At 46.2% G+C, this 119,301-nt stretch overlaps 3 protein-coding genes and 1 long non-coding RNA gene across 8 annotated transcripts; 2 read left to right on the forward strand and 2 right to left on the reverse strand.

Annotated features, from left to right (window-relative positions):
• The first annotated feature begins 8,468 nt into the window (after positions 1-8,468).
• On the forward strand, positions 8,469-28,559 carry Mtfmt (mitochondrial methionyl-tRNA formyltransferase). Its single transcript, XM_021171563.3, is given in 10 exon segments — positions 8,469-8,691; positions 9,715-9,924; positions 12,025-12,147; positions 12,784-12,886; positions 14,046-14,121; positions 17,107-17,198; positions 23,293-23,371; positions 24,803-24,885; positions 28,147-28,308; positions 28,311-28,559. Coding segments are annotated over 10 exon segments (1,155 nt in total). The 5' UTR covers positions 8,469-8,497; the 3' UTR covers positions 28,344-28,559.
• On the reverse strand, positions 12,880-37,560 carry LOC147002053 (uncharacterized). The gene is made up of 3 exons (XR_015048974.1): positions 37,479-37,560; positions 15,830-15,935; positions 12,880-13,135 (listed from the first exon to the last, which is right to left on the reverse strand). It is a non-coding gene; the product is annotated as an uncharacterized LOC147002053 (long non-coding RNA).
• On the forward strand, positions 37,420-64,141 carry Spg21 (SPG21 abhydrolase domain containing, maspardin). The gene is made up of 9 exons (XM_021171562.3): positions 37,420-37,664; positions 42,125-42,211; positions 45,590-45,751; positions 50,350-50,430; positions 52,557-52,702; positions 57,176-57,284; positions 58,643-58,750; positions 61,175-61,315; positions 63,516-64,141. The coding sequence occupies exons 2-9, from the start codon at positions 42,149-42,151 to the stop codon at positions 63,630-63,632; spliced, it is 927 nt and encodes a 308-aa protein (XP_021027221.1). The 5' UTR covers positions 37,420-37,664; positions 42,125-42,148; the 3' UTR covers positions 63,633-64,141.
• An 11,048-nt stretch (positions 64,142-75,189) lies between these two features.
• Ankdd1a (ankyrin repeat and death domain containing 1A) lies at positions 75,190-97,843 on the reverse strand. Of its 5 annotated transcripts, none has more exons than XM_085844717.1 (15): positions 97,651-97,843; positions 94,479-94,582; positions 92,247-92,345; positions 90,310-90,408; positions 88,035-88,139; positions 87,362-87,460; positions 86,323-86,421; positions 85,718-85,816; positions 85,302-85,400; positions 82,091-82,186; positions 81,387-81,485; positions 80,998-81,093; positions 80,278-80,482; positions 78,944-79,075; positions 75,190-78,371 (listed from the first exon to the last, which is right to left on the reverse strand). In XM_085844717.1, the coding sequence occupies exons 1-15, from the start codon at positions 97,682-97,684 to the stop codon at positions 78,067-78,069; spliced, it is 1,770 nt and encodes a 589-aa protein (XP_085700843.1). In that variant the 5' UTR covers positions 97,685-97,843; the 3' UTR covers positions 75,190-78,066. The 5 variants fall into 5 exon arrangements, with proteins under 5 accessions (XP_085700843.1, XP_029337913.1, XP_085700842.1 ...); XM_029482053.2 differs by having other exon boundaries at positions 75,190-78,288; positions 82,091-82,189; XM_085844716.1 differs by having other exon boundaries at positions 82,091-82,189.
• Between the last annotated feature and the right edge of the window lie 21,458 nt (positions 97,844-119,301).

Below are 119,301 nucleotides of genomic sequence, written 5' to 3' on the forward strand. Positions count from 1 at the left end.
CTATAGACCAGACTGGCCTTGAACTCAGAAATACACCTGCCTCTGCCTCCCAAGTGCTGGGATTAAAGGTGTGCGCCACCACTGCCTGACTCAGTTAATACTCTTAACCGCAGAGACATCTCTCCAGCCCTGATCACTTTTTACATTAAAAACAAAACAAAACAAAAGCAAAAACAGAGGGAAGCCTGCAGGCCAACAGAGTAGAGACAAGCATACCTGCCGGAGCCATCCACCCTGCGGTTATTTCTTAGCTCAGCTTCCACTTTAGGAAGGGTTTCCTAATAAATACAGCATGACTGGGCCTGTGCATCCATGCAGATTGCGAGTCTGAATTGTAAAGGATGTTCTATTTAACTCAGACGCACACAGAGACTTCCGTAACGGACAAAGACCTATTGGCATAGGATGTGGCCCAGAGAAATAACCTTTTGCCTATGCATTTGTAAAACCCTTAAGTTGTCTATCGGTATACAGTGCTTCAGCCAGCATTTCACATTTCTGGAATTATCTGCTGGTGGATAAGGAATCAGGGAATCCTGAGACTGAAGTGCTCAGGTACAGCCTGACAGGTGGGCACGGGTAATGACATCGGTTCCACTGGGAGGCCTGAGGTCTCTGTTTTTCTTACAGTATCAATAGTTAAGATTCCCAGTTACTGCCAACAGGAGGGCAAAATGGGACAGCCTTTTTTTTTTTTTTTTTTTTTGATTTTTTATATTTTTATTACATATTTTCTCAATTACATTTCCAATGCTATCCCAAAAGTCCCCCATAGCGCCCCCCACTTCCCTACCCACCCATTCCCATTCTTTTGGCCCTGGCATTCCCCTATATTGGGGCATATAAAGTTTGCAAGTCCAATGGGCCTCTCTTTCCAGTGATGGCCGACTAGGCCATCTTTCGATACATATGCAGCTAGAGACAAGAGCTCCGGGGTTCTGGTTAGTACATCATGTTGTTCCAACAATAGGGTTGCAGATCCCTTTAGCTCCTTGGGTACTTTCTCTAGCTTCTCCATTGGGAGCCCTGTGATACATCCAATAGCTGACTGTGAACATCCACTCCTGTGTTTGCTAGGCCCCGGCATCGTCTCACAAGAGACAGCTATATTTGGGTCCTTTCAGCAAAATCTTGCTAGTGTATGCAATGGTGTCAGCGTTTAGAAGCTGATTATGGGATGGATCCCTGGATACGGCAGTCTCTAAATGGTCCATCCTTTCATCACAGCTACGAACTTTGTCTCTGTAACTCCTTCCCTGGGTGTTTTGTTCCCAATTCTAAGAAGGTGCACAGTGTCCTCACTTTGGTCTTCATTCTTCTTGAGTTTCATGCGTTTATCAAATTGTATCTTATATCTTGGGTATCCTAAGTTTTGGGCTAATATCCACTTATCAATGACTACGGGACAGCCTTTTTGTAAGCAGTTCTCAGTAGTATAGATTCTGACCCTGTAAATTTAGAGTCTATACCCAAATACTCTCTCAAGAAAGCACATGTATCTGAAGGAAGAGGCTTTAAAAAATATTTGCTATTTTTATTTTATGTGCCTTGGTGTTTTGTCTACACAAATGTCTATACACCATATGTGTGCAGTGCCAAGGTAGGCCAGAAGAGGAAGTCCGATCTCCTGGAACTGGAGTTTCAGACTGTTGTTAGCAGTCCCTCTGGGTGCAGGGGATTGAACTCAGAGCCTCTGGAAGAGCAGCCAGCATTCTTAACCACTAAGCCAGCTCTCGAACCCTGGTACAGCCTTTTTGGAAAACAGTTACCAGAGCTGCCAAGTGTTTTACTTTACATTTTATTTCTTAGAATGTTTAAGTTAAAAGGATTTTCTCCTTAAATTTTCATTTATTTATTTGAGTTTGTACACGGCTATGGCTATGTCACGTGACACACGTGAGACGCCAGAGGCCAACCTGTGGTAGTTATTTCTTCCACCAAGTGAATTCTGGGGCTTGGTGACAAACACCTTCACCTGCTGAGCCATCTCACTGGCCCCAAACTCTCTGACATTACAAGATGATGCCATCTAACTGTTTTGTGGAACACTCGGCTATGCTGGGACACATGGGGCCCATGGGCCTCAGGTTGGACACACCTGATAACAGTTCCCCTTTTGGGAATCTGCCCAAAAGAACTGAAAACATGAGCTGGGCATGGTGGCACATGCCTTTAATCCCAGCACTTGGGAGGCAGAGGCAGGCAGATTTCTGAGTTCGAGGCCAGTCTGGTCTACAGAGTGAGTTCCAGGACAGCCAGGGCCACATAGAGAAACCCTGTCTTGAAAAAAATCAAAAAAAAAAAAAAAAAAAAAAAAACCAACCAAACAAACAAACAAAAAAAACTGAAAACATTTCTGCACCAAAACTTGTATACAACTGTTCCTAGAAGTACTAGTCATATGTCTGTTATTGCTGTGGTCATTGCTAATGTGATGGCCTATTAGATAAGCATAAGGGATTTTTAACTCTTGTTGATTATAATCACCAGAATATACTTATAATCACTTAGTCTTATACTCTATAAAATCAGACATTTGAACTTCTTTTCCTATTTATTTGTTTATTTACCTACTTATTTATTTAAGACAGAATCTTTACTCTGTAGCTTAGGTTGTTGACTCCAAACAAACCTGTATGTAGCCCAGGCTGCGCTTGAACTCTCTGTAACTCTCTTGCCTCAGCTCTCCAAGTGCTAGGATTACAGACATGAGTCACCATGACCAACTTAACCATTTTTTTTTTCTTTTTATCAAAGTGGACTCCACACAGAATCCAGAAGTCAAAAACTGATAGGGTAGAATGGCCTGAAGTGAGAATGTATGGTGCTGGTTGTTACCGCTGTCAGCTGGACACAGACACACAAACTGTCCAAGTGCCTCACTTGGGCTTTCAATCCCATGGCATTCTATTGTTTATCAAACATAACAATGTAACTTTAATGTCTCCGTTTAAAGTCTGTGTGGGGTGAGGTGGGGTTGGGGGGGAGTGTGTGGCTGATGAAGGTCAAAGGACACTCTCTGATGCTGGTCCATGGGTACTTTCCACCTTTTGCTTGAGGCAAGATCTCTCACTGGCCTGAAACGTGGCCGCATAGGCCAGGCTGGCTGACCATCAAGCGTCTGGGGATTCTCAGGACCCTGCTGCACATGTTGTAGCTCTGGGATCAAGGGACGCCCAGGAGCTCTAGGGTCTGGACTCAGATCCTCACATCTGTGGGGCAAGTACTTAACCACTGAGCCATCCTGCCTGCCCTTGCTCTAAAATGGTTTACACAGGACTGGAGAGATGGTTCAGTGGTTAAGGGCACTGGTTGGTTGCTCCCCTAGAGATCTGGGGTTCAATTCCCACCACCCTCATGACGGTAATTCCAGTTCCAGGGGATCCATTCTACCAGACATGCATATCTGCGTGCAAGCAAAATACTCATATATATAAAATAAAATAAAGAAATATTTAAATAAGTAAATGAAATAAAATAAAAATGCTTAAACAGAAAATGTTCTCAGGGACAGCCTAATATATATGTATTTCTTCTTGTCCTTTCTTCCTTCCTTTCTCTCTTTCTCTCTTTTCAAAAAAAAAAATGTATTTTAAGACAAGGTCTCACTATGTAGCCCAGCCTGCCTGGAGCTCTAGACTCTCCAGCTTCAGCCTCTCTCCCAAGGGTGCCAGGATTACAGATGTGCACCACTGTCCGGGGCACGTTTATCTGTCTTTCATTTCTTGACTGAATTGTCTTAGTAATCAGCACAATTAACTGATTCTTCAGGGGTTGTTGTTGTTGTTTGGGTTGGGTTGGTAACTTAGAATTCACAATGTAGCCCAGGGTGGCTTTGAATCTATAGAGAGCTGTTCACCTGTGCCTCCCGAGTGCTGGAATTGAAGGCATGTGCACCCCACACTCAACTCTGACTCCTTGGTGTTTTATCCAAACACACCTTTCTTTTCTTGCTTCACTTTGTTTCCCTCAAGAAATTGTTTTTGTTTGGTTTTCAAGTCAAGGTTTGGCTAAATGTCCCGGCCTGTCATAAACTCCTGGCAATCCTCTTGCCTCAGCCTTCTGAATGCTGATTTGCAGCTGTGAGCCACCATGTCTGGCTTTCCCAAGTGATTTACACTTATTATAAATTTATCTAAGCGTTTGGCATTCTCTAAATCAGTCAAAATGTGAGCTTCTCAAACCTGCAGCCTCCTTAATTCTTTGTGGCGGTGAGCAGAGGTGCTTTATACTAAAAGAACAATTCTCTTCTGTGTTCACTGAATAGAGTGTATACTGAATAGAGTGTATACTGAACTGTTCTTCAAAGAAGGAATTGGGGAACATATTGTCTCCTTTCAAATTTTTATTTTATAAAAATTCTTGTTTTTATAAAATGTGACGCTACTTAGTGTTTGTGAACCACTTACAAGGAAAGTAAGCCAATCAGAGTAAAACCTGTTGAAGTTACACAGGCAATAGACACAGCAGAGAGCCAGTCTGCCATCCTCAACAAGGGAAAAGGTCGGTGACATCGCCCTCTTGTGGAATTCTCATGCAACAACAACCGAGATTCCATAGTGGTGCTTGAAGGGCATCCCAAATGGCTCAGTGGGCACTGTGGGTTAAGTCTGTGACCCTGATACTGGGCTGGTGCCTATGCATAGCATGTATTTCCCCTGGTCCTGAGGCATTGCTTCCCCTGATGGAGGCAAAAGCTTTTGCTCTTACTTCCTGCCCCCCCCCCGGGGGGGGGTGGCTCCAGCTGCTCCTCTTTTTGACCCAACACCAAATGGTTGATTAAATATGAGCACACGCAAGCACAGGTATACACATTTATCCTATGGCTGGTTTCCTTGTCCCACAGAAAATAGACATATGGCAGCAGTGTAAGATGGTAGGAACATGGAAGAATGCTTCAGGGGAGATTAGGCTACTTCCACATACCAGTTTTCTATGGAGCTGAAGAACTTTCCAGAAGAAATATCTGAAAACTAAAGGGCTGACCAGAAACTCATTGTCTGGCTTCCAATGCCTTACATATGCTTTGTGGATGTCCTAATGGTGTGTGCTTTTTTTTTTTTTTTTTTTTTTCTGGGAAAGACAAATGTTTATTTATCCTAGATAGAGCACCAATCACAGACCAAAGAAATCATTCCGTCTAAGTCTAAAGATCCAGTGTGTTTAATTAGGCGAGTCACAGGAGCACGGACAACTTACAGGCAGCTGTACACTGAGGAAGAGTCTCCTCAGCAGCCACTGTTCACCACTTTGTATCCTCGGACAGGAGTGGCCTTCCTCTGATCCCACTCGGGAATGTGGCTGGGCCTGCTCTTATGAAGGTCTCTAGTGGGTGATCACAGCCACTCTGATCTCATAGACAGCAGTGCTGTCAGCAAGGCCTGGAGGATACAGATGTACAAACATTTATTACACAGATCTCCTTGGCCTTGCAGCTCATCTCTGTGCTGAAAGCGAATCCAGTGAGGGATTTATCTACACTTGGAAGGATCAGGTTCTTATGTGTCTAACTCACTATGAAGAACTTAAAAAAAATTTTTTTTTTTCGTTTTTGAGCCAGACAGTAGTGAAGCACACGTTTAATCCCAGCACTCGGGAGGCAGAGGTGGGTAGATCTCTGAGTTTGAGGCCAGCGTGGTGTACAGAGTGAGTTTCAGGACAACAGGGCTGTGCAGAGAAACCCCTTTCAAAAGACAAAACAAAGCCGGGCGTGGTGGCGCACGCACTCGGGAGGCAGAGGCAGGCGGATTTCTGAGTTCGAGGCCAGCCTGGTCTACAAAGTGAGTGCCAGGACAGCCAGGGCTACACAGAGAAACCCTGTCTCGAGAAAAAAAAAAAAAGGCAAAACAAAGTTTCATTTTTTATTTAGGGAAAACTCCATCTTTACACTCATATTAAGTTCAGCTTCTCCTCTTCCTCTTCTTCCTCTTCCTCCTTCTCCTCCTCCTCCTTCTCCTCCTCCTCTTCTTCCTCCTCCTTCTCTAAGAAGTTTACGGTGGGAGGATCACAAGGTCTTGGCCAGCATCGAAGACATAACAAGACCAGACCCTGCCTCACACAAACAAGCAAACAGGGACAAAAAGGTGCCAGTCAGTAGCAATAGGTTGCTCTGGGAAGAAAAGATTAATGCCAGCCTCTTGCTCCAACAAGCTAGTGTGTGGTAGGCAGAGGGTGCTGTGAGCGGCAGGAGGCAGCTTTTGCGGCACAGCTACGTGGGAGAACTTGAGCTGCTGAAAATAAACTACATCAGCCTTGCGCCTATGTCTCTGCACCGAGTGAGTGCCTGCAATGCCCTCAGAGGCCAGGAGAGGATGCTCTGGAGTTACAGGTGGTTGTGAGCCACCATGTGGGTACAGGAATTAAACAGGAGTCCTTTGTAAGAGCACCCTGTGCTCTTACTTGCTGACCCATCTCTCCAGACGCATACTTGAAGATTTTGCTTTTTAGTGGTGTGTTTGTACGCATGACTGCAGTGCCTGCATGGGCCAGAAGAGGGCAGTGAGTCTCCTAGATCTGGCAATATGTGTGCTAGAAAACAAACTCAGGTCCTCTGCAAGAACAGCGAGCATCTTAACCACTGAGCCGTCTCTCCAGCTCCATAGGTCACACCTTTAGTCGGTATTCAAAAGACAGTACCTTGAGTGTTAGAATCATGTTCCACTTCCCCTGAGTTAGGATTCTGGGACTGACTTGATTGGAGGAGAATACAGCTTGGCATCCCATCTTATTCTCCTCATATGGTCAGATGCACCGGCTAGCAGCACCATAATCTTTGCCTCTCTTTTCTACTTAGCCCAAGGAATTTGCTGCTCTCTGGGCACACATTGGCCAACTTTCCTCAACTATGGCAAACAAAGACCCTCTCAGTTTTAAGGGGACACATGGAGAAAAAAATATTGAATCCGTGAGGTAGGAGTTCAAGGCCTCAGGGAGGGTGTTGTCTTAGCACTGAAAAAATGGATACCATTTAGTGAGGAAGAGAGGAAATGTAAGGTGGATGGAACGCTCAAAGGCACAGAAGCAGGGATACTCAAAACTAAACGAAAGACTGGTCTGGGGCCTCTGGCTTTCAGGTCATGTGACAGGAATTAGATGAGAGAGGAACCTGATGCCGCTCTATAGCCAGAGCCAGCGTCACAAGCATGACCCATGTTAAGGACCCCAGTGTACCTTGGAAACACATATCTATCTGCACACCATGGTCTTCAGAGGTCTTCAGCAGACAGCCCTCACCCCTCCGTTTCCCTACAGTCTCCCTATGGCATCCCACATGGGAGGCTTGAGAATCCAAGAGTCTTAGATTCCTGAAGTGACTTCAGAAAGGTGAGCAAACCTTAGTTTCCTGGGGTGTGGAAATCCTGAGTTGCTTAGTAGTTAAGATTGCTGTTCAGGTCGAATGGTTAGGATCATGGCTTTGGAGCTGGAGGGACAGGACCCCACCCCACGCCAACGCTGTCATCTTCCAGCACTGTGGACCTTGCTGGCAAGTCCTTAACTTCACTGGGTGTCGGGTCTCTTCAATTACAAGGGTTGAAATAACAGCTCCCTTGGATAGATCATGTGAGGATTAACTGAAATACTGGACATGAAATATGTAAATTGTGGCATAATTACTATCAGTTGTAGTGGCTGAGGAAATTATCCTATGTTTATTGTTTCATGTTCTGACAGGATGTGCGATTTGCTCTCAAATGAGTTATTTCTGTGATGGTAGTAGTGGTGGTGGTGTTGCAGAGGGACAGGGTTGGGAGGTTGCAGAGATAGCTCAACAGTTAAGAGCACTTACTGTGAGCTAGAGAGACCACTCTGCGATTGAGAGCACTTGTTCCTAACTGGACCTGGGTTTGATTCCTAGCTCCCACATAGCAGCTCACAGCCATCTGATCCCCAGTTCCAACAAACTCACATGTACTGCACATAATGCACACAAGCAAAACATTCACACATTTTTTTTTAAAAGCTGTTGCAAAAGTTCAGTTCCCAGCAGGCCCATGAAACACACACACTGAATTCAGTTCTAAGCTCACATTTGGGACATACACAAAATTGTAGTGCTGCAGAGATGGCTCAGCAGTTAAGAGCACTGGCTTCCCTTCCATAGGACCCAGGTTCAATTCCCAGGCCCATGTGGCAGCTCAGAACTGTCTCGAGCTGTAGGGGATTCCACACTCTTAAAAACACCAAAGCACATAAAACAAAAATAAATTAAAAAAATAATTTGTAAAGTTTTAAAAAATAGTTTCTTTTAAAGGTTTATTTTATTCATATGAGTGTCTTGCTTGTGTGTATATATCTGCAGTGTTCTTTGAAGAGCTTGGCTGAATAATACACATCAAAGTACCCTCAAATTTCTTCTTTAGCGGTTCATCAGTTGAGTCACGCCTCCAAAGCGGCAGGCCCCGCCTTGTCGTCTGGGCGTGCTTGGGCCTTTGAGCTCTTTGCTCCGCCCCCACCATGGGGCACGCATGCGCATGGTGGGCCGCTGCGGGCCGAGGTGATGCTCCTTCCGCGGCGCTGGTGGGGTCGGTGGCTGACGGGAAGGAGGCCACGCTGTTCCTGTCAGGCACCTGTCGGGTTCGACGGGAAGGACAGTCGAGGCTCCCGAGTCCGCGAGAAGCCGCCTTGGCGGGTGCTGTTCCTCGGCACCGACCACTTTGCCCGGGAAACGCTGCGGGCGCTACACGCCGCCAGGTACCGGGGCAGGGTCCCACGCTGAGCCGCGGTGGCGACCTCAGGGCAGCGCGGTACCGGGAAGGCGCCCCGTTGGGTCCCGGCCCGCAGAGCTCCTGTGGCTCCTGCAGCATCTGCCAGCAGACCCTCCATCTCCCCGTGCCTGGGAACCGGTACTTGGAGAGGCCCGGCCAGTGCTCAGGGTCGTGGGCGGAGCCGGTTAGCTGAAAAGGGCTGTGACTCCAAAGTTCGTCCCTTCCTGGTGTTGGTGGCGTCCGTTTCCTTGCCCTTCTACACGCCTGTGTTTTCTAGGGGTGAACAGCCTCTAACGAACCGTTTTCAAATGAGTACATTTCCAAGTTAGAACAGTTTCATATACATATATTATTTATGCGATTTAACTAACCTTGTCTACTAGGAAGAAAGTAATTTGTAATTCACCCTTTTCCTGAAAGGCTGCTATGTCTACCGCCCCACGGCTTAAGGTTATTTGGTTATTTATCAGTCCCTGGTTTCCTGGCATGTCTCTCGCCTCCATCCCTGCCTTCCTACAAACACTTTTCTTTTTAAATAAGATTTTTTTACTTTTAGATTTTATTTGTATGTGTGTGTGTCTATGAGCATGTACGTGTTGGTGCCTGTGGAGGCCGAAAATGGGTGTCCCATTCCCTGGAGCTGGAGTGACAGGCCCTTGTGAGCTACACCCTGTGGATGCTGTAAGAAGAGAACTGACTCCTGAAAGTTTTCCTCTCATTTCCACACACATGCTGTAGCATACGCCTGCACACACGCACACAGTAATAATAGCACATGCCCACACCATGCACATAATAATAATAATAATAATAATAGATAAAGTTTAATTTTAAAATTATTAAATTAAAACCCTGTGTGTTGGTTGCAAAAAAATCTTAATTATTTTAGCTCTAAATGTGCCATGGGTTTAATCATAAAAATAGCTTTGCTGTGCATGAAATAGTTTAGCTTTGGGCTGTTGCCCTGACACTGTTGGATTTTTTTTTCCCCCAAATCTTTCTGATTCAGAGACAGCAAAGAGGAAAAGTTAATTGAGAGACTGGAGGTTGTCACAGTGCCTTCGCTATCCCCCAAAGGACTACCTGTGAAGCAATATGCTATACAGTCTCAGCTCCCGGTGTACGAGTGGCCCGACGTGGGATCTGGAGAATATGACGTTGGGGTAGTGGCTTCCTTTGGCCGGCTTTTGAGTGAGGCTCTTATTCTTAAATTTCCCTAGTAAGTTTTACTTATAAGGAAATACAGTGTGGAGATCATTCTTTTATGAATGGGTCTAGCAACTAAAATGCCATAATTTAAACTATGTTTGTTTGCTTGCTTGCTTTCTTTTTTTCTTTCTCCATTCAGACAGGGTCTCACTATATATGTAGCCTTAGCTGTCCTGTTGCAATTCACTATGTAGAGCAGGCTAGCCTCAAACTCACAGAGAGATCTGCCTATATCTGTCCCCTAAGTGTGTAGATTAAAAGTGTGTACCACCAGGCCCAGATTAAACTATGTTTTCTTCCCTGTCTTCTTTTAGAATAAGATTTATTTTTGGCACAAAGTATCGAACTCCTTGGCTTTCCTATGCCCTTATTTAAATATCATGCATTTGCTGACAAGCCCTGCCCAACTCTCTCTGAACTCCAGGTACCCACCTTGCCCACGCTCTGCGTGGATGTCCCATTGGCTTCTCTCACTGAAAAGACTTAACCCCTCTGCAGACCTTTATCTAAGAACTAGGAACCCCAGCCTTCTGGATGCTGGGCCCCAAATCCCAGAGTCATTCTTCAGTTGTCTTGTGTCCCACGTCCAGTCCGTTATGGTGAATTCCGTCATCGGCACTGTGTCCATTCTTTTCTGTGTTAACTGCAGTCACCTTCTAGAGGGCCTCTGCAGATGCTGTGGCCTCTCCTGATTCATTCTACACCAGCTCGACTGCCTGGCCATGTGCTGAATATGGCAAGCGTTTTCTCCCCTTAAAGTCTCTGGCCCAGTGCCTGCCTTGAATCTTAGCACTTGCAAGGCAGAGGCTGCTGCAGCAGCAGGCGGCAGATCTCTTGAGTTCAAGGCCAGTCTTCTCTACAGAGTGAATTTCAGGACAGCCAGGGATACACAGAAAAACCCTGTCTCTTTTAAAGATTGCTAGGATTTGAACCCAGGACTTCTGGAAGAGCAGTCGTAACTGCTGAGCCATCTCTCCAGCCCCCTGAGAAACTCTTGTCTCAAAAAACAAAACAAAACAAATCTCTGTACATGTCAAGCATGTATACATTCCTTTAATCTCAGCACTCTGTAAGCAGCAGCTGAGAAGAAAATAATAAAATCTCTGCACAGTTCCCTTTATCTGAAAAACTCTTCATGTTTCTGATGGCATTTCAGTCAACAATAGATGGTGTATCTGACACTACTCCGTAAGATTGTATGGCCTGGAGATGTGATAGCTGTCTGAACTTGTATAAATTTAACCCTCGATTGAATGTTTGGGTAGGAATATCACTTGATGACACGGTATCTTATTATATATCCCTGTTTGCTTTGTTGTTTTAATTAAAAACATTTTTGCATAGATATACTCATTTTATTTTATGTGCATGAGTGTTTTGTTTGCATTATATATATATATATATATTTTTTTAAAGATTTATTTATTATATGTGAGTACACTGTAGCTGTCTTCAGAAACCCCAGAAGAGGGCATCAGATCTCATTATGGATGGTTGTGATCCACCATGTGGTTTCTGGGATTTGAACTCAGGACCTTTGGAAGAGCAGTCCGTGCTCTTAACTGCTGAGCCATTCTCCAGCTCTTGTTTGCATAATATGTTTGTGCCCCATGTGGTACCTGGTGTTCACGGAGGCCAGAAGAAGATGTCAGATTCCCTGGAACTGTAGTTATAGATGTTTGTGATCCACTGTGTGGGGTGCTGAGAACCTGAACCCTGGTCCTCTTAACCACTTAGCTGTCTCTCCAACCTCTGCGTGCTCTGGTTTTAAGTTTCATTGGTTACCTATGGTAAAAGAGTGAACGCACCTCTGACTTTATGTTTTAGGTGATAGATTTTCAAGGTCGTGTGCTTTTAACCCTATCGGTTGTAGACGACAGGTGATAGATGTTGTCTGGTATTTTCAGGGTGATGATTGTTTTGAAACAGGGCCTCAATCTGTGGCACAGGCCAGCCTGGAACTCACAGCAGTTCTCCCCCCTCAGCTTTCCAAGTGCTAGAATTAATAAGTGCCACCATGCCAGCTCTTGGAAAGTTTAATGATGAAAGCGCATGTTAGTTGGGTAGCAACAACTAGTTCCCGTACTAATTTCTACCTTTTCTGACTCAGCGGCATACTGAATGTGCACCCCAGTTGCCTCCCGAGGTGGCGTGGTCCCGCTCCGATAATCCACACGGTGCTTCATGGAGACACTGTCACTGGCGTAACGATTATGCAAATTAGACCCAAAAGGTAGAATTTATTAAGTTAAACTAGTGTGTGTCTGAGACCTTTGTGGTTGGGGGAGTGGTCAGAGTGTGCTGACTTGGCTAAGGCTCCAGTGTCGCCCTTTGCCTTCGTAGTCACTGTGAGTGTGCCTAGTCTCTAGCATAAGCGTGTGTCTTCAGAGATTCATACAGAGTCCTTCAAAGTCCTTGTAAATCAGTCTTTGGAAGTGTTAACATCTGGGTTTCTCTAAAAAGATATAGATGGCAGATGCATTTGGAGTGTGTGTGTGTGTGTGTGTGTGTGTGTTGATTTGCTTTGGATGTTTTGAGATAGAGTCATTGTATGTCTCTGGCTGGCCTAGAACTCACTATGTGAACTAGGCTGAGCTCAGACTCAAGAGAGTTCCTCTTGCAGCTGCTTCCCAGTACTAGTATTAAAGGCATATGCGACCCTCCTCCTTTCTTACTTTTGAGGCAATGCCTCCTGTATGCCAGGATTCCAGGGTGACTTCAAACTGGAGTGACTGACAGGTTAATAGCCTGCAAAATCTGTCTCTGCTGTTGTGACAAACATTATCTTAGTAAATAATAATGTTGGCTAATTTGGGTTTGTTTATTTATTTATTTATTTATTTATTTATTTATTATATTTCCTTGCCAGGTTTGATATAGGCCCAATTCTCCAGCAAGAAACCATCCCTGTGCCTCCCAAGAGCACATCAAAGGAATTGGAAGCAGTGTTGTCAAAACTTGGTGCCAACATGGTACAGTGTTTGTCGTCGTCATCAGCATGAGAAGGCTTCTTAAGCAATACAAATCTTCTGATTTGTCATTTTAAAGCTTCCTTGGTAGGGGTGGGGATGGGGTCAGGGCAGTGAGATAGATGGCTCAGCAGGTGAAGGTGCTTGCCGCCAAGCCTGATGATCTCAGTGCAGTCCCCGGGACTCACACCATGAAAGAAGAGAACTGAGTCCAGCAAGTTCTCTGACCCCCACCTGGGTTCAGGTATTACACTGTAAAAAGTAATAAAATAGTTAATAACATGAGAGATCAAGACTGGGATTGGGACCAAACATGGTCATATCCACCTGTCATCCCAACACTCAGGAGGCTGAGGCAGGAGACTCATGATGTGCTTAGGTCAGTCTCGGCTAATGAGAGCTTGTCCTCAGTAGCCCATAACAACCAAGCAGAGAGTGGTTCTTGTCCCTGGCTTCCTAAAAGTTTGCCCAGTATATGTGAGCATTGAGAATTGCAGAGTGGGTACTTCATAAAAGCTTTCAAATAAAATAGGCGATCTTCAGTGGTCCCTTCCATCCCATAGTGAGGTATTTAGTTTATTCTCCTGGGTGCCCTCTCCCTGCCCTCACTTGGCCTAGAGCCACTAAGAACCTGTTCATTTCCCAGCTGGATGGCTAGTACCTCAAGTTCTGAGCATCCCCTCAGAAGTGGCTCTCTGTGGCAGCTGCTGTTTATCCAGACTATTTAGATACTCTGTGACTTTTCTTTGGCTCCCTGCCAACCACCTCTGAGGTAATTGTTGCTGACACTTGTTTCACAGATGCAACATTGAGGGCTACAAACATATCAGAGAACTTTTCCAAAATGCCAGCACTGGTAGGTTAGGGGATAGGATTGGAGCATGCTCCTGTGAGGCCTCACTGCCTTGTGTAGGGTGAGAGTGTAGTTGCTCCGCACAGACTGCCTGATAGTAAGAGCCTGTGCATCCAGGTACAGGTCAACCCTGTTGGGAAGCAGTTTGGTGCCTGTGCTCCATAGAGCAGCTTGGTGTAGCCACCCATCAGCACACATCCTCACAGGCGAAGCCAGTTTGCCCCCACTCTTGCTGGGATACGTTACCTCATGGCACTGAACTGTGTCTGTTGAATACTCTGCTCTCTCTCTCTTCTTTTGTATTTGTAGCTTATCTCAGTTTTGAAAAATTTGCCTGAAAGTCTGAACAATGGAAGGCCGCAGCCAGCCGAGGGAGTGACATACGGTGAGTGGAGGCCAGACACTCACCTCTTGTAAAGGTTCTGTTGGCCTTGGTGGCGGCTAAATGCTCCACCCTCTTCACGGCCTTGTGTGTATTTTCCAGATCATGGTTGGTAAGTTCTCAACAGTTCCTCCAGCCTTTTATTTTGAGAAGTATTTAGCACCTCTGCCCCAAATCTTTCTGTGTTTATATTTCGTGTATATAAAGTTCTGATTGTTCATCTGCGAGTATAAATGATGAAATTCATCTCCAGGTTTAGCACGCACTTGGAGATGTGGCTCAGTGGGTCAGAGCACTGGCTGCTTTTGCAGACAGCCTAGATTAGATATCCAGCACTTACATGGTGGCCCACAACTATCTGTAACTCTGCTCCCAGGAGACCTGACACTGTCTTCTGGCCTGTGGGTACTGCATCAGTGTGATACAGAGACAGTCACACAGACAAAGCATGCACATAAAATGAAATAAAAATTTTAATCCTAAAACAAACAACAAAAACAAAGGCATTAAACCCTGATAGTATCCAATATCCCATCTGTACAGGTCTTCCTAAATGTCCGAAGATGTATTTTATATCCATTCAAAACCAAACAATAACAATCTAGGACCCGCATCATCTTGAGTGAAATAACACAATCACAAAAGAACTCACACAATATGTATTCACTGATAAGTGGATATTAGCCCAAAACTTAGGATACCCAAGATATAAGATACAATTTGATAAACGCATGAAACTCAAGAAGAATGAAGACCAAAGTGTGGACACTGTGCACCTTCTTAGAATTGGGAACAAAACACCCAGGGAAGGAGTTACAGAGACAAAGTTCGTAGCTGTGATGAAAGGATGGACCATTTAGAGACTGCCGTATCCAGGGATCCATCCCATAATCAGCTTCTAAACGCTGACACCATTGCATACACTAGCAAGATTTTGCTGAAAGGACCCAAATATAGCTGTCTCTTGTGAGACGATGCCGGGGCCTAGCAAACACAGGAGTGGATGTTCACAGTCAGCTATTGGATGTATCACAGGGCTCCCAATGGAGAAGCTAGAGAAAGTACCCAAGGAGCTAAAGGGATCTGCAACCCTATTGTTGGAACAACATGATGTACTAACCAGAACCCCGGAGCTCTTGTCTCTAGCTGCATATGTATCGAAAGATGGCCTAGTCGGCCATCAATGGAAAGAGAGGCCCATTGGACTTGCAAACTTTATATGCCCCAATATAGGGGAATGCCAGGGCCAAAAGAATGGGAATGGGTGGGTAGGGAAGTGGGGGGCACTATGGGGGACTTTTGGGATAGCATTGGAAATGTAATTGAGGAAAATATGTAATAAAAATATTAAAAATCAAAAAAAAAATAAAAGCACAAAAAAAAAAAAAAAACAATCTAGGACCCAAGGAGCACATTTTTAAGACTGCTTCAATCTTTGTGTTTTGCTAATATAATCCTAATTAGTCACCCCAAAATGTAAAACTTTTGGTGTCAAAAGAGGGTACTCTGGAACTAGGGTTACAAATGGTCATGAGCCACCATGTGGGTGCTAGGAGCCAAAGCAGTAAGCACCATGAGCAGGCTCCCCAGACCCTGCTCTCTGTTTCTGTCTTATGGGCAGAGTTCTCCGTTGCGTGATCTATCCTATGCATTCAGCATGTGCCCTGCTGAGGGGGGGTGAGCTGTTTCCAGGCTGGAATCACTTACGTACACGATGGTTCCTAGTCCACTAGCCGAGGCCCAGGTGAATGGTGAGGTCCTCCCGGTGATCACAGCTGACTCGGGAAGTAAGGCCGACCTGGGCTGGACAGTAAAGCCTTCTCAGGAAAAAAAAATGAGTAAATAAAACATTGGAGTAGTTTTAATGTGCATAATTATCATAATTATAAAACATAATTATCACTCCTGTGAGTGATAGTAATGACATTTTTTGTGTTTAAGGAGTATTTGTTGGCTTTGTATTTCCTTTTTTTCTGGAGGTATCTTACTGTTGTTCCATTTTTCTATATCAGGATTTAGGTTTGTTCCTTTTCACTTCTTAGGAATATTTTATATAATTCTGAAATTCAGCCTCTGTCATATGAGCTACACACTTTCAGTTTGATATTAACTTATGCCTTTTATGTTTGTCTTTTCAAAAATGCTTTTTATTTATTTGTTTGGTTTTTTTTTTTTCTTTCCTACCTTGACCATTCAGTTCCCACATAAAAGGCATACACAATGTTTATGTTTACAATAAGCCTTAATCAGCACTAGGGCTGGGCAGATGTCTACCCTCTATGCTATTAGAATCTACTTTCCTATCAATAACTCTGAATTACTAATTATGTTTCATCTGCGCTGCTCTTAGCTCCAATTGGCCAGCCCCTAGGGCCACGATTTTGTCTGCTTGTTTGTTTGTTTTGTTTTGTTTTATGGTTTACCTAGCCCAAGGCTGTTCCTCTTTGTTCTTCCACCTCCCTCTCTTGGTTCTCCTCAGACCCCCAAGCCCAGGATCACACACCCACCCTACCCCCCCACCCGCCTATGTCTTGACTGCCCAGCTATTAGCAGCTTTATTTACCAATCAAAAATAACTTGGGAACAGGTTACACGGTGTCACTTGGGTCTACACGCAGATTCTCTTGTGAGGCCCAATATTAGCATTAGAATACAAATAGCATAAGACCAACCCACTGTAGCTTTTCAGGGGCTGGTGCTCCTGTCCCGGACGCTCCAGGGACTGAACTCACATTGCCAGACTTGGAGGCAAGCACCTTCACTAGCTGAGCCATCTTGCCTGTCCTCTCTGGAGCTTTGAGTCCAGGCTAGAAAGTAGTTTGCTCATGGTTTAATACTTGTCAGGCTTGCTTACTTTAACTTCATACTGCAGCACGTTTTAGACATATAGAAAAGTTGATTATTCTCTTCTGTTTGTAACTCAGCCTGACTCTTACCAGTTCATGAACACTGAACCCTGTTCATTCTTGCTTATGTCTCATCTTGCAGCCCCCAAGGTCTCTGCTGGCACCAGCTGTGTCAAGTGGGAGGAGCAAACCTCAGAGCAAGTACTCAGACTTCACCTTGCCATTGGGGATATAGTAAGTTGGACAATTGTGTTGTGTTTTTACCATATTGTTTCCTTTCTAGGTATATTTATTTAGGAATGAACCTTCTGAACTAAACATGAAATTTTCTTAAACTTTAAATTTTAAGTTTTTTTTTTTTAATTAGGTAATTTCCTCAATTACATTTCCAATGCTATCCAAGAAGTCCCCAATACACTCCCCCCCCAGTCCCCCACCCACCTACCCCCACCCCTTGGCCCTGGCATTCCCCTGTACTGGGGCATATAAAGTTGGCAAGTCCAATGGGCCTCTCTTTCCAGTGATGGCCGACTAGGCCATCTTTTGATACAAATGCAGCTAGAGTCAAGAGCTCTGGGGTACTGGTTAGTTCATAATAATGTTCCACCTATGGGGTTGCAGTTCCCTTTAGCTCCTTGGGTATTTTCTCTAGCTCCTCCATTGCGGGCCCTGTGATCCATCCAATAGCTGACTGTGAGCATCCACTTCTGTGTTTGCTAGGCCCCGGCATTGTCTCACAAGAGACAGCTATATCTGGGTCCTTTCAGCAAAATCTTGCTAGTGTATGCAATGGTGTCAGAGTTTGGAAGCTGATTATGGGATGGATCCCTGGATATGGCAGTCTTTAGATGGTCCATCCTTTCTTCACAGCTCCAAACTTTATCTCTGTAACTCTTTCCATGGGTGTTTTGTTCCCAATTCCAAGAAGGAGCACAGTGTCCACACTTTGGTCTTCGTTCTTCTTGAGTTTCATGCATTTAACAAATTGTATCTTATATCTTGGGTATCCTAAGTTTTTGGGCTAATATCCACTTATCAGTGAGTACATATTGTGTGAGTTCCTTTGTGAATATGTTACCTCACTCAGGATGATGCCCTCCAGATCCATCCATTTGCCTAGGAATTTCATAAATTCATTCCTTTTAATAGCTGAGTAGTACTCCATTGTGTAAATGTACCACATTTTCTGTATCCATTCCTCTGTTGAGGGGCATCTGGGTTCTTTTCAGCTTCTGGCTATTATAAATAAGGCTGCTATGAACATAGTGGAGCATGTGTCCTTCTTACCGGTTGGAACATCTTCTGGATATATGCCCAGGAGAGGTATTGCTGGATCCTCTGGTAGTATTATGTCCAATTTTCTGAGGAACCGCCAAACTGATTTCCAGAGTGGTTGTACCAGCTTGCAATCCCACCAACAATGAAGGAGTGTTCCTCTTTCTCCACATCCTCGCCAGCATCTGCTGTCACCTGAATTTTTGATCTTAGCCATTCTGACTGGTGTGAGGTGGAATCTCAGGGTTGTTTTGAGTTGCATTTCCCTGATGATTAAGGATGTTGAACATTTTTTCAGGTGCTTCTCTGCCATTCGGTATTCCTCAGGTGAGAATTCTTTGTTCAGTTCTGAGCCCCATTTTTTAACGGGGTTATTTGATTTTCTGGAGTCCACCTTCTTGAGTTCTTTATATATATTGGTTATTAGTCCCCTATCTGATTTAGGATAGGTAAAGATCCTTTCCCAATCTGTTGGTGGTCTTTTTGTCTTATTGATGGTGTCTTTTGCCTTGCAGAAGCGTTGCAACTTTATGAGGTCCCATTTATCGATTCTCGATCTTACAGCACAAGCCTTTGCTGTTCTATTCAGGAATTTTTCCCCTGTACCCATATCTTCGAGGCTTTTCCCTACTTTCTCCTCTATAAGTTTCAGTGTCTCTGGTTTTATGTGGAGTTCCTTAATCCACTTAGATTTGACCTTAGTACAAGGAGATAGGAACGGATAAATTCGCATTCTTCTACATGATAACCGCCAGTTGTGCCAGCACCATTTGTTGAAAATGCTGTCTTTCTTCCACTGGATGGTTTTTGCTCCCTTGTCAAAGATCAAGTGACCATAGGTATGTGGGTTGATCTCAGGGTCTTCAATTGTGTTCCATTGGTCTACTTGTCTGTCGTTATACCAGTACCATGCAGTTTTTATCACAATTGCTCTGTAGTACAGCTTTAGGTCAGGCATGGTGATTCCACCAGAGGTTCTTTTATCCTTGAGAAGAGTTTTTGCTATCCTAGGTTTTTTGTTGTTCCAGATGAATTTGCAGATTGCCCTTTCTAATTCGTTGAAGAATTGAGTTGGAATTTTGATGGGGATTGCATTGAATCTGTAGATTGCTTTTGGTAAGATAGCCATTTTTACAATGTTGATCCTGCCAATCCATGAGCATGGGAGGTCTTTCCATCTTCTGAGATCTTCTTTAATTTCTTTCTTCAGGGACTTGAAGTTCTTGTCATACAGATCTTTCACTTCCTTAGTTAGAGTCACGCCAAGGTATTTTATATTGTTTGTGACTATTGAGAAGGGTGTTGTTTCCCTAATTTCCTTCTCTGCCTGTTTATCCTTTGTGTACAGAAAGGCCATTGACTTGCTTGAGTTAATTTTATAAAATTTTAAGTTTTGATATAGCTTTGGAATTCACAAAGTGCTTTCAAATGTACATTCTGCAATATCTTCTAATCAGGTTTGATTATCGATTATCCCCTATTATAAAGGAATAAAAACAAGATAAGTAACTTAAATGTGACCAGTCACTAGGCAATGAATCTAAGTCTTCTAACTAACTTGTATATCTTTCTGCCTTGGTGCTGGGAGCGGAACTTGGATCTTCTGCAAGAGCAGGGCTTGCTCTCAGCTGCTAAGTCGTCTCCAGCCCCCATTTGTTTGTTTGGAGAGCAGGTCTCACTCTGTGGTCCAGGCTGGTTTGGAACTCACTTTGTAGCACATGTTGTCCTCACATTCAGGCATTCTCCTGCATCAGCCTTCTAAACACTGGGCTGACAGATATGGCCAATACCTGGTTTGCTTCTTTCTTTCTTTCTTTCTTTCTTTCTTTCTTTCTTTCTTTCTTTCTTTCTTTCTTTCTTCCTTCCTTCCTTCCTTCCTTCCTTCCTTCCTTCCTTCCTTTCTTTCTGAGATGATCTCAGAGTGGCTTTGAGCTGAAACTCTACAACCCCCGTTTCCGCACATTCACATAATGTCTTAAAACATCATCAAAATACAGTCTGAAAATGATGAGATCAGCGAAACTAAGGGAAGTTATTCTGGTATATTTATTTTCATTGTGCTTTCAGGCAGCTTTTGTTGCATTCCTTTATATTGTGAATGTGTTAAAATAGCAAAGATGGCATTTCATGTTGTCCAGTAAGTGGCACCACTGAGTTGGCTGGCCCTTGCCAGTGAAACCTGCCTTTGATTTTGTTTTTGTTTTTTGTTTTTCTTTTTAAGCATTCTTCCTTTTAAGGTTTATTTCATTTTTTATGTGTATACTTGTGTGTCTGGGTATATGAGCATGTACATGTGCGGGTACACATACCCGTGCACTCACAGAGACCAGGAGAGACCATTCGCTACTTCAGAGCTGTAGTGACAGCCGCTTCCTAGATATCAGGCTTGCTATGTGGGCGATGGGGCATGAACTCCCACCATCACGATTATACAGTGAGCTCTCCGAACCACTGAGCCATCTCTCTAGTCTCAAATAGAGGCTGGCGACCCTATCTTTATGTTATTTAATGCCTATGGGCATTTTGCCTGCATGCTTATCTTGGCATCATATTAGTCCCTAGTGCTCTTTGAGGCCAGAAGAGAGCACTGGACACCCTGGGACTGGAGTCACACACCGACAGTTGTGAGCAATGGTGTGGGACTGGAGTTACACACCGACAGTTGTGAGCAATGGTGTGGGACTGGAGTCACACACCGACAGTTGTGAGCAATGGTGTGGGACTGGAGTTACAGACCGACAGTTGTGAGCAATGGTGTGGGACTGGAGTCACACACCGACAGTTGTGAGCAATGGTGTGGGACTGGAGTTACAGACCGACAGTTGTGAGCAATGGTGTGGGACTGGAGTCACACACCGACAGTTGTGAGCAATTGTGTGGGACTGGAGTCACACACCGACAGTTGTGAGCAATTGTGTGGGACTGGAGTCACACACCGACAGTTGTGAGCAATGGTGTGGGACTGGAGTTACACACCGACAGTTGTGAGCAATGGTGTGGGACTGGAGTCACACACCGACAGTTGTGAGCAATGGTGTGGGACTGGAGTTACAGACCGACAGTTGTGAGCAATGGTGTGGGACTGGAGTTACACACCGACAGTTGTGAGCAATTGTGTGGGACTGGAGTTACACACCGACAGTTGTGAGCAATGGTGTGGGACTGGAGTTACACACCGACAGTTGTGAGCAATTGTGTGGGACTGGAGTTACACACCGACAGTTGTGAGCAATGGTGTGGGTGCTGGAATCAAACCCAGTGTCTCTGTGCTCTTACCCACTGAGCCATCTCTCCAGCCCTGATTCTGCATTTTTAAAATCAAACTGCTTAGGCCTGGTGTGGTGGCACATGCTTTAATCCCAACACTTAGGAGGCAGAGGCAGGCAGATCTCTGAACTACATACTGAGTTCAAGGACAGCCAAAGCTTCATGGAGAGATCCTGTCTCAAACAAGCAAGCAATAATAAAAACGTATTTATATATGTATGGTTAATATATAGTTAACAGTATTATATCCCTGAAATTATTTGTTAATAAGGATAAACTAGTGCTTTGTGCTTTTTATTTTAAGAAAACCAAAGATGGGTCAAGTATTTTTCACACACACACACACACACAAGGATTGGAAGACAGCAGAGTTAGGTAACTTTATAATCATATTGTCTTAGTGTGTAAAGAGGCCTTGCTCTTAAAACATGGTTATGAGCTACTGAAGTCACGTGAGAATAGACTGGTGACTCTAAATCCATAAAAATTAAAAACCATCTTAGAAAAGCAATTAATCAGAAGACTCAAAAGTTTTCAAACTGGAAGAAAGATCTGTAACACGTACTAGAATTCAATGTCTAACTTCCTAAATAGGTATAAAATTCTCATAAATTAACAAGAGATAGACTGCTCCAGTTTCTGTCGTTTTGGTTCTGTTGTTAAGGCAGTATCTTACTCTGCTGCCAGGGTGGACTTGAACTCATGGAGCTCCTTCTGCCGAATCCCCGAGTGCTGGGGTTTAGTGTGAACCCTCATGCCTGCTTAAATGGTAGACTTGGGAGGAATCTCTGTGATTGGAGTTTTCCCCTTCAGGGCTGAGGGTGGAGCCCGCGGTGTTGCACGTGGCAGGCATGTTTTCTACCATCAGTTCTATAACTCAGCTTGTAGTTTTGGGTTTTTTGTGTGCATTGTTTTTGAGAAGGTAGCCCTGGCTAGCCTAGAACTATGTAGACTAGGCTAGCCACAAACTCACAGAGGTCTACCTGCTTCTACCACCCAGTGCTGGGATTTATTTAAGTTCTTAAAGCTGTGTTCTCTTCACATTTATCTAGTATGTGTGCTGTAGCAGGCATGTGTTGGTCAGAGGACAACTTTGAAAAATTTATTCTCTCTTTCCATCTTGTCCGGCCTTCACATAGGACTCAGGCCATCTGGCTTAGTAGCAAATATATTTACCTATTGAGCCAGCCAGCCCCACAAAGTTGTTTACTGCCACAGTTTATAACAGCAAGACACTGCTCTCTGAAATAGCAAGAAATTGGAAATGTGTGAGATGTCTTTTATAAAGTATTATATATGATTTTATAACTGTGATTAATTCTCAGATGGACACAGGTGTGCATGGGCGCAGGTGAAGGAGACACACATGCACTGACAGCCATGCTCTAGACTTTTGCACTAATAACATTTGGTGTGAGGGGAATAACACAGGGCATACACACCAAGCTCTTAACAGTGGCTGCCTCTTGTGAAAGTATAAAATCCTATCACTTTCTTTAACATGAACGCTTAATTCTTGCTTCCAAACTGAGCATAAATGTTTAGTTGGACATATTAAGGCTTCTATTTTAAAAAATACTGACTCTTACATAAAATGTAAGATTTTACATATACTGCAGAGATGATACAGAGGGTCAGCCAGGCCCTGTTTCAGCAGATTTGATGACTGAGTGCCCAGCCCCTCTGGACGTGTAAGGAACATCAGAGTGGGTTAATATATGGCAGTCTCCAAAAGGCTTTGGGCTTTGTATGTGTTCCTTCATGAGTCCTTCCGTTCCAATTGCAGGTCCCACTGCAGACGCTCTGGATGGAGAACACTGTTAAACTTCTGGATCTCGTAGAAGTTAACAACTCCATCCTTGCAGGTACTGACTTCTGAATAGCTGACAAGTTGTTTTCACTGTAGTCCCCTTGAAAATGTGTCATGCTCCCCCCCCCCCACCTCTCCATATTTCTAATTCTCAGACACAGACAGAACATAAGGATCTGTGGGTTTTTTGTTACTACTTTTCTTTTTTTCTTTCTTTCTTTCTTTCTTTCTTTCTTTCTTTCTTTCTTTCTTTTTTGTTTTTGTTTTTGAGACAGGATTTCTCTGTGTAGCCCTGGCTATCCTGGAACTCACTCTGTAGATCAGGCTAGCCTCGAACTCAGAATTCCGCCTGCCTCTGCCTCTGCCTCCCAAGTGCTGGGATTAAAGGCATGTGCCACCACTGCCTGGCCTTTTTTATTTTTCCGTGCACTAATGATAATACCTTGCAGTTGCTCTCCTTATCCCTTGCAAAGTCCATTCATGTGTCTTTTCTCATGCAAGCATCACATGAACCTGGAAGCTGGCAGGCAGTGTCACTGTGCTCCTATAAACTCCAGAGAGGGGCTGTAGAATGACTTAGTTAAAATCACACTGGTGAAAATAACAATGAAAATGTCTGGACAGTGCAGAGAGCGCACAGCACTTCACACTACAGTTTCTTCTGAGGTCCCTGAGCAGTCTCTGGATGTGGCGAGCAGGAATGTGGGAAACTCTGATAAAGAACATTTAATTGGGGCTGGCTTACAGTTTCAAGGGTTCATTCCATTATCATCATGGCGGGCAGTGTGGCAACTTCCAAACAGACATGGTGCTGTGGGAGCCAAGAGTTCTACATCTCGGTCCAAAGTTAGCAGCAAGAGACTGTCTTCTGCAGGCAACCCGAGGAGGGTCTCTTCTACACTGGGCGGAGCTTGAAAACTAGGAGTCCTCAAAGCCAGACAACACAGTGACATACTTTCTCCAGCAAGGCCACACCTCCTAATGGTGCCACTTCCCACAGGCCAAGCACACTCAATCAACATCCTGTGAGGTGCTCCACTGCTGGGCAGCTAGTTTCTCAAAATGACAGTCCTGAATTGACAAAATTCCGCATCAAAGGTGATTCCTGGGAGATGGAGCAAGGACTTTAACTTCTGACTTGTGTGGAGCTCTTGCCAGAGCACATGGCTCCAAGCAGTTTTAGATCGCAGAGCTAGGGCTTAGCAAGTGTATCCCTCCATAATTAGTTCTGCCTCTGCAGAGTTATTTATTCATTTATTTATTTATTTTTGTTTGTTTGTCAGTGCTGGAGATGGAGCCCAGGGTCTTCTAAATCCTGGGCATGTGCTGTACCATGTTCCATCCAGGGCTGGGGCAGGAAGCATGGGGATCTCTGTAAAGTCCAGCCTGCCTAACTCCATTACACGTATGCACACATTGTATTGACTTTTAAGAAGTACCATGATGTTGCATAATTATTTCTCTTGTGTTCTCTTCCCCCTTTTAGATCCGAAATTAACAGGACAGACTGTAACTCCGGGGTCCGTGGTGTACCACAGACCATCGCAAATGCTGCTGGTTCACTGTAAGGTACGTTGGCTTTCACTTCAAGTTATTGTGATTGTTTTTGCTAAATTTGTAATTTGTATTTCTTTTTCCTTTTCTTTTGAGATGAGGTCTTAAGTAGCCTAGGCTAGTCTTGAACTCACTGTTAAGTTTTTGGCCCAGGTTGGCCTAAAACTGATCCTCCTGCCTCTGCCTGCTGAGTGTTGAAATTGCAGGTATGTACCACCATACCAGGGTTTCCATTTACCATTTGTGGTGGTTGGAATGAGAAAGGTGTCCATGGGCTCACAGGTTTGAATACTTAGTCACCAGGGAGTAGAGCTCCTTGAAGGGATTAGAAGGATTAGGAGTTGTGCCCCTGTTGAAAGAAAGTGTGTCATGCGGGGTGGGCTCTGAAGTTTCAAAAACCCATGCCAGGCCCAGAGTCTGTCTGTCCCTATGCCCCATTTGTGAATCAGAATATAAAACTTCTCCACTCCAAGCAGGCTGCTATGATGATAGTGGACTAGGCCTCTGAAACTGTAGCCACGCCCCATTTAAATGCTTTCTTTTGTAAGTGTTGCCTTGGTTATGATGTCTCTCTCTTCACAGCAATGGAGCACTAATAAGACAGCATTTTCAGTTTCAGATTAATCTAAAAAAACAATTTAATTTCTGTAAGAAACAGTCATCTCTCCAGCTTAATTTTTTTAAAGTGATGAAGTTTTTATCATCGCTACCCAATGAAAGAAGATTCCATAATGAGGGACTTCTGGAAGTTACTTTTAGTGATTAACTTAATCAGTAAGCTCTGATATCTGATGTCAGTTATCAAGCATCTGCTTGGTGACCACAGGGCATGAGTCCTCAACAGCAGTTAACGAGGGCCATGTCCTCATCATGTCCTGTGCTGCGAATAAGCATCTTGACCCAAAAACACCGTCCTCTCACTTTTCCAGGTCACTCCATCACTGTGGGAAGTAGAAATAGGAACTCAGGGCAGGAACTGAAGCAGAGGCTTGCTAAGTTCTCCCTCCCTCCCTCCCTTCCTCCCTCTGTCCCTCCCTCCCTCTGTGTTTTACATATATGAGTCTTTTCCTACATGTGTATGCTTAATGTCCACATCAGTCAGAAGAGGGTGTTGGACCCCCTGCAACTAGAGTTACGGATGGTAATGAGCCACCCTGTGTGTGCTAGGAACTGAACCTCAGTATTCTGTAAGAGCAACACGTGCTCTAATAAATGAACTCTCTGCACCCTCCTAGCTACCTTTCTTTTCCAGCCTTCCTATGTCAATTAACAATCAAGAAAGCACCTCAAAGATGTGCTCAGAGGAGGGCAGAGGGCAGCTTGTAGGTGCTGGCTCTCCCATCACATTCTGTCCTTCCCATGGCACTCTCTCATCATGCTGGGCAGCAAGCACCTCTACTGACTGAGTGTCTCATGCTGGAGGAAAGTTTTAAAACATGTCTATATGTGTATAGTGTGTGTGAATGCAGGTACATGCATGCCACAGCACACATGCAAGGCAGAGGAGGGCCTGGGGTCAGTCTGCTTTTCATCTCATTTGAGACCCAATCTCTGTTCTCCACTGCAGATCCCCAGTTATCTGGCCTATAAGCTCCCTTTGAGACTTCTGTTTCTGGCCCCCACTCCCCGAAGCTGATGTGTATGTTCTGGGGATCCAAACTTGGGTAAATGCTTTACCCACTGAGCCATCTCCCCAGCTCAAGTCTTTTTTTCTTTTGAATAATCTAAAATGGCTGGAGAGGGCCCTCAGGATGGCTCAGCAGGAAAAGGTCCCTGACACACAAGCCTGATAACCTAAGTAAGTTCAGTCCTCAAAATTCACACCCGGAAGCCGGGAAGAACCAGCTACACAGAGCTGACCTCTGACCTCCACATGTCCCCACTACCATGCACACTTACAGAGCCATAGTAATACTTCTTTTAAAAGTTTCAAGTGATAAGAGCCTGCTGTTGTTAGCACCCTGGAAGGAGAGGCAGGAGGATTGTATATTGGAGGATTGTCTCAGCAACATATTGTGTTCTAGGCCATCCTGAGCCTGGGCTACATAGTGGGGTGGGTTTTTTTTTTCTGGAGGGGGGTTGTTATTTGTTTGTTTGTTTGTTTGTTTGTTTGTGACAGCGTTTCTCTGTGTAGCTCTGGCTGTTCTAAAACTCACTCTGTAGACCAGGCTGTCCTTGAATTTAGAGATCCACCCAAGTGTTGGGATTGAGATGTGTACTGTCATGCCTGGCTGCTAGAGTAAATTTTTTAATGACTGGAACCATTGTTTAACAAAGCTATGGCATGTTTCTAAGAAGTGTTACACATCCCTTCTGTTTCCTGGATATTTCTATTTTGTGGTAGTTATGTTAGGTTTTGAATACTCACTAAGCATGTTTTAATGTGTGTGAAAGACTGGTCTCCCAGCACAGACTGTATGTGCAGAGCCCTCTACCACCATCAGTTCTCTTCAGCTCTCTCTGAAGCACACCAGATGACCTCTCTTGGTCTGAGTCTGAATATACTCATTCTCTGTCTGTATTTGGCTCTTCCAGAAGCAGCTGTAGCTGGGGAGTGTTTGGGGAGTGTGTGAGCTAGACTCTTATCAGTTGTGTTACCTTGGAAAAAAATCACCCACCAACCACAAGCATCGGTTATCTAACCTGGGGCTGATATTGGATTTGCCTACCTTTTAGATCTGTTGTTTTTGGATTTAAAACTCTGTGTGTGTGTGTGTGTGTGTGTCTGTGTGTGTGTGTGTGTGTGTGTGTAGAGATATGTACATGTGACTGCAAGTGCCTACATAGGCCAGAGGTGTTGAATCCCGAAGAACTGGAGTTAACAGGCAGTTGTGAGCTGCCCAATTAGTGGGTGCTGAGAACCAACCTTGGTCCTCTTTAACTATGGAGCCAACTCTCTGGCCTTGACTTGTTATGTTTGGGTAATGTTGTATTCTATTTCCTCTGTTGAAATGGGTTAGGACAGTTGTTACTGCGCCTTCATGAGGAACTTTTAGAGACAAGGCATTGCATGTCATCCAGTACAATGTGTTTTGCAGCTAAGCAGTTACCTCAGCAGTTGTTTCTATAACATTTTGAGGTTTTTGTTGTTCTAAAGATATGGCTTTACTAGGTAGCCCTGGCTTTCCTTGAACTCAGAGATCAGCCTGGCCTGCCTCCCCAGTGCTGGGGTTAAAGGCTGCATCATCATGCCTGACAAGGTTTATAAAGTACAGTTTATTTTGTTGTCAAGCTTTGCCCCCATTGTCTACTCACTCTCTGCTCTTTGTCCTTTAGGATGGCTGGATCGGTGTTCGGTCAGTAATGCTTAAGAAAACACTAACAGCTACTGATTTCTACAATGGATATTTGCATGCATGGTACCAGAAAAATTCCCACGCTCACCCAAGCCAGTGCAGATTTCAGACTCTCAGACTTCCAACAAAGATGCAGCAGAAAACAAAGTTGTTGCTATGCAACAGTGCATTAAGTAGCTAGAAAGACAACGGACAAGGACCTATTACACACTTGTAATTTATTAAAAGCTTGATTTACGAGCAAGAAGATGACAGCGTGGGAGAAAGAGAAGTGGTTGTCAGGAGGCGGAAGTCTTTCGCTCTCCATTGTGTGTAGCAGTCAAGGGCGGACTTTTCTACTTGAATCACACAAGAAGTTTAAATAAAATTTGTATTTATAATGTTCAACCTAAAGGAGCTTGTATCCTTTGAAGAGTGAGACAACTAAATGGTGTGCATATATTCTAAAAGATTGTTTTAAATGGTGCATCTATGGACTACGGGCCTAGCTCAGTAGGTAGAGTGCCTGCTTAGCCATGGTGAAGTTCTGAGTTCGATCCCCAGCACCTCATAATCCAGATAGTGGTGCACACCTGTAGTCCCAGCACTCAGACAGCAGAAGCAGGAACGTCAGAAGTTGAAGGGCATCCTCAGCTGTCCCCAAGTTCTGTAGGACATTCCAATTTGGATTTTTATTATTGCTGGAAAAAAGTTTGCTTTACCTCAGACTTGAAACTGGACTCTGGCTTGGGGTGGGGCTCAGTTGGTGGAAATACTTGCCTAGTGTGCACATAGTGCTGTAGTCCCAGTACTTGGAAGATGAAGGCGGGAGGATAAGTTCAAGGCATCACTACCAAGCATGTTTAAGCTCCTGCCCAGGGCTGGAGAGATGGTTCAGCGGTTAAGAACACTGACTGCTCTTCCAGAGATCCTGAGTTCAATTCCCAACAACCATATGGTGGCTCACAACCATCTGGAATGGGATCTGATGCCCTCTTCTGGAGTGTCTGAAGACAGCTACAGTGTACTTACATATAATAATAAATAAATCTTTAAAAAAAAAAAAAAAGGCCTTCCCAGGGTGCATGAGACCTTGTTTAAGAACAAAAGCAAATGAAAAAAGAACTCTGTTGTTAGCTTCTAGTTAAGTGACTCGAGACAACCTACTTAAATCTTTAAAACTCTGGTTTCTTAGTTTAATAATATGGGTAAAACTGCCTTGCAGAATGGTATATTACACAGGAAATGCCCAGGGAAATGCCCAACATGGACACTTAATAATTGGTAGTATTGAGCCGGGCGTGGTGGCGCACGCCTTTAATCCCAGCACTCGGGAGGCAGAGGCAGGCGGATTTCTGAGTTCGAGGCCAGCTTGGTCTACAAAGTGAGCGCCAGGACAGCCAGGGATACACAGAGAAACCCTGTCTCGAAAAACCAAAAAAAAAAAAAATAATAATTGGTAGTATTTGCTGTCACCTCTCAAGTTTACTAAAGCACAGAGTGGCCTTATCTTAGTCAAGTACTCTGGTTATGTCTGAAGGTATCTCTGGATGAGATTAACAACGTTTAGTGGTCAACCCAGTAAAGCTGATTGCTTTTCTAATGTGAGTTAAAAACAAAAGGTGAGGCTGATAGTGTGGGGATACGGTGCTTGCAAAAAAAGCATAAAGACGTGAGTTTGGATCCCTGCCTCCACATAGAAAACAGACATGGTGGCGACTTCTGGAACCCCAGTACTGGGGCAGCAGAGACTGATGGATCCCAGTGACCCACTGGCCAGCCAGTGTAGTTCAGTGAGTGCCAGGTTCACCAAGAGACCCTGCCTGAGAAAGAGAGGAAGGCAGGAGATGAAGAGAAAGCAAAGAAGGAACAGTAGATGTCAGACTTTGTTAGACGCTTCTGCTCTTCTGAGACTTAACCCTGTTGACTTTGAACTGGAGTCAGAAACTAGTGACTGTGCAGTTGGCTGGCAGACTGCAGATCTGGAGACTTGATGGCCTTCATGACTGTGTGGCCCACATTATAAATCTGCCATTTCTCTGCCTTTACCTCACCTCCGTGGTGGTGCTGCTTTCCACCTTTGGGCCTTCTACAATCGTTTTTCTCCTGGGGGCAGCCACGCTGTGGAGTACACGGTTACACCAACATGAGGAAAAAGGTTTTAGAGTGAGACAAGATCTCAGAATTTCATCTCAGAGGTGAGGAAATGAAGGCTGGGCAGTGGTAGCGCACACCTTTGATCCCAGCACACAGAGGGAGAGGCAGATGGACCTTTGAGTTAGAGGCCAGCCTGATCTACAGTGAGTTCCAGGATAGCCAGAGATAGAGAGAAACCCTGCCTCAAAAAACAAAAACAAAACAAAAACCATACGTGATGGAACAAGTTCAGGCATTGCTACATTGTGAAGAATCAGAACCTCAGGATTTATCAGATTTATCTGTGTGTGGAGAGGGGCAGTCAGTTTTCTCCTTCTACCTTGTAAGTCTCGGTCTTCAGTGTCTATCCACCAAGCTATCTTGCCAGCCCAATGTTTGTTTGTTTGTTTTAAATAACTTTTTATTTGGTTTTGGATACCGTATTTCTAATACCACGAGGCCTCCCTGAAACCGAAAGCTCTGGGTTCACTGAGAGAACCTGTCTCAAATGAATAAAGCGGAAGGAGTTAGGGGAAGGTATCTGTGGACAAAACACCACAACCAAATGTAATTTGGGAAGAAAGGGTTCAGTTTCACTTGCTCTTCCATATCACACTTCACCATCAGAGACATTCACGTCAGGGACCTGGAGGCAGAGCTGACGCAGAGGTCATGGAGGTGGGCTCCTTACTGGTTTGCCCCTCATGACTTGCTCTGCCTGCTTTTTTTATACAACCCAAGGACAACCACCTACAGAGGCACTGCCCACAATCGCCTGGGCCCTCCTCCATCAATCACTAAGAAAATGCCCTACAGGCTTGCCTACAAACCTGATCTTAGGGACTGACTGCTCAGCAGAAATTCCTTCCACTCCTGTGACTCTATTCCAGTTTATATAAAGCTAACACAGTACCTGACATCTTCATTTGGTCTCTCTCTCTCTCTCTCTCTCACACACACACACACACACACACACACACCAGAACAAAACCAAGGTGAACAGCTCCTGAGGTTTGACCTCTGGTCCACATGCATGCACGTATGCACACACAAACATGAACACATACCTACATGTATACACCACGAAAAACAAAGAATAATAGCCCTTGAAGGGGGTGGCAGCATGTAACTCCATCGCAGACTGCCTATTTTTCATATATGAGATCTGATTTTATTCCCAGGACTTAAAAAATAAAGTACACAAATAAGTTAAAAATACTATTTCAGGGTAAGAGGTCTAGTTCAGTGGAAGAACACTGCCTACCGCCACCCTGGATTTGGTCCCTAAGCACGGAAAACAAAATTTAAAACCCTACTCTTCCATATCACAGTTCATCATCAAAGGTGCTCAGCTCAGTTACCTGGAGGCAGGGCTGATGCCATGGAGACATTTTGTTGGGGAGCGACTTTAGCTTTTTAAAACTAGCTTATAAAACTCCAGGCTCCCTTATGTTCTCTTCTCTCCAATTTTAGCCCTGGGAAAGCAACCCAGGGCCAAGTGCTTTACTACCGAGAGATACTCACTTTCTCACCCCATCCCCCACCCCATTTCGCAGCTGTTTTTTCTTTTAAGATTTATGTATTTACGTATTTTATGTATGTGATTGCTCTTTCTGCGTGTACAGACGCATGTCAGAAAACGGCATCAAAACCCATTACAGATGATCGTGAGAGACCATATGGCTTCTGGATATTGAATTCAGGACCTCAGGCTGGAGAGATGGCTCAGTGGTTAAGAGCACGGACTGCTCTTCCAGAGGTCCTGAGTTCAATTCCCAGCAACCACATGGTGGCTCACAAACATCTGGAATGGGATCGGATGCCCTCTTCTGGTGTGTCTGAAGACAGCTACAGTGTACTCATATAAATAAAATAAATAAATCTTTAAAAAATAAAAAGAAAAAGAAGGAAAGAAAAGAGAGAGAAAAGAAAAAATTCAGAACCTCTGGAAGAGCAGCCAGTCCTTTTAACTACTGAGCCATCTCTCCAGAGCCACCTCCACCTCCTCCTCTTCCCCCTCTTCTTCTGTTTGGAGGTCAAACCTAGGGCTTAAACTGCTAGAGTGTTATACCTATGAGCTGTGTCCACAGCCCTGGGCTGCTCTTTTGACAGTAGGGAGCAGGGAGGATTATCAGAACAACTCTTGAGGGAAAGCTCTTGCACTTATTCCTTAATAGCTGTTGAGGCTATAGCCCTGTTAGTGGAGTGTGTACTTAGCTTGTCTGAATTTGATTTGGTCCACAGATCTGCATAAAGTGATGTGTGCTGGTAATCCCAGCAAACAAAGGGTGGAAGCAGGAAGATCCAAAGTTCAAAGACATTTTAGTTATATAGTAAGTTTGAGACTAGCCTGGGCTAACTGAACCTGACTTAAAAAAAAAAAAAAAAACCATAATATAGTCCCCTAAGTCGATAGAATTCTGATCTTACAGTTAGAAAGAACATAGAGATTTAGTGCAAATAAACTAATTTTACAACCAAGGAGACCAGACCTAGAGAGAAGGAAAATGTCTTGTCCAAGGATAGAGTCAGAAGGGGTGTCTCTCTGTGTGTTTGTATGTCTATGTGCATTTATGTTTGTCTTTCTCTCTTCTCTCCTCTACCCACAGCGTTGTTTGCCTCCTTGTCTGTCAGTGCTAGAATGACAGCCTTTCCTGCATGCTAGGTACCAACTGAACTATAGCCTCAGCCTCAAATTCAGGGCTCTCAAATCACAGACGGCAGTTAATAAATTATTAATCACAGTAACCTCCTCATCAATATTCTGTCTGATGGGACCTTTAGGTCACAAACCAGAGAACAGGCAAGTCAGCATGTTTCTCTGGCAGCTCTGGAATACCTATCCAGCATCTTGGTCCCTATAACCCACTGCTCTCTGACTGGGCCTCCATCGAGCAGTGGGGAAACAGCATTGTTTACTATGTTGGCACTGAAGTCAGCATCCAGAGTGGTGGTATTCAAGGCTGCTGTGGAGATGGCTCAGTGCATAGTGATTTCTTAAGCATGAGGAACTGAGTTCAGATCTCCAGCAGCCCTGTAGAAAGTTGGTGCTCCTGTTACCCTAGCAACTAGGAGATAAATACAGGAAGATCCTGGGGTCTCGCTGGTCAGCCAGCCTAGTCAGTCAGCCCCAGGTTAGTTCAGTGAGAGACCCTGTCTCAAAGCACGAGGTGGAGAGCAACCAGGAAGACCCCTGACCCATGTCTTCTACATGCACACCCACAAGTATGCACTGTGCACTCATATCTGTACATCTGCTTGTATCCCACAGCATGGTGTTCAAGCTGGGTGTGATGGCATGCTCTGGTAAACCCAGCACTCAGGAGGCTAGAGTAGGAAGAACCCGTGTTTGAATCCAAGGCCAGCCTGGGATACATAGTGAGATCCTGTCTCAAAACAACAAAAAGATGGTATTGCAAGATAGTATTGTCTTTTTTTTTAAAGTATTTTCCAGTCACTTCTTAACAAATCCCTGGTTTCTGGGAATACTCAAATGGGCCCAATAAAGGGAGGCATTTTAGATCCAAGGCCTAATGCACTGAGATCACCAGATAAGGGAGGGGAAGGGCCCTTTGTGTAGTTGCTATGATTATAGCACATCGGACCCACAGAGAGCTGATGGGAGAGTCAAACTTCAGTAAAGCTTCTTATTAGATATCAACTTGAAGGCAATGGGCAGCTATGGAAGGATTTAGAGTATAGTATAGTTCTGAATATAGTTGTTTTCATTATACTAGTCACAAATAATATGTGAATAGATTTTTAAAATTTATTTTGTGTATGTGTGTGGCTTAGTGTATATATGTGCACCATAGGCATGCAGTGCCAACGAGCCCAATAGAGGATATTGGATCCCCTGGAACTGGAGTTATAGGAGGTTGTGAGCTACCATGTACATGCTAAAAATTGAAGCTAGGACCTCTGTAAGAGCAGCCAGTGCTCTTAAGCACTGCACCAACTCCAGCCTCATGAGTAGATTTTCATATAATACGCTAAAACTTAATTCATTATTCATTCAATCGTCAATTTCTGTTCAAGTCTAACAATTACATTACTTCATGTATATCTTTTAAAAATTGCAGCAAACAATGGTGCATACCTTTAATCTGAGCACTCAGGAGGCAAAGGAGGGCAGATCTCTGAGTTTGAGGCCAGCTTGGCCTGGTGGTCTACAGAGTGAGTTCCAGGACAGCTAGGGTTATGCAGAGAAACCCTGTCTTGAAAAACCAAATAAGTAAGTAAAATTTTAAAAAGTGTGTGTGTGTGCATGTACAAGTGTTGGTAAGAGCCAGAAAAGACAGATCCCCAGGAATTGGAGTTACAAGTAGGTGGTTGTGAACTACCTAATATGGGTGCTGGGAATCGAACTCAGGTCCTCTGCAAGAGCAGCAAGAACTCTTTACCACCGAGCCATCCCTCCAGCCCTTTGATGTATATCTTTGTCAGACATGAATATATATGTATATATATATATATATATATATATTTAAAACAAATGGTATTTTGTCAAAAAGAAACAAGTCTATTGTGATGGTACACACCTGTAATCCCAGCACTCAGGAGGCAGAAACAGGAGGACCACTCTAAGTCTGAGGCAAACCTGTGTTGTGGGGGATTCCCCAGAGGAGACTGCACAGAGATGAGTTTAAGCCAGTAGAAAGTCTTTATTAGCTGCTGACAACTACATTGGGTGTGAGTGATCATAGTGTAGCCCCTGAGCCTTTTTCAGGGTGAACTTTTAAAAAGATTTATTTATTTTATTTATATGAGTAGACTGTCACTATCTTAAAACACACCAGATGAGGGCATGAGATCCTATTACAGAGGGTTGTGAGCCACCATGTGGTTGCTGGGAATTGAGCTCGGGACCTCTGGAAGAATAGTCAGTGTTTTTAACTGCTGATCCATCTCTCCAGCCCTCAGAGTGAACTTTCAAGCACAAAAAACATGTCCTGGGTTGACATACTTCAGTTAACAAGACCAGTTAGCCAGAAGCAGAACTACAAAAGTCAAAAAGCAAGGTTGGTACGTTTAGAGACTTTCCCGGGACTATGGGCTTTGATGGATTAGGTCTTGGTTTCCATTTTTGGCAGATGGTACTGTCTACATTCTGAGCTTTAGAGCCCAAATGACACTTCCACCATGGAGTCAGTAGTGCTAAGGTCTGGGACCTGTCACACCTGGTCTTTATATAGAATTCCAGGCCAGGGAGGTTTACAGAATAAGATTCTGTCTTAAGACACACTCCCCACTTTCACCCCACATGCCTAAAGTTTGGGACAAATCCACAAGCCATTTGGTCCCTTGTTTATGTTACTTGGTATTCACAGCATATTCTGTGAACATTCCAGCTTTCGGAGGAGAGCCTCACACAGGCCTTGATGCTGTTCTTAGATGCTGTGGGAACTTCCAGTGGATGCCACATGGGACAGCTGCAAATTCTTAGCACTCTGCCCACCAGGTCTACCCAAGCTGTGGCCTGCCTTGCTCAGAAACCTGCTGCCAACAGCTGTGTGCTGAGACAGCTGGACACGCAGATGTCAAACATTCTGTCAAGGACAAACAGTATGCTTGCCATGTGTTGAGGAACAAGTGAAGATTCAAATAACCCTATGGGACTTTTCTAAGAGACACAAAACATTGTTAGATCACTCACATTGTAATAAAATATGCACATATATATATATACACACACATATATCAAAGCCTATCTATCATGTATTTGGTGATGAGCTCTGAATTTTGAGAGCTGGTTAAAGGTCTTTTCAAATTCTGTATCTACCACTTTTTGCTATAATTTTGAACAATTCAGTTAGCTTTGAGATACAGTACCACTATTTGAGATCCTTCTGCCTCACCTTTTTGAGAGTTGAGACATCACTATGCATTGGGGAAAATGTGTCTGGTGTTTGTCTAAGTTCTAGACTGGAACCCAAGACTCCTGAGCCATAGATCAGTGTTTGGTTGTTTTTTTGTTTTTGGGTTTTTTTTTTTTTTTGAGTTATTGTTTTCGTCTGTGCTCTCTAGGCCTGGAGAGATGGTTTGGTGGTTAACAAACTTACTGCTCTTCCAGAGGACCAAAGCTGAGCTCCTAGTACCCAGTCAGGCTTGATCCATCTTAGTCATCTGCAGTTCCAGCTCCAGGGGATCCAAAGCTGGCCTCAGCAGGCATCAGCACACACACACACACACACACACACACACACACACACACACATGGGCTGAGAGATCGCTCAGAGGTTAAGAATACATATTACTTTTACACCCGTGTTAGGCAACTCACAAACGCCTGTCATGCCAGCTCTAGGATCCTCCTCTGCCCTCCTTATAAACTACACTCATGTGCTCCACATATTCTCTCTCCCACAAACACACACAATTAAAAGTAATAATAATAAAAAATATTTTTAAGAGTTCTCCCTAAAACATTAGCATCTTGCTTTAGGAACCTTACAAATTTTCAAACAAGATTGACAGGTCACTCAGTATTATTATACATTATTTCAGAGCAAAGCTGTAAGCCGTTACTGAAAGGTGTTGTGGCATCTGCTACATCTCTCCTAAGAACAGTGACTAGACTGTGCCTGACAGAAGAGGGCAAACCAGCGCTGAGTATGTCCCCTCAACATCAGCACAAAGCCATAACAGGAGACAAGGCTTTGAAAGAAGGTCAGAGGACGGCGTCTATGCAAAAGGTAAAAACAGTTTTGCTGAGAAAGCATATGCAGCTGGGAGGCTGAAGGGGAATGGGACATGGGAGGCAGAGACTAACGAAGGGTGATGATCCAAATTTTTTATATAGGTATCAAAATGTCCTAGTTAAGCCATTGTAATGAACTAATATATACTAATTTTTTAAAATGACTAAGTCAAGGCCTGTTCACCAAAGCTATGGCCCAAAAGTGTCTCCCCACCAAAGCATGAAGACACCTAAAAACCGAAGTCAGAAGCAGATCCCCGGGGCCTACAGCCTAGATTTTCACTGCCATAGCTTCCTCCTCCATGCTCCTGTCAGAAGTGACCAAGGATTGACCCTTATCCACCGCCAGCCTCTAGGACACCGCAAGTCTCAGAACAGGGCCTCCCTCGCCGGCCCCGTCGCCATAGTAACCGCCAGAGCCCCGCCCCTTCCTCGCCATCTGGTCCCGCCTCCTCGGAACCCGGAAGCGGGAGGCGCGCCCGGGGAGCTCGCCTTACCAAAGCTGGGAGGCGGTGGCCTCTGGCTGCTCGGCCGCGCGCCCCCTCTGCCCGCTGCTCCCGCGGGGCTCCTGATCTGCGGCCGCCGGTCCGGTCCGCGCCCCGTCGACTCCATCCTCTGCGCCCAAATCGGGGCGAAGATCCGTCTAGGCTGGAAAGAAAGGGAAGCCGGAGCGGCCACGGCAGGTGAGGGGCAGGCCCTGGAAAGCAGGAGTGTGGGTGTGTGGTGCGTGTAGGGTTGTAGGTGGGCGTGTATCGAGCATGCGTGACTTATGATCAGAGTTCACGAGTGGGCAGGTCCTTGTGACCATGCACGTGATCCATATCTCCGTGTGTGCGTGTGGTGCGCTCTCGCGGGCGCCTGTGTGTGTCCGTATGTGCCTGTGGGTCTGCCTAAGGTTCAGCCTTGGTTCATTGCGGATTGTTGTTGTTTCTGAACTGGTGGAACCCAGGGCGGCCCCTATGGCGATTGGTGCCCAAAATCCTTAGTCAGACATCCTCATTTTCTTGAGCCACACATTCTGGGGCAGAAATTCAGGAGCATTTTGGTTTCAGTCAACTTTTAAGGGCTGCGAGTAGAGTTGTTTTAAAGATCCTACCTCAAACTAGGTGTGAGGCCTGTGAAAGAGTCATGAAGAGTTAGCAGGGCGAGAGAACCCTTTTTCTTCTTTTCCCAGGGAGTTAGAAGTTAGGGGCTGATGCTGTTGTTTTGTCTCCATCTGCAGTGGTCCAGCTTCTCTTTTTGCAAGGATTCTGCAAATTGGGAAGCCGTCTAATAGCTGTGTATGAATTTTCTAAAAGATTTTACACCAGAACCTTGAAACGAGGGGTCAGAGAGAAAGATGTGCGGGGAGTGTCTCCTCTCATGATATTTAGAGAGAAGTGGATAGGTTCCTGGAGAAAGGATAAATCTTACCTGAAGAAATCTCCAAAAAGATATACATATAGGTGTGGTGAAGGATGAAGATCTGTAGTGAACAGCCTGCCGCAGGGCCTTAGGTGTAGTTCAGTGGTAAAAGCTCATGATGAGCGTTCCCCAACACCGAGGACAATCATAGTTATGTCATCTAGAAGCTCACTAGTTCTAATAACCTTTTTAATTGGTTGTATTAACAATCACAGATTGTCCCTATATAAGTCACCTATACATTGAGATAAAGGACCAGCAATATGTGACTGACCGTGTGTTAACCATACGTAGAGGCGATTTCCTCAGCTATGAACTGCAGGTTCTGTTGAAACTCTGAAGGCCAAGAACCTGCTCGCTCACAACTAGCCAACTCACTGTCCAGCAACGCAAGGTCCAGGAAGAGCTGGGGAGCCTTAGCATCCTGCCAGCCGGAGGAGGGTTTCCTTGATAAAGCTTATCTCTGCTTCTTTCCTCACCAGCCTGAACAGGTGCTTCTGTTTTTTGTAAAGAACAGAGTCAAGAGAAATCAAATCTGTCCTGAACACACTGCCCATGTTTCTTTTCATCCTGACCAGTTTGGTCACAGTCTCAGCTAACTTTCTGGGCCACAGATTTTTTTTTTTTTTTTTTTTTTAGAATGTTTCTCTTGTGACTTGGAAAAGCATCCGGCTTAAAGTGGATGAAAGAGAGCTAGAACAAACTTTCCTTTTCATACCCTTCACAGCTGCTTTAGCTTTGGAGTGGGTTTTTTTTCCTTCCTAGCGGTCAGCTGGTCATCCGCAACATTTGGCAACTGTCTCACCTTTCCTCCCCACCCAACTAGCACAAGTGTTAGAATCACCTGTCCTTGCAAAAGTGGCCTCCCAGCTGTGTAGGAACTCTTATGCATCAAGATTAGTTACAATGTGGTCAGTACTGAGCTGCTTGTGGGTTATACTGAAGACCTGGTAAGGACTGCCCTTCAGCCGCTGTGGGAAAGAAGTAGGTAACTCATTTGTGTGCCTGCCTGTGTGCTTGTACCTAGTTTGGTTTGTGAGTGGCAGCTTATTAAAACTGTGGATATTTTTTTTTTTTTTTTGTAAGTTGGTCGATCCTAGGAGTAAACTTTAACAAGTTGATTGATGTTTTAGTTTTGTGTGTTTGAGACAGGGTCTTACTATTACTGCATAGCTCTGGCTGGCCTGGAACTCACTATGTAGACCAGGATGGCCTTGAACTCCCAGAGAGCTAGCTGTCAGACTCCTGAGGGCTAGGATTAAAGATGTGTGCCATCACACCTGGCTGTTTAGCCCGTCTTTAATATTCCCTCCTGCAGACATACTAGAAAATGTTTCAGGTTGGAATTGCACAGATGCTGTGGTGGTATTTCAAGTCTGTCCTGATATAAAATATTCCAGGATTAACTCTATATGCCGCTAGTTGCTTTCATTTTAAAGTAATAACTTAAAGGGAGACAGGAGAGTTTAACTAAAATGTACTACATAAATGTATGAAGCTATCAAATAAAGCAGTTTTAAACGGTGAAAGATGTGTTAAAAATGGTTTAAATGGCTTAGATTTTTTTGGTTTTTGGTTTTTAATTAGATGTTTTCTTTATTTACATTTCAAATGCTATCCCCTCTCCAAAAATCACCTATACCCTTTCCCTGCTCCCCAACCCACCCACTCCCACTTCCTGGCCCTGACATTTCCCTATACTGGGGCATAGACTCTTCGAAAGACCTAGGTCCTCTCCTCCCATTGATGCAGACTAGGCCATTCTCTGCTACATGTGCAGCTAGAGACAAGAGCTCTGGGGGTACTGGTTAGTTCATATTGTTGTTACTCCTATAGGGCTGCAGACCCCTTCAGCTCCTTGGGTACTTTCTCTAGCTCCTTCATTGGGGACCCTGTGTTTCATCCAATAGATGACTGTGAACATCCACTTCTGTATTTGCCAGGCACTGGTATAGCCTCAGGCTTAGATATTTTTAAACATATTAATATTTTAGATAAAATGGATTTTGTAAAGGATTGTGTTCTTTGTTTTAGTGTTCATAACCACATCTGTGCACACTGGTTTCAGCACGATTGATGGTGATTTATTTGATGTTTTAAAACAATTTACAATTTTAACAACTCTCTCTTTTTTTTTTTTTTTTTTTTGGTTTTTCGATTTTTCGAGACAGGGTTTCTCTGTATAGCTCTGGCTGTCCTGGAACTCACTTTGTAGACCAGGCTGGCCTCGAACTCAGAAATCCACCTGCCTCTGCCTCCCAAGTGCTGGGATTAAAGGCGTGCGCCACCACCACCCGGCAACAACTCTCTCTTAAAGCATCTCCTTTGTTTTGAGCTAAGAGACCTGTATCCTATCAGTACTGTAATTACAGTTTATCGTTGGACTGCCTCTATTTACTGGAAGTTCAGTTTAGTGATGCTCAAAGGCAGCATCCAGTGTTGTGTCCCTGAGGGGAGGGCCAAGGAATGAGGAAGTGTTTCATTGAGTTTAGAATCCTCTGCCAGTCCCAAGTTTTTTCTAAAATGGAAATTAAAAGTCAGCCTAGAATTAAGTTCTGAACTCTCAAACTCAGCCCTGCTAGGGAGTCTAGTCCTTCCATGGAAGTAGGGGAACACCATGCAAGGTAAGTATGTGAGTCTTAACTGGTGGATGGGTGGGACGTGCCTCTCTTGACAAAAAGAGACCGGGGAACCTTAATATCAGGTTCCTGTAATGATGTTGTGTGAGCAGAGAAGGAAAGCCAGTTCACAGCCTGGGGTAACTTGATTAGGAGGGATTCTCGGAGGGCTTGGTTCAGTCTCTTCAGGAGTTAGTCATTCTGTAGTCAGCAGATCGGGTGGGCTGGCTGCCAAACCATTCTAGGCTTTGGGCAAAGATGAAACCCACAGAGGGGAAACAAACTCAGAGGTGGCTGACTTAACCTAAGGTCATGGAAGTGCTGAACATGTTAATCCCTGTGATTGGCAGAGGCAGGAGGATCTCCGAGTTTGAGGCCAGTTTGGTCTACAGAGTGAGTTCTCAGATAGCCCAGGGCTACAAATTGAAACCCTGCCTCAAAAACAAAACAAAACAAAACAAAACAAAACAAAACAAAAACCAACAAAAAACAAAACAGACTCCTCCCAAACTATAAGACATGCCTTTTTTCTCTAGAGACAGACATTTTGTTGTAAGCTACAGAATGTTTACGTTCATATCACAGGTGTTCAGAGACATCTGTGTAACTCGGGACTGAACCCAGGGCTTTATGCACGTCATTTGGGCAAATACATCTCAGCCTATATACCTTTTAATCACATCAGCGGGAGTGGCGTGTTTGTCCCTCCCACCCCACCCTTCTTGAGTATTAGCTACATGTGAATTAAAGTTTGATTTTGGCATGTTGTGAATCATCTGAAAACAAGCCCTTTGTCATATGTCCTATAAGCATATGGGAAGTTCATTAAAATGGATTCTTCAGGTGCTGTCAGAAGAGTTCAGAGTTTCCTAAGTAGGATAGTGTAAAAAAGAGTATTCTGTATCTAATGTGGTTCTTTAGTTCTGCAAGACAGGAGTCCTCTTTTGGAGCTATGAAAGGGATCCATCCTGTGGCCCTCTGTAGTTTAAGTCTGTATGGATGAGGCAAACAACCCAGTGTCTCTGATTAAAGAATTGTTGGTGCAGCTAGACCAGCCTTTGCAGTGAGTTCAGGTGTAATGAGAATTCTCGCTGTGAAACTGTTATCTGCTTTTATTTCAGGGTTAACCTCTGCTTCTACTCATCATGGGAGAGATCAAAGTCTCTCCAGATTATAATTGGTTTAGAAGTACTGTTCCCCTGAAAAAGGTAAGTACGATTTTACTGCAGTTCATCGTCACAGACGCTGATGCTTGTATGTGGGCTAGAAGCTGTGCTTTAGTAGTGTGTGAGGGTGAAGGTTATTGCCAAATACTGTGACTAGATGTTACAGAGTGTAAAGTTCACCCATTCCCTGCCACATGCAGTCAGCTTTGGAGTGTAAAGATTTTCTTATTTGTAATTCCTTTTACATACTCAACCTCAGATAATGTAGAAAATGTAGATAGTATCCTCATTTCTGTTTCCGTTCCTGAAACTTAAGCATGGTAGAACTCTGTGTGCAGAGAACTACTTTCCTAAAACCACGACCAAGGCAACTTATCAGTTTATTTGGGGCTTACAGTTTTAGAGGATTAATTAGAGTCTGTGGCTATCATGGCAGAGAGCATTGTAGGCAAGCATGGTGCTGAAGCAGTAGCTGAGAGCTTACAGCCTCCTGATCAACAGGCATAAGGTAAAGAAAGACATACTGGGAATCTTTTAAAATCTCAAAGCCCATCCTCAGTGACATATCATCTCCAGTAAAGCCACACCTCCTACTCCTCCCCAAACAGGTCCCCCAACTGAGGACCAAGTATTCAAATATACGAGCCTATGAGGCCCATTCTCACCCGAACACCGTAGATGCATCCTTACTCAACCCTAGTCATCCGCTGGAGCCCATCTGCTTAGGATGCATGTAAACCCTCAGTTGAAATTTGCTATTGACTCTGAGCCCCATGATAATCCTAGACAAAGACCATTCCTATCACAGAGGGAGTCTTTGCTGGCGCCCTGCAGCAGTGTTGGGTACTGTGACGTCAGGATCATCAGTGCTGTCAGTTATAATCATTTTAGCAAAGCAGATAGCTGAGAAAGTATGGTGCTAGCGTGAGTTTATATAGAAATCCGAGCTACGTGTTGCCCAGGCAGAGGCTTCCTGCTAATAAATAGCCCTGGTACTGTTGGGAAACTCCCCGGGTATCTTAATGCTCCCAACTGTGTGACAAGGTGTGTGCTATGGATAAGAAACCTGAGGTCTATGGAGTTAACCAGCATATTATTGCCTACTAGAGTTTGGCTTAAAAATCAGAGTTACCTGGTTTCAGACTCAGGCTATCTGGGGCTGCTTACAAAGGGAGCCCCTTTTACCTTTTGCTTCCCAGCATTGAAGTAGGGTCCTTTTCCCTCCACCTTTCAAGTAACTCCCGAGAACTCTTGTAGATGCACTTCCTCAGCAAGCTCCTCAGTCAGCCCGAAGACCCCACGCTAACCTAACTGTCTCAGTCAGGGTTTGTATCCTGCACAAACATCATGACCAAGAAGCAAGTTGGGGAGGAAAGGGTTTATTCGGCTTACACTTCCATACTGCTGTTCATCACCAAAGGAAGTCAGGACTGGATCTCAAGCAGGTCAGAAAGCAGAAGCTGATGCAGAGGCCATGGAGGGATGTTCCTTACTGGCTTGCTTCCCCTGGCTTGCTCAGCCTGCTCTCTTATAGAACCAAGACTCCCAGCCCAGAGATGGCACCACCCACAAGGGGCCTTTCCCCCCTTGATCACTAATTGAGACAGTGCCTTACAGTTGGACCTCATGGAGGCATTTCCTCAACTGAAGCTCCTTTCTCTGTGATAACTCCAGCTTGTGTCAAGTTGACACAAAACCAGCCAGTGCACTATTCTTATAAGTCACTTCATTGATAGGCTCCTCCCCCACACTTGTCTTTCATGATATATTTGCTTGAAATTTTATGGTGTTTTGTTTGTTTGTTTGGGTTTTTTTAAGATTTATTTATTTATTATGTGTAAGTACACTGTAGCTGTCTTCAGACACTCCAGAAGAGGGCATCAGATCTCATTACTGATGGTTGTGAGCCACCATGTGGTTGCTGGGATTTGAACTCGGAACCTTCCGAAGAGCAGTCGGCACTCTTAACCACTGAGCCATCTCGCCAGCCCCCGGTGCTTTGGTTTTAAGTTGTTGAGCAGAACAAGTTTCAGGACAGCCAGGGCTGCACAGAGAAGCCCTGTCTTGAATAAAACAAAAACAAAAGTTGTCAAGCAGATACTGTGTGTTCTAACGAAGTTCTGATGAATCTGGCATTCAGAGAACTTGGAGGAAGTTGAACACCCTTAGGCATTTATGATGTATGTTCAGAATGCCTCTGTCCATTCATAGAACATGCTGCTTCAGAGTACATGTGTGTAAGCTACTGCTTCAGCACCTGGTATTTGTGTCGCTTTCCTCCCAAGTGAGTTATTGAAACAAATCTCTAGAAGATTTGAGATTTTGCTTTTTTGCATGATTTTACAAGGCCTGGGATTTGTTGTGTAGGCTGAAGAGGTCATCAGGTTTGGTTGTTTGCTTTAAAAAAAAAAAATAATCACAGGGAAAAGATACGTAGGAATCAAAACAAATGGCACGATACAAAGGTCGAAACATGAGAAGGCCGGATGGAAATGGTGTGGATTCCCTGGACTTTGGCTTGCCCCATTTGTCAGCTCTTGGTGACAACAATGACCCTGGTTAGTCAATTGCTACCCACAGGGGAATTGTGGAGTCCACAGTCCTGCTAGCTAGGAACACTCAGGGGGATTGATTTGAACTGGCAAGTGTTGGTGCAGTGAAGTATAATAATAACTAGCCTGCATCCAATTTATGTGAAGCACGTGGCTTGCCTTGTTTCATGTTCTTTCCTCCCTGTCCAGCTAAGAACATGAAATGACAAAGGCTTCTGACAGCCTCCTCCACATCCCCTTCCTAAAAAACCGTTTACTTTCTCCCACGTCCTCAAGTGAACGGTTTGAAGCATTTCCTGAGCCCGTGACGAACACACACACTTACCTGGTCCTTCCTCTGTCAGTGAAATCCCCTCCTTCCTCTCAGATTTGTACCACATTGGATCCTGAAGCATCTGGGGTGTGCCTAGCTCTCCCCATAGCCAGATTCTCAGTTCCCCTTGCCCGCCCTGTTTAATCTCTGACCCTGCTGATCCCAGCCAGTCCCCTGGACTAGCACTCAAGATGGACTGTAAACTGCACTTATGTACACACACACACACACACTCTCTCTCATGGAAAATGTAAAACACCGTGCAGAGCTTACTGTTTACTGGTAAACAGAACAGACTTCCCATTATTCTGCATAGACAGTCCAGTTGAAAACAGAACAGTTAAACGGTTGCGAATCTGTTCTTTGGAAGTTTATAAAGTGCACTAAGGAAAAGGAAACCAGGGCAGCTTATTGTGGGTACTCACCTGCGATCCCCATGTTGTCCTGTAACAAGTGTGAAGGTCAATAACAGTTGCCAATGACTGCTATAAACCAGACCCGAAAACCCCAGTCACGAGACGTTCCTTTCTTTCCCTCTTTCAATCTTCCCTCCAGATAATCGTGGATGACGATGACAGTAAGATCTGGTCGCTCTACGACGCTGGCCCCAGAAGCATCAGGTGTCCTCTCATCTTTCTTCCTCCTGTCAGTGGAACTGCAGATGTGTTTTTCCAGCAGATTCTGGCTTTGACTGGATGGGGTTACCGGGTTATAGCTGTAAGTATGGCTGCTTCAGCACTGAATCTCACATTCCTGGGCTTTGCCCTTCTGTCTCTGACGAACTATAATGCTGGGAACTCTTTATTTGAAGTAAGATTATATTTTCCCATTTTACTTCTCAGTCATGCAGCCTTTAGTTTTCTTATTTTTTTTTTTTTCTTTTTCTTTTTCTTTTTTTTTTGGTTTTTCGAGACAGGGTTTCTCTGTGTAGCCCTGGCTGTCCTGGAACTCACTTTGTAGACCAGGCTGGCCTCGAACTCAGAAATTCGCCTGCCTCTGCCTCCCGAGTGCTGGGATTAAAGGCCTGAGCCACCACGCCCAGCTAGCCTTTAGTTTTCTTACGGTTCATCAAACCCATGGCTGAGAGAGTGCCATACCACTAACTATGCTTACTGTAAGTGGCTCCATAACACTAAGCTGTGTGCCCTGCATTGGTTTTCTTTAAAAGTATCCTCAAACTGTCATCAAAAAAGGCTTTGCATTTCTGAGTATTTCTTAACAGGCTTATGGCTTGATGTAGTGTCCCACTGTCCTTCTGAATTTCTTTAAGAGTGAGGGTGTTTATGGGAAGATTCTGTGGCTTGTGATAAAGGTTTGTAGTGCGATCAATTTAAGCTTATCCCCAACCAGCTTAAAAATAAAGGAGACTCAAACTATGGTTATTTCATTTATCTTTGACAATTACTGGGCATAACCCCTAATCTACTTTGTAACTGCTGGCCTGGCTTCCTCCCCAGTGGTGTTCCCCAAATACTTGCTGTTTCTCCTTGCTGTGGGCTCTTGGTGCCTCTCCTCATGCTCTCTCCCTTCTTCCTCTCTACCCGCAACCAGGTTACTCAAAACCTGCCTCTAATTCCTCCAGTAATTAGCTTTAGCCAGTTTTATTTAACCAAGAGTTTTAAACTAAGGAAGAAGGTTTGTACAACAAGAGCTTATACATGTGAGAATTCACAGGAAGCACGTGTCTTCAGCTCTGTATAGCTGCAATGGCTTCTGGGACCTGCCATGTTCTGTCCCCCCCCCCCCCCCCCGTGAGCTGCTATTATAATCCATGTTAGTCACCGTCTCTGTGTTGGGAGGGGAATTAGTGGCTTTGCGTGTTGTAGGGACAGAATACCTGCCAGAAGCAATGTAAGGAGGGAAGAGTTCATTTGGCTCACAGTTCAAGGGACAGAGCATCATGGCAGAGATGTCAGGGCTGCAGGGGCTTGAGGCAGTTAGAGGCAGAGAGAGAATGTGGGTGCGTGGCTCCCTTTCTCCTTTTTATGGTCAGTCTGTGACCCCAGTCCATGCAATGGTGCTACACACAGTTAGGTGAGTCTAGAATCTTCAGAGTTGACAGGCAGCGTTTGGGTTCCACATCAGCGGCCCCAGCAGACAAGTCGAGTCCTCTTTCTGCTGTCAGTCCTTTTCCTGGGAGAACAGTTGGCATCACCACTGCTCCCAGGCCTTTTCTCTGCCTTCATCCGATGGTGTGGATCTCTGCGGTTAACCCTCCTGTGTCCTGGGGGTTCAGTCACCTTTCACACACAGCACTCCAGGACAGTGAGCTCCCCAGGCCTCCACAGCTGTGGATGGAACCCGATCTGCCCTCGGGAATCTACCCTCTAGAAAGCAAATACTGACGGGGCTTCCTGCCTCAGACTGGCAGGTCTCAGAGGCCTTAGCTCTGTCTGATTTTCTGCTTCGGTTTGTTGTTAATTTTTCCATCTGTCCCCTCCTTTGGTTTTTCAAGACAGGGTTTCTCTGTGTAGCCCTGGCAGTCCTAGAACTCACTCTGTAGACCAGGCTGGCCTCAAACTCAGATCTATCTGCCTCTGCCTCCTGAGAGCTAGGATGAAAGGCATGTGCCTCCAAACCCAGCTTTTTTTTTTTTTCCTTTTCAGACAAGTTCTCTGTTGCCCTGATTATCCTGGATCTTGGGGACAAGGCTGACCTCAAACTCAACAGAGATCCACTTGTCTCTGCATCCTCAGTGCTGAAATCCAGGGTGTCACCACACCCTGCAGGGGTCTTTTTAAAATTACGTTTGTTTGTTTGTTTGTTGTGTGGATGTCAGAGGACAACTTGCAAGAGTCATTTCTGTCCTCCTACCATGTGGGTCCCAGGGATCAAGCCCCGGTCTTCAGGCTTCATGGTCCTCTACCTACTGAGCCATTTCCCCAGCCCTGTGACCCCATTTCTTTAGCCATGGGGTGAATTCTGAAAAAGTCAGTAATATATTCAAAACTGTCAATATTTGATAGGCTAGCAGGCTGGCAGGCTAGCTTAGTGACAAAGCCCTCGCTGTATGAGGCAGGCACCTTCACCTGCTGAGCCATCTTGTTTAGCCTCTCTACCCTATATTTTAGGCTAGTCTTTTACCAAACCTGGAACTCATGATTCAGATAGATTTGGTTAACCCCCCACCCCCACCCCCACCCCCCAAAACAACACTGGAGTTAAAGACACACACTGCCTACCAGTTTTTAATTAGGTGCTAAAAATCCAAACTTGGGTCTTCATGCTCTTGCCCCTCGTACTTTACTTACTGAGCCACATCCCTAGCCCACTTTTGATTTTAAACAAATTTCTCATTAACAGCCACAAAGTGATGTTTGTAATATTCATATATTGTAGATTCTGTTCATTCACCATGTTCCTACATGCAAGCCCATGTTAATAATTTCTGTCTTCTGTAAATTTGATGCTAACATACTATTTATTTCTTTAAGATTTATTATTTTGAAAGAGAGAGAGAGAGAGAACATGAGCAAGCACAGCTTATCAGAGGAGCTGCTGTAACTGGACTCTTAACTGACAAGCTCGTTTCCAGGGACTGAGACTTCTCTCCTAAGAATTTCTCCGTGTGTGTGTGTGTCTCTGTGTGCTTGTCTGTCTCTCTGTGTATGTGGTCTCTCTGTGTGTATGTCTCTTGTGTCTTTGTGAACTGTGTGTGGATGTTGGAAACCACATTTGGATCCTCTGAAAGAACAGCAAGTAGCCTTACCCACTAAGCCGTCTCCAGCTCTGCAGGATGTTAATAAGTCCTACTGATTTTATTCAGATTTGCTCAGCTTTACCTAGATTTAATTGGGAGTGGGGTGGGGCAACATTACATTGTGCACAGCTTTATCGCCAGCATGTGGCATTGATTTGGGTTTGTTTTGTGTGGTCTTGGGGATTAAACTCAGAGCCTGTGTATTCTGAGCACATGGTCTACCACCCTTTAGCTTAGTGTGAAGGCTTTCAAATTAAAGCCTTATTAAATACGTCCCCTTTTCTTTTATGGTAACATCTACATCCTATTCCAGAAGCCTTATCCATGAATAGAATTTTATAATAAAATATATCAAATCTACAGCAGTATCTGTCCCAGTGTTTTTTCTTCAATGACAATATAAATCTGAGAGGTTAAAACAGCAGATTTTTTTTTTTAACGAGGAGGCTAAAGATAGATATCTCATAGAGAGAGATAAAGAGGGGTTGCTTGAACAAAAACAGGCACCAAGTCCCATCCCTAATATTGCACGCACACACACACACAGACCACATACACAGAGAGACATACAGACACACACACAGAGACATACAGAGACCACACACATGAGAGAGACATACAGATACACAAGACACACAAATAGACCCAAAGACACGTGAGACATAGACACACACAGAGAGACATACAGACACACAAGACACACATAGAGAGACGTGCATGGAGAAATTCTTAGGAGAAAAGACTCAGTCCCTGGAAGTGAGCTTGTCAGCTTATATTGTCCTTGCCGGTGATATAGCAGGCTGGCTTCTTAGGGTCAACTGCCATACTTTATTTTTGTTGTAAGTGAAAGTACAGGAAATCAGTAAGGCTGAGAAAATTGCAAAGGACCGTTTTATTGAGCAATTCCTTAAATGCTACTAAAAGGAGTGGAGAGTGTCTTCTCGAGAAAGGATTTTACTTCCTGTTCTCCTGTCTCTTTGCACCTCATAGTCTCAATGCAGAACAAAGTTGGGTTTCCTTACCTGGACAGTCTCTGCAGTAGTTGCTCTTGACCCTCAGACTCTGGGAAGGAAATCGATGTGGATTGAAATTGTTGTGTGGAGCTGCATTGATGTCTCAGTGCTTGAGAGCGCCAGCTGCTCTTCCGGAGGACCCAGGTTTAATTCTCTGAAACAACATGGTAGCTCACAACCATCCAGAATTGTAGCCTCAGGAGATCTGACACCTCCCTGGTCTCCATCAGGCACCTACATGCATATGTAGGTTTTCAAACACTATACATAAAGGAAGGTTTTGTTTGTTTGTTTGTTTTGTTTTGTTTTGTGACGGAGTTTCTTTGTATAGACCTCATTGTCCTGGAACTCCCTCTGTGGACCAGGCTGGCCTCAAATTTAGAGATCCTTTGCCTCTGCCTCCCAAGTGCCGAGATGAAAGGTGTGCCCCACCACCTGGCAAGATAAATCTTTAAAAAAAATAAAACATTTTAAAATGTTATTTTCACAAACTTAGAATAAGAAACAAAGCTTGGGTAACAGGAAAGGTTATGTGATTCCTGAACTCTTCAAATAGGAGGAACATTTTAAATCTCTAACATAAATTAAAATGTTTATTTCAGTTGCAGTATCCGGTTTATTGGGACCATCTTGAATTCTGTGACGGATTCAGAAAACTTTTAGACCACTTACAACTGGATAAAGTGAGTAGTAAACCAGTGACTTAGAATGCGATTGGTGTGTGAATCCTGTAGAGGCTAAGGCTGTCTTATTTTTCTAATAATAGCTTTATTGTGATAGAAGTCTCATATCACACCATGAACCGTTGTAAAGTAGACAGGTGCATGTTTTAAGTCTCCAGGAAAGGTATAGCTGGCAACCCTGCCAACTTTGGAGTATTTTTTTCCCACCTTTCCAAAAAGGGAATCTATTGGGCCAATAAGATGGTACCAAGCCATCCCAGGGACCACACGGCCGATGAAGAGAGCCCCTTGCTGTAGGTTGTTGTGGTATCAGTTGTACATTAGTACCAGATGTGGAGCGCTTCTGTGACTACCAAGGCTAGCGCAATAACAGTCTGAGCAGGATAAGAAGGCAGTTTATTTTAGGCATATTTAAACACAGCACATTTTTTTTTAAAAAAGGTAATTAACTCATCCTGTGTGCCCAATAAAACTTAAGGTATGACTACATCAAAACTCTTCATAAACTACCTGTGACATCTTCTATAAAGATTGGTTCTATAGATGACTACATGTGACATCTTGAGGGTCTGATATGGTCATACAGATAGCACAGAGGTCACTAGGTTATTACTACCTTCCAGCCTTCTGGTGGAAAACAGGTTATATTTCTCTGCCTTTGATGAGACAGCTCTGTATGTTTACCAGTTTACTATGGTTTCCTTAGTGCTTATCTGTGAGCACAGGGACCTCGGGCCTCCTACATCCTCTGACCCCCATGTGCAGGCCATGACATCTGTGCTTGCGTCTACGCACAAACACACATAGAGCACTCATTCCCACTCATTCCCCATCTTTACTCCTAGCTCTGTAACCAAATCTGCCTTGTGTCTATGACCTTATCTGCTCTGCACATTTTACCTAAGTATAATTATGTAAGAAATGGCTCTTTGTAACAGTCTCTTTCTGCTTAGCATAATGTGTCTGAGGTTCTTTCCATCGTAGTGTGGGTCACGCAGGTTGAGTATCCCTATCTCAAATGCTCGACATGCGTCTCAAATCTTGGATTAGTTGTATACGTTTTATCAGTTGAATGTCCCCGATTTGAAGATCTAAAATGCTATAAAATCTGAGAGTTTATCAAAATTATGTCCTCAGAAAGGTTTTGGTTTCTAGGGCATTAGATCATTGTTTATTTTGTGTGATACAGTTTTATGTAGCCCAGGCTGGCCTCATGCTCACTGTGTAGCCAACCATGATCTTGAACTCTGGATCTTCCACCTCCCAAATGCTGGGAGAGTTAGAGATATGAGCCATCACTGTCTGCAACCCACGCAGCTGGATCCTAGAAACCTGACTGGGGTGACAAGGGAATGGAGGAAGGTCAGACTCCTGTAGAGAAAAGGTGGGCCTTGTGCTCTGATGGAAATGTACCAGCAGTTTATCAGTGAGTTTATTGTATACCCCTGAGCAAGGAGGCAGGGTTTTAAAAATTATTTACTATTACACAGCTGAACAGGAGGGAGGAAGAGGGAGCAGTCATCCCGGAGGAGGGAGCTGTGGTTGGTAGTGTCTGCACACACTGACAGATAAAACACTGCTTTTAGCTCAAGGTCAGTTTCTCATCAACACTTATATTTGGTCCAGAGAGAGGCTCTGACTCCTTGGCATGGCCGTGCTCATGGCAGTGGTGCCCATTCAGTCACCTCCACTCCCCACAACCATACCCAGATGGTCTTTTCCAGGGGGTTTTGTTTGTTCTTTAGACTTACTTGTGTACATGCCGATGCATATACTTCAGAGGTCAGCAGAGGATGTTACCTATCTCTGTCACCTCCACCCATTCCTCTGAGGCAGGGCCTGGGACTACAGGTATGTGCAGGACGCCAGCCTCTCACGTAGCTGTTGGAATCCAAACCCTGGTCCTCACGACTGCAGCAAGCACATAACTGCTGAGTCATGTTTTTAACCCTCTAGTGTATTGTTTTCTTGATGGGGGTAAATACATTTATTTAAATAAAATATTTGTTAAATTTATAACTGCTGTAGATATTTGAGCCCGCTAGGTATGATGATATATTCTGCTATTAACAACAAACTTAAGCAACTCAGTGTTTAGGATCTGCCTTATGTTTATTTATAACTAGGTTCATCTGTTTGGGGCATCTTTGGGCGGCTTTTTGGCTCAGAAATTTGCTGAATACACTCATAAGTCTCCCAGGGTGCACTCCCTCATCCTGTGCAATGCCTTCAGTGACACGTCTATCTTCAACCAAACGTGGACTGCAAACAGGTAAGGATGTCTATCTTTAAATGTTGGCTTTGGGGGAATTTGATGCAATGGGAATAGGAAGTGGACAAGAAAAGAATGCTGTGAACTCCAACTTTACTCAGTGTGGGTTGGGCATGTAGTCTTGCTATAGTAACAGATGTTGTTGCTACAGTAACAGATGTTGTTGCTACAGTAACAGATATTTTCCTGTCCTGCCTATCTTGTAAGATCAGCTCTCTCAATCAACACAGTTTCATGTGGGTTTCCCCAACATTCTGTCATGCTCTGAGATAAATCTTCATACAGTTTGCTTTCCTTCCTTTCTGACTTAGGCCCTGAGGGGTGGTCACCAGTGGAAAGACAAGAACACTTAGCTCATAATGGTGTGATCTTGACACTTGATGTCCTGTTCTTCAGAAAGAATTGCTTTTGGAGCAACCAGTAAAATACCAGGATCCTCTCAGCCATCCTCTCATTGGTTTTAACATTTTATTTTTAAACTTTGCTTGTGTGAGCACAGGCCATGTCAGGCCTCCTCTGATGCGAGTCCTGATGTTTAGGTTGTGAGCCCAGTGCTGGGTTGGGTACGGGTGAAGACTGAAAGGTTGCTAGCCAGACAGCCTAACCTAAAACCAATAAGAGACTGTCTCAAGAGAATAAGGCAAAGAGTGACACAGGAAGACAGCTGTGTCCTCTGGCATGGATCACATACCCAGGGCAAAGTCCTGTTCTTTAGGTCTTTATCAATATATGAAGGTTTATATTGAGATAAGTCAATTTGAGGAGCCAGAGATCTGGTTAGAACTGAGTTGTGACCAACCCCTCTGCTTTATAAACCAGCTTTCCACTCACTAGGTTATCCCTTCTGGTAGCCATAACAGTAGATTATGGTCACCTAGTGATGCTTTGAATACCCACTAGTAACTGCAAGATATTAACAACCTGCTTTTCCTTGACTAAGGCTAGCATCTTAGATGACATTCTGTGTCTACTGAGCCATTGCTCTGTCTCTGAGTTTCTTGTTATGCTTTTTTGTTTTGTTTTGTTTACTTATTCATTTTACATCCTGCTTACTGTCCCCTCCACATGCCCAGCAAAGCTTGATCAGAGAGGCCCAGATAGCTGAATGAACATACTAGCTCAATGGTCTGTAGACAGTGATACTTGGGAGGGTGGTGTCAGAGACATCAGTTGAGAGCCAAGTAGTACAATTCAGTGCAGAGGTAACTCATACCTCACACTGGGACTGGTGTAGCATAATTTCCTCTTCCTCCTCATTAATAAGGAGGGGACACAGAAGGGAACAAACACAGAGGTTGTCCCAAGGCTTTGGTGCCTGCCAGGCAAGTGTTCAGACAATGAGCTACAGCCCCAGCCCTTGGGACTTAATTCTTTCCAGACTTTAAAAGCCTCATGGTAGAAGCAAGCTGTGGTAACATGAACCTGTCATCCCAACTCTAAAGACACTGGAGGAGAAATGGTCAGGTGTTTGAGGCCAGTCAGAGCTACAAGAGAAGAGACTGTCGAGACTGTCGCAAACCACAAAAACAAAACTCTCATACAGAGGCTTTACCTTAAACCCATGACGTGGACTCCAAATTCTGCAAAGGAAGAAAACAAAAATCAGTCATTTACCACAGATCTAGTTAGATGATGCCTGGACTTGTTTAATCACCAGCAAATGTGTCCTTGCCTGTGGGACAGCAATTCTCAACCTGTGGGTCACAATACCCTGGCAAACCTTTTATCTCAAAAAATATTTAGATCATAATCCATAACTAGCAAAATTATAGTTGCGAAGTAGCAGATAAATAAATTTCATTTATCAGGGGTCACCACAACACGAGGAACTGTATTAAAGGTTAGCAGCATTAGGAAGATTGAGGACAACAGCATTTAGGACATAGCAGATTGTCAGTAAGTGAATCGTGTATGTGTCTATGGTTTAGCATGAAGCTGGTTGTATCCACAGTTGGCTAAATAATTCAGTCACTTCCATGTTGGCAAAGCTCTGTTGAGCAGGTCCTGCCACCTACATGCAAATAGTTCTTGGGGTTATTTTCTCCTGGAACTGTGAAAAGGGGTCCCTGTAATCTCCAGGAGCAGGAGCTTTCAGCAGAGTGAACGGCATTAGGTGTGCAGGTTCTCAACAAGTCCATTCCCCATGCTGATGTTATGTGGAGTCTTGCAGAATTTTATATTTATATGTATTAAAATTTTTACTTTCACTTTTTTTTTTGATAGTGCTCACTAAACTTAGACATATGCCAGCTTCTTTCTCCCAAGTACTGGTATTAAAGGCTCATTCCATTATGCCCAGCTAATAAATCTTATATTAATGGGCACCAAGCAAGCATGTGGTACACAGACATATATATGCAGATAAACCACTTACACATAAAATGAATAAGTCTAGTTACAAAAAGACATGAGGCTTTGTCCCTTCTTCTCTCCAAGGGTGACCTGATGAGGATCTTTGTCCCTTCTTTTAAGGCAATCTAACTGGGAATTGACCTTTGTCTTGTGTGAGCCCTGTCTGCCCCCATCTCAGGGCTGTTGTTACCCATCTCGGTGACTTCAGGTTGTTCAGCTGGACCTTAGTGCTGAACTGTCCTGGTAGAAAGATTACTTGAGCATGTGGGGTAGGTAGGCAGTCTTGTCCCTGAAGGGAAATAGGCACTTCAGCGTGAGTTCCAGGACAGCCAGGGCTACACAGAGAAACCCTGTCTCAAAAAAACCAAAAAAGAAAAAGAAAAAGAAACTGTGCTTGGGGCAGAATTCTAGAATAGCATTCTGAAGGTTACAAAAGAATGCCACTGCCTTTCCCAAGACTCTCATCAGGAGAGTAGCCTGTAAAGTGTTTGTTGGGGTTTTTTGCTCTGGCTACCTAATATTTCAGTTCTGAACAAATAGTACTGGTATCCAGCAGGAAATCAAGTCATTGTTGGCTGTCAGATTTACCCAGGACTCGTATGGGGCAGTTTGTATAGTGCCATAAGTTCCCTGCGTCTTTCTGTATCTGCGAACCTCCCAGTCTTTTTTTCCTGTCCTTGTACCTTCACATTAGAGCTCTCTACTCTGCTGTTCCTTTGCCTTGGGCATCTTAGTGTTTGGAGAGACCTTTTCCTCCAGTCTAATGCAGCAGCCAGCGAGGAGGCATCCTGTGTCTGACTCCCTCCTCCTGCAGTTGCTCTGTATTATTAAACATCATAAGTGTTACATCACTTTCCCCAGAACAGGTTTGTACGAAATGCTCCCTCAATCCTTTATAGATTTCTCTTATTCTGCTTTTGGGGTGAGAGAGGATGTCACGTGTCTGGAGGCAGCGATTGGCCACCAATATCTTCCACCATCACTGTCTGTCTCACATAGAGGCAGAGTCTAGAATAGCTATTCTAGCTCGCCATCTTGCCCTGGGAATTCCTGCCCTGCCCTCCCACATGCTCCCTGCACTCAGGCACTACAAATGTGAACTCCAGCCCTGGTGCTTGTGGAGCAAGCACTTTACCCTGTGACCCATCTTCCCAGCCCTGTGTTGTGTCTGCTTGGCCCAACTGCCCAGTTTCCTTGATCTCGGTTTCTTCTTGTGAGTTTTCTTTCACAAGCTTTCTGTTATTGGTCTGGTGTTTCTTTGCCTTTCATGTACCGTTTGGAGCAATCTAACCGTTCTACTTTAGGACAAAATATTTATTATCCCAAACAGTTTTTAACTTTCCACACTATGAAATGTCTTCATACTTGTACCTTTCCTTGCGTTTCTTTCATGTTTCCTGCTGCCTTCCTTGAAATACAGATCATCAGGCCATGTGTGCTGGTGCATGCCTTCAGTTGTGAAGCAAGAGTCAAGGTCAGCCAGGCTATATAGTCTCAAAACAAAACAGTAACAACAAAATGACATTTTAAAACAAACTTGACAGAAATACCTAAATTTAGACAATGTTTTCAGTAAAATGTATTTTATGATTTTATAATGTTTTCATCAGAATGCAGCTCAACTCCTTTTTGTAGTCTTTGTTTATGTAAAATTTCATGCTAATTCCAAGCCTAACTCTTAGTGACCTCACTTTTGGGTTAAGGTCAAGAATAAAGCAACCCTAAACTCTTTCTCTACCTACACACGGTTTACATATTTTCACCTTTGCTGATAGATCTGAGATATGTCACTGCTAAGATTTACCCTGCTCTTGTAAACCTAAAGACCTCTAGTTTCACGATCAGTTCCATTTTATTTGGGCTTTCATTTATCTGTAAGCCAACTTGAAGAATTCTTGGGATTTTTTCTTTTTCAGTCATCATCTCCCTATCCCCCCCGCCCCCCACACACACACACACACCCTCTGGTTTCAGACTCACTGTGTAACTCTCGCTGGTTGCTGGGCTCAGAAGGGAGTTCCGCCTTCCTCTGGATTCCAGGCGTCCTGCTGTGTGGAGCTTCAGTGATGACATCACTCTCCATGTCTGTGTCAGTCACGGGCCTCTGCCCTTGTTTTGCAGCTTCTGGTTGATGCCAGCGTTTATGCTCAAGAAAATCGTTCTGGGAAACTTTTCCTCTGGCCCAGTGGACCCGATGATGGCTGACGCCATTGATTTCATGGTGGACAGGGTAAGGATCGTGACCGTCCTGGAACACTTTCACTGGGATTTTCTGTGCACATGCAAAAGGAGGTCCATCATCTGTGGGTTAAGGGGAGGTCTTTGTGGAGCAGTCCTGTGTTAGCTGCAGTACTTCAGTCAGGCCCTACTGCTGGTGAGGCCCTGGCTCCCTCAGTGCTTCCCAGTAACTTCTGCACATTCAAATCCAACAGGACCTTAGAGAAATGCTTGCCAAGGCCTAAGCTCAGTAGCCTGGCACTTGGGAGGCAGAGGCAGACAGATCTCTGTGAGCTCAAGGCTAGCCTGGTCTATGAAGTGAGTTCCAGGACAGTCAGGGCTACACAGCTTACACAGAAAAACCTGTCAAAAAAAAAAAAAAAAAAGAGAAGAAAAGAACTAATTAATGAATTATTTTAAGAGGCTACAGAGATAACTTAGTGGTTAAGAACACTGTTGTTCTAGAAGATGTGAGTTTGGTTCTCAGCGCCACCCGTGGTGGTCACTGAAGGCACCAGCTTATAGACTAGAGAGAAGGTTAAGGGCGTAAACTGCCCTTCCAGAAGTTTCAAATTTGGTTCTCTGAACCCATGTCAAGCAGCTTACACCCACCTGAAATCCCAGCTCCGGGGGATCCATCACTGTCAGCTGGCCTCACAGGCACCTGCAATATAAGTGTAAAATTAAATTTGTACTTAAAAGTAAATTTTTTTTCAGCCTGGCTATGGTAATTATGCCTATGATCTCAGTAGTTGGAGGCTGAAGCAGAGGGGTCTCCATCTTGAGGCCAGCCTAGATGTACAGCAAGACTGCCTGCAAGGACAGCGGCTCCCAAGGCCTCACACTAGACGGTGCATCTGGCTCCTCTAGGGTGGGGAGGGGGTTGGTTTTTTGAGAAGAGGTATCTTGTGGCCTCAGGCTTCACCTCCTGAGTGTTGGGTTGCAGGCGTGTGCTGCCATGCACAGCCAGAATCAGTTTTCCCTTGGCCTCCCTCCTGAGCCATTCAGGTCAGTGCCTGAGCATTTCAGAACCTTGGGCAGAGGGTCCCTGAGGTCCTTATGTGCTGATTTGTCACCTTTGAAGCACACAAGTTAGGGTGTACCTGTGTTAAATAGACAGTACAGGTCGTAGCCAAAAGAAGACCACGTGGCACTTATAGAGCCTGACTTGGGTGTCAGAGCAGAGAAGGCCACTCATTGCCCTAACCCGAGAGTCCCCAATTGCAGTCTCTCAGATCACATTTTCTCACTGGTGGGTTTTCCACCATACACATCGCCAACATCACAAGCACCATGTCACTTACGGACCTGCTGTATGCACGAGAACAAAATTCCTGCACACTCTTACCTGTATCTCCCCCTCTTCTGCAGCTGGAGAGTTTGGGTCAAAGTGAACTGGCTTCAAGGCTAACTCTCAACTGTCAGAATTCCTATGTGGAACCACATAAGATTCGGGACATCCCCGTCACCATCATGGATGTAAGTCTATAAATATATAGCCAAGATCGTTATTTGATGACATGAACCATACTTCTTTCTTCCCGCCTTGGCCTTTTCAGTTCCACAGTAACCTACGAGAGTGACACACACCCTTGTCCTAGGTGTGCTGGTGAATGCTGTGATCCCAGCACTGCAGAGGCAGAGAGGCAGGCAGATATTGAAGTTGGAGACAACCTGGTTACATAGCAAGTTCTAGGCCAGCCTAGGGATAAATAGACTGTCTCTGCTCTCCTCCACCAGAAGTTAAAAAATACAGTCTGGAGAGTTGATGGCTCGGTGGTGAAGAGCACTGCCTGTTCTTGCCCAGGATCCAGGTCTGGTTCCCAGCACCCATGTGGTGGTTCCCAGCCATCTGGAACGCCACCTCCATGGGATCTCAGGCCCTCCCTGGCCAAACACTCACACATAAATAAAGACAAAAAAGCATGGGGGAAACAACTCAGACTTTTTGTGTGCTAGGCAAGTATTCAGATACTCAGCTGTACCCCTCAAGCCTTGAGTTGGGGTATTTTATTTTCTCACCAACAGATGTCTAAATGTTTAGTGATTTCACGTGCATATACCCACACAGAGGAACACACATGTACACAGAATTAAAAATAGAATTGTTGGTTTTGTTTTTTAAGATTCATTCTGGAAAGGTGGCTCGCTGGTTAGAGCACTGGCTGTTCTTGTAGAGGTTCTAGTCCAGTTGCCCACATGGCAGATCACAACCGTGTGTGTGTGTGTGTGTGTGTGTGTGTATGTCTTCTTAAAGGGTTTCTCTTTGTTAGTGGCTGTCTTGGAACTGGATCTGTAGACCAGACTGACCTTGAACTCAGATCTGCCTCTGCCTCCCAAGTGCTGGGAATAAAGGCATGCGCCACCACTGCCCAGCTTCACAATCATTTTTAAGTATGGTTCAGAAGATCTGCTATCCTTCTCTGGCCTGCATGCAGGTGGTACACAGACATATATGCAGGCAAAACACCTATGAATATCAAAATAAAAATTGAAAAAGATTCACTGGCCCCATAATGTACCTGGATATCATTATCTTAAGGCTGAATGGTGTTCTGTTACATCCTGTGGATGTCTTCATCTGTCAGATGTTTGACTATTGTGGATGTTTCGGTTAACGTGGGGCTGAAAGGTCCTTGCCTTTTTAAATCTTGTACTTTTGGGGCTGCAGAGAATGTTCATTAGTTGGGAGCACACACTGCCCTAGTAGAGGATGCAGGTTCTGTTCTCAGCACCTATGTGGCTCCCCATAGTTGACTGTAATTTCAGCTGTGTTCTCTTCTGGCCTCCTCAGGTACCCACACACACATAGTGACACACACGTAATTCTACTTTAAACTTTTTGAGAAATTGACATAGTGTCTTCCAGTGGTTGTATCATTTTACATTTCCCTCAGTAATGCCCAGGGTTCTGGTTCATTTAACATTCTGACATTTTGGTTTTGAGTTCAGCATTTAATGACTGAACTATTTCTCCAGCCCCAGAACCTGTACTCAAACAATCAAACAAACAAACAAACAAAACACAGCACCAGGCATGGCGGCACATGCCTATAATACCAGCCTTGGGGAGGTGCAGACAGGCAGGTTCCTGGTTTGCTGACCTGCCAGTCGAACCTGCTTAGTGTGCTCCAGGCCATCAAGAGACCCTGTCTTCAAAAACAAAAATGATATCTGAGGTTGACCTCTTGTTTCCACATATACACAAAATACACATATGCTTATCTTTAAAATGTTTTCAAAAAATATTTGTATGCATGCTTCAGAGAACATCTGAAAGATGTCCAAAACCGTGTGTTCAGCGCCAGAGCGCCGCCGCCTCCCAGAAAGAGTCTGAACTTCCTGCCTTGAGTTTTCTTTTTAAAAAAGATTATTTTACTTTCTGTATGTGGATGTTTTGCCCCCATGTCTGTAAGTGCATCATCTGGCTGTGGGGCCAGAAGAGGGTGTTGTATCTCCTAGAACTTGAGTTACAGACAGTTGTGGGCTGCCATGTGGGTGCTGGGACCCTAACCAGGGTCCTCTGGAAGAGTAGCCAGTGCTCTTAGCTCTGAGCCATCTCTCTGGCCCCAAGATTTCGTTTTGAAACTGGTATTCTAGTGATTATTCACTATTATTATTTAATTAGCTACATGTGAGCGGCCAGAGACATTTGGCAGCAAAGTCTATAAGCTGAGATCTTAAGCTGGAATTAAAATTTTATTTTTCGGATGGGGATAGGGAATGGGGCCTTACACATGCTAGGCAAACATTGTGCCCCACAGCTGCATGCCCAGCCTCTTGCATGACCAGGAACAGCTCCAGGAGGTAATCTCTGGCTGCTCTGGCACTCAGGAACGTGGGGTGACACTTTTGTAGTGACCTAAGAATGCCATGAGATTTCAGCCTTGTGTGTTTTCAAAGGTGTTTGACCAGAGTGCGCTGTCAACAGAAGCCAAAGAAGAAATGTACAAACTGTACCCTAATGCACGGAGAGCTCACCTTAAGACAGGAGGCAATTTTCCCTACCTGTGCAGGAGTGCAGAGGTCAATCTTTATGTGCAGGTAAGTGCAGCCTGGACCCCAGAACAGACAGTGCTCCCTAACAGTCCTCCTCTAGATCAGCAGGCCTTGCATTGTACTCTGAGGTAGTGGCCCTTAGTACGGTGTACCTTGACTCCTGGAGACAGGGAATGCAGCCAGAGCGAGACACCACATCTAAATGGAGCACTCCAAGCCTGAGAAGTGACTTCTTGATGTGATTACGTACAAAGATAAAACACCACGCCCTTCTCTCAAGAGATTACTAGACTGGGGTGACGAGTAGCTGCCTTGATAATCTGGCAAGAAGCATCAGGCCCCTTCCTGGTGTGCAAGCCCCATTTAATGCTCTCCGCTACTTGTGGAAGTAGATCCTAAGGAGGCAATCCTAACATAGAGAAACCGATGCCCAGGAATGCCCACCATGCCATTAGCCACAGTAGCAGGAGACTGGAAAGACCTCACACAGAACATCCACGGGTAGAGCAGCATCGCGCTGGGTAAGATGTGTATGAAGGGCTGCCAAGGTGGCTTAGCGACTTAGGAGCACGGGCTGCTCTTACACAGGAAGTAGGTTTGATTCCCAACATGAACATAGTGGCTCACAACCATCTGAAACCTCAATTCCAAGAGATCCAACACCTTCAAGCTCTACAGGCACCAGGCACACATGAACAAAACACTCAACAAAACTTTTAAAAAGAAGAGAGGTGTATGAAGGGCCAGCAGTGATGGGTCTATGGCATGCTAGTATGAGAACTGTAGATCCCTAAGTTGCATAACTGCCTGCTGAGCACGGGAGCCTGCATGAGCTTCCAGCCCGGGAAGGTGGAGTCTGGGGATTCCTGAGAGAAACTGGCTATCAAGACTAACCATATCAGGGGCCAGAGAAACTGCTCAGCAGTTAAGAGCACTGGTTGCTCTTCCAGAGGACCTAGGTTCAATTCCCAGCTCCTACTTGGCAGCTCACAAATGAAATTCTAGATCCAGGGGATCTAGCGTCCTCTTCAGGCCTCTAAGGACACTGTATACTGTGATTAAATATGATGTGCAGGCAAATCCCCTGTATACAGGTTTTTAAAAAGGATCGGCCACATTAGAGAGCTTTGGATTTAATTGCTACCTGCCTTCCTCAATGATTAAGATGGAGCGTGATCAACCTTGCATACTTGAGCCCACACATGCACATATACACAAAACACGGGAGTTATGGGGGTGGGGAGTGATATCCATGAAGATTTGGCAGGAGACACTGCTTAAGAACACAAAACAATTTGAGGTCAGTGGTAGTGGTCCCACCAGTTCTTTGGTCAGCACAGTGATGAATCACTTGTAATCATAGCACTTTGAGGCTGACACAGGACTGCTGTAAGTTCAAGGCCAATCTGAGCTACATCGTAAGACCCATACTCGTTTCTTTGCTGACTTTTCTCTAGTGTGAAGTTTTAGGAAAACTTTATGTTCTCCCAACACGCTTGTTAATAGCATGCTACACCTTCTGCTCTGTAATACAGTTACTGCAAAATGAAGGTGTTGGGTTGGGGAGATTCGGTGGTAAAGTGTTTGCCATATGACAAGGAGGGCCTGAGCTCAGTCCACACAATCCAGGTTTAAAAAAGTGGGTGTGGTGGCACAGCCCCGGGGGAGGGACAAACAGGCAGACCCTCGGACCAACCAGCCAGCAGCCTCTCCTACGTACCAAGCTTGCTGCCACTGAGGGACTATCTGAGAAGACAGGTGGACGGCCAGTGGTGGTTCAGTGAGTAAAAACTGTCACCAAGCCCGACTGCCCAGTTCAGTGCCAGAAAACTACAGAGGAAGAGACAGTCATCTCCCACAGCTTCTCTGACTTCCACACGTATACAAAGTAAATTGTAATTTCTTAAAGGAGCCCTCAGGGGCTGGAGAGATGACTCAGCAGTTCAGGATACTGGTTGTTCTTAAGAGGTCCTGAGTTCAATTCCCAGCAACCACATGGTGCCCTGTTCTGGTGAACAAGAAAACAGCACTCATACATAAAATACCTAAATAAGTAAAATTTTTAAAAGGGACAGGGGTCCTCTAAAGAGTGACACTGATGTTGCTCTCTGCCCTCCACATAATCTCAGAAAGATTCCGGACTGGAGATAGGGCTCGCCCAGAGGCCACTGTGAAGCCCTCGCTTCGATCCCAGCACCATAAAACAAAACCCTAACAATAGCCAAAGTAATCTGCACTTTTCCAGATACATCTGCTGCAGTTCCATGGAACCAAATACGCGGCCATCGATCCGTCAGTGGTCAGTGCGGAGGAGCTAGAGGTGCAGCAAGGCCGCCTGGGCCTCAGCCAGGAGGAGCCATAGATGAGGCTTGAGATGCAGAACCACCCTGCTCCTGCACAGTCAGTTCAGGTTCGTTGGTCAGGAACACTGGTCCTCACCATTCTGGAAGTCGGACTGATTGTCAATCTCATGACAGGCGTCAGCTCTTCTAAACCAGTGTGACTGGCCCCTCTCCACATTTGTTTTTGTTTTAAACTTTTGAATTTGAAGAACTTTTAAAGACTCCCATTTTAAGAATTATGAAAATTTTGCTACCAAAAGTCTTCTCCACTCTGTGTTCATCTCAAAGGCTTGGGGTCATGTGGCGTTCTCTCTTTTCCTGCTTTCTATAACTGCTGCACCCACCACCAGGTTGGAAGAGGAGCACCGGTCATTTTTATGCTTTCTTGAGCATAACCAGAGGGCCAAGGCTGGTAGTCTGCTGGCCACTCCCTACACGTCAGCTTTTTTGGTTTCCAGTTGAGCACACCATTTTGAGTATTAGCTGATGTATTTCTAGATATTACATTTGGAATAAAAATTGAATTTCAGCCAGTGGCTTCTGTGATGAGTGAGGCTGCCCCTCTGGGCTACTGGCCAGTGCTGTGTGATGTCGGTGAACAGGTCCATCACTCGGACTGCAGCACGGCTGGCTGTTACCTGCTGACTGCTGCTGTAGCCCACGTGCTCTTTCAATCTTTCTCTCTAATGGAATTTGTTAAAAAAGAGATAGAGTCTCATTTAGGCTAGGCTGGCCTTGAACTCATTATGTGTCAGGGCTCGCTTAGAGCTCCTGATCCCCCTGCCTCCACCTCCCAAGTGCTAGGATTACAGATGTTATCCTGAAAGATCACCAGACGCCTGATAGAAATGGTTTTAATCCATATGGAGAACATAGTAAACTGTCGCCAGCTCTTGGCCCAATGTAGAAAACGTCCAGCCTGTGGATAGCCTTGTCTCCCTCCCGCACTTTTCCACATCCCTTCCTATCCTGGATGGCTATAAAGCATTTCCATGTGTCCTTTCAAGAGATAAGATAGGATACTTGAGAAGCTGGGGAGATGGGTCTGTGAGTAAAAGTGCATGCTGGACAAGCATGAGCACTTGAGACCACCCAGTGCCTGTGCAGAGTGTCAAGAGTGTCCAGGCAGAGCCGGGCGTGGTGGCGCACGCCTTTAATCCCAGCACTGGGGAAGCAGAGGCAGGAGGATTTCTGAGTTCGAGGCCAGCCTGGTCTACAAAGTGAGTTCCAGGACAGCCAGGGCTATAAAGAGAAACCCTGTCTCGAAAAGCCAAAAAAAAAAAAAAATGTCCAGGCAGCCTGTAACCTCAGATAGCCCAGTGCCCGTGCACAGTGTCAAGAGTGTCCACACAGCCTGTAACCTCAACACTAGCTGCAGGGCATCCATTCTCTGGCATCTGCCCACACATACACAGATATATACACCCATCTGTATACAAGTATGCATACAGTAACAAAGAGGTTATTTGATAATAAAGGTTGAAATATCTGTGTATGTAAGGGGTTTTATTCGGTCCACATAGTAGAAAATTTATACAATCCACACACATATAGAAAGCTATAATTAACATTTTGAAAAAATTAACACTTATGGGAAATTATCGACATAAAGCTAGAAAAATTAACATCTTAACTATAACCATAAAAAACAAAAATCTTGGGCCAGCAAGATGGTTCAGCAGGCAAAAGCCCTTGTCACACCAGCCTGATAACCTGTCTTCAACCCCCAGAAACCACAGTGGAAGAAGAGAACCATGTCTACACATTGTCCTCTGCCTTGCACATGTGTACATGCACATGCCATACACACATAGTAAATTCTAAATAAGCTGGCATGGTAGTGCATACTTTTAATCTTTAGAACAGCAGAAGCAGGAAGGTGTCTGTGACCATGAGGCCAGCCTGGTCCACACTGTGAGTTCCAGATCCATAAGGAACACCGCCCCCCCCCCCCGCCCCCTTAAATAGAAACCAAGGCTCTTGGCAGGAAGATGGCTGCTTCAAAGCAACAACAGGTTTACAGCTGTATACTGAAGTGAGTGACTGCAGGTGACCCTGAGATGCATCAGGAGCTTAGTGGGGTTCTCTGAACCCAGAGATCTGCAACAACACCAAGAGAAAGTACCATCTACCATCTGGCTGAATTCCCAGCCTTCCCATCTACCCCTGCACATACACACATCCTACACATAAAGGGACAGAGAGCTTGCTATTGCAGTTTCCTGGCCCTCAAAGACTGATAGCCTTAATATATAGGAGCTCCAAAGTCAGCAGTAACTTGGCTTTGGAAAAAGAATTCACGCAACTCCCAAAGACCCCAATGTGCTGTAGCCAGCAGCCATCTTGAGAGGGAACCTACCTTCTGAATTTGAACTGCATTGGAAGTCTGAAATACATGCATATTCCCATCTACGCAACCCTATAAGCACTCCACCGCATTAGATGGCTCATTAGGTCCTGCCTAGCAGAGTCATGGACACACATCAACTGCAAATGTGTGGTTGGGAGCTGGCAGCGTGATGCAGAGGGGAGTGGAGGGTACTGTCCACAGACCCAGGGGATTCTGAGACATGGCTCCCCACCTATGGCTCTGATGCCAACGCCAGGGACTCTCTCCAAGCAGCTCTCACCATTCTTCCAGCACACCCAAGATGCCTGCTGCTAGCTATACAGAGTAGGAACTCAGGTCTCATAGCTCCTACACCTGCAGAGTTGTGCTGAGACACAGTAGCAGTGCCTCTCTGGCTCTGGCTGTAACCCCACCTCCAAAGCCCACAGCCTAAGAATGTCTGGAAAGAAACCCATCCCTTGGCCATAAATGCCCTGCCTCTCTCTTATGCATATATCTCAGCTGGGGCTTGACGTCTGGTAGACAAAACAAATGAAAGAGTTGCCAGGAGATGTTGCAAGATATTTGGTCACACTGTGAACCTCAAGACTGTTTCTAGTTGTGGTATGGCTCAGCCCTTAGAACACACCTTTAATCCCCCTGGAATACAGTTACACCTTTAGTACACACCTTTAATCCAAACAGTAAAGTAGTTTTTGAAGGAATCACCCATGTTTGAAAGTGCTAGCTAATTGAGTGGTAGCCAAAGTGATGAATCAGAGAAAGATTTGACAGAACAGGATCTGCCCAAGTCTCATGAGGAGAGAGGGGAAAGGGACACTACTTACAAGAAAGCAGTGCAGAGAGAAAAGGAGAAAAGGAAGGAGGCAGTTTTCCAGGACAGTTGTAGAGACAGGTTACACAGAACAAGCTAGAGACAGAGAAGGAGCTAGAAAGTTACAGCATATTGTCGAAGTTAGTATGAGGAAAAGCAAAGCAATTCAGAAGAAGCCGAGAACAGCCAGATTGAATCAGTCGACTTGGAGAGGAGTTTGAGCCAGAACAGCTCAGTTGAACCTGCCAGCCAGAGATCAGAAAGAACTAGAAAGTGTGAGCATATTCAGCAGTAAGTCTCAGAGGCTGAAAACATTTTAGACCTAGATTAGATTTTACAAAAGCTAGAAGTTTCCAGGACTAACTAGCCTCCGAGATGATAGGCGAAGTTCGGATTACAAGGAGAAAAGCTCCAATAAAAGCATGCATCGCCACAGGAGCTGGGGGTTCACCCTTTGATTACTGCATGCATCGTCACAGGAGCTGGGGGTTCACCCTTTGATTACTGCATGCATCGCCACAGGAGCTGGGGGTTCACCCTTTGATTACCACTAACAAGAAACGCCAGAGTTGGAGTTGGTTCTTGTCCCTGCCTCTCCTTGTCTGGCCCCACACTAGTATCTAATTCAATGGAAAAGTGCCTCCTGGCCACAGTTGGAGCAGTCACTAAGGAAATGCTGAAATAACAGCAGATCCCCACTGCTCACTATATCACACCTGCTAAGCTGCTCCTGTGAAGCCCTTCATTGGACGGTAGTGTCCCGATTCAACCTCATACAGTAGTCACTCTGTCCACACTCATCACAGCTATAGAAGCTTCGGAGAGATGACATTACACTATCCAGCTGGAAATAAACATTGCAGCAGACCAATAAACCCCTAACACACCCTTATGAGAAAGCCACTTACTAAGAGGGCCATCCAGGGGCAATGAGATGACTCATTGGGTTAAGGTGCTTGCAGCCAGGCCTGAAAACCTGAGTTCAACTCCTGGAAGCAGAGCGCCAACTGCAGTAGGCTGCCCTCAGACCTCTACGCATGCGTCATAGCCCACACTTGCATACCCATGCTTGCATGCCCACACTTAAACCCAACGAGATGGCTCAGCAAGTAAAGAGTTCAATTCCCAGAACCCACACAGTGAGAAGAGGGAGCCAAATCTTGTCCTCTGAGTTCACACGCACAGACCATGGTTAGAGCACGTGATATATAGTTAGAGACAGACACACAGTACATAAAAATGAAATATGTCTTAAAGAATACCAAATATCTCTATGTCTCAGACTTTTGTCCCTACCATAGCTCTGGTCACACTGGTCTTACAAGAGAGTTTCAAGTACTTTGCTCAGGCCCCTACAGGACCAGTGCGGCCAGTATGCCAATGTGGCATCTGACAAGCCAGATGCCACCATGCTTTCTCTGTTTAGTGGTTTGACACCTCTTGTAAGCGGTAAAGGTGGGGCTTGGCATTTTAACTGGGTGCACCTAAGGCAGGCCTTACAGTTTCTGAACCACACAGCTGCTGTGCACACCCATCCCAGCGCCAGAAGATACAGTGACTGCAGGGCTGCCCCGTGCTTTCTTTCCAAATCCTCCCTGAGTAAGTTTACTCTCTCTAAAACCTTTCCTACCTGCTCCAACACTGGGTGACTGACTGTAAGCTGCAATTTCCAGTCCTGACTGTGTCTTAGTCAGGGTTTCTATTCCTGCACAAACATCATGACCAAGAAGCAAGTTGGGGAGGAAAGGGTTTATTCGACTTACACTTCCACATTGCTGTTCATCATCAAAGGAAGTCAGGACTGGAACTCAAGCAGGTCAGGAAGCAGGAGCTGATGCAGAGGCCATGGAGGAATGTTACTTCCTGGCTTGTTTCCCCTGGCTTGCTCAGTCTGCTTTTTTTTTAGATTTATTTATTTATTATTTGTAAGTACATTGTAGCTGTCTTCAGACACACCAGAAGAGGGCATATGATCTCATTACAGATGGTTGTGAGCCACCATGTGGTTTCTGGGATTTGAACTCAGGACCTTCAGAAGAACAGACAGTGCTCGTAACCGCTGAGCCATCTCTCCAACCCCCAGTATGCTTTCTTATAGAACCCAGGGATGGCACCACCCACAAGCCGCCCCCCTTGATCACTAATTGAGAAAATGCCCCACAGCTGGAGCTCATGGAGGCAATTCCCCCAACTGAAGCTCCTTTCTCTGTGATAACTCCAGCTGTGTCAAGTTGACACACAAACCCAGCCAGTACAGACTAATTTGGTTGCAAGCCTACAATACTTTTTCAGACCTGACTTTGAGACTGGCCTTCTACTGGAGCCTCAGACTCCTCCAGGCTAAACTATAACCACTCCTCAGCCAGTCTGTCAAACCTGCCCTGCGTCTTCTCCCAGGCATCTTGGAGCCTCTGAAACTTCCACCCTGGCCATCCACACCTAGGCCTGCAAGGCTCAGAGAGAAGCCAATACTAAGTTAAAACTTGGTGCACAAGATGGGGTGAGATGCTGGACTCTGAAGCATGCCCTGCCCACCAGACAGGAAGCTGCGGGGCTAGTGATGCCTCTGGACTAATACAACTGAGTCTTCTGTCACCTGAGTTGCTCTGGTCCTGATGCAGTTTGTTATGGGGGCGCATGGTCCTGGGTGAAGGCAGCTCTCTGTAGTAGAGGCAATCTCTGAATTGGCTGAAAATGGGAGGCTGGCTGTGCCCTCTGTACCCTCCTCCACCACCAGGCTGAAGGCCTTTCTTGAAGAAGAACTGTCTATGTAACACATTTCTACACCTAACACAGACTAATAGATCTGCCATCCATCCTACAGAGCCCAACCCTTCCCACCACAGGCCAGGACTTGATACTTCCTGGCCCCTCACTGGCTCTCCCAGCCTCCTCCCTCTGCTAGCCTCTGTGCCATGCACACACTAGTCTGATCTTGTCACTTGCTGGAGAAACCAACTGGAACATTGTGAAATAATGTTGTGCAAGTAAAACCAGTTTCTGAAATTCTAAAATAGAGCTCTTGGACTGAACGGATGGCTCAGCTGTTAAGAGAGCTGGCTGCTCTTCCAGAGGACCAGGGTTCAGTTCCCAGCACCCAAAGGACAGTGTATATCCTTAACTCCTCTTCTGGCCTTTGTGGGCACTGCACACAAATGGTAAACAGACAGACATCCAGGCAAAACACCCATACTCATAAAATAAAAAATAAAAGCTAAACACTACAATTTTACGGCTTTTACTGTTTTCTGAAAAATTGCAGAGGACAAAACTTTTAAAAGCAACTTCAGTCATACCTATACCTATTTAACGAGTTATATGGATGCACTTCGATATATGATGTGACCCCCAAGATTGTTCCCAACCTCCATAAATTATCTATCTTGAGACCTCTGGAGAAAGTCATCCAACTGTAAGTATATAAATATATAGCATATACTTGATAGATTTCATTTTGTGCTTGCATATATTTTGAAAATACATGCATGTTTTGTATTTGTATTATGTATATGCATTGTATGTACACACATTAGATTTTTCCCCTTCAGATCTGATAGAACCCAGGGCCTTTGCACATGCTAGGCAAACACTTTACCACTGAGGTACAAATCCAGTCAGGAAAATATTTAAATATATGTTTTTTAAAAAGAAAAGCCGGGCATGGTGGTGCATGCCTATAATTCCAGCACTTGGGAGGCAGAGGCAGGCGAATTTCTGAGTTCGAGGCCAGCCTGGCCTACAGAGTGAGTTCCAGGATAGCCAGGGCTACACAGAGAAACCCTGCCTCGAAAAACCAAAAATAAATAAATAAAATAAAACAAGAAAAGCCACAGGGTGGTGGTGGCATATGCCTTTAATCCTAGCACTTGGGAGGCAGAGGCAAGCCTTGTCTACAGAGTGAGTTCCAGGACAGCCAGGGCTACACAGAGAAACCCTGTCTCAAAAACAAAACAAAAACAACATAAAGAAAGGAAGAAGGAAAGAAAGAAAGAAAAAGGAAGGAAGGAAGGAAGGAAGGAAGGAAGGAGTTAGCAACCTGCAATCTGAGGCAGATTAGCATTTGTTTCCCAGGAGGGACAGGAAATTTCCCTCAAGATCCTGCAGGCTCAGTAACAGCAGTCCATTCCCGGGGCTGGCTCAGCCTGAGAAGTGCTTCCAGAAGAGGACACGTGTGAGGCGCCAGGCCCACTCATGCTCCCATTCTCCATCCCATTTAGTTTGTGTGAGGCACCAACTTTTAAGTTTATTCTGTGGCATTAGAGATTGAGCCCATAGCCTCAAGTGCCATGGGCAAAGGTACCACTGAGCTATATCCTAAGCCCTTGGGGTTTTTGTGAGTCAGGGTCTTATTATGTATTCTGAATTGACCTGGAACTCCAGATCCTCCAGCCTCCTCTGCCTCTCAAGTGCTGGGATTGTAGGCGAGCACATCTGTGCCCGCCAAGTTTTCAGTTATGGAGTAGGAAAGGGACCCCCAGCATGCTCTCAGCAGCCCCCACTCCTTTCCTCTCCTTCCTTTCCCCCACTTCCTTTTCCCTCCTGTGTTCCAGGTACAGGATTCCCAGAGGAGCCTGCCTCCCCACCCCCATGGCCCTGCACAGACCTCAGGCACTCCATCTGTCCCTCCTCTCCCCAGCAACTATCTCCCCAACTCCCACCTCGAATTCTCTGTGGGTATCTGAGATACCCACATCCCACCTTCCCTGAGACAGAAGATATCCATCATTCTTTGCTCCCAACCATTAGAGGATAGATACAGACTTAAAGAACCTCTGTCTTAATTAATTAATTAATAAAAGTTATTCAGATCTATCATCTCACTCCCATGCAATATGCAACACCTTTCCCAAATAAAATAGGTGGGTTGACATGAACTAGGTTTCTCTCTTGCTCAGACTGACCACAGAGACTCTAGGCGTCAGTGATCCTCTGGCCCAACCTCCAGAGTCGCCGGGATCATAGCTGTGCATAACCAAGAACTGTGTCTGGTTTCGTTTTTTCTCAGACAGGGTCTTACTATGTTTCCCAGGTTGGACTTGAACTCCTGTCCTACTGGTCAGCTTTACTATCACTGTGACAAGACACATAAAACAGGAGAAAAGATTTCAGCTCACAGATACACAGATACTGGGTCTCTAGCTCCAGTTGCTTCAGGCCTGTGGTGGAGTAGATGTTGCTCAGAAGGTGTGTGGGAGAGAGCTGTTTACCTGGAGACAGCTGGAGCAGAGAGAGGGAGGAAGAGTTCTGGAGTCCTCACATCTTCCAAGGGTGTGCACCTAGTGATGGAACTTCTCCTAGACCACATCACTAACGGTTCCTAACCATCCCCAAGTGCCATCAGCTGAGGCCAAGCCATCAACACTTGTGCTCTTACAGTGGCCACAGCTGTGTCCTACACAGACACAAACTACAGCCTACAGGTGTGTGACATCATTCCTGACCCAATTGGCTGGTTTTAAAGCCTCTTTTTTTCCTTTCACAACTTTAGGTTTATTTTTTAAAGATGTATTATCTTTAATTATACGTTTGTGTGCAAATATGTGCACACACGTGCAGGTGCCCTCAAAGACCCAAAGACCGGATCTCCTGGAGCTGCAGTGACAGGCAGTTGGGAACTGCCTGACTTCAGCGCTGGAAACTGAACTCTGATCTCTGGAAGGGCAGCAAGCATTCTTAGCTGCTGAACCATCTCTCTAGCTCCCAAGTTGTTTGTTTTTTGAGATTTCACTTTTAGAATGACTGAGAAGGCCAAGTTCCCATCTATCTTTCTCTACCCCACCATTTGTCCTACATTATTTTGCATCTGCCGGATATGTTGTTACAGTTGGTGAACAAACACTGACACTCCTCTCTTTCTGCCTTCTTCCGTTCTTTTTTTTTTTTTTAAAGGACAGGCTCTGCAGAGCCAGGGATCAAACCTGGGGCTGCATGAATGCTAAGCCAGCACTCCACCAACTGAGCCACATCCCCAGCTCATACCAAAACATTATTAATAACTTAAGTCCATAGCTCACCTCAGGGCTCACAGTGCGATATGCTTCGTGGGTTCTGAGTACCATTCAATGTCATGATCCACTATCACCATGAAGAACAGCCTCACTGTCCCAACAGTGCCCTGGGTGTCATCTCCTGAACCCTCCTCCTCACTCCAAGTCCCTAGCAACTGTGAGCCTGTATACATCTTTTAACCTTTTCCAGAATGCTATATTCTTTTATGCACCTGCATATTTTGAAATTTAAAGTAGTCCATGATGCCATTAAGAATTCTTTCTCCCACTGTGATGGTTTGCATATGTTCAGCCCAGGAGTGGCACTATTAGAAGGTGTGGCCTTGTTGGAGTAGGTGTGGCTTGGTTGGAGTGGGTGTGTCACTATGGGTGTGGGCTTTAAGACCTTCTTCATCCTAGTTGCCTGGAAGCCAGCATTCTGCTGGCAGCCTTCAGATGAAGATGCAGAACTCTAGCTCCTCCTGCACCAAGCCTGCCTGGATGCTGCTGTGCTCCTGTCTTGATGGTAATGGACTGAATCTCTGAACTTGTAAGCCAGCCACAGTTAAATGTTGTTCTTATAAGAGTTGCCTTGGTCATGGTGTCTGTTCACAGCAGCAAAACCCTAAGACACCCACCTTCTCCCTGTCCCACAGGTTCTCACCCTGAAGGCGCCATTTGTACCAGCGTCTGAGCCTCCATGTAGCTTTTATTTATGAAAACATATACAAAGAAGACACTTTCCCCTCTCATTTGTACCAGCTTCTGAGCCTCCATGTAGCTTTTATTTATGAAAACATATACAAAGAAGACACTTTCCCCTCTCATTTGTACCAGCGTCTGAGCCTCCATGTAGCTTTTATTTATGAAAACATATACAAAGAAGACACTTTCCCCTCTCGTTTGTACCAGCGTCTGAGCCTCCATGTAGCTTTTATTTATGAAAACATATACAAAGAAGACACTTTCCCCTCTCAAGCAGTAAGAATAGTTACATAGTGGTCCATATTTTGATTTTTTTCACTTAATTGGTCTTGAAGCTCCTTCCATAACAATACTTATGTGTTTTTCACCAGCATGTACTATTTCACTGTACAGACAAGGCAGATTTTAACAACCTCCATAAGACGGTCAGTTGGTTTATTTGGAAAAAAGTACGAAAGTGGTGATGAAGACCTTCAGCCCAGGTGTGTGGGTGCCCCTGGGATCACAGCACTCAGAAACTGCTGCAGGACAAAAGAGAGCTTGAGGCCAACCTGGGCTACATAGGGAGACAACAGGAAGACCTCCCTATAGAAGCTGTGTGTCTGTGCACGCAGGATAGACTCTTTGCATTGGTGTCTTCTGCTGCAGATTGACTATCACACTGGGCTGCACACCTGCGCCTGACTACTGTGCCCTGGGAGGCTGCACTGTCAGGCAATGAGGAGCAAGTGAGGTGGCCCAGTCAGCACACAGGGCACCAGCTGGGTCTAAAGCAGAGACTGTGAGGTTGCCTACTTAAAAAAAAAAGGGGGGGGGGCTGGTGAAATGGCTCAGTGGGTAAGAGCACTGACTGCTCTTCCAAAGGTCCTGAGTTCAAATCCCAGCAACTACATGGTGACTCACAACCACCTGTAATGAGATCTTATGCCCTATTCTGGCTATAGTGTGTACAATAATAAATAAATCTTTGGGCCAGAGCAAGCAGGGACTGAGCCAGTGGAGTTGACTGGAGCAAGCGGGGCCAACTGGAGTGAGCAGGGTTGACCAGAGTGAGCAGAGGTCTTAAAATTCAATTCCCAACAACCACATGAAGGCTCACAACCATCTATACAGCTACAGTGTACTCACATCCATAAAATAAATAAATCTTTTTTTTTAAGAAGTTAGAGTTTCAATAGCAACTGCAACTGTTTCGCAGGACCCTGAGCAACTCCTCACTGTATGAACAGTGCCAGCTTCTGATACCCACTCAGCAAGAAAGCATCCAAGATCCATGGGTTCTAAGGGAACACTGATATTTGATCTACCTCCAACTATGGGTCCAGACTTTACTATCCCAAGAGGTCTCGAGCCAGTCAGTCCTTCTGGAAGTTGGACTAGAATCACAGCACCCTCCAGTTACTTCTTTCTTCTCTCCTCCTCTCGCTCGGGGCCTGGAAATGCTTCTGGCTCAGCTGTTTCTTAAACCGTGAAGGGATGGTTCTTTTTGGCACTATCTGGGGAAACCTAGCCTCAAACCTGGAAGGGCTAACAGGTCTTCTGTGAGTTTAGTGGGACAGGAATCTAGATTGTATTTTAACAGTCTAGATTGTCTGTATGTGTCAGCCAGGTGCCATGGTACGGACAGAGCTGTGATCCCAGCACTTGGGGAGCAGAGGCACAAGGGTTCATCCCAAGGTTGAAGCCAGCCTGGTTTATACAGCAAGTTCAAGGCTTGTCTCAAAAAAAAAAGTATATATATGCATACTCCTATATATAACACTGTATGGGAATAACTATATGAGAAATGGAGGGGAGGAGGGAGGGATGAAAGGAAAGAGGGGCTATTAGATTAAAAGAAGAAGAAAGGGAGGAGGGTGGGGAGGACAGGAAAGAACGTGATGGCTAGACCACCGCGGAAGGAAGGGACCACTGTGAACACAGCCACCCGTGATGGCCAAAGCCTCTTCCAGTTTCACCTGTTTCCATTCTGTCTCCAGCCCGTGGAGGACTATGATGCTTTTCTGAGATGTGTCCTCCTGAGACAGCAGTCACTATGGTGACCACTGGGCTGTCCCACAATGTCTGAATTACAGTATACAACCAAGCTTCCAGAGTAACAGCTCCTAGAACCACATTTTCCTACTGGCGTGCACACACACACACACACACATACTCACACACATATACATACACACACACTCACAAGCCGTGCTTGCCTGACCCTTCGGAGGGAAGCAGCAGGAAGACCCTTCTATCTCTGCTGTCCAGGAAGCATGCCACTTGCTTGCTTGCAATTCAGATAAGTTGGGTGTAAATACAATTCAGTGGTAGTGTGCTTGCCTACCACGAACCCCAGTACTTTTAAAAAGGAAAAACAAAACCACCACTATTTTTTTTTCAATAATTAAAACTAAATAAAACTGACCAGGCAGTGGTGGCATACACTTTTAATCCCAGCTCAAGAGGCAGAGGCAGGCTCTGTGATTTGGAGGCCAGCCTGGTCTACAGAAAAAGTTCTAAGACAGACATGGCTACATAGAGAGACTCTGTCTCAGAGGAGGAGGGGGGCAGGGGACAAAAAACGAGATAAAACTGAAAATTCAGTTCCTCGGCCATACCTACTATGTACTGCTCAGTAGCCACAGTGGGTCCATCTTGGCTGTGTGGCTATGAAATATCCCTGTCCATTCAGCATGTTTAACTGGGCATGCCACCCCAGAGCCTTCTCACGACTATTTAAGAGGGGCTGAGGGGCTGAGAGATGGTGCTGCAGTTAAGGATACTTTGTTGCTCTTGCAGAGGACCTGGGTTCAGTTCCCAAAACCCACATGTTGTGGCTCATGAGCTCTGGAACTCCAGTTCTGACCCCTTAGGGCACCAACCACGTATGTGGTGTGCATACATACAAGCATGCAAAACATAGACATAAAATAAAAATTTTCAATCTAAAATCTTTTAAGAGAGGAAAGAGGGACCAGGAGATGACTCAGTGGGCGAAAGTGTTTGCCATCAAGTCTGATGACCTGCCTCCAACCCCAGGACCCATAAGCTCAAGGGAGAGAATTAACTCTGCCAGGTTACCCTCTGACCTCTGCAGGTGTGACACACACAATAAATGGGTAACTGCTATGGCAGGGGAGTTTGGTGGTGTATGCCTTGTAATCCCCATATTTGGGAGGCTGGAGTGGGAAAGTCACAAGTTGGAGGCCTGCTTGGGCTACCTGGAGAGACCCTATCTATTAAAAAAAAATTTTAAAAAAGCAAAGACCAAAGTTGTAAGCTCAGAGGTGTAACAGGTATTTAGCATATGTGAGACCCTGGGTTCAGTCCCCAGCACCAAAGAAACACAATAGCAACTAAAATGTCTAAATGTAATTTGTGATCCGAGGCCAGATTTTAACCCAGGAGGTGACATAACATTGACAAAATCTGATTAATGAGTAGTTTGTAAACTGTTAATTTCCTAAATTTTAGAAAAGATTATATATATATATATATATGTTTGCCTGCACACACACACACTCACATGCACACATGCATATAGGCAGTGTGACATTGGAGGCCAGAAGAAAGTGTCAGATCACTTGGGGGTCGCAGTTACAGATAACTCTAAGCTGTCTCATAGGTGCAGGGAACTAAACTCAGGGTCCTGTGCAAGAACAAGTGCTCTCCACCGCTGAGCCTCCTCTCCTACCTGTAACTTCCTGGTGTTACAAACCCACACTGTAGTTAAGAGAGAGTTAATGCTTAGAGATGCTGTGTGCAGAACACTGAAACATTCTCAGCGCTATTTTGTGATTTTTTTGGAAGTCTGAAGTGACTTCAAGACAAAATGATCAAAACCTTAAAAAAGTCATAGATCCCATTATAGAACCAGTTACCTGATTAGAGGGAAGAGCAGGGGAGTGTGTGCCTCCTGGGCTCTCAGTGTAGACCAATGCAAACCGCTGTGGAGTCAGCACACAGCTTCCGTCTGCTTAGCACTAGAGAACCCTAAGCTGTGCTTGATGAGTTAAGGACTGTCCAGTTTCAATGAATGAGGCCCTTCCTGCAGGCTGGTTGGAGGGCTGCTGGTTTGACATCACTTGATTTGTGGAATGGCTGAGCAAGCTGTTTTTCCTCCCTGGACTTCAGTGCCCTAGGCTGTAAAGACACCCCTTGCATCTCAGGGGTGCTTCGTGGTGTTCTAAGACAATGGAAGTGAAAAATAAACCAAGAGGCTTGGGGAGACAGCTCAGTTGGTACAGCGCTTGCCATGCAACCTGAGGAACTGAGTTTGACCTTCAAAACCCACATAAAAACCAGGGCACCGTGGCACACACTTGTAAGCCCGGGACTAGAGAGGCAAAGCAGGAAGATCACTGGGCTCACTGGCCAGTCAGTCTAGTTAGGCCAATGAGAGGCCTTGCCTCAAAACCACTACGTATTCCAGGACTGCTGGAAACATATAGAGAGACTGTCTCAAAACAAACAAACCCCAAGATGGACAAGGCCTGGGGAGGAATACCCACCAAGCGTCCTCTGGCCTCCACACACCCATGCACCCTCACGAACACAGCAAAATAAGCTGAGAGCTAGAAAGGGCCACACTCCTGGGACAGGATGACCCAGAAAACCTAGAATAGACCCACGGCCCATCCTTCAGAAAGTACTAGTGTTTTCTGCTGGGCTCTGTTTTCTCTGTGGCGGCAGCTGGAAGTCTGTGTGCAGGGACTGCTCTGGAAGCCCTTATAGACATCCTCATCTGTGCAGGTGATCTCCAGGTGTTCCCGAAGCTCACATGGCTGTGCACCTCCTGGGGGCCGTGGGCTCACCGTTAGCCATCTTCCTGGTGCTTTCTGTAGAACACAAGACCCCTGTTGCCTGGAGTTGCATCTGCCCTTCCTCCCTCGGTTGGTTTGTGTCCTAGTGAGTCTTTGTGCTGAGAGAAGACACAATGCCATTCTTCAGAATATTTGGGAAGGTTGGAGAGATGGCTCTGTAGTTAAGAGGATTTGTTGCTCTTGCAGAGGACCTGAGTTCAGGTTCCAGCTCACAGCAAGAACTATTTTCCCTGTTGCCTCATAGCCAACGTAGCCTCCATGGCTTCCAGTAACTGCCTAGTAGCCACCCTGAAGCTGCCCGTGTCAATGGATACGTTCACTGCTTAAGGCTTTCTCATAAGCCAGTTTGCCTTTAATGTGGGATTAGTTCCCCAACCTTTGATCCTGCTTGTCTGAAAGTCCCAAGACACTACAGGAATCCCAAATTAGTCATTTGGGAGTAGAATAGTTAAGTACCTTATGCCGGCTTCAGACGGCTCAACTCATCTAGAAGGCAGAGACAGTTGGGGATTATAGCATCATTGGTGACTTTGATGGCTATGAGAGCACAGGGTTCACTGGCACTATTACTCAAAGTCACCAGCCTTTTTCAGTTTGCCCAGGACCAGCATGGGGTTCTAGCCTGAGCAGCCCTTCGAGGGCCCCAGCATTCTAGCCAGGCCTCACTTACCGGCCAAGTCTCTCCTGCCAATGGCCACGAGTCCCTCGAACAGTGCTTTGCTGGGGTTCTCCCCAGCTGTGGCCACACCATGCAGCCAGATGAGCAGCATCCGGTGACCATGCTCCTGGTAGCTCCTAGTTCCTGTAGACATGAGAGGAGAGACCACCTTGGCATCTTCCGAAAGTGTGTGTCTGCTGCCCTCTACTGCATCCTGCATGCACCCAGCTGGAAAGACGCCCTTCTCTCAGCTATAGGTGGCCTGAGTTGGAGCTTAGGGTACAGATTCTCAGATGGAGTGGCTTGGTGACTGGTGTCTCGGGCTGTAGAACTTCCACAGACTCGGGTTTTCTCTGAAGCATCCACCTGCCTATGTTACTCCAAAAAAAAAAAAAAAAAGGCTGATATCTTCAAGGCACATCTTTTTTTTTTTTTTTTTTTTTTTTTTTGGTTTTTCGGGACAGGGTTTCTCTGTGTAGCCCTGGCTGTCCTGGCACTCACTTTGTAGACCAGGCTGGCCTCGAACTCAGAAATCCGCCTGCCTCTGCCTCCCGAGTGCTGGGATTAAAGGCGTGCGCCACCACGCCCGGCCAAGGCACATCTTTAACTGATACAAAGGAGCAAAGAAATTGCTGGCGCAATGACTTAGTAGGGAAGAACACCCAGTATGAAAATGTGAGGATTTGCCCTCAGACCCACGACACTCATGTAAAAGCTGGGTATGGCTCTGTGCACCTTTGACCTCCGGCGGGGAGTGGGGGATGTACAGAGAAAGAAGCATCACAGGGTTTGTTAGACAGACAGCCTAGCCAACCCCCAGCAAGCTTCAGCTTCTGTGAGTCAGGAAGAGTGAGGAAGCAGGACACTCAGTGCCCCTCTTCGGCCTCCACATGCAAGGGCACAGGGGCATACACCATATGCCCATGCACGCACATTCATATACATCACACACCCATATAGCACACGCACACGTATACACCGAGTCATCACTCCCGCATGCTTTATTTATGTTTCTTTGTACCAGGGCCAAGATGTCTAAACTGATATTAATTAACAGTGACAACAGTCACCACTCACTCCCAACCCCCCGCCGCCATGGGGAATGGCATTAACTGACTGTATACACAGTGAGTATAGGTCCCAGCTGATTCTGCAAAATTCAGGGTCATAAAGGAGGTAGAATGGGGATGCAGAGCCTGTGCAAGAAGCCAGGAGAGCTTTGGAAGTAGAGTGGAGCTGGGCTGCGGGTTGTGCAAGCTTCTTTCCCCAGCTGCACAGAACACAGAACTCACCTCACATGCCCCTAACCACCGGCTGCCCTGGGGTAGGGCAGGTTAGTGCGGTACCTGTCCACTGTTGCTCAATGGCACAGACATGAGCCTCCGTGAACTGCCAGGAATAGGCCAGTTTCTTCCACTCATTGGGCCTTAGATACCGGGAGGCCAGTCGCCAAAGCACGGAGCGGAGCTGCTGCGTTTCCCGACGACGGTCTTGCTTAAAGGTTAAGTTCCTCCTAGAGACGTCGCTGCCGTCCCTGCGTGAAAGGTGGTCCTGGGGGCGGGGGCAGATTCCAAAAGTGCAGGAGCCGTCTGGGGCCTCCTTGCAAGCTCTTTCTCATGATACAAGTGATACAGAACCTGGGAACCTGAATCAGCACGGGTCTGTGACTTCATGTCTGCCACCCTGTCTGACTGTGCCTTGCCTTGACCACTGGACCTCCATCTAGAACTCACCTCCCTGACTTTCAACCCATTGCCACAGTCAAAAGAGCTCTACTGTGCCACCTCCTCCAGGAAGCCTCCAGCCAGAGACCTCTCTGTTCTCACACCATTTCTCTTTCGCCATGACGTTTATGTATTCAAACCAATTGGTTTCTTGGCCAGGGTCTTACCAGCACAGACCCAAGTCTGCCTCATCTCGGTGTGGCTGGATGCTTGCTTATCCAGGTCCTCACAATCTTGATGGTACCCAAGGCAGAGAGGACCACCCACTTAGAGAGAGGGCCCCCCAAGGTTGGTTGAGGTTCCATGCACAGCCAAGGCTGGAGAGATCAATGGAGGTGATACCTTCTCCCATCGGTAGAAACGATCAGCTTTTATGATCATGTCCACCAGGCTGACGTGGTTGCTACGGGCAGCCACTGCCAGGGCTGTTTTTCCTTGCTGCAAAGAAGAGGCAGAGGGAAGCTTGGACAGGACAGGGCGGGGCTGCCTCTTGACTTATCACAAAACCTCCTGCCCAAAGGAAGTGCTTCCAGTGGTCCACACTGGAAACAGAAAGGTTTTCTGGGCTGCATGGTAGAGATGTGGGATGATGATGATGATGGTGGTGATGGTGATGATGATAGTGTTATTATTATATTTACTTGTATGTATTATTATTGGCATTGATAGCAGTGTCTGGCATGGAGGAAGCTGTGAAAACTTGAAAGAAGGGCTACTTAGAGCACAGGTACCTTATCTCTCAGGCTTAAGTCAGTTCCAGCAATGAGAAGCATCTCGGCTACATCCTGCCAGGCGTGCTCGGCGGCAAGGTGGAGGGGAGTCTGCCGCCTCTGGAGAAAAGATGAGGGGGAAGGTAAAGCATGCAAAAAGCATATGGGGAGCCAGGCAAAGTGGCTCAGGCTTTCAGTCCCAGCACTCGGGAGGCAGAGGCAGGGATCACAGAGCTCCGTGAGTTCAAGGCCAGTCTGGTCTACATAGTAGGTTCCAGGACAGCCAGGACTACTCAGAGACCCTAACTCAGAAAATGCAATACAATACAATACAATAATACAATACAATACAATACAATACAATACAATACAATACAATACAATACAATAACTAGAGGGTGGTTTAAAGCACTGTTCTTGCAGAAGATCCTAGTTAAATTCCCAGCACCCACATCGGATGGCCCACAGCTGCCTGTAACTCCCCACTCCAGGAGGTTTTATGCTCCTCCGGCCTCCCAGGGCACCTGCACATAGGGAACACATACTCACACAGACACTCACACTCACGTGCAAAACACACATACACACACAAATAAAAATAAACCAACAACCTTGAAAAGCTAAAAAAGGAACTTAATTTCTCAACTCTAGGTCATGCTGGGAGAGCCCTGGGTCTGAATGGTTGGTTTCTGCAGTCACTCACAATGTCCACTGCAGTCACTCACAATGTCCACTGCGTCCAGATCACTGTGGTCATCTATGAGGAGCTGGACAAGGCCAGGGAAGTTGTGCTTCACAGCAAGGTGCATAGGAGTGGTGCCCTGCTATGGGAGAGAAACACAGGTCAATGACTTGCCCCCTCCTCCAGGACTGCAGATGGAAGGTAGGGTAGGGTCAATTTGGCCACTGTAGTCTCTCAAACAATAGAGGTGACCAGAGGCAGGCACAGCCACAATGCCTGGAACTGGAGGCTTTGTGCCAGGTGAGAGAGCCTGAAATGCCAGCCTTGAGTATGTGTACATGGTGTGACCTTGGACACGGCTGTTTTCCTGCTCTGGTCCACCTTCCTCTTTTACTCCTCATCTGACAAGTGATGGTTGCTAAGGAGCCTTCGAGCAACACCATCTCCTGATTCTCTATCACACTAAATCCGTACCGTGGTCTAAGAACCACACAAGGAGGTTTGTGTCCTTGGGAAGGTCTGCATCTTACAAATAGAACCACTGCGATTCACAACCCAAGCTAGGAGGCACCTGGGGGGGTGCCTGATCATAGTGATGTATGAATGGATGAATGAATGAATGAATGAGAGTGGTCAGGCACCTAAAAGAGACCTTACACAACTCAAACACTTGTCTAAGGCCTTGTTCAGGGCTGAGGAACACCACTGCCAACAGCCATATGTGGCTTCCTGACTAATCACGACATGAAGATATGCCACGGCACCCACCTCTCTAGGTGACAAGGACACACATGCTATGGAATAGTACCAAGCCAGTGAAATGGATGTTGTAGATTTATACTCCTAAAAATATATATACTTAAATATTGAACATAAAAAGGTTACAGGATATAACATATAAAGACCAAGGACTGCCCTCAGCTGTCATTAGTAGTACAATTCAGGGGAGAGAGGTGTATCTGTATTTTAACTAAGTCATTAGTTAACTAATAATTAGATAATAATTAATTAGGTTTAAATAATTGATTTATTGATAATTTTATCAATTATTTAAAAATACTTGATTATTTATGATATCTTTATTTTTATGTATATGAGTATTTCACTTACATGCATGTCTGTGCAACATGTGTGTGCCTGGGCTAATGAACATTAGGAAAAGATGTCAGAGCCCCTGGAATTAGAGTTATAGATGGTGATGGGCCACCATGTAAGTACTGAGTAAGTCCTCTCCAAGAACAACAGTGCTCCTAACCACTGAACCAATCTCCAGCTCTACTTGCTTATTTTAAAGATTTTTTTTTCTGGTATTCCCAACAAAATTTTTGGAAGAAATAATCCTTTATTGTGTATTATTTTGCTGTAGATCATTTGCTTGCATATTGAGATTATTTCTAGTATTTCTATTTTGTCTTACTGATATATCTTTTTTTTTTTTTTTTTTTTTTTTTGGTTTTTCGAGACAGGGTTTCTCTGTATAGCCCTGGCTGTCCTGGACCTCACTTTGTAGACCAGGCTGGCCTCGAACTCAGAAATCCACCTGCCTCTGCCTCCCGAGTGCTGGGATTAAAGGCGTGCGCCACCACGCCCGGCCATCTTTTTTTTTTTAATTATGTATTTTCCTCAATTACATTTCCAATGCTTTCCCAAAAGTCCCCCATACCCTCCCCTCCACTCCCCTACCCACCCATTCCCAGTTTTTGGCCCTGGCGTTCCCCTGAACTGGGGCATATAAAGTTTGCAAGTCCAATGGGCCTCTCTTTCCAGTGATGGCCGACTAGGCCATCTTTTGATACATATGCAGCTAGAGTCAAGATTTATTATTTTTAATTTATGTGTTTGCATGTCCGTCTGTGTGAGCATATGAGACTTGTGTGGGGTTGCCTGTGGAGGCCAGAATATACTATCCCCTGGAGCTGGAGTTATAGGCAGTTGTGAGCCACTGGGTATGGGTTCTGGAAGCAGAACCTAGGTCCTCTGTAAGAGCAGCAAGTGCTCTTACCTGCTGAGCCATCTCTTCAGCCTCTGCTTATTAGCATTTTAGTGTGTGTTTTGAAGCAGGGTCTCACTATGTAGCGCTGGCTGGCCTGGAATTCACTCCGTAGAACAGACTGGCCTCAAACTCATAGAGATCCACCCGCCTCTGTTTCCCAAGTGCTGGGATTAAAGGCCAGTGCTACCATGCCCAGCCACTGTCAGCATCCCCCGCCCCAACCCCATGCAAAAGCAAGGGGGTTATTTTCTGGTGAATCAGGGTCGATCTTCAATTAGTCCCTCAAGGCGAATGACTAGAAGGTGACCCACTGTCAGCATTTTAAAAGATTTTAACAATACCTTATTTGTAAGTGAGGAGCTATGACTAAGGTTTAAACTTAGCCCTGCAGTAGAACCCTACAATTGACTTTTTAAAAAAGCACACAGAAGAGAAAAATACCCAAGTCAAGAGCACTCCTGTACTGAATGCCTACAAGAAATGACAGAGGGGCTGGAGAGATGGCTCAATGGGCAAGAGCACCCGACTGCTCTTCCAAAGGTCCAGAGTTCAAATCCCAGCAACCACATGGTGGCTCACAACCATCTGTAACGAGATCTGACGCCCTCTTCTGGGGTGTCTAAAGACAGCTACAGTGTACTTACATATAAAATATAAATAAATAAATTAAAAAAAAAAAGAAATGACAGAGGTTTTTGGTTTTTTGTAGCTCAGGCTGGCCTTGAGGTTGCTAAATTGGGAAGAATCCTGAGGTAGGCATATCTGGGTTTTCTCATAACAAAATCTGTCTCAACCATAGGATGACACTGTCCCTAATAAATTCTAACAGCAAACAACTGAGACGGGGAGGTGGCTTAGTTGGTAACGTTTTTGCCAAGCAACCATGAGGACCTGAGTTCAGATCCGAACACCCACATTAAAAGCCGGTGTGGCAGTACACACCTGTAATCCCAGTGCTGGGGTGGGGGTGGGGCAAAGCCAGAAGACACACATGCACGATAAATAAAGAGAAAGAGAGATTAGAACTAAGTGGCTTGGTCTGCCAGTTGTAGTTAGCTCAGCTGGGAGGATGGCCAAGCTTGGTTTCAACCCTGCTCCCGACAAAGATCAGAACATGATAATGCCACTATTCCTTCAGTCCCTGCCCTCCCCCAGCCCCCCACCCCGGGACTGGAAGTGCCCAGTTCTCCCTCCGGTGCTTAATTAAAGCAGTTATGGGACACTGCTGTGCAGATCCTTTCAATCCAGGCCCAACACTTACCTTGTCAGCCACATTTGTGCACCCTCCTGCCTTAATGAGTGCCCGGGACAGGTCCTCAGAGCCACGTAGGGCTGTGTAGTGGAGGCAGCTCAGCCTTTTCTAGAGAGAAACAGGCATCAGGACAATTTTCCAAGGTGCTCTCATGTGGGTGTGGCAGGGCACCTTGAGATTCATATTCCACTCAAGTCTCATGGCAGGAGAAATCTGTGGTTTGCCCAGGCCTCGTGACTTGCAAAAGGCCCACTGTGGCCTTTAACCACAGCGACTTTTGCTATGCCACACTGCTAACCCACGAGGAAGCCAAGACCAAGACCCAGGATGACTGCCTTAAAGCCGCTAGTCACAGAGCATTTCGGAATCAGCTGTTTATGATAGCCTGGGGAAGGGACGCCATCAGTCTCAGGAGGGCTGGCTACCTGGGTGAGGGCGTTCACGTTGCTCCCAGCACTGAGGAGAAGCATCACACAGTCAGCGTGGATCCCTTCAGCGGCTGCATGCAGAGCCGTCAGGCCCTCCTGAAACACAAGGAGGAAGAATGGTGCCCGGGGCAGCTGAAGCCAAACCTGTGAAGGCCGCATGCCTCTGTTCTCGCCATTTGAGCTCTCAACCAGTGAGGACAAGAGTCTTGGTTACCTGTATCTTCTGAGCCTGCACTGATGGTCTCCCTGTGTGGAATGTACATGCCATGCTGACTGTCATCGACACCTCTGTCCATGTGTTCCTTGTCCCTTAAGCCATCTCACCCTCACCAATCTAGTCCCTCCTATGTCAGAAAGTCACCCTTAACATCTGGGTGGTGACAACTTCTCCTGTTTTGACAATCCAGCCTATCTGGTTTTCTGCTCAGCCAGGCCTCTGGGCTTCCACTCACCTCCTCCTGGTGGGTGTCACTGTGAGAAAATGCCCTCAGCTCCCTGCTCTAGGTCACTACCAAGACAAAGTCATACTGCACCACGGGCTGGGGCCTCCTCAAAGACAGAGAGCACCTCGTCTGTCTGTGTGTCCCCAGCTGGTGACTCACCGCGTTCTGTTCTTCCAGATCGAGCCCAATGTCCACAAGTCTCTGTAGCACACCCACGTGGCCCTGGCTGGCAGCCAGGTGCAGGGCCGTGTTCCCACCCTACAAGAAGAAGACTGTTCGAAGGGCTCAACAGATTCAGAGCCCCCAAATATGTTAGTCAGTATGTCAGAGAACCCCTGTTAGAACCCCTGAACTGCCCTCCTTTTTACAGGCACAGAAGTTAACGCCCATAGTGACATGTTCAGGATTATAGAGCAAGTCTGACAAGTGTCATGCCTGTACACTGCCAAAAGCCACCAGGAGCATTCTCAAGGCCCATTCCTCCACACACTCTTGTTCTTTATGATTCAAGGCAGGTTCATTAACTTTAAGAATAAAATAAGGGCTGGGACTATAGCTCAGTTGGTAGAGTGATTGCCTAGTATGACAAGGTCCTGGGTTCAAGCCCGGGAGTATATAAACCAGGCATGGCAGTGCTACCTATAAACCCAGCCCTTAGGAGATAGGAGCAGGAGGACAAAAAGCGCCAGGTCACTTTCAGATACTGAGCTTGACGCCAGCCTGGACTACATGAGACTGTCTCAAAGAAAGAAAGAGGAGGAAGGAGAGAAAGAGAGAAAAAGAAAAGAAAATTCATCTTGAGTATCTTATACCCCACCAGCTGGCTCACATGCACTGAAGTGCCCACTGGAGGAAATCAGATACATGACACATTCTGGCCTTTGGGGGCCTTTCCTTCTTTCAGAGCTCAAATCAGAAGTAGGCTCTAGGAGGCTGGAGAAAGAGTACTCGTTGCTCTTCCAGAGTGCCTGGGTTCAATTCCCAGCAACCACATGGTGCCTCACAACCATCTGATACCCTCTTCTGACTTCTGAGGCCACCAGGCATGCCCCCGGCACACATATAATCAGGGAAAGCATGCACACACATAACAAAAATCAGAAAAGAGAGATAAGGAGTAGGGTCTCAGAGGTGCCAGGACCAAGAGAGTGCAGGGCTGCTGCAGCCTGGTCAGGAGTGTTACTCTCCGGCACCGTACCTTGTCCTTGACACTGTGGTCACAGCCAGAGCCCACGAGGAAGTCCAGAGCATCCAGCTGTCCATGCTCAGCCGCTCTGTGAAACGCTGTTCTTCCCAGCTGGCCAGAAGGTGAGAGACAGTGAGCTTCCTCACGTTGCCAGAGCACACACCTATGGTGACCCTGCTCTCTGTGGTGCTTGTAGCTGCCTCTCTCACCCCATTCCCCATGCCAGTTCTTACCCTCAGAAGCCCCTAACCCCCTTGGCTTTCCCTCTCATGATTTCAGTCCACCCAAAATCACACCTTCAGAGTTCTTTCCTGCCCTTAAAGTTCCAAGGATGCTTTCTACCCCTTTCCAATGACTCTAAATCTCTCCCTCCCTAAATGACCCCTTCTCTGGGAAGCAAACAACAGGCTCCCTTCTCTGGTCTGTTTAGTCCTTGATGGACGTGAGAGTCAACCATGTTCTGTTCTCATCCTGCCCATTCAGGAACCCTTCAGGTTCCCTCTAGGGACACTCAAGGTAGAGTAGTTTTTCTAGCTGATCAAAGAATGCACTCCAGATGTGCATTGCCAGTGCCCTAGCGGAGCCTGAGCCCATAAGATCCATCACCAGTGCCCCGACTGATAGGGTACACTCGTAAGTTCCAGCCAATGGGAGAATTGGATGGATAGCTTTGCACGGGTCTTACCTTGTCTGCATGGTCCAAGGCCACATCCTCCAGGTCTTCCATGACGAAGGCCAGCACAGGCACGTGGCCTTTCTGAGCAGCACAGTGTAGTAAGGTCAGGCCATCCTGGAAACAAGCCCAAGGGGACCCCTGGAGCCTGTGAAGGGAGACCCTTCTCATCCACCACCTGTCACCCAGCACACAGCTCTCCATGGCAACAGTGCTGTCAATCAGGATGCCAGAAGCCAAAGCCTGGCTCCATGCTCATCAGCGCTGGTTTGGGGTCAGTGGCCTTTACCCCTCTGAGTCTGCATTTGTGTAGACTGCTTCAGTGCAGGTCAGAGCACAGGGGAAGTATATGTGCGTTTCTAGCTGGCCTGGAACTCACTCTGTACACCGGGCTGGCCTCAGACTCATAGGGATCCTCCTGCCTCTGTCTCCCGGGTGTTGTGATTAAAGGTTTTTCTCTATCATGCCCTACTAGGAAACACATTTTATAAACAGAAAAAAAAAAAAAAAGAAAGAAAAAAGATTCTAAACTGTAAGATGAGATCACACAGCACAAGAACATCCCACCAAGCAATTGTGTGAGAATTCTAGGCACCAGTCTCCTTCATACAACTACAAATGAAGAAGCTAATGACAGAGCTGGAGAGATGGCTCAGCAGACTGCTCCTCCAGAGGACCTGGGTTCAATCCCCAGCATCCACATCAAATGGCTCGCGCCTGCTTGTAACTCCAATACCAGGGGATCTGATGTCCTGTGGCCTCTCAGGGTACCCAATGCATGTGTTGCGTATAAACTAATACAGGCACACACTAGGGCAGATACACATACATGCTCAAATGAACAAAAAATGAAGCCATTAACTGGGTGCTCAGTGTAAGATTACTAAAACTGGCCTCCTAGTACCCCAGGGAGATCAAAGGCCAGATGTGCTATGCAGGACGCAGGAACTCTCAAAGAGGGAGCTCTCTTGAGTGATATTTAATTTCCTGAGTGATATTTAAATGGGGGAGACTTACAAAGGACTAATGATTCAGGACTTCCACCCCTGCCTGCATTAAGGTTGTGGTCCCTGAAGTGCTGTTTGTCCTTTTAAAAAAATATTTTCAGAGCTCAGCATTTAAGAGCATGTTCCCATCACCCACATGGTGGCCCACAGGATGGTGATAGTGAGTGAGTAGGGAGGGGCACATTTCGCCTAAAGGCTCAGAGAGGATTGTTTAGGGTTTCTGGAGTTGCAAACAGTTGTGAACTGCCACGTGGGTGCTGGGGACTGAACTTCCAGCCTTAGCTTCCTTCATTAGCTGCCTCTCTCTCTTTCCCCATGTGAACGCCTGTGACCACAAAGGACCCATGTGGATAACCAAGGGGGGGGGGGAATCTTCCTATGTCAAGATCTATAATTTTATTTGCAAAATTCCTTTTGTTCTATTAGATCCTGTGAGTTCACAGGCCTGAGATTAGAATCTAGACATCTTTTAGGGGCATTTGGCACCAGAAAAGGAAACCAATTTGGGGATACGGCTCGGTAGATAGAGTGCTAGCTTAGCATGCACCAGCCCTGGGTTCCACCCCCAGCACAGAACAAACAAGGTGTGGTAGCATGCATCTGTGATCCCTGAACGTGGACAGTGGGGGCAAGAGGTCATCCTCAGCTATCTGAGCAGTTCAAGGGCAGCCTGGGCTACGTGAGGGGAGAGGATTCCAAACACCCAGATTTGTGGGACCCTGCTCCCTTAAGTCACTCACACACCAAGTACTGAAGGAGGCCAGGTACCTAAGGGGCCAGCACCCACCCAGCCTGGGGCATTATGCCCACTATTATTGATCTTGCTTCTCCCATTACATCAAGGTACGTAAATATGACACCATTTCCAAATGGGAAACAAGCTTGAGTGGTAAAGTAACCACCCAAGACCTGAGAGTTGCTATCCTGGATTCTGATCCTTCCATCTGGCCACCCTGAGGATGAGAAGGACAGAGCCTGACAGGAGACCCAAGGAAGACCTCCTGCCTCAGCTCATCTTCCCAGGGGCCCTGTAGAGTACTGGGCAGATCCCCAGCTGTGAATATGGAAAGCAGCTGGCCAGACTGTGGAGAATTTCCACCCCAGAGCAGAGAAGAGTACAACAACCATATGAGAGAGAGTCACCTAATGAGAACACCCCTGTCCTTTCTCCAGCCTGAGGGTGCTCAGCTCAGTGGGGGCTGAAGGTTCCAGAAGGCCAGATGAGCCACCACAGGCAGGTGGGGAAACAGAGGGGCCCGGGCTGCCACCTGAGGCCTTACCTTGCTTTCACAGTGGACCTTGGCCCCAGCATTGACCAGGATCTGCACAATCTGCAAGTGGCCGAACCAGGCAGACAGGAGGAGTGCGTTCATCCCAAACTGGGGGAGAGGACACAGGGAGGTGAGGAGAAAGGGAGGAGGCAGAGGCGTGGCTGTGGCCGCATGGCCAAACCATTCATCTATAGGTACAGATTCGTTCAGAGAGCCCCAGGCTTTAGGCATTTAAAAACCGGAAAGTTTTGCTGGCTTTTTAAACAGACTTGTTTATGTTGTTTTGTATGTGTGAAGGTTTTGCCTGTATATACGCACCGTGTACATGCCTGGCACCAGAGGAAGCTAGAGAAGGTTGTCGGATCCCCTGGGGCCGGATTTATGGATGGTTGTGAGCCACAGTGTGGGTTCTAGGAATCAAACCTGGGTCCTCTGTAAGAGCAACAAGTGCTCCAAACCACCAAGCCGTCTCTGCAGCCCCAGGTTTGCTGTTATTTAAACCAGAGGCTGATAGACTATTGGAAACTTTCTTTTGCTAGATAGAACCTGAAAATAAACCAGGTGCCATCCACTCTCATTTGCTACTTGAATAGAAGGACCATTGAAAATGAAATGTTTGGTGAGAACAGATCTCAAGGTTTTTTTTTTTTTTTTTTAATTTTTGATTTTGCTTTATTTTGTTTGAGGTAGGATCATATGTAGCCCAGGCTGGCCACAGACCCCCTGTTCTTCCTGTCTGAACCTCTCAAATGCTGAAATCAAAGGTGTATGTCACTGCGTGCTGCTTATATCGACTGTGTGCCTGCAATGGAGCACATGAGGAGGTGAGAGAGCCCTGCCCTTAGCTCTATCCTTCTGCATTTCTATGGCTTCCGAGGACTGAATGGGGGAATGTAGGCTCTAGGCTTGCATAGCACCCACCTTCACCCACTACGTCATCACCTGCCTTTTGCTCATTGGTTTACTTTGAGACAAGGTCTCACTATATAGCCCTGGATGGTCTGGAATGCACTACGTAAGCCAGGCTGGCTTCAAACTCACAGAGATCATCTGCCTCTGCCTCCAACACATTGAGATTAGAGGTGCCTGATGCAATGTCCAGTGGTCTCTTTAATTATTTATTTATTTGGTTATTCAGTTTACATTTAGTTTGGGGACTAGGCGTGTAACTAAGATGGGAAAGGGCTTGCCTAGCACGCATGAGGTCCTGGTTGCAATCCCCAGCACCTTACAAACTGGGCATAGTGGTGCACACATGCAGCCCTAACTCTTTAGAGCTCTCCGGGAATGGAAGCAGAAGGAACACAAGTTCAAAGTCAGCCTTGAGTTTGAGGCCAGCTTGGGCTCCCTGAGACCCTCTCTCTATTCTCTCGCTCTATTTTTTCCACACACCCCTCCGTACAGGTGAGCCACAACTCTAGCCCTGAGTTTTCATTCCTAAGTATACCCGTATCAAATGTCACACTTTCAGATTCATCCCATCTAAACCTGCAGAGGCAATTCCTTAGATCCTCTTTGGGGCCCCCTCCCTCCCATGCAGAGCACCATCTGCTCAGCTGTCCAGAATGCTCCAAGACACAGCTTCTTAGCAAGTTACCCATTAAGGGCAGAGCTCCATGGCCTTGGTACCACAGGAGACCCTCTGCTTGGGCCCTTTACTAAGCGGGCCATTATTGATCCACACAGTCATTTGTTCTATGGCTTACCATTCTCCCTCATCACATAGTGTCGTGATGGACTAAAAATGTTCCCAGAACTGAAAGACCATGTACAACAGTGAGCACTTTCTTCTTGTGCTCTCAGGGGAGAGGGGTGGGTCCAATGTCACCAGTTCCTATCAATCCCCAAGATCAACTTGGGCCCGGCCTATTATGCATCTGCACATCACTGAAAATCCCACCAATGACAACTGCTCACAGGTCAGACACACACACACACCTCCCTACCGAGTCCACGTCGTCCACAGCAGCCCCACGCTCCAGGAGCAGCCGCACAGCCTGCTCGTGCCCAGCACCTGCAGCCCAGTGTAGGGCCACTCTGCCCACCTGCCAGGAGGAGAGGAAGATTGTCACTATGCCCGACTGCTTGACCTGCCCCCAGCACCCTCCCTACCAAGACAGCTGGCCTTCAGGGAGAAAGGACTGTTGGTGGCTATGGTGACCAGCTGGCTGGGGACCCAGCCCTTCTTGGGGTCTCTTCTCCCTAATATGGTATAAATCATAAGATACACTGATTAGGCCCATCTGTCCCTGCCTGAGACTCTTCACTGCTTCTCCTCACTGCTCTTGGAGTGGACCTACAGCACCCAGTGTGGTCTGGCAGTGCCCCTGCTCCCCACCAGTGCTTCTCAGAGGGGCCAGATGGTTTCCAGCTCCAAACCTTTCTTCCCTGGGAAGCCACATGTGATCTAAGACAGCTCTCAAAGTCCCCAAGGGAAACAGAGTGTCTGGTCCTTCCTTCACAGTGAGCTGACAGGGTCTGGCCGGCTGGCTCACTCTCCACCACCCCAGGAGTTCATTCTAGTTTCTGGTCCTCAGTCCATCTGAGCATGCTGGGCCACCAGCCGCCATCTGTGGAATCCACTTCTCTACTGCTTATGAGAGGCCACACACAGAAACTCTACTGTTCTATGTAATCTCTGGAGACCTGATCTCTCTCCTTCAGAGCTTCTGCCACACCATCCCCTCAACCTAAAGCACTGTTTCACCTCACTCTGGAAACTTTCTGGAATATCTTCAGGTGGGACAAAGCCCTTTGATCACCCCCTGTGCTTATAGGAAAGTTTATCACAGTGGGAATGAGGCCATTGGTTTGCTGTCTTTGCTACCCCACCAGACTCCATGGCTTCTGCTCTGTTTCCAGCACCTAGCACAGGGTAGCCCTCAGTGAATGGATGGATGAATGAATGAATGAGCCAACGTGCATGAGTGAATACATTGAATCAAAGAGTGAGGACATCAATAAGTATGTAAGTTGATATAGCTAGTGAAAAGATGAATAATGGATGGATGGACAAACAGACAAAGTGCTGTCATCCTACAAGACCATGCTTACCATAAATAAATATTAAATAAATAAATGTTTAAAAGAAAATAAAAGGGCTGGAGAGATGGCTCAGCAGTTAAGAGCACTGACTGTTATTCCAGAGGTCCTGAGTTTGATTCCCACCAACCACATGGTGGCTCACAACCATCTGTAATGGGATCATATGCCCTCTTCTGGTGTGTCTGAAGACAGCTACAGTGTACTCATATGCATAAAATAAATAAATCTTTAAAAAAACACGCTTCCCTGCAGGTACTTATTTATCTAGGAGCTGAGACCAAAGCTTTAGTCACCAGCCACATGCTGCAGGACCTAAAGTAACCTGCCTCTGCCCTACTGCACCTGCCTCGACCTATACATGGGATCAATCAAGACTTCCTACTCCCCGCATCTCTTCAGGGCTGAATGGCAGCCACCAAGCAGCTGGAGCATTCTAAAAACCAGAACACTGGAGACACACTCATAATTCTTGTTACTATTCCTACATCCCCAAGCTGGCTCTGAAAACTGAAGTCACACCATGGTGCATCACCCCAGACAGTGCAGCCTCTGCTGCTGTCAACGATCCTGCACCCAATGCCTGCTAATCATGGCCTAGTATATCACACAAGAAGTTCCTCAGAGCCAGAAGTTCTGAGTCAGAGAGGGGCTACCCTGTATGATATCTGGGTCTGCCTTTAATGTCCACTTTGAAGACATGCTCCTTCCTCTATCCTCTTCCCCAGCAAGACCATGGACCCTAGTGCTTCCCTGCCTGACTACCAGATGACCAAAATGGGCCTGTGCCTCCCCAGCTTCTCACACACGGTGGGGACAGCAGGTGTTAAGAGAGCCAAGCCTGACTGCTGCTTCACACACACTCCCCGAGTCTGGAGTCCAGTCCCTCATGGTCCCTAGAATCCTGCTGACTACACCTTCCCATCTTTGTCTTTTAGATGTGCCTTCCAGCTGAGCCACACGGACTCATAGCCTGAGCTCTGGAACTGCCAAAGCCTGGCTTGGAATCCTGACCCTCAGACCAGTTCAGGCAATGGACACAGCACAGGCCTTCCCACAAGTCAATGCACACAAACAGGTGACTTATCCCACAAGGTTGCAGCATTGTAAGGTCGGTCAGTTTGGGTCATACTCACATGGTTTCTAGCCCTGATGTTAACTCTCTTCTCAAACAGCTCCTTCATCCTCTCCACCTGATTCCAGCGGGAGGCCTCATGGAGCTGTCTCTCCAGGGGAAGCACTAAGGAGAAAGAGGAGGTTGGGATGAGAGGAAGGGACCCCCATTCTCTTGGGGATGTGTTTGGGGAAGGTTGGGTCATTCCCAACCTTTGACCACCTTTGAGGCAACCCAGGTTGAATGACTGTGTGGATTTAATGTGCCACCCTGAGGGAGACCCGAGGTGGAGTCTCCCATGTTTAGACCTCCTTATTCCTCATTTCTCTACCTCTTCTCTCCTGACCCTTAATTTTAACTCTTTCACCTCCACATCTGCTTTGCCTGGCTAGCAGGCTCCCTTCTCTGCCTTCTCTCTCCCTTCAGGGCACAGGGAGATGGCTTAGGTAAGCTGCGTGCCTTGCAAATGTGAACACCTGAGCGATTGGACTCAGAGCCCTAGAAGTCGATTTAAAAAGAACAAACTGGTTGTCAAGATGGACCAGAGAGTAAAGCTGCTTGCTGCCAAGCCTGGAGCCCCGAGTTTGATACCCCAGACCTACGTGGTAGAAAGGAGAAAATGTAGAAACTGCCCTCTGACATCTACATGAGCACTCTGCTACAAACATACCTACATATACACAAAAGAATAAACAAAAATGTACTGTAAAAGACAAGTCCACTGTTAAGAGCATTTATGGCTCCTTCAGAGAATCTCAGTCTAGATCCCGGCAGCCATCTTGGAAGGCTTGCATCTGCCCATCACTCTAACTTCAGGAGATCAACACTTTCTTCTGACCTTTGCAGGCACCCACCCACGCACATAGTCACACACAGACATGGGCATACATACAAAAAAAAAAAACTATAAAAAAAAAAAGCAGAGGGAGATGTGAGATGGCTCAGTTGGTAAAGACATTTACTACCGAGGCTGACAGCCCAAACTCAATCCCCAAGACCCACATAGTGGAAGGAAAGAGCTGACTCCCAAAAATGTGCTTGACCTCCACAGGCACATCAGGAGTACCTGCACATACACACACACACACACACAATTAATTAATTAATTAATTAATTGATAAAGTAAAAGAAAGCTCAAGATGGTTCAGTAAAAGTGAAGGTGTTGGAATACAAGCCTGACAACGTGAGTTCGATTCCCAGGGCCTGTGTGAAGAGCCAATTGCAGTGGAGTGCATCTGTAGTTCTGGCATTAGATAGGAGGCAGAAAGAGAAGAACTGCCAGATGCTTGTAGGTCAGCCAGTCTGGAGTGTGCTCCACAACTTGGCAGAAACAGCAAGAGAGATGCTGTCTCAAAAACAAGGTAGAAGGAGAGCATCAACTCCTGAAAGTTGTCCCCCCGCCCTCCACACATGAGCCTGGTCCTTTGTGCATCCAGGGACAGATAACCAGCGACTTGGCAGGGAAAGCATGCACTGAAGTGACAGAGTTAGAATGAAACCTTGCCTGTCCCATGCTGCTCGCCCCACACATCTCCAGCCTCAGCAACGCACACCAGGCTCTCTGACACCTGAGCTTTTATGAGCGCTGGCTCTTCTGCTCTCCCTTTGGCTGGGAGAATCCTTAAGGATCCATTGACCCCAGCAGAACTCTGTGACCTCTCTGAAATAACCGGCGCACACTTAGGAGATGAAGGAGGGTCAGGAGTTCAAGGACAGCAAGCTGAAATTCAATGTGGGCTACATGAGACCCTGTCTCTTTAAAAGGTGGGGCTGAGGGGGCCGACAGAGAGATGGTTCAGTGCTTAAGTGCTGCTCCTTACAGAGAACTTGAGTTTGGTTATGAGCACCCACATCTGGTGACTGCCTATAACTATGGTCTAGGAGATCTGACGCCTTTTTCTGGTTTCTTCTGGTACACATAAGCACACACACACAAATAACAAAGCAAGGCACATATCTTTAGTCCCAACACTTGGAGGGAGAGGTAGGCAAATCTACAGCCTGGTCTACATAGTGAATTCAAAGATAACCCCAGGAATATACTGTGAGAATCTGTCAACAATAATAATAATAATAATAATACAAAATTTAAAAGCCACACTTAGGCTTAAGGGAGCCCAGTCCCCATTCCTCACTCATCTGGGAGGATGATAACAGCTGGCTTCAGCATTTTGAAGTCCAGTGGGCAGGACTATGGGGATTTGAGAAAGCTCTCCCGGGTTCAGTGGTCAGGGCTCAGCCTGGGCAGTAGGACTAAGACTTCTCAAAGGAGCTGATGGCTCAGTCCTCTTTCCTCTCCCAGGCAGGGCACCAAAGGTCTCCCAGGGGAGCGTTGTGCGAAGCTACATGCATGCTTCCCACACATTGAGAGGTCCTGGTTCTGAAAGAGGCTCCGAAGTTCCTTATCTCACACAGGGCTAGGGCTGACCACAGCACCTCTTTCCTAGGCCCTGGTTCCTTCTTTGATATGGTGTCTACACCCCATTTTATTCTGGGTGAACTGGGATCTTTAAGTGTTTGTTTTGGTGGTGGTGGTGGTGGTGGCTGACAGGGTCTCATGTAGCCCAGGTGGCCTTGGACTCCCTGTGTAGCCAAGGATGGAAGATGATGTTAAATTCCTGATCCTCCTGCCTCTACTTCCCCAGTGCTAGGATTACAGATGTGTAATCTGCCACCATGCCTGGTTTTACATGGTGCTTGGGATTGAACCCAAGGCCTTGTGCATATTAAACAACCATTCTACCGGCCAAATTGTGTGCGCTCCTATTCCTGATTTCAGCATTTCTACAGTCATGTGACCTCACCCTGTCTCTCAGCTCTCTCATCTGAAAAAATGGAGATGTCAGTAGGCCCAACCCATATGGTAGCAAAGGCAGAAGACTGGCCTGACCTGCTTTAAGGCCTGCCACACAGAGCAAGTTATTCTCAAGGATCGTTGTCACTTGGGCTTGCCTTGTTCAGGACACCCTGAGTCCCAGATGTTCAGCCACTGTGCCCTACACCTGTGCGGCATTCTTCTGTTTTTTCGGGAGCCACAGAGAAGACTGAGACAGAGGTGTCCAGGCCAAGGGCCAGCCTCTCTTTGGGTCACCCTCTGTGACCTGGGGTCCTCCCACCAGGCATCCGTTCTTTCTGCACCCCCCCCCCTCGCGCGCATCCTCCGCCCCGCCCCCGCCAGCGGCACTGGGACTCACAGCCATGGGTCTCCCAAGCCAGCTCCTCCTCCATCCTGCTGCTCCGGGCTGGTGCTAGGCGTTTAGTTGCCAGGGCGGGGAGAGCGCAGAGCTGGGAGCGCGCTGAGCAGGGAGTGGGCGGTGGAGGCTTTGCATCTCTCTGTAGCCCCTGCTCGTTATCAGCCCATCCGCGAATCCGACCCGGGCACCCACAGCTTACACACACACACACACACACACACACACACACACACACACATACGCCTTCAAGCTGCCTAGGTCCCTGCGCGCAATCCCCCTGGGACCTCCCAACCTTGATGCCTCAACAAGCCCTCCTACTCTGGACACTTTAGACCCCTACTACCCCACCAAACCTACGGACATAGGACAAAAGATGTATTCACGATCAGAAAAATCGGGTTACAACAATAACGAGATATAAATTACGTTACTTAGATTGGCTAAAGCCAAACGCAAACAAACAAACAAACAGCAACACGGAGATAGCTGGAGGATGCCAGAAGCCAGAGCAGACGGTGCAGTTGTCCCAGCGAGTACGCTCGCTCTGATGGTGGCAGCAGCCTAAGGCTGGCATTCTGGAATCCAGACTGGCAGAAAGGAGGGAAAAGACTTTTCAACCCGAAGGAAGAAGTAAAAATAAATCAAAGGCAAACAAATCAATGAAATTAACATTGTAAAAATTCCTCCAGCAAAATGAACCACCCTCTGCGCTGCCTACCGGTGTAAGAAACTGCTATTCCTTTCCGTGTGGCATGTTCTTCCAACCCTTTCCCCTCAGCAGACTAGTTCCCTGTCATTCTTTTTGGAGACTAGCCGAAGCGTGTCCTAGTGTTAACTGTGAATTCCCAGTGTTAACTGTGCCACCAACATTCTCCACTTCTCCACGTTGACGTAGCCTTTAATTGTTAGAGCATGGTCACGATTTTATAATTCCATGACAGTCAAATCACACTAGACTTTGGGCCCATTTCCCTGTAATTTAATATTAAAAAGAAACAAAAATTTGGGTGTTTTTTTTTTCTCCTTTGTTTACTGTTGGTGTGTTTTGTCTTCTTCTGAGATCAAATCTAGCTTTGTTGTCAGGCTGGTCTCCAACACACCAGCTCATGTGATCTTCCACGTCAGCTTCCCTCCAGAGTCAAGTGTCAGTCAAGACTCTGACCATCCTGCAAGATGCTGGGATGGTTCCTCGGAGCCACCCGTTGCCTCCCGAAGAAGCTCAAAAATTCACACAGGCCTCAACTCTTGAGTGTGGCAGTATTACATCTGTTGAGTTCTTTTGTTACCCATCTTCTCTGCTTCTCTGTGTGCTGTTTTGTTCTTCTTTAGATGAAAAGAAGCATAAAGGGAGGAGAGAGCGGGACAGGACGGCAGACTGCCCCACGATGGGAGCCCAGTGCAGATGTTTGCAGTTCCCTGAGCTTGTGTGATGTTTGGACACTGCCCAGATGTCTCTGGATTTTAGTCCCACCCTGCCCTTGCTGGAGGGGATGCTCTGACCGGTGGCAAATGACCAGAAGATTTACCTCAGCCCAAAAAGACTTCTCAGACTGGCCCCCGAGGGCCCCAAGTGCTTGGCTGTGGAGCCTCCCTCTGGAACAGAAAGAGGTCTTTTATGTAGAGGGATGATTTTTGCCCCGGCATGCTATTTAGAAATGATCAAAGCTACAGAGAAGATAGAAGAATAGTGCCGCAGATTAACATTTTTCCACATTTCAGATTTGAAGGCTTTTTAATTAAAAAAAAAATTTTTTATGTACCTGAGCATTTTCCTGCATGTAGTATTTTTCCCTGTGTGTGCACACACATAGTTTTAGCACTTAGGATGCAGAGTCTAGACTGGGTACCATTCCCCTATCAAACTGCCACTCTGGCCCATTAACCATCTTTTCTCTCTCTCTCTCTCCCTTTTTTTTTTTAATTTATTTTATTTATGTGAGTTCACTGTCACTGTCTTCAGACACACCAGAAGAGGGCATCAGATCCCATTACAGATGGTTGTGAGCTACCATGTGGTTGCTGGGAATTGAACTCAGGACCTTCAGAAGAGCAGTCAGTGCTCTTAACCGCTGAGCCATCCCTCCAGCCCCGTAACCGTATTTTCTCATACCTCCCTCTCCATGATCTCTCTAGACTGTAGGAACCACTATTTTTGTCTCTGCTTTAAAATCATCTTTGTATCTTATACATAAAAGTAAGCCGGGCATGGTGGCACACACCTTTAATCCCAGCACTCGGGAAGCAGAGGCAGGGGGATTTCTGAGTTCAAGACCAGCCTGGTCTACAGAGTGAGTTCCAGGACAGCCAGAGCTATACAGAGAAACTCTGTCTCGAAAAACCAAAAAAAAAAAAAAAAAAAGTATGTGCAATTAACTTACTTGGACAACATTTCCTAAATAATAATATAATAAAGAACGAAGAATAAAGAATATGCTTTAAAAATAAATAAATAAAAGTAAATACATGTATTTGCCTCTCTTTGCCTAGTTTATCACAATGTCTTTTGGCTTTTTTCCTACCAGCCCCAAATGCTTGGGATTGAACTCAGGGTCTCTCACACATGGTGGTCAAATGCTCTGCCACAGAGCTATATCCACAGCCCTTGCTTTTCCTTTAATCTATGAATCCTACCCCTGCCCCCGCCCCCACCTCATCCTCTCTGTTGACTGTCGTTCCCACATACCACTATCTAGATGCTGCCAGTCCTTCTCCACAGTGTCACTTGCTGTGTTCCTGTCTCCTTGGTGGCCCAATCCCAAGGCTTGCTGGATGTTTGGGAAGATTTCACAGAAGTGGTATTTCATCAGAAGGTACTTCCTCCGTCTGTTTGTGCTTGGGCTTTGTTTGTTGTTGTTTTGGGGGAAGAGGCGGGGGTGAGGGTGTTTCTGGGTTTTGTTTTTTTTTTTGAGACAGGGTCTCCTATAGCTATGTAACCTGAGGATAAACTTGAACTCCTAATCTTTCTGCCTCCCCCGCTAAGTGCTTCGAGTACAGTGTTGACCACAGTATCCAGTCTGTGTGGCGCTGGGGATCCAGGCCATCTTCCTGCATGCTAGGCACACACTCTACCAACTGAGCTAAGCCCAGCCCTTTGTTTTATTTTTAAATTTAATTAATTCATTTATTTATTTTTGAGACAGGGTCTCTCTACATAACTCTGGGTGTCCTGGAACTTACAATGTAGACCAGGCTGGTCTCACACTCAGAGAACCACCTGTCTCTGCCTCTTGAGTGCTGATTAAAGGTGTGTGTCACTATGCCTGACTTTTTTATTTTTTATTTTTTGAGATAATATCTCTCTAGGGAGCCCAGGCTGACTCCAACTCCAGATCTCCCACCCACACACCCACACACCCACACCCCTGTCTCAACTCCCAAGGGCTAGAGTCGATGGTTCAGTACCAGGAATCCTCCATACTTCAGACTACCGAGTCCATCTCCAGTCTCAAGCCTTCTTTAGTCACACTTTTCCCGGATGTATCCACAACGGCGTAAGGTCAGTGCCTGTAAGGAGTGAGTACCCAACCTCCTAACCCAAAGGTGGTTCCACTCCCTCAACTGGCGAAGTAATTGTTTCTGCAGCCTTCAATTAGACTGTTTAAATAAACCCTGTATTCTACCTTTCAAAAATATTAAAGCAACTGAAGAAGTATCTCAGTTGTAGAATTTTTGTCTACCATTCACAAAACCTTGGTTTCCATCTCCAGCACCACAAAAAAGCATGAACTTCTGTGCAGGATCCAAACCAGAGCGGCTGGGAGCAATTGGGGTCTGGATTTTTGTTTGTTTGTATGTGTTGTGTTTTGTTTTGTTTTGTTTTGTTTTGTTTAGTTTTGTTTTGTTTTCAAGAACTCTTATGCAGTAAGGCAGAACCTGCTTGGCCCACTGAAGCTGTGGTCCTCGGCGCACGGCGGTCCTCAACACACGGGGGAGCCAGAGTCAACAAAGCACTGCAGCCTGCCTGTACAGTAATGTGTGTAAGTGTGTGCACACATTCTGTCCTCAACACTAATAAGACAAGTGACTCGGGCCACAGGGACAAGCTATGCGGGCTGTAGTGTAACCTGACCTACTGGATCCAGCCAGTGAGTTGGATCTACTGGTGAAGGACCCAAGTGGAGTTCAGAGGACAACTTGCAGGAATTCGTTCTTTCCTTCTACTATGTGTGCCTTGGGGGTAAATACAGGTCTTCTGGCTTGGCAGCAAGCATCTTTACCGGCTGGCCCTATTTTTTGTTTTTAACAGAGCCTCATGCAGTCCAGGCTGACCTTTATCTCAATTTGTACCCAAGTATGGCCTCAATGATCCTCCTGCCTCCACCTTTGAGCATAACAAGGCCTGAGATTACAGGTGTGAGCTTTGTGAGTGCTGGTAACTGAAATCCTGGTACCAGGATTTCACCCAACACCAGAACTTCATCTCCAGTCTTCATTTTTTTCTGTCTGCCTGTCTGTCTTTCCTTTCTTTCCCTTCTTTCTTTTTTCTCTCTCTTTTCTTTCTCTCTTTCTTTCTTTCTCTCTCTCTTTCTTTCTCTCTCTCTTTCTTTCTCTCTTTTTCTTTCTTTCTTTCTTTCTTTCTTTCTTTCTCCCTTCCTTCCTTCCTTCCTTCCTTCCTTCCTTCCTTCCTTCCTTCCTTAGATGGGATTTCACATGGAACAGGCTGATCTCCATCTGGCTATATAGCTGAGAATGACCTTGAACATCTGGGCTTCCTGCCTCTACCTCCGTCCAGTGCTATAATTACACCATCCCTGACTTAGCCTGCCCTTTATTAAGTATATCTATTTGAGACAGGGTCTCACTATCTCACTAAATTACTAAGGCTGGCCTCGAACTCACTCTGTAGCCCAGACAGGCTTGAGACTCACAATCTTCTTGAGTGGCTATGATCACAGACCTGCACTACCATGCCTGGCACCAAATGAACCCCTAATAGCAAGAGGGAAAGAGATGTTTGCCTAGAAAACCGATGGGCTGACATAGGCACATGTTCATAAGTTAAAAATAAAAAATAAATCAGGACTTGGAGAGATGGTGCAGTGGTTAAAAGCACTTGCTGCTCTTGCAGAAGACCCAGGTTCAGTTCCCAGGAACCATAAGGTCTCATAACTGTCCAAGGAAATGGAATTTTCTTGTAGCATAGCTCCTATGGAAACCAAGCATGCACATGGTATACATACATATATACAGGCAAACACTCACAGATAAAACTTTAAAATTTTTAAAACTAAAAAAAAAAATCTTAATAATAATAGTAATAATAATAATACATAATACACACACACACACACACACACACACACGTACACTAGCTAGTTTTATGCCAACAAGCTAGAGTCATTAGAGAGGAGGGAGCCTCAATAGAGAAAATGCCTGAAATCACTGGGCTGTAGGCAGGCCTGTAGGGCATTTTCTTAATTAGTGATTGATATGGAAGGGCCCAGCCCATTGTGGGTGGGGAAACCTTTGGGTTGGTGGTCCTGGGTTCTATATGTAAGCGGGCAGAACAAGCCACAAAGAGCATGCCATTAAGCAACATCCCTCCAAACCCTCTGCATCAACTCCCACCTCCAGGTTCCTGCCCTGAATGAGTTCCTGTTCTAAGCCAAATATATCCTTCCCTTCCCAAGTTGCTTTTTTTGGTCATGTTTCATCACAGCAATAAAAACCCTAACTAAGACAATACCTAAAGCTGTTATGAAAATTCAGTGACTCCGTGTTTGAGAAAGTGTTCTGTAGCCAGTGCAGAGCTGAGGCAGAACTCCAAGGAGGCCTTCCCAATTGATCCAAACCCAAGACTCAGTTCTTCTCTGGAGGCTCCTGGTCTATGGCGTCTGCTAGATGGGACTGGTTTGCAGCCCCTACTGCCTCAAATTTAGCGTGATCTCAGCAGCAGGATCCCCACCCTCTATGACCTTTTCACCACAGAGGTGGTGACTGATTCATCCTTGAGTTCTTTCCCAAGTTGCTTTTTTGGTCATGGTGTCACAGAGCCTGGTAAGATTCGACCAGATTATGCTAAAGCTCATCAGACAGAAATAAGTCTGTAAACACCAACAATCTGAGGAAAACAAGCATAGTGCCAGGTCCTGAAACAGCTGGACAGATGCTGACAGAAAAAAATAATATATATATTTGTAATGTACCAATGAAAATAGCAACATGGGGAACTTAGCTTGATGGTAGTCTTTTTACTGAAGGCTGGAGGCTCAATCCCCGTCCCTGGAAAAAAATAAAGTAAAGTGCATACCCTTTATAACAACTCTCTCTAAGAACCTGTGTCTCAGGGCTGGCGAGGTGGCTCAGTGGATAAGAACATTGGCTGCCCTTCTGAAGGACCAAAGTTCAAATCCCACCACCCACATGGCAGTTCCCTACTGTCTGTAATTTCAGTTCCAGGGGATCTGACACCCTCACACAGATATACGTGGAGGCAGAATACTAATTAAAATTTAAAAGAAAAAGAATCTGTGTCTCTGCAGGTGTGTGGGGGAAGGGATGTTTTGTTCTCTTTGGTTGTTTTTTGTTTTTTTGTTCTTTTTAAACTGCAGCACAGAACTGGAAACAACCCAAGGGTGCATCAATAGAATGAACACATCCAAATAAAAGAGGTGCGGCCACACCAGCGGTGCTGAAAGACTGTTAAAGAGAAAGGAGTGGATCTGGGCTTGCTGGGGTAGAACGTCTTAGAGAGGCGACTCAACACAGGAGTGTTCAAGGAGTCTTTCTTTCTCCTTTTCCTCCTTCCTTCCTTCCTTCCTTCCTTCCTTCCTTCCTTCCTTCCTCCCTCCCTCCCTCCTTCCCTCTCTCTCTCTCTCTCTCTCTCTTTCCTTTCTTTCTCTCTCTCTCTCTTTCTTTCTTTCTTTCTTTCTCTGCCCCTCCCCCCCTTTGACAGTCTCTATATACAACTGTGGCTGGCCTGGAATTCACTCTGTAGACCAAGCTGACCTCAAACTGAGATCCACCTGCCTCTGACTCCTTAGTGCTGGGATTAAAGGCCTGCGCCACCATATCTGGATGGGTTTTTGTTTGTTCAATGTTGAGCTAGAACCAGATTTGTAAAATAGGTTGGCTTTGAACTGTGTCTAGTTGTGTGCATCTGCAATCTAGTCCTTAGGAGATGGAGGCAGGACGATCAGAAGTTCAAGGTCAGCCTGTCTCTAGCATAGCCAGACCTTGAATCAAAAAGAAACAAATCGGCTGGTCTTTGTGGCCCATGCCCTTAATCCCAGTACTCTGGATGTGGAGGCATGGGAGTCTCTGTAAATTCAAGGCCAGCCTGGTCTACAGAGTGAGGAAGAGAGTTCCAGGACAGCCAGGGCCACACAGAGAAACCCTGTCTCGGAAAAAAATTTAAAAGAAATAAAAACATAAAAATAAGCAAATAAGGACTGGAGAGATGGCTCTCCAGGAAAGGGCACTTGTTGCCCTTGCTGATGACTGAGTGTGATACCCAAGTGGTGGCTCACAAGCATCCATACCTCCAGTTCCAGGGGGTCAGACCTCTTTGGGCACCAGGAACACATGTGTACACAGACAGACATGCAAGCAAAACACTCATACACATGAAATAAATCTTTCAAAATAAATGACTTAGGGTTTGCCAGGATAAGGACAGACAGTGTGGGAGAAGGATAGAAACAGGGAGGAAGATGGAGGTGGTGGGGTACCCCAGGAGAGACAGTGGGGGCTCAGAGGGCAATGTGAGGGAATAAGAAGGCGCTGGTGTGGAGGTGGAACCAAAAAGATTTGCTGTGAGTGGGCGACAGGAGGCAAGGGTGGCTTCAAGGCTTACAACCGTAAGCTGGCAGGACTGCTAGGTATCCTTCTTGTATCCACCCAGCCCAGTAGCCCTATCCTTTTTCTCTGGAGCCTGTGCATGTGCGTGTCTGTCACTGAGGGCTGTGTACCCCAGACTTCTCTCCCTGGCAGGTCCGAAAGTGCACCAGCCTTTCCAGGAAAGCATCCTGCCGTGAGCCACACTTGTCTCTACTTGTGGCTGGCTGCCTTCTGGTTCTAGTCTGGGATGGGGCATGGACTCAGCCTGTGGAATACTAAGAAAAGAACCTATACCCAATCCCCAGGGGCTGTCCCGGGAAGATGGCTGTTGTGTTAGTGTCCTGCTTCTGGAGTTCCCAAACCCTTGCCCTCTGGGTGAGCTGAGTGTGACCAGCTCCCTGTCCCGCTTGCTCACAGGTGGTCCAGCCCTGCTTCCTCAAGGCCCTGGGCAGCCCTTGCCTCTCCTGTTGGAAATGATCTTTCTGAACCCAATTTTAGAGGCCTTCCTTCTACAGCATCCTGAAGAGGGCACCCTGGCAGGATTCCCATGGCCTGAGCCCCCTGCCTTTAGGTCTGCAGTGCCTTCCGGTTGGCAGGCCTGGCCTCCGTTGATAAGAGCACTGCCACCCAGCTCTTTCCCAGGATCGGCTCTGCATTCTGCTCTGCACAACCCCTTCTCACAGGCCTGCTGGCCCCTCCGCTGGTGCCTGCACAAAAGGTTCTGCAGTCTGGTGAAATGGCACATACCTGTGCTCTCATAATTCATGAGGTCTAGGTTAGGGAATCTTGAGTTTAGGACCAGACTGAGCTACTTAATAAGACTCAAAAGTAAATAAGGAGCCAGTGAGACAGCTGAGTGAGTAAAGGCGCTTGCCGCCAAGCCTGACCGCCTGAGATCCCCGCCCAGGACACACATAATTGAAAATGAGAACTCACTGGACTGCTTCAAGTTGTCATCTGACCTCCAAATGTACAGCAAGTCTTGAGTACACACACACATATGGTTGAAAGTGAGAACTCACTGGACTGCTTCAAGTTGTCATCTGACCTCCAAATGTACAGCAAGGCTCAAGTACACACACACACACACACACACTTAAGCAAATAATAACACAATAAAAACCCCACTACATAAGGATGTAGCTCAGTTGGCAGAGTGCTTGCCTAGCATGTACAATGCCCTGAGTTAGAGCCCTAGGACTACATAAACTAGGTGTGGTGATACAAGCCTATGTTATCTGAGTGCTTGGAAACTGGAGGCAAAAGGGTCAGAAGTTCAAAGTCATCCTCAGGTGCATAGCAAGTTGGGGCCAACCTGGGCTACAGGAGACCTTGTCTCAAAAACAGTACAACAACAATAACAAAAATGCAAGTAAGGGGGCTGGAGAGATGGCTCAGTGGTTTAAGAGCACTGACTGAGCCGAGCATGGTGGCGCATGCCTTTAATTCCAGCACTCAGGAGGCAGAGGCAGGCAGATTTCTGAGTTCGAGGCCATCCTGGTCTATAGAGGAAGTTCCAGGACAGCCAGGGCTATATAGAGAAACCCTGTCTTGAAAAAAAAAAAAGAATAAATAAATAAATCTTTAAAAAGCAAAACAATTAAGTAAGGAAATGATGGGAATAAACTGAAGGTCTGATGAGCCTGGCCGCTCATCGGTCATCCCTTTGGCCAGTCACACGACCTCTCCATATCTTCATTAAAGGTCCTTGTAGGTCTTTCCTGTATCTTAACAGGAAGCCTTGCCTGGAGCACATGCACAGAGAGGCTACTCACCTCATCTCCACCTGCAGATGCAGAACACCGAGACTCACGGGGAGTTCTGTATCTTGTCCGGGGCCACAGGCTGGGAAGTGATAAGGCCCAACTTGCCTCAGCCCTGAGTCATCCTCCATCCTCCCCTGCATCTGCCTTGTCATTTAGGCCCCGGGAAGCTAAGCACACGTGTTGTTAGCCCAGGAGGGAGAATGCAGAAAGCTCAGGCTTAAGCTCTCTGAGGACTCCTGGGATGTCATCGAGGGAGACACAATTGGAGAGATGTGGCTGTCATCTCTCCTATACAGATGAACTCTGCAGGAAGGCCTCTGGGTTCACTGTTGGCCTCTGAATCAGCAATGTCACAAAAGGGCTGTCAAGATGGTTCATCAGGGAAAGGCACTGCCACCAAGCCTTATAATGAGAGTGCCAGGAAGGAGGAAGAAGTTATTCCCACAAGTTATGAAGTTATACGGGCTCTCTCTCTCTCTCTCTCTCTCTCTCTCTCTCTCTCTCTCTCTCTCTCTCCCCCTTCTTCTTCCCTCCCTCCCTTCCTCCTCCCTCCCTTTCTCTCTCTGTCTCTGTCTGTCTGCCTCTGTCTCTGTGTCTGTCTCTGTCTCTCTCTCTCTCACACACACACTAAATAAACACATAAAGAAGAAAAAAAGAAAGTTTTATTTAGAGGCACAAGAAACAGCTACAGTGATACATGCATGTAATTCCAGCTACAGTGATACATGCATGTAATTCCAGCACTCTGAGCCTGGGGCAAGTCTTGAGTTTTAAGGCAATCTGGTCTACATAGCAGGTCTTTGGAGATCATAGATAATAGCTAAGTTAAAGAACTGATTTAAGTGTTCAAGACCAAAGGAATGGATAAGGAAAATATACAAAATGTTGCAAGTGTACAAAATAGAAAAATAAAGTTATAGTGGCTCCAGGAAAATGGACACAAATGGAATCATATTAGGTAATTAAGCCATTTCCGGGAAGATAAATATTATAGGTTTTCTTTCCTTTTTCCTTCACTTTTAAAAAAGGTGTGTGTGTGTGTGTGTGTGTATGTGTGTGTATGTATGTTATGAGTGTGTGTATGTGTGTGTGTGTGTGTGTGTGTATTAAAGGAAAGTAGAAGCACATTTTTCTAAGGGTACAAAGGGGATTAAAGAGGAAAAGGAAGGGCACAGAAAAGGAAGCTGGGGGAAACGAGCAGGGGAGAGGATACCTAACGAATATTCAGCGGAACATGAATTTTTGTGACCCGAGGTCATTTAGGTGTCACAAACTGGACCTAGAGCCTTGGCTAGCAAGCAAGGCCTCCTAGCTCCCAGCCTGGCCCTCTTGGCCACCTGAGTTACCTGACACTCTGAGCCTGCCACACATGCCACACCTCCTATACCAACCAGCACAGTTCCTTGGGTCACCTGCCCCTTTCCCCTCCCTCCTCAAGAGCATTAAATCCTGCACATTGTTTAGAGGCTGGCTCAGATGTCACCTTCCCTGGGAAGCTGCCTCCCGTCCCACCAGTGAGCAAAAACTTCTCTGTTGAAGCCTCAGCCTGAGTCTCATAGCATAGGAGCACAGCAAGAGAGTCGGTAACTGTCCCCTCAGGCCCCAGGGCCTTGTCTAAAACATGGAAGAAGCCATTTCCACCTTAAGAGGTGGGCTAGGAGTCAGTCAAAGCAGTCAAGTAGCCTTCTCCTTTCCCATCCCCCAAGCTCAGGTAGGCCAGCCACCTGAGTCTGCAGAGTGCCAGGCAGCCTTTTAAGCTGCCATGATGAATAGGCTTAGGGTCCAAGACTATTTCGTCCCTCCTGGCGTAAGTGTCCTGTTCCTCCTCAAGGAACTGCTGAGGAAGGAAGGCAAAGGCCAGGCTCATCTCTAGGGACAGCCTGACTCCTTTACGACGCCTTGAATCAGCCTGTGTGCCTAGCAGCTGGTGACTCAGGTCAGCTCCCTGCAGTTGTCCCCTCATGGAGAGGCCCTGGGACCATGGCAGTCGTTCTCCACAAGCAGTGTCTGGGGCTGGAGAGGTGGCTCTGTCAGTCAAGTGCTTGCTACTTAAAGCATGAGGACCTGGGTTCAATGCTCAGCACCCACCTAAAAGCCAGGTGCTGTGGTGTGTGACTGTAATCTCACTGCTGGGGAGAAGGAGACAGGCACATAGATAGATCTCTGGAGCTACAGGCTAGCCAATTTAACTGAACTGGTGAACTCCGGATATAGTGAGAGACCTTGTCTCAAAATGAGGTAGAGAGGGCCAATGGGTAAGGGTGCGTGCTACTGACCCTGGAGTTTGACTCCCAGGACCCACATAGTGGAGAGAACTGACTTCCGCTAGTTCTCCTCTGAACTCCATGTGTGCATCGTGATCTGCCTCCACACACACAAATAAATACATGTAAATCTTTTTACAGTTTATTTTATATTCATTTTTATTTTTGTTTTGGGTTCGTTAGTGTTTTACTGGCATGTTTGTCTATGTGAGGGTGTCGGGAGCCCTGGAACTGGAGTTAGAGACAGACATGGGCTGCCATGTGGGTGCTGGGACTTGAACTGGGGTCCTCATCTCTCCAGCTCCAGACAAATTTAAAAACAACAACTCCAGCTGGAGAGACGGCTCGGCGGTTAATAGCACTAACTGCTCTTCCAGAGGTCCTGAGTTTAATTCCCAGCAAATACATAGTGGCTCACAACCATCTGTAATGGGATCTGATGCCTTCTTCTGGTGTGTCTGAAGACAGCAACAATGTACTTATATAAATTGAAAGAAAGAGGGGGGGGTAGGGAGGGAAGAAGAGAGAGAGAATCTTTAAAAACAACAGAGCAATTGAAGATATCTGACACTATCCTCTGGCCACACACGCACGCACGCACGCACGCACGCACGCACATGTTATTTCATGGATATAGGAAGTGAAGAACGTCATCCCCACTGAAGGAAAGGGAAAGCTTTCTCCCCTTACTTTCTCCCAGTTCCCAGCAGAAACAGATCTCTCAGGGCAGGCTTGATCAGTTGCTTCCTGCTCAGCTTGAAGGATGAAGCCTTTTTGCTCTTTTGCAACCAGTTTCACACATTTTTGAGTCAGCTGAGGCTATTGTACCTGGGCTAAGGTCGGGAGGTGACTCAGAGACCACTCAATAAACAGGCAGTAAAGGACACCTGTGGGCCTCTGACTTAGGCAGCAGCATCTGTCTCCTCTTCAAAAACCACTAAGGCTACAGCCAGGGCAGCAAACTGAGAACGGAGGAGGACTGGAGTCAGCCTGGGGTACGTGAGATTCTGGCTTAAAAAAATAAAAGCAAGCAAACAAAAACCAGAAAGGCTAGATGGAGTTTCTGCTGTGTGTCAGGCACCCTTGCCGGCATTGAGATAAAGCAGAGAACAAAGCCGGGTCTACTCCTTGCCCATGTGGAGGGGAGAGTTTATGTTTTGCTGCATAGCCCAGGTTATTCTCAAATTCATCTTCCTACTTCCACTTCCCAAATGAGATTACTGGCAAGCATAGAATTCACCAGAAAGATGACTAGCATTTACTGAGATCTCTCTCTCTCTCTCTCTTTCTCTCTCTCTCTCTCTCTCTCTCTCTCTCTCTGTGTGTGTAAGTGTGTGAAAGCTATTATATGTTTGCATATAGATGTGGCTATTTGTGTATGTGGAGGTCAGAGGTCAAGCTAGGGCATCTTCCTGAGACAGGCTTTTTTTGTTGGTGTTTTTTGTCTTGCTTTGTTTTACTAAAACCACAGCTCACTGATTTAGCTAGACTGGCTGGCCAGCAGTTTCTACCCTGGAGATGAACTATGTCCAGTATATTCCCTTGCCAGCCTCCCTTGCAGCTAAGGCACACATCCAGGCACTGCCAATCACTAGGACCACCTCAGGCTGCTGCTGGTGACTATCCCGATTGCTTAGAGCAGTGAGAACACAGAGCCTGTGGCTTTTTCATTCACCGCTGGTGCCGCCAGCCTTGTCCCTCTAGCTCTGCAGGGAGAGGCTGAGTTTGGCACCTTAGCTAGCAAAGAACAAAGTTCTTCCCTGCCTTGGAAAAGGAGTGACTAGGGTCTGTAGGACCCACAAACAGTAGGGGGCCTGGGGGGAACGTGCTCTAGAACCTGCCAGTCTTAACCTGGGGTTCTGAGCTGGACAGGAGGTGGACACTGTGGTCTTGGAGCCCAGGCCTGGTAGCTGTGTCATCATCCCTACCAGGAGCCTGAGTCCCCCAGAGCATCTTTCCTCCCAGGTCCCTCCTCCCTCTCCTTCCCACCGCTGAAGGCCTGCTCCTAGCCACACGACCTTGGCCTGGGCACCTTTAATGGCTCATCTTTGAGAGATCTCTGGACAGATCCACATATCCCCCTTTTTAAGACTGACTAGGATACTCTAAAACCCCAGCCTCATCCCAGAGCTCTTGTGTAGTCCAGGTTAACCTTAAACTCATTATGTAGTTGAGGATGACTTCTTCAGGTATGTCCCATCATGCAGCATAATCTACGGGGATTGAACCCAGGGCTTCATGCAAGCTCTGCGAGCACTCTGAGGGCTGGCCCACAGCCCCGTCCAATAACACTCATTCTTAAAGCAGTTTCCAATGTCACAGGGAAGCATTACTCACAACCACCAAGACTTCCAGGACCCCTGCTCCCTGTGCCCTGCCTGTAGGAAGCGGACAGAGTGCCACTGCTCCCATCTGCTGCTTTACCATAAAGATTAGTGTACCTGGCCACAGGTTCTTTTTTTTTTTTCTTTTTCTTTTCATCTGTTTGTTTGTTTGTTTGTTTGTTTGTTTGTTTGTTTGTTTTTCCAGGCAGGATTTCTCTGTGTAACTAGCTCTGGCTGTCCTGAAACTTGCTCTGTAGATCAGTCTGGCCTCAAACTCACAGAGATCCTCCTGTCTCTGCCTCCTGAGTGCTGGAATTAAAGGTGTGTGCTACCACTGTCCAGCTTCCGACCCCAGGTTCAGATCTAAACTCTGACATTTACATGCTAAGCCTCTGCAGGCAAGCCCCCATTTCTTTGGCCTCTCTTATCAGATGGATCAAAGGCAGTGTCTGGCACTGAGTGGTCACGAATGTGCCACCCTGTGTGGTCCTCAGGGTCTGGGTGGGGGGTTATTCTTGTCAGTCTGTCCTGTTGAAGCATTAGGTTTTCCTCCAGGTTACAGGAGGACTGATGGGCATCAGTCACGGAGCTGGTGTGTGGGGACATTTGCTAAGCTATGACAACCCAGAAGAGGCGTTGCCTCGTGTCCTGGTTTCACTTCCTCTCCTGAAGTCCATTCTCTACCATGAAATGTGATGTGGGTCAGAGGGCACAGAGTATAAACCTCAGCTGGGCATCTGAAACCAGTGAGAGCTTCAGAGGCGTTTCCATCTATGGTGTGCTTGCTCACAAAGGAGAACAACTAGGTTGCTTTATGTATGTGCTTGCAGTGGTGCTCGAAGGAGGGTGTGTGTGTGTGTGTGTGTGTGTGTGTGTGTGTGTGTGGCTGCTGTGGTTGTCAACTCAGAGTGAAGAACCCACACTTCCTGTTAAGAGTCAGAGAAATTGTCACAGCAGCCCTGCTCTCCCTGTGCCATGCAGGAGGTGGTGGCAGGCAGGACAGCTTCCCCTGAGTGGGTTCAGGACTCCAAGATCTTGCTCACACTCCTGCCAAGGCGCGACAGAGTTTCTCTGTGTAGCCCTGGCTGTCCTGGAATTCACTCTGTAGACCAGGCTGGCCCCGAACTCAGAAATCTGCCTGCCTCTGCCTCCCCAGTACTGGGATTAAAGGCGTGCGCCACCACGCCCAGCTGGCCATACTTCTCTGGAGCTCAGTTTCCACTTCTGTGCAAGCAGGAGGGCTGAGTGGCTCGACGATCTCTGACTACCCCACTCCTTGGAGACTCAGGTTTGGATGCAGAACGTAGCCTGGAGATGGAGACACAGGCGTGTTGCCTCCTCGGCCATCCTTGGAAACACCTAGACCCCTTTGGTCTAGTGGTCTGAGGAAGAGACAAACAGGGGGTTTCCAGATGGGGAGGGCTCCCTGGCAGGCAGACTCCTACCCTCAGCAGCAACTTCCTCTCCAGCCCATCCAGATCTAGGCTCCCATCCTCAACCGGAAGAGAAACAGAAACCATTAGTGCAATAGGAAAAAGCTAGAGCCCTACCCTGACTCCCCCTATCTCTGAAGGGAGGGAGAGGAAGTGGAAGATGGCCCATTTCATAAGGCTGGCCCCTTTGTTTTACCTTTGAGAAAATCGTGTCCAGAGAGGGGCAGTGCCTTGCTCAAGGGCACCCAGCAAGTTAGCACAAGTGTCAGACTGGATCCAACCAACCCTTCAGAGAAAATGCCTTTAACCAATACAAGGTCCAGTGAGGACAAAACACAGGGACAGGAGGTGACATTGCAGCAGAGGACTTAGGGGGCACACCAGGAAGCACTTCCCCTTGAGATTGGTAAACCTGGGCACAGGGGCACAGGTGCAAAGGAGCCAGGTGCAAAGGGGTGCTCGCCTCCTGCCAGGCACACCCATTGAGCAGGACCTCAGAAGAACACAATGGCTCTCTGTCGTTAGGAAGAGGACTAAGACTGGCTACCAGTCGCATCTGCAGGGACAGTTGCAGGAGCCTGAGGCAGGAGGGAGGCCCCCATGGACAAGCTGTGTGTGCTCAGAATCACTGTACCCTGCCACATATGGGGGAGCAAGGATCCCATTGTGCAGATGATAGTGGAGGGCAGAGAGTCTGAGCACCATTCCCAAGGTCACACAGTCTCTCCACTCATTTCCCAAAACATGGACTATAAGGGGAGTTTTAAAACATGGCCCATAGGTGCACAAAATCCTCACAACTCTAGCACTAAGGAAGTAGGGCCAGGCGGATCTCTGTGAGTTCCAGGCCAGCCTCGTCTACACAGATTTCAGGCCAGCCAGAGCTACATAGTTTGACCTTGTTTCAAAGCGAAACAAACAAATGTGGACCATGAACCAAGTATGGTGGCTCATACCTGTAACCCTAGACTTAGAGAAGTAGAGACAGGACAATCAGAGATGCAAGGGCAGCCTCAACTAAATAGTGAGTTCAAGGCTAGCCTTGACTACATGGAACTCTGTTTCAAAAATATACATATGATCCACAATGCAAGTTTGTAGGTGAACCATACATTAATCCAAACACTGGTCAGAAAAACAAAATCAGCTCACCGACCAATGATTTACAGATGGGGTTATAGGCTATGATTTTCTTTTTAAAAGATTCGGGATGTGTGCACTTGTGTGTGCACAAGGACTTATGTGTGTAGGTCAGCGGACAACTTGTGGGAGTTGGTTGTATCCTTCCACCTCATGCGGGTCTCGAGATCAAACTCTGGTTGTTAGGCATGGCAGCAAGGACCTTCATCCCAATAAGCTCTTGCCTACCCAAATTTCATTTTGGGGACAAAGGATCTCATGCAGCTGAGGCTGGCCTTGAACTCCTTATTCTCCTAACTCTAATTTCTCAGAGTGTTGAGAGTTCATGTGTGTCATGTGCCACCCTGGATGGTCCTTTATTATTTTCATTTATTATTAGTAGTATTATCATTATATTTATTTAGTCTTCATCATCATCATTTTAAAGAGTTTCATTGCATAGCTCAAGCTGGTTTTGAACTTCCCACAATCCTCTTGGCTCCAGTGTCGAGGCTTAGGGATCACAGGAATGTGTACTGTGTCCCACTTAGGTTATTTCGAAGGGCTTGCTGTAAGGGAAAATACTAAATTAATAATCATTTAGGGAGCAAAACATCCGGAAAATAATGAACAAGTGGCCGAGGCCCCACAGTGGCGCTAAGAACCCATCCAGTCAGAGGCAGCTCATACTACCCTGCCTGGGCCCTGTGGTTGCCATGCACAGTGGCTCTTAGACATGGTCACCTGCATGTGAGGGTAGATTATCTTTGGCAATGCAAGCCCAGGGCTGAGGTGGGCAGAGGGAAAAGGGTAAGGTCGTGGGTTAAATGTATGAGTGCCTGGGCTTGGCTCTGAGAAGGAGCAGGGCTCCTAGCCTACCCTGGGTGGGTGCCCCTTCCTCTCTCAGTTTGAGCTCCTCGTTTAGGGTCCCAGTTCCTAGTCTCTTCTCAGGCTTAGTTTCAACTTTGCTCACTGTCTGTCACACCCAGGGCAAGATTCAGACACTGGACCTTCCTGAAGAGGCACTTCAGTTCTGGGCCTCCCACACTACTCTCGAGGACTGGTCAGAAATCCAGTTGCATGGAACTGAACATTGAAACTGGCAGCCAGCCACTTCTGGGCCCCAGGGACTTGAGAGAAGACTCGGGGTTCAACCAGAGCCTGACCTACAGAGCCTTCAGTCTTGGGTCACCCTCAGAGGGGCAGGCCACTGGAGATGTCAGACACACTCACGCCAAGGCTTGACACAAGAGGAGCCTCCAGGGAAGTGTCCTGCCTGCTGGAAGAAACCTCAAGATGGAGCACTCTCTTCCTTTTGTGATAACATGCATGGGAGGCAGTGGCAAAAGGCTCTCTGTGCATTGGAGCTAGCCTGATCTACACATTGTGTTGCAGGCCATCTAGGGCTACAGAAAGAGAGCCCTATCTAAAGAAAAAGAAAAGAGAAATTCCGTGGAAACTTCTGGCTCTGAGTTTCTTCACATACAATTTTACCTAATCTTTAAAATAACACCTGTACAGCCTGTGACCCCATTACACAGACAGTAAACTGTGTCTCAAAAGGACTAATCATCTGGGTCCGTCCTCCCTTCCTTCCTTCCTTCCTTCCTTCCTTCCTTCCTTCCTTCCTTCCTTCCTTCCTCCCTCCCTCCCTCCCTCCCTCCCTCCCTCCCTTCCTTCCTTCCGTCTTCCTTTCGGAGACAAAGTTTCATATAGCCTAGGGTAGCCAAGAATGAACGTTCTAACTCTCCTGCCTCAGCCGCCTGAGTACTGGGATTACAGGCCTGGACCACCACACCCAGTTCCCATCTAAATTTGATTGAAAGTTTAAAAACAAGCACAGAACCCCTGGAGGAGAGGCCAGTTTCACAGTGTTCTTAGCTGCAGACACTCAATGTCAGCAAGCTAATGATCACTGTGGCCCCTGATCAAAAATATTTCCCCAGTGACCACATCCCTTAGCCCATGCCAACAGGAACATACATCTTTGTTCCCTGTTCCCAGATGAGTAGTCTGAGGCTAACAAAGGTACCTCCACTAAAAACTACAACCAGACACTTTGTGCCCTTCACCACCCCCTCTCTCATCCCCTTTTTCAATAGAAGGATAGGCAGTAGAGGGCAGACCCAGGACTCAGAGAGGCACAGGGAGCTATAGGATGAAGAAGCAGGCCATCTGGAAATTCCCCAGATGTCCTCATTTCCAGCCTCACATCCCTCTTCCAAACATAGCAACTCATGTCTTTGGTCCCAGTACTCCAAAATTCAGGCTGAAATAGCAGGATTGACATGAGTTCGAGGCTAGCCTCTGCTGCATAGTGCATTCTAAGAAAGCTGTGGTACAAGGATTAGGGTAGGGACTGTCTTTTTGTTTTGTTTTGTTTTGTTTTGTTTTGTTTTTTCAAAACAGGGTTTCTCTGTGTAGCCCTGGCTGTCCTGGAACTCACTCTGTAAGACCAGGCTGGCCTCAAACTCAGAAATATACCTGCCTCTACCTCCCAAGTGCTGGGATTAAAGGCGTGCGCCACCACTGCCCGGCATGGGTGGGGACTGTCTTATGTTCTCTCCTCCACGGTGTTAAAATATCAGCCTCTTTCTGGCCAACATTCCCCGTTTCCTTTAACTCTTCCTCTTAGGACATTGTTTCACAGTGACTGTGCATGTGTATGAAGAAAAACATGTGAGGGCTCCGGGCTGTTTGATGTGAAGTTAAACAATGTCAGTGCTTACGGGAAGGGAAGACTCATAATGGACCGTTAGCAGCGGGCAGCTGGAGAGCTGGATTGCTCATTGGGCAGTGATGGGTGTCTCAGAGCTGAACCACACTCCACTCACGTAAGTAACCAGATAAGCTCTGATGACTGGAAAACGGCCTTTAAGAAAATCAGGGAAGAGATGGCTCACTGGTTTAAGAGTACTGGCTACTCTTCCAGAGTTCCTGAGTTCAACTCCCAGCAACTACTTGATGGATCACAACCATCTGTAATGGGATCTGATGCTCCCTTCTGTCTGTTGTATCTGAAGAGAGCAACAGTGTACTCATCTACATAAAATAAATAATCTTTAAGGAGAGAGGGAGAGAGAGAGAGAGAGAGAGAGAGAGAGAGAGAGAGAGAGAGAGAGAGAAAGAATGTGAAGACCTGAGCTGAGATGGCTTAGGGCTCAACAGTGCTTTCTAGTCTTGCAGAGGACACGAGTTCACTTCCCAGCATCCACACCAGGTGGCTCATAGATTCCCAGTTCCAGGGAATCCTACTTCTGGCCTCCAAGGGTTTTGAATGCTCAAACCACAGACAAACACATACATGTAATAAAAAAAAAAATATTTAAGACAATTTTTTTAATGGGGAAGGGGGAATGGGTTGCTAGAGAGAGTTGCTCAGTGGCTAAGAAACTGGCTACTTTTCCAGAGGATCCTGGTTATATTCCCAGGACTCACATGGTGGCTCACGCCTGTCCATAACCTAGCTTCAATGACCCAGCACCCTCATCTGACATCCGTCGACACCAGGTGTGCACAGTACACAGACATACATGGAGGCAACACATCTATATACATAGAATAAACATGATTTTAAAAAGCAAACAAGCCGAGCACAATAGCGCACACCTTTAATTTCAACACTCCGGAGGCAGCAGGGACTCAGTGAGATCCTATCTCAAAAAATAAAAATAAATAAAATAAAATGCAGTCATCAAACAATTATTAGTGGGGACTTTCTTTTTTTGAGGGAATTCGAGGGTTCAAACACTCAGGACCTTATACATGGCAAGTAAGTTCTCTGCCACTGAGCTACATAATCCAAATGAGTTGTTGTTGCTGTTGTTGTAGTTGTTTTGAGACAAGGTTTCTCTGTATAACCCTGACTATCCTGGAACTCACTCTGTAGACCAGGCTGGCCTCGAACTCAGAGATCAGCCTGCCTCTGCCTCCCAAGTGCTGAGATTATAGGTGTGTACCACCACTGCTAGGTTTGAGGCAGGTTCTTATATATCCCAAACTGGCCTCAAACTCATTATGAATCAGAGAATTACCTTGAATTCCTAATCCTTTTTCCTTTACTTCCCAAGTGCTGAGATGACAGGCTTGGGCCACCATGACTGGCTTTTACTATCTTTTATGGATTTATTTATTTTTATAGTGGATGTGGGCATGTGCTATGGTATGTGTGGAGGTCAGAAGACAACTTGAGTTATTCCATTTTCTCTTTTTACCGAGTGGGTCCCTGGGAGCAAACCCAGGTTGCAGGCTTAGTGCCAAGTGTCTTTACCTGATGATCCATCTTGCCAGCCCCATACATTTTTTTATATATATGTATATCAAATGCAGTGTCTGATTGAATTTCTACAAAGATAAATGCTTAGCAAATAGGTCTCAGGAAATGGGGCCCATGTGCCCAAGCCTAGGCTTTTGCTGTGGTTACACTGTTTGGCACCAAGCCAGGTCTTTCCTCATCACCAGTCACTTTGAGTTGCTCACCCACTGAAGCTGCCCATCAGGGGAGTTATCACTTCTAAGTTGCTCGTACTCTCTGCAGTGGCCTACAGACCTAGGAGAGGCCCAGCCGCGCTACAGAAGCCCAGCCTCCAGCCCATCTCTAGGCCTCCATCCCCCAGGCCCTCGGCTGCCTGTATCCTGGGAATCCCCTCCCACCACTTCCCCTCTTGACTCATCTCAAGTCACATGAGGAACACATTTGTGAGGCCCTGACTCAGCCAGTGCTAACGGACTAATGAGCCTCCCTGCTCTCCTATCTGGTGTCTGTCAGGCAATAGAGATGGCATTTTGAGAGCAGAGAGGACAGCCGGAGCCCGGAGTAAAGGCTCTCACCCATCTGGCTCCTCCTAGCTGACTACTTCTGCCTCCTGCCAGACCCTCCAGACCATGGGGACCCATGCTCCTCTTTGGCCAAGCTCTGTCCTCCAGAACTTGTCCCTTCTGCTTTCCTACCCAGGTCTGCCTGCTA

Source organism: Mus caroli, unplaced genomic scaffold (assembly GCF_978045245.1).
Source record: "Mus caroli unplaced genomic scaffold, Mus_caroli_1 scaffold_11, whole genome shotgun sequence".
Lineage (NCBI taxonomy): Eukaryota > Metazoa > Chordata > Mammalia > Rodentia > Muridae > Mus > Mus caroli.

Coding starts and splice junctions, on each gene's coding strand:
- Spg21 (XM_021171562.3), top strand. CDS start 42,149: ATGGGAGAGATCAAAGTCTCTCCAGATTATAATTGGTTTAGAAGTACT. Junction 42,212..45,589: donor GTACTGTTCCCCTGAAAAAG/GTAAGTACGATT, acceptor TCTTCCCTCCAG/ATAATCGTGGATGACGATGA. Junction 61,316..63,515: donor AGGTCAATCTTTATGTGCAG/GTAAGTGCAGCC, acceptor GCACTTTTCCAG/ATACATCTGCTGCAGTTCCA.
- Ankdd1a (XM_085844716.1), bottom strand. CDS start 97,684: ATGGAGGAGGAGCTGGCTTGGGAGACCCATGGCT. Junction 94,583..97,650: donor GGCTTGGGAGACCCATGGCT/GTGAGTCCCAGT, acceptor CTTTCTCCTTAG/TGCTTCCCCTGGAGAGACAG. Junction 85,401..85,717: donor ACGTGAACGCCCTCACCCAG/GTAGCCAGCCCT, acceptor GTTTCTCTCTAG/AAAAGGCTGAGCTGCCTCCA.